General features: G+C 35.9%; 1 protein-coding gene across 3 annotated transcripts; it reads left to right on the top strand.

The window, feature by feature from the left end:
* The first annotated feature begins 33,812 nt into the window (after positions 1–33,812).
* MON2 (MON2 homolog, regulator of endosome-to-Golgi trafficking) lies at positions 33,813–139,368 on the top strand. Of its 3 annotated transcripts, XM_044915377.1 has the most exons (35): positions 33,972–34,152; positions 48,999–49,062; positions 57,873–58,000; positions 58,962–59,093; positions 61,035–61,164; positions 63,708–63,805; positions 64,512–64,637; positions 65,682–65,876; positions 77,137–77,261; positions 77,626–77,762; positions 78,868–79,021; positions 84,144–84,376; positions 86,146–86,227; positions 86,976–87,160; positions 88,329–88,441; positions 89,526–89,630; positions 89,979–90,059; positions 90,137–90,210; positions 90,296–90,386; positions 94,287–94,388; positions 95,720–95,830; positions 97,424–97,599; positions 100,267–100,429; positions 101,866–102,159; positions 104,557–104,755; positions 107,589–108,217; positions 113,666–113,809; positions 114,384–114,401; positions 114,691–114,819; positions 118,362–118,552; positions 125,105–125,165; positions 126,359–126,482; positions 129,418–129,625; positions 132,309–132,391; positions 138,056–139,368. In XM_044915377.1, the coding sequence occupies exons 1-35, from the start codon at positions 34,042–34,044 to the stop codon at positions 138,217–138,219; spliced, it is 5,160 nt and encodes a 1,719-aa protein (XP_044771312.1). In that variant the 5' UTR covers positions 33,972–34,041; the 3' UTR covers positions 138,220–139,368. The 3 variants fall into 3 exon arrangements, with proteins under 3 accessions (XP_021534365.1, XP_044771312.1, XP_044771313.1); XM_021678690.2 differs by lacking the exon at positions 114,384–114,401 and having other exon boundaries at positions 33,813–34,152; XM_044915378.1 differs by lacking the exon at positions 114,384–114,401 and having other exon boundaries at positions 86,976–87,091.
* Positions 139,369–144,179: the final 4,811 nt, after the last annotated feature.

The following is a 144,179-nucleotide window of genomic DNA, read 5'->3' as shown; positions in this document are numbered from 1 at the left end:
AAAAAAAATGGGGAAATACTCCAAGGATATACATGAAAATGTTCATTTCACTTGCTTTGATGAGGCATTGACATTACTACATTGCCTCCATATGTTGTTAAATAGAAAATAACCTATCATTCACAGTAACTAGAAATATAAACAGGTAAACATAACCCATGGTCAATGGAATCAGATTCAAAAACCCACGTGTTAGAAGTGGCAAACAAGGACTTTATAATAAATAAATAAAAGAATCTATAGGAAAAGTTTAGAATAAATAAGAAATAGGGAATTTCAGGAACTATATGAAAATTATAAAAAATAACCAAATAGAAATATTAAAACTAAAGAATATAATAACTGAAGTCAAAAATATTGGATGGGATTGATGTAAAACAGAAGAATTAAAAATAAGTCAAAAATCTATCCAAAATAAAAGGTTTTTTTTCGGAGCTCCTAGGTGGCTCAGTCGGTTAAGCATCTGCCTTCAGCTCAGGGCATGATCCCAGGATCCTGGAATCAGCCCGCACAGGCTCCCTACTCAGCAGGGAGCCTGCTTCTCCTCTCTCTGCCATTACCCCACTTGTGCTCTCTGACTCACTCTCTCTGTCAAATAAATAAAACCTTTAAAAAAAAAAAATTTTTTTTTTCTTAACAGAGTCTGAAAAATCTGAGACAGAACCAAACAGAAGAGAGAGAAAATGGAGCAGAAAAATGTAATTAAAGAAAGATGGCTGAAGTTTTTCCAAATTTGATTAAAAAAAGAAAAAATCCATCCAGAAATCAAGCATACCCCAAGCAGGATAAATGAAAAGAAAACCACATGCATACCCTTAATAGTCAAACTGATAAAATTCCAAGATAAAAATAAATTCTTAAAAGCAAACATAGGGGAAAGTCACATTATTAGGAAATGATGTGACAGCTAACCATTTCATTAGAAACAACGAATGCCGGGCGCCTGGGTGGCTCAGTTGGTTAAGCGACTGCCTTCGGCTCAGGTCATGATCCTGGAGTCCCGGGATCGAGTCCCGCATCGGGCTCCCTGCTCGGCAGGGAGTCTGCTTCTCCCTCTGACCCTCCTCCCTCTCATGCTGTCTCTCATTCTCTCTGTCTCAAATAAATAAATAAAATCTTCAGGGGAAAAAAAAAAAAAAAGAAACAACGAATGCCAGGAATAAATGGGATAACATCTTTAAGATGCTAATAGGTGTGGCAGGTGGGGGGACTGTCAAATTTAGGATTGATACACAGGAAAATATCTTTCAAAATTGAAAGCAAATTAAACATTTTCAGATAAAACAATGTGTCCACTTACTGCACACTAAAGGAAATGCTGGAGGAATTTCCAGATGGAAATTCAGATCTACATATAGGAAGGAATGAGAGCTCTGAAAATGGTGAGTAGAGTATGTGGATAAATATAGAATAATTTTATTCTTTAGAAAAACTGAATAGTTGTTCAAAGCAAAACGAATGATAATGTACTGTGAGATTTGTAATGGGAGAATAAAATAGGTAACAATAGACAAAGGATGAGAGTGTATGTGAAATTATACTGTTACAAATTTCTTACATTATATGAGAATTATATTAATGCAAAAAGATCATGATATATTAATAATGTATATTACAAATCCTAGAGTCACACATACGCAAAGAACAAAAGAGGCATAACTAAAAGCCAACATAAGAGATAAAATGGGAAAAGTAATACTGTTGTCACCCCTCCATGCCCAGAAAAAGAAAGGAACAAAGAACAGAAAGAACAAATAGAAAACAAAGGAAGATGGTAGATTTCAACCCAACCACATCTATAAAAAACATAATGGACTAAACTCTCTAAGGCAGAGATTGTAAGATAGGGCAAAAAAAGAAGAATCCAAGTATATGCTTTTCCCTTTAAACATAAAGACAAATTTTAAGTAAAACAATGGAAAATGATGCACCAAAATAAGAAATTTAGTGTGGCTATATTAATATAAGATGAATGATACTTTGAGAACACTCCATATAAAAAATGCATGGGGAATAGTCTCTACATAGACCAAATGCTGGCCCATAATTAAGTCAGTAAATTGCAAAGGATGGAAGTCATACAAAACATGCTGTTCCTGGGGCACCTGTGTGGCTCAGTCAATTAAGCATCTGCCTTCAGTTCAGGTCATGATCCCAGCGTCCTGGGATCAAGCCCCACGTCGGGCTCCCTGCTCAGCAGAGAGCCTGCTTCTCCCTCTCCCTCTGCCTGCCACTGTGCTTACTTGTGCTCTCTCTCTCTCTGTCAAATAAAATCTTAAAATATATATATGTATGTATATATACTGTCTCACCACCAGATGATTATGTTAGAAATAAATAAGATATCTAGAAAATTAACATGGGTCAAAGATGAAAACTACATGAAAATTTGTGGGGTGAAGCTAAAACATCTTCAAAGGAGATTTATGACTAAAGATACTTATTTTAGGAAAGAAGGAGTCTTAAAATAAATTGTTTAAGCATTCTCCTTGAGCTCATAAAAGAAGAGCAAATTTAATGCAAAGGAAATAAGGAATAAGTGAAATAGGAAATGGAGAAAATCAAAACAAAAGCTGGTTTTTGAAAAGTCTAATAAAAGTAGTAAATTAGCAAGACTGTATTAGTTTGCTGGTATTCCATAACAAAATACCAACAAATACCAAACAACAGAAAATCATTTTCTCACAGTTCTGGAGACTAAAAGTACAAAGTCAACATGCTGGCAGGGATGGTTTCCTCTGAGGTCCTCTCTCATTGGTTTGCAGATGGCCACCATCTGGCTGCTTCTCATTGCCACTCTGTGTACCTCTGATGTCTTTCTGTGTGTTCTAATGTCCTAATAAGGACACCAGTCATATTAGATTAAGGCCCACCCTGATGGCCTCATTTTAACTTAATCACCTCTTCAAAATTCCTTACTCCAAGTAGAGTCAATTTTGAGGTACTGGGAGTTAGGGCTTCGTTATATGAATTTTGAGGGAACACAGTTCAGCCTATAACATTGATAGAATAAATTATCATTATCAGGGATGAAAGCAAGGATATCACTGTAGATATTATGTAGATTAAAGGGATAATATTTTGAACAACTTTGACAATAAAGTCAATAACTTAGATGAAATGGACAATTTCCTTAAAGAGTACAACCTAACAAAAATAGAATATATCACAATTGACACAGAAGAAATAGAATTCTGAAAAGCTCTATATCTTAAATAAAGTGTATTTGTAACTAAAAGGAAGGTAAAAGGAAGGTTTTGTTCCATCGAGACACTAAAGCCCACTACAACTTCTCTGTTTTGTGAACTACAACTAAAATCTTGAGAATATTAATAAAGCAACTATCTGAAGGTTCTGAAAAGTACATAAAAACAAGTGGATTGTGGAAGGAAGTCAGAAGTTGGAAAAGCAATCCATAAAGGGGTGAGTTTCCTGAGTTTCTTTTGTTTCATGGCTATTCTTCTACGGGCAGGCCCAGTTGTAGAAATATAAATTATGTAGATGGCTAACCTCAAATAGAACCTTGTTTTCCTGTCTAAAGGAACCATGAAAGGGGAAACTTGCAGGCTGGAAAATGTAACTGGAATTCTGGAAAGGAGGGATTTATGGAAGGTGATTGTTTAACTCAGCATGACACTTAACACTCACCTCTGATTTGTTCATGGACAGGATGAATCTAAAACATAACCTTTAATATTTAGACCATTGCTCAAGTTTCATACTAACCCCTGAGAAACACATGTGCAGGATAGACCCAAAACAACATAGCAGAACCTCTGTGGCTTGAACTAAGATTTAAACCATGGCCCAAATCTCAGACTAAACCTGAGTGTTGGAGGTGTGGGAAAGTCTGAAAGGAAAATAGAAAAGACTTTGAAAACAGAACTGAGTTTGGAAGCACTGCCTATTAAGAAAGCAAGACAGAACTTTTGGTCTGAGCTTAAACTAGGTTGATTGGTTAAGAAGAAGGAAAAAATTGGGGCGCCTGGATGGCTCAGTCCGTTAAGTGTCTGCCTTCAGCTCGGGTCATTTTCTCAGGGTCCTGGGATTGAGCCCCATATCAGGCTCCCTGCTCTATGGGGAGCCTGCTTCTCCCTCTCCCTCTGCCTGCTTCTCCCTCTGTGCTCGCTCTCTCTCTGTCAAATAAATAAAATCCTTAAAAAAAAATTAACATCCTCCATAGGTTTATAAGAAAACCCACAGTCTGCATAGCATCACAGTCACAATTTCCAGGGTAGAATCCAAAATTACTTGGCATACAAAGAATGAGGGAAATGTGACCAATTCACACAGGGAAAGACAACTAACGGATTTCAAGACATATAACTATAGTAGTAAGACTGTAGTATCGGCAGAGAGATAAACTCAGAGATCAATGTAACAGAAGAGAGAGCCCCAAAATAACGTCACTCAATTACAGCCAATCAATCTTTGACAAGTTGCAAAAGCAATTCAATGGAGAGAGGATAGTCTTTTCAACAATGACACTGGAGCAATTGGATATCCGTAAGCCAAAGAATAAGCCTAAAACTCACACCTCATGCAAAAATCACAGACCTGTACTTCTGAAACAAATAATACATTGTATGTTAAAAAAAAAAAAAAAAAAAAAAGGAAGGGAAGAAATGAAGAGGGGGAAACTGGAGGGGGAGACAAACCATGAGAGACTATGGACTCTGAGAAACAAACTGAGGGTTCTAGAGGGGAGGGGGGTGGGGGGATGGGTTAGCCTGGTGATGGGTATTAAAGAGGGCACATACTGCATGGAGCACTGGGTGTTATAGGCAAACATCGAATCATGGAACACTACATCAAGAACTAATGATGTACAGTGATTAACATAACATAATAAAAAAAACAACTCAAAGTGAATCTTAGATTTAAATGCAAAACATAAAGCTATAAAACTAAAAGAAGAATCAACATAGTGACAATTCCAAATGCTGGTAAGAAGAATACAGAAAAACTGGATCTCATTCATTGCTGATGGAAATATAGACTAGTACAGCCATTCTGGCAAGTAATTTGACATTTTCTTTAAAAACTAAACCTACAATCATCATACAATCCAGAATCACTCTTGACATTTATTCTAGAGAAATGAAAAAAACATAGGTCTTCGTAAAAACCTGAACATGATTGTTCATAGCTTTATTTGTAATAACCCAAAACTGGAAACAACGAAAATGTCTCTCAGTAGGTAAATGGTTAAACAAACTGATATACCCATATTATGGAATTCTCATCAATAAAAGGAAAAAGCTAATATATAACAATTTCATTGGATCTCAGGGACATTATGCTGAATGAAAATCAATTTAAAAAGGTCACATACTGTATGATTCCATATATATAAAATTCTCAAAATAACAATATTGTAGAAATGGAAAGCAGATTAGTGGTTTCCAGAGGTTAGGTGGTGGAGATAAGATGTAGTATAACTATAAAAGAGCAGCACAAGAGAGGTCTTGGTGATGATGGAATAGTTTGGAGTATTTTGATTGCAGTGGTCATTACACAAATCACATATGATTAAATGACATAGAACTATATATACATATTGTACCGATGTCATTTCTTGGTTTTGATATAAGATATAACCATTGGGGTAAACAGGATGAAAGATACATTGTGCCTCTCTCTGTACTATCTTGGCAACTTTTAGTGATTCTCTATTACAAGATGCAGAGGTTTTAAAAGTTAAGTACCTAATTACTGGATGGTTTCAAATGCATAATGGTGATATAAGAGAAACGAGTCTTTGAACCTGAAGAGAGATAAACAGAAATTATACAGTCTGAAGAACATGGTCGGGGGAAGATTTTTGAAAGAAAAAGAACAGAGCATCGAGGACCTGTGGGACAATATTTTTAAAATCTAACATATTTTCCATTGAGTTCCCAAAAGGAAAGGTTAAGACTGGAGCCAGGAAAATTATTTGAAGAAATAATGCCCCCACACATCCCAAACTTAGTAAGACATAAATTTACAGATAAAAGAAGCTTGATGAAACCCAAACAAGATAAATTCAAGGAAAATACATTTAGACACATTATAATAAAACCACTGAAAACTACTTTAAAAATGGTTTTTTTAATCTTAATAGAACTAGACAAAAATGAAACATTGCATATGGAAAAACAATGATTTAAATAAGCTTGGATTTCTCATCTGAAGCCGTGAAATCCAAATGACAATGGAAGAACATCTTTAAAGTGCTAAAAGAAAAGAACTGTCAACCCAGGATTCTATGTCCAGCAAAAATAACCATCATAATAAACGTGAGATAAAGACATCACACAAGAGATTTGAGCAGGCATTTCACCAAAGAAAATGGCATATATACAAATGAAAAGATGCATATATAGATACATATATAGATGGCATATAAACAAATGAAAAGATGCTTAACATAAGCCATTATGATGATTTATGCAAATTAAAACCACAGTGTTATACCACTATTGATCTATTGGAATGGCTAAAATAAAAATTACTGACAATACCCAGTTTTAGTAAGGATGTACAGCAACTAGAACTCTCATCCATTAATAGTGGGAATGCAAAATAATATAGCCACTCTGGATAACAGTCTGGCAGTTTTTTTACAGTTAAATATACACTAACTATATAACCCAGCAATCCCACTTCTAGGTATTTACCTGGGAGAAATGAAAACTTATTTTATTCATAAATGATAGATCTCATAGTACAGTACACCAAAAAATGTTAATTTTTTCCCCTAAAAACTGTTAATTTTACTCTAAATTAAAAAAAAAAAAATCTCTGACCAAAAAAAAAAAAGCCTTGAAGTTTCACTACTGATTTCTGCCTATGTATCATACACTTAAGGAAGAAATACTACTAATCTTACACAAACTCTTCCAGAAAATAAAGAAGGGAACACTCCTCAATTCATTTCATGAGGCCAACATAAACTTGATACTAAAACCTATCAGATTCAATAAACATAGATGCAGGGGTGCCCGGGTGGCTCAGTTCAGTTAAGCATCTGCCTTCGGCTCAGGTCATGATCCCAGGGTCCTGGGATCGAACCCCACATCAGGCTCCCTGCTCCTCGGGGAACCTGCTTCTCCCTGCTTGTGCTCTCTCTCTGTCAAATAAAGAAAATCTTTTAAAAATAAAAAACATAGATGCAGAAATCCTCATAGACACATACAAAAGTTAGCGTAAGAATCCAGCAATTTATAAAAGCATAGTACATCCATGACCAAGTGGGGTTTATCCCAGAAATTCAAGGTTAGTTAAAAAATCAATGAGTCATTGCTCATTGGATATAGAGTTTCTGTTTTGCAAAATGAAAAAGTTCTAGAAATCTGTTACAGAACAATATGCTTCATATATTTTTATGGTCTGTCATTAGACATGTAAATATTAATAATCATTATATCTTCTTGCTGTATTGAACCTTTATTAATATATAATGCCCTCCTTTGTCTCTTGTAGCCTTCTTAAAAATTTAAGTCTGATAGTGTAGCCAACTCTGCTCTCTTTTGGTTACTGTTTGCATCAAATACCTTTTTCCAGTCTTTCACATTCAACCTGTTGGTGTTTTTGGATTTCCAGTGAATCTTTCTTGCAGACAGCATGTAGTTGGATCTTGTGTTTTACCCATTCTGCCAATCTCTGTTCTTTTGATTGAAGGGTTTAATCCATTTAAATGTAAAATTAGTACTGATAAGAAAGGACTTAACTTCTGTCATTCTGATATATACTAATTCGATCTACTTACTAGTAATTGATCTTTAGATTTTCTGTATCTTCATAATTTAGTCTTGGTAGGTTGTATGTGTCCAGTAATTTATTCATTTTTTTCTAATATGTTGGCATATAATTGATCATAGTAATGTCTTACGATTTTTAGTATTTCTGTGGTATTAGTTGTAATGTCTCTTCTTTCATTTCTGATATATTTTTTTTTTTTTAAAGATTTTATTTATTTATTTGAGACAGAGAGAATGAGATACAGAGAGCATGAGAGGGAGGAGGGTCAGAGGGAGAAGCAGACTCCCTGCCGAGCAGGGAGCCCGATGCGGGACTCGATCCAGGGACTCCAGGATCATGACCTGAGCCGAAGGCAGTCGCTTAACCAACTGAGCCACCCAGGCGCCCTCATTTCTGATATTTTTGAGTTCTCTTTTTTCTTGGTCAGTCTAGCTAAAGGTTTGTCAATTTTGTTTATTTTTTCAAAGAACCAGCTTTTAGTTTCATTGATCTTTTCTATTGTCATTTTAGTCCCTGTTTTATGTATTACCACTCTGTTCTTTATTTTGTTTCTTCTATTAACCTTGGGCTTAGTTCTTTTTTTTTTTTTTTTTTTTTTAGTTCTTGGAGGTGTAAAGTTAGGTTGTTTATTTGAGATCTTTCTTTTTTCATAATGAAAGTATTTATTACTATCAACTTTCCTCTTAGAACTGCTTTTGCGGGCGCCTGGGTGGCTCAGTTGGTTAAGCGACTGCCTTTGGCTCAGGTCATGATCCCGGAGTCCCGTGATAGAGTCCCGCATCGGGCTCCCTGCTTGGCAAGGAGTCTGCTTCTCCCTCTGACCCTAGCCCCTCTTGTGCTCTCTCTCTCTCAATCTCTCACAAATAAATAAATAAAATCTTAAAAAAAAAAAAAGTTTAAAAAAAACTGCTTTTGCAGCATCACATAAATTTTAATATCTCTTTTTTAAAGGTTTTTTATTTATTTATTTGATACACAGAGAACAAGAATGAGAGAGAGACAGAGAGCAAACACAAGCAGGGGGAATGGCAGGCAGGGGAGAAGAAGGCTCCCTGCTGAGCAAGGAGCTCAATGTGGGACTTGATACCAGGACCCTGGGATCATGACCTGAGCCGAAGGCAGCCACTTAACCGACTGAGCCACCCAGGTGCCCCAATATGCTGTGTTTCTTTTTTCTTTTTTTTTTTTTTAAGATTTATTTATTTATTTGAGAGAGAGAGAGAGAGAGAGTACATGAGAGGACGGAGGGTCAGAGGCAGAAGCAGGCTCCTCACTGAGCAGGGAGCCCTATGCGGGACTCGATCCCAGAACTCCGGGATCATGACCTGAGCCGAAGGCAGTCGCTTAACCAACTGAGCCACTCAGGCACCCTTGTGTTTCTATTTTCATTTGTCTCAAGATATTTTTTTATTTCCTCTTTGATGTCTTCTTTGTCCCATTGGTTGTTCAGGTGCATGTTATTTAATCTCCACATATTTGTACATTTTCCAGTTTTCCACTTACAATTAATTTTTAGTTCTATACCATCATGGTCAGAAAAGATACTTGGTAGGATTTCAGTCTTCTTAAATCTATTAAGACTCGTTTTGTGGCCTAATAGATGATATATCCTGGAAAATATTTCATGTGTGCTTGAGAAGAATGTGTATTCTGCTACTGTTGGGCAGAAAGTGCTGTAAATGTCTTTTAGGTCCGTCTGATCTAACACGTAGTTTCATTTTGTTTTTTTCTAATGTGTAGTTTTAAGTCCAATCTTTCCTTATTGATTCTCTGGCTGGATGATGTATCTACCTACTGTTGAAAGTGGAAAGATTTAATGAATTTTTAAGTTATAATGGAAAACTACTAAGAAATTTCTCCCCCGAGTCTGTCTCAGGTCCTCTAAACGACTCCATTTATAATTCGCCCACCTCTGCTATTTTCCCCCTTAAGTGACCAAGTGGAAGAAGCACTGGGCTGATGACGTTGGTTCTCTGCTAGAGTGATGTCATCTCTAATATAATTACATTCCAGCAGGCAGATGACTTACATGAAAAATTTGGTACAGTACTCCTGAAGCTACTTTTCTCGTCTGCCCCTGCTCTCCCCTCTTCACATCCTTTGGAGAGGCACCCTTCTGCTAGTTAAAAGTGTGAACCGTGGGGCCGAGCTTCCTCTATTCCCAGCCCCACCATTTAGTAACTATTTAACCTTGGGAAATTTAACTTAACCTCTTCCTGCTTGAGTCTCCTCACCTGTAAAATGGATATAATAGCATTTATTTGATAGGATTATTATAAGAAATATGTAATAATATTTGTAAGATGCTTAGGTCAATGCCTTTGTGTGCCAACTTAATTGGGTTCCTATTTCCTATGCCTGGAACATGCTAAGTGTGATATTAGTATTCCTGAAATAAATCTCTCTCAGATAGAGCTGGGAGGAGTCCTTGAAAGAATAGGTCTTGTCTCTCTACCTCTTCTCTCTCAATCCCTCTCCTATTTTCTCTTTGGCTGCCTCTCATTCACCCAACAAATATTTACCGAGTACCCTCTGTGTGCCAGGTGCTATTTAGGCCGGTGATTATAGTTTGGATTCAAAAGGCATTTTTCTTGGGGCGCCCGGGTGGCTCAGCCGTCAAGCGTCTGCCTTCGGCTCGGGTCACGATCCCGGGGTCCTGGGATCGAGCCCCGCATCGAGCCCCGCATCGGGCTCCCTGCTCGGCGGGGGGTCTGCTTCTCCCCCTCCCGCTCCCCCTGCTTGTGTTCCTGCTCTCGCTGTCTCTCTCTCCGTCAAATAAATAAATAAAAATCTTTAAAAAAAAAGGCATTTTTCCTGTCTTCGTACAATATACTGAATCACCTCAGTGCTAGAGCAGGTTATTACAATGCCATGAGGTGGAGAGAGGTGGGGGGAGACGCAGGATGCAAGTTATTCTGTGCTTATACTGTTCCTAAGTTTCTCTTTCTGCCTCCCTCTGTCTCTGCCCATCTCTTTCTCTGCGTATGTGTATTCCTCTTGAAGAAAATAAACTAAGAAATTTCCTGCTCAAAGTACAGGAAGAACTGGCTATCTTCTGCTAGAAAAGTAGACAGGTTTCGGTTATTACTGTTCTTTAAACTAAGACGGCCGGTTGTAGTCAATTCTAGCCAGCAGGGGGCAGGAGTGTTCAGCTGTATGTGTCATTGCCATTTTTCTGCTCTTTTCGAGACCTTTATTAAATAAGAAGTGCTTCTAATTTGATGTGTCAGATCTTTTCATTTTTAGGCTACACAATTGGTACATAGCAAAAATGGCTTTTGGTATTGTCATGTTAAAAGTGGTAAATTGGAAGAAGTTTCTATTGATTACGACTCTCAATTTTTGATTTCCCACAAAGATTTGTTCTCTCCTTAGACCTCCAAGGAACAAAGTCTTCTACCTTCACATTCAGCAGATAATCTCAACTGGAGACAGGAATGGAGGGAAATACATATACTCTCAAGATATCAGGCCTCACCCACTGGGCAACCTCGGGCTTATTTAACTTGTCTGCTTAAGACATTTGCAAAGGCTAGAGTGGAAGTTATCTTAGACTGACCAGACTTATGCATCACACCCTTCAGGGACTGTGGACATTAAGAGAATACATCCAGCTGACATTGAGGGGCTAAGCCAAGGATATCCCCTTTGTTCTCTGAACTCTCGGCTTTCTGCACTCACAACAGTTACAATAGAGGGCCATGCATTCCCAGAAGTCAGATCCAGCTCAACTATGTTAAAAAGTTGGGTTTCTTGTATGTTTCCAGGGACCTTACCTTTTATCCCTTTGTTTGATATTAAGATGTTTTGAGTTCCTACACAACATACAAATTATTCTCTATCACTTGTTGCAGGCTTTCTATAGGCTTCATGTGTGCTTTCTAAATATTCCTTAAAACAAACAGATCTGGTATAGAGAAGAATACCCCTCAATTTCCTTGTTTCTGTTATTTAATTTCTTCTTAATCATGAGTATTTTATTTTAAATGTTTAAAAATAATGCAAGCTGAAGGTGGCAGAACGATAACATTGAAGGATTACCTTGGAATGGCTGTCCCAGCTGAATTTTTATGTTTACATGAAGGCAAAATAAGCTTCAACCTTATTAAAGCCATTGTGTTTTGCATTTCTGTAACTCAGAGCCACACTTAATTCATACTAACAGACTAGGTGAGATCTATATCTAGTACAATTACATTCAAAAGTCCAGTGTCTTTTCCTTATGTGTATGTAATACAAAAAGTGTCAAAAACCACATAGCTTTATCACTTAGCATTGTAAGGTGAGCAGTGCCCACATAAATATCTTTGAAACTATGGTTTTTTTAACAGCCATATAATATTCTACTGTGTCTCAGTTTAACCATTTCTCTATTTTTCATGTATTACCATTCTACTGAAGAAGAATGAATCTCCTTGTATATCAATTTTTGTGCACATTGCTAATTATTTTAGGAAAAAGTCCTACATGGGATTAGCTTTTATAGTTTTACTCTCTCTACTATTGGGATTTTATTGTTCTTTTTAGAAAAAAAACGTAATGTTTTATATTTGTAGAAGAATATTTATGTAATGAATGTGTAAGTCTGAGGAAGAATAAAATAAACACCACGGCGCCCTTCATCCAATCTCAGAACTTAACTATCAATATTTGAAGCTGCCTGTGGGTTCCTCTCTAATCTCAACCCCTGCCAACCCCCAGAGAAGAATACTGTACTGAAGTTTGTGGTTTTCATCCCTCCCTTGTTGTCATTTGTCTTAGCACATATATATCTCAGTTGCTGAAGCCAAAAGTCTTGGAGTCATCTTTGATTTCTTACTATTCCCACCCCCCATATCCAGTCTGTTAACAAATCCTGTTGGCTGTGCCCTAAAAGAAATATATCCAGAATTCACCACCACAGCAACATTCTTCTCCAAGGCACCACAGCTCACCTGAAACCTCAACGTAACCTCCTAACTTGATTCTCTGTTTCGCTCCCATTTCATTACAGTGACCCCAGTAATTCTGTTTAAACCTAAGTCAGAGCATGGCAGACCTTTGCACAAAATCACCTGTCAGTGGCTCTCAGAGTAAAACCCTGCAGTATGCTAGACAGTCAGTCCCACTTTGCCTTGCTTTTCTGAGCCTGCGTCCTACTATGTTTCTCACTCTGAGTACTCCAAACGGGTACATTTGCTGTTCCTGGAACCCACCCAAACCACTCAGACCTTGGGGCTTTTGTACTCGTGGTTTCTCCTGTCTGGAATGCTCTCTCCCCAGATATCTGCATGGCTCACATCCTCCCTCCCATATCCCTTCTCAGAGAGCCTTCCCTGGTCACCCTGCTACTCTCCCTACCACTTTCTAGCCACTTCCCTTCACGTGTCTCTTTAACACTTCCCACTCACATATATTTAACTTACTTATCTTGTTTGTTGTCTGTTCCATCACCAGAAATTAAGCACAATGAGGTCAGGCATTTTTACCTTTTGTGTTTACTGCTGCCTGTATCTTTGGTGTCTAGAACATTGCCTGGCACATAGTAGGTACTCAAAAAATATTTGTTGAATTGAAATTGAATTGAGTGTATATATATGTATTTTTATATATTGCTTAGTTTTGTGGTTTTATGAAAATGATATCATCCTCTATGCATACATCTATGACTTGCTTTGTCTCCTCAACATTCTATGTCTGACTTATCCACCTTAGTCTGTATGGTTATAATTAACTCATTTTCACCAGCGTGACATTTCAGTGAGTGTCTGTATCATTTAATTAACCATTCTTCTCTTGATGGACATTTGGGTTGTTCCCTTGTTTATTTATATATAATTATGCACACATGTGTATGTAAGCATTTATATATTTATAGACATATACACATATGCTTTTGGGTTCTTAGCATGTCTGTAGGATAAAGTGCTATTAATGGAATTGTTGGAATAGAGGGTGTTCCCCTTTTTAAATTTAAAAACATATTTTTAACTGTGGTAAAAAAAAAAAACATGAGATAAAATATATCATCCTAACCATTTTTAAGTTTACATTACAGTTAACTACTTACAGTTCAGTTGTGTTAAGTATATTCACATTGTTGTGCAACAGATCTCCATAACTTTTCATCTTGCAAAACTGAAACTCCATATCAATTAAATAACGACTCTGCATTTCCCCTCCCTCTATCCGCTGGCAACCACTATTTGACCTCCTGTTTCAATAAATTTGACTACTTTAGATATGTCGTGTACGTGCAATCACACAGTATTGGTCTTTCTGTGACTGGCTTGTTTCACTTAGCATAATGTCCTCAAGTTTCATCAGTATTATAATATGTATATTTTTTGAAGTATGTTGTCTTTTTTGTTCTACTTTCTGGAAGGTTTCTCACTTTTGTCTTGTGCTTTTCTCATACATTATTTCTTACTACCCAGTTTCTTTTTAATTAATGAGGTGAGCATAAAAATCAAATAATACCATAATTTTAAAAATAATACATGTATCAGGAATTAAATGCAAACATAAAATCTTGTACTTTTTTGACCACTTTTTATTTTATATCAATTTTATTGAATTTTATTGAATTTGTATGTAAAAATTAACCAATCTTAAATGTTCATTTCAATTACTTTTGACAAATGTGTACAGTTCTCTAGCCATCACTACAATCATATAACATTTCTCCCCCAAACTACCCACATGCCCTGTTTTAGACAATCCCGTCTTCCCACCCCCTCACCCCTGGCACCACTGCATGGGAGCAGGGCGGGTATACTGAAATTCTCTGTACTATCTTTACAATTTTTCTGTAAATCTACAATTATTCCAAATAAAAAGTTTAGTTAAAAGAGAGGATGAGAGTACCTGGGTGGCTCAGTCAGTGAAGCACCCGACTCTTGATTTCGGCTGGGTCATGATATCAGGGTCGTGAGATGGAGTCCCGAGTCCAGGCTCGTGCTGGGTGAGGAGCCTGCTTAAGATACTCTCTCAATCTCCCTCTGCCCCTCTGCCCTGTCTCCAGAAAAAGAGAGACAGAGAATGAGAGACCACCAGACCGCTACTCACCTATTATTCATTCTGTTGTCCTTGGGAACTGTTGTCATTCCATCACTCATCACCTATTGCTGATGTAACACAATTACCACGAATTCAGTGACTTAAAACAAGATAAATTTATTATCTTAAAGTTCTAGAGATACAAAGTCAAAGATGGGTCTTATGAACTAAAGTCAAGGTTTTAGCAGAGCTATGTTCCTGCTGGAGGCTCTATGGAACAATCCGTTTCCTTGTCTTTTCCAGCTTCTAAAGGCCATCCACAATTCCTTGGCTCGTGGTCACTTTTTCTGTCTTTAAAGTTAGCAGGAAAACATCTTTTCATTTTCCTCTCTCCTTTTCTCTTGCATACCCATGCTTCTGTTGTGACATCTCCATTTGTGATTCTGACCCTCCTGGATCTCTCTTACAGGAACCCCTGTGATTACATTGCACCTATCTGGATAATACAGGACAATTTTTCCATCTGAAGATCCTTAATCATATGCAGAGTCCCTTTTGCTATGTAAGGTAATGTATTCACAGGTTCTAGGATTTAGGATATGGACTTTCGGGGGTCCCTTAGGGGGAGCAGTTTTTGGTCTACCACACATACCTATGAAATTCTAGGAAAGCTGGTTATGTGTGGTCATGCAGTTGGAAGGTACCAAGATACCAATATGGTCATACTTACTACGGAAGATTTGTGAGCCAAGTTTCTATCATACTTTGATTTGAGGGCGATGACCACAAGAGACAGAGTTGTAAAGTAGGGAGAGGGGCCTATTTTAATCTGATGCCTTGGCAGGGCAGGGGTTTGAATTTGTGATCTGAGCAAAGGGACTGTATTTTTTTTTAAAGATTTTATTTATTTATTTGAGAGAGAGAGAGAGCGCGAGCACAAGCAAGTGGAGGGGCAGAGGGAGAGGGAGAAGCAGGCTCTCTGCTGAGCAGGGCGCCTGACAACATGACCTGAGTCGAAGGCAGACGCTCAACCAACTGAGCCACCCGGGTGCCCCAGGACTGTATTTTAATGATCCAGGGCACAATGAGCTACTTGATGTGGATATTCCTAGTTTGTGACCATAAACCTAAACACCTAAGATGGCAAGATCACCCTAAGTAGCAGTTGGAACCATCTGAAATAATGATAACCTGCAGGAGCAGGTGGGTGAGGGAGAAACATTGATTACCTAATCTGGGGGAATACCTAATTTCTATAAAGTTCCCCAACTATACAATAGCAATCTAATTCAACATTAAAAGATGATGCTTTGACGTATTGAATGGAGCACTGGGTGTTATACGCAAACAATGAATCATGGAACACTACATCAAAAACTAATGATGTAATGTATGGTGATTAACATAACATAATAAAATAAGATAAAATAAAAAAGAAATAGAAAAGACAAATCCAAAAGACAGTAAGGAGATTAGTGGTTGTCTGGGATTGGGGATGGGAATGGGGAATGACTGCTAATGGGTTAGAGCTTCCTTTTGGGGAATATTGAAAATATTCTAAAATTAGATCATGGTGATGGTTATACAACTCTAAGGTTAGCAAAAATAAATTGTATACTGAAAAAAAAAAAAAGATGATGCTTTGGTTCCATTAGAAAAAGATATTAGAGAGCTTCACCAAGCTAAGAAAAGAATAAAGAATATTATTAACTCTGCAATTGGCCATCAGTATCTGCTGATGTAGGAGTGAAGGGAAAAAGTACATTAGGTACCCATGTACTCAGTGAATGGATGGACTGTGGTTAAAATATGTTCTTAATCAAAAGGGCATGTTACCTGCAGTTACTGCTGAGAACAGGTGGATCCCATAGATTGTAGATGGAGGTACTGAATGTGCTGAAGTGTAGGAGATCCAGATAGACATGCTGATGGGTGGCAGATACACCAATGAAAATGATCAGGGTCACACACCGTTGGCCCCCTGGAATCTATTTGGGGCTTGAGCGATGGCAGGAAAGAGTTTTATAGAAAGAAAAGCTACTGACTGCGTAATTGACTGGTGTATCATTACCACTTGTGTTAAATCCTCTCTCCACTGCTTTCCTCCCTTCTCTCTACTCTAGGATATTAAAATTGACCATCAATAAGTTTCCATATCCCTGAGGTTCCTGTTGGGCTTGGCCAATGGGAGGCACTAGCAGGAGGGCATAAGGAAGGAAGAGAGTGAGGGCAAGGCGTGAATCTTCGAGCTCCCTTCCTGCAGGCGCACTGTGGGACATCTGCTACAATTACAACTACTGTCCCTAGGTGCCAGTAACTGCCTTCTCCTTGTCTCTTCAGGGCAGGGAGGAATAATAGCTCCTCACAGTTTGTAGCCCAGGGTGGGTATTTCCCCTTCCCTCAAGGATTCTTTTCAACCTGTCCATACTTTTGTAAATAGCCTCTTTATGAAGCAATCCTCAAATACCCCTTCTAGGAGTGCCTTCCATTTCTTGCTTGTCTCCTGATTGATACGTCACTCAAACTAAGGAATGGATCCACCACCAAGGGAATTCCTTATGAGCCTGAGGAGCTCAGGGGCGGCTTAGGGCATTGGGAGGTGCTTCTGAATAATATAATTTAATTTTTGATTTAAAGGAATGCAGCAACCCTTATAACACCTTGGAATTCATAAATTATTATAAATTATCATAAATTCAATAAATTATTATTGAGCATATGCTATGTGCCAGGTACTGGAAATACAGCAGTGAAGAAAACAGACAAGCACCCCCATGCCAGTGGACTTTTATGCAGGTGGAGGAGACAGATGATGAACAGAGTAAATAAAATATATACTGTACGATAAATGTTATGAAGGAAGAATAAAGCAGGGAAGAGAGATGGGGGAGATGGAAAGTGTGAAGTTTTATTTTATTTATCTTTTTAAGATTTTATTTATTTATTAGAGGGAGAGGGAGAAGCAGGCTCAGCAGGGAGCCCGATGCAGGACTCAATCCCAGGACCGTGAGATCATGACCTGAGCCAAAGGCAGATGCTTAACTGAGCCACCCAGGCGCCCCAGAAAATTGTGTGGTTTTAAATTGGATACTCAGGGAAAGTTCCAGTGAGAAAGTAACATTTGAGTAATGACCTCAAAGAGAGTTGGCAAAATAGTTGACAGGATATAAAAATAGGAAATAGAATATGAAGCGGGTGCCTGAAACTACCTACCAGATATCTGCAAGCTGAGAGATTTTGCTGTCTCTGTGACATTACATGAAACAAGCTATTTTCCAAGGATGTTCCAGCCAAATTTTCAATATGGCCACTGCCAGCAATAGTGCTGATGGTGCTGAGAATGAGCTAAGGGAATGTGGCCATGCCTGGCATCTTTTACAACATTAGGCTGCAAGCTCATCCTCTCCCTTTCTAATCCTCAGAACTAGGGTTTTACAGTGTAAGGAAGTCATCTTCTTCCTGTGCTGTTGCTTTTAAAGATGGAGAAGAGTCTCTGAAGAGTTGTGTGAAGAACTGGCAGAAAAAGGGAGTGGTCAACAGCCAGGGACCTTCTGCCCTGGGGTTTTATCCCCATTTCCTCCCTTCCCTACAGCTCAGCTTAAACTCACTAGGAAGAATACAAACTAGGGCAGGGCTTTGGCCTCTCCTTCAATATATAAGGTCAGACCAGTTAACTGATACCTCAGGGGAATATGAGCTCATAGGCCTGAATAACAAGATACCTGGGTCAGGTAAGTAGTTGCTGCTAGTAACAGAAACACATCTCTAGTGATACATAAGGGCAAATTTTCCCACATAATGGAAGTCCAGGGAAATAGGCAAAAAGGGCTAATAAACCAGCTGCACGAAGCTATGAAGAAGGCAGGCTTTCTTCTCCACCATTCTTAGCATGAAGTTTCCACCATCAACATCACAAAGTGGCTGCATGAAAGCTCAGCCATCATACCTGCTTTCCAGGTTAGAAACACAAGGAAAGACAGAGGGCCAAGACTGAACCTCAGCTGAGTTTTTCAAAGTCCTACCTATCAACCTCCATTTAACTTAAGGTTATCAGGAAGTGATGTTTGAAGCATTTTATATTTTTACAGTACTGTTTGCTACTTATAGGCTTTTTAATGAGTTGTCCTATGTTTTGGGAAATGTATTTGGAGTTTTGGATTGATCTGAAAAACATTATAATTTTTAATTTAATGACTTACAACATCTCATTTTCAAAAAGTGGTAATGACATTAGGCAGGAAGCACCTATATTAGGGAACTGAGTCCAATAGTGTAGTAAAAAAAGTTCATTATAATCAAGTTTATCCCAAGAAGTGAGCATAATCCATATCAGAGAAGTCTAGCAATAGAATTCCTTCCTAACATTCTAGAGAACATCATATGATAAACTCATAAGACTTTTATAATGATTACCATTTATGCAAAGATTTTTAATTTTTAATTTTATTTATTTATTTTTATTTTTTTAAGATTTTATTTATTTATTTATTTATTTGAGACAGAGAGAGAGAAGCACAAGTGGGTGGGGGAGGGGTAGAGGGAGAGGGAGAAGCAGAATCTCCACTGAGCAGGGAGCCAGACTTGGGGCTCAATGTGGGGCTCGATCCCAGGACCTTAGGATCATGACCTGAGCCAAATGTAGATACCCAGGTGCCCCTATTTAATTACTTTAAAAGTAGGCTCCACAGCCAGCGTGGAGCCCAACATGGGGGCTTGAACTCACAACCCTGAGATCAAGACCTGAGCCAAGACCAAGAGTCAGAGGCCCAACTGACTAAGCCACCCAGGCGCCCCTATGCAAAGATTTTTTAAAAACCTTTAACAAACAAAAAATAAAAGGAAACTCCCTTATCTTGACAAAGGTTTAATGCCTAAAACTTAGAGCAAACTTTTTAATCAATGGAAAAAAGAATTAGATGTATTCACTTTAAGATCAAGAAAACACAAGGTTGTTCACATTCATTGGTAGTATTTTACATGGTTCTGCAGGACCATATAAGCTGTAGAAGAAAAGAAAAAGAAATAAGAGATGTTAGAATTGGAGGAAAAAAGATAAAGCTGTCACTATTTCCAGACGATATGATCATCTATATAGAAAACTTGGAATCAACAACCCAACTATCAGCATGAATGAGAGTATTCACAAAGAGCACCAGATATAAGATGAGTTGATACAAATCAATAACATTTCTTTTATGAGTAACAATCAACCAGAAAATATAATTTAAACAACAAATATAAGTATCTAAGAATTTAACTTACCAAATAATAGAGAAATTTTCTATGAAATATATTTTTAAACTCTATTAAAAGACATAGGGAAATATTTTAATAAATGGAAAGACATTTTGTTATGTTGAATGAGAGAACATTACTATAAAGACATCTATTCTCCCCAAATTAATCCATAAATTCCATGCAATCTCAACCCAAATTGCAGCTGTGTTTTTTTGTTCTGTTCGGTTTCCTTTGGTTTGGAAACTCAACAGTCAAAAGTTATCTGAAAGAACAAAAGTCCGTGGTTATCTAACTTTTTCAGTTGTAAAGGAAGAGCCAAATGGGGAGGAAGAGGCATTAAGACACACTACAAAGCCATGGAAATAAGGAAGAGTAGAGTACAAGAACAGAGATAAGTAGACACAGGGACGGAGTATAGAGTTCAGAGATAGACCCATATATATTTGAGACCTATTAACTCCTGGAAACAGGGAAAAGACAAACTTTTTCATGGACAGTTTTGGGAAAACTGGATCACCAAATGGGGAAAAGTAAAACTGCATTCCTTCCTAACATGATAGTTGAAGGTGGACCACAAATATATTAAAGACTAAATGTGAAAAGTAAATTCCTAAAGATAATAGAAATTGATGTAGGAGAATATCTTTGTGACCCAAGGCCTCAGGGACATCCTTGACCATCTTTAATAATCATGGCTGCAGGTATTGCAAAGAAAAGGGACGCTAGATTAAAATTAGCCCCAATTTAAAGACAAACAATAAACTACAATTACAGTAGTTTCAATAAATACTCTCTCCCTGGAAACTGCTCCTAGTTATGCCCAAATACCCTTGAATATGCTCAGTGAAAAAATAATCCCAGCCAGTTGGTACCCCATTACCTTTTCAGTAGACACCAGAGTTATCTATTCTACCCCCAACACCTCACAATTCCCCATCAGAATCCCTCGAGTAGGGCGCCTGGGTGGCTCAGTTGGTTAAGCGACTGCCTTTGGCTCAGGTCATGATCCTGGAGTCCCAGGATCGAGTCCCGCATCGGGCTCCCTGCTCAGCAGGGAGTCTGCTTCTCCCTCTGACCCTCCCCCCTCTCATGTGCTCTCTCTCTCTCATTCTCTCACTCAAATAAATAAATTAAAAAAAAAAGGGGGGGGGGTGCCTGGGTGGCTCAGTCGTTAAGCGTCTGCCTTCGGCTCAGGTCATGATCTCAGGGTCCTGGGATCAAGCCCTGCATCGGGCTCCCTGCTCAGTGGGAAGCCTGCTTCTCCCTCTCCCACTCCCCCTGCTTGTGTTCCCTCTCTCGCTGTGCCTCTCTCTGTCAAATAAATAAATAAAATCTTTAAAAAAAAAAAAAAAGAATCCCTCGAGTACACAAGTCGTCTCTGTGTAGGGTTAGATAATATATCACTTTTTGTTAAACTGCACAATAATCCATCAGGCAAGATTTACTTTCTACTTGGAATATTAACATTTCATGTTGGCCTGAAGGACTGACCCTTGAAGTCCTAGGCTCCTCCCCCAATCATCTTTGCCCTTTGACAGTTCTGATCACCCCAATTTTATTGTTTTTCCACTATTAAAAGCTCCTGAATGTTTTATTGATATTTTTTCATATTTTTTTCTTAAAATAAATGTATTATGAAAACAAGAAGAGAAATACTTGAGTAATGGGACCTTTGAGTAGGTGTAATTAAGAAACTTAGAGGCGCCTGGGTGGCTCAGTTGGTTAAGTATCTGCCTTTGGCTCAGGTCATGATCTCAGAGTCCTGGGATAGAGTCCCACATTGGGCTCCCTGCTCAGTGGGGAGCCTGCTTCTCACTCTCCCTCTGCAGCCCCCCTCCCCACCCCGCTTGTGAGCTCTCTCTCTCTCTCTCAAATAAATAAATAAATAAAATATTTTTAAAAAGAAACTTAGAATGGGGTGGGTGTGGAATGCTACTATCAGCCTCCTTCTCTGCCCCTGGTCACCTCTGAGAATCCAAAGCAGGCCTCTAGTAAGAATTCAAGTTGACCCCTTCCATTTCCTAAGCCCAAAGTCCTGGGATACCCTGACATATACCCCCACAGAGCATTGACAACAAAATATTGTTATTAAGAAGAAACAATTAGGGAAGAGTAAAAATCCTTGCTCATGATAAACAGAGACCACCCTCTTCAGAGGGCTGCTAGCATCAGGGCTATTAGATCTTTGTCTCAGTATGTATACAAACATTGCTTCCAGAGACTTTCCTCCTCAGAAAGAACAGAGGATTAATTTCTGACTTGCTTGATGAAAAACGTCCCCCCGAATAAAGCCTGTCTTAGTTGGGAAAGTGACCTTGGTCCATGCTTGAGTATCCCAGTTTGAGGTGGAGTCTCCCTGCGGTGAGGACGGAGACTGGGGTGGGTGTGGAAGGGGGATTAACCACATAAAATGCCTGATGGTTGGAATCTGACAGTTCTGTAAGGATGACTCTGAGGGTTTTCATCATCCTGTCCCTGCTAGGACTACTCTCATCCTTACAGCCTGCTTGATGGTAGTATCATATGGCATTTGTCCCTTTCCTTTGATCTGGGCAGGAGGGGGCCTTGTAGACACAGTATTTCTCATCTAAAAACTGTGCCTGGAACTGGAGTTCCTCCTTGTTCAGACTTCCCTCGAATACTGGAAATTTCTGCCTAAGAAGACCCTGTTTCTTTCCAAGGATCAGCCTTAGGACTTGCATGTGCTCCTAGAACTTGAGGATCCTGAAAACCCATAACATCAGCTCTAGTTTCCATCTGAACTTGGGCTTCACGCAGAATCTGGTACTGATTTGGGTTTTTGCCGTCTTCTTTCCTACCCCTTGGCTTTTTTTCTAGAGCTGAAAATAGCTCATTATGTTTTATTTCCCCATTTTCATTTTGGAAGAACCTTCTCTGTTTTGTGGCAGGACCGGTAGAATCTTGCTCATAAAGATCTCAGGGAATTCACTGGCTTGAGCAGGTGGGCTCTTTCCTCTGACTTGGAGATCCTCCAATCCTTTCTGTACCCTCAACATTCTCTCCTGCTTTGGGGCACCTAGCGTTCTCTCAGTCATAGCAATTGCATTCTTTTTCTAGTTCTTTCTTGGAGCCTGAAGTTTCACATGCTCCTTTTGGCACAGGCCACTCTCTCTGGCCTCCCTATTAAAGATAAAGCCTCCCTTATTAAAGGAAGCTCTTGGGTCTCCACTGGCCCCACTCTGGCATAATACTCAAGAGACCCAGAAGTCAAGCTGCCTGAGGCTAGGCACAATGCAATCAAACAGGATTGGGCTGGTTCACGGGTTCTGCGTCCAATGTAACCAGGAAGCTGCTCTTTAAAGTATAGCTATCCTGTGTCTGGATCTTGTGCAATCAACATGCTCAGTGATGTGGGGCATTCCTTGCTTACTGAAGCCCCTAGACGGCAGAGATGCCCATTACCGTATCATAATTTTCCAGATCACTAGTTCTTACAAAGTCTCCTGACAGTTGTTGAAAAGCAAGGGGCTATTTGGACTTGACTATTTCCCTGGTATCTTTGTCCCCTGACACTAATTTTAAAAATGTAAAGTCACTAATCTTGCAATGCAAGAAAGGTTTATCAAATGTCAGGCATATCACCACCATAGTTGTGAGAGTCATCTATTACTGCATGCAAATTAACCAAGTCTTGGTCAAGAATCTACACTGTTTTCATTGATCTGAATAATTCTTGGTTGTTACTCAAGTTTTATTTCAAAACTTTGAGAGATTGACTTCTGGCACATACCATGGTGTGCTACATACAGTTGCCTTCCCAGTGGCCAGGTACAGTTAGAGTGGAGGTCTTAAAATAGGGAGGAAGACATCTCATTCCACTGGCAGCATTCATTTACTCACTCAATCACTTATTCACTAACTCAATAAACATTTATTGAGGGAAGGAAGCAGCTATTCAGAAAAAGATATATGGGAAAAGATGCATGGCAGCTCTTACTTCCACAGGATTTATCCCACTCCTCTCTGTGAGAGCTGGTTGACCAGTGTATATACCTTAGTACCTTATTTTGTTTTCCTTTGCTTGAATTCTTGTTTTTCAGTACCTTTGTTCCTCTATGATTGAGGACAGGAATCCATAGAACTAAAACAAATGTTTATTGAAGCCCAGTATATATATGCCTGTTGTCAGGAATATGGCTATGAATAACACAAAGGCCTTTCCACTGAAGAATCTGTAGTACAGTGAGGAGACAGAAAGATAACCCTACAATTACATGGGATATATGTTATTCCCCACAGGGAAATGTATTGAGTGTTAAGACAAACCTAAAGTTCTTTTTTTCTAAGCAAATAACCAATCTGAAAGAAAGGTTCCAATCAATAACATGTTTAGGAAACAGATTAAGGGAGGACACAGGCCTCAAGTTTTAACAGATCTTTCAAGGGACAACATATCACTTCTGAAATACAGATGAAGTAGGACCACACGTTTTACAGTCAAAAAACCTGGTTTGGAATCCTGACTCACTACTTACTAGCTAGAGGAACTTTAGTAAGTGAATTAATCTCTTTGAGTCTGAATTCCTCATCCAAGAAATAGAAACAGTAATTCTTAATTCACAGGATTTTTTGCAAAGGTTAAATTAAATGAGATAGTAAATGCATTTTGTAGAGAGCTTCCCACACAGTTGCTCCATAAATGATAACTATTATCTCTCTTCAGACTTAGAAGAAGTCTTATAAGTCTTATAAGAGAAACCTAGTCTGGATGCTGCTCTGCGTGGACCTTCTCTCTCTTGACTTTTCCAGTTAGGAAATATTGAACTAATCCAACATGATTTCCTACCTCTATAATTGGCTTTATGAGACATATTTAAACTCTAAAGCACATTTTGAGCTATCTAGTCAAGCAGCTGGATGTAGATGTGTTAACTGCAATGAGGTAGGGTTATTTAGAAAGAATAGGACTATGAAACTATGCGTGCCCATTTGATGAAAGGGCAGTAGGTTGGGAAGTGGGAAGAACCAGCCAGAGAATGGACTAAACTGAGTCCATGGGAAGAAGTCTAGACAAGAAGGTGGCATTTGAAATCCAAAAACAGATTAACAAGTAACCCATGACATTAATATTCAGGGTGGATAATTGACTTCAGGAAGATGCAGCCAGAGGAACTGAATGTTCAGCCATGTGTGCAGACATAGCTCTTGAATACAGACACCTAAGGGCAGGCAATATTCTGAGATCCAGGCAGGTGGGGATGACATGCAGCTGGAGCTCAGGAGCTAAGTCTCAGTTTGAGGAGGGATCTGGGGATTTATAAAAAAAAAAATTCTTAGAGAATTGGGATACCAGATAGCTTACAAGCCAGGGTTTCAAACATAGGAGAACAAAGCATTGATCTAACTACTGGAACTGATTCTAGCAACCTTGGCACTACTGACATTTTGGATAATTCTTTGCTGGCGTTGGGGGTGGTGGCCGCATGCATTGTAAAACGTCTATCATTGACCCTGACTTCTACCTACCAGTTGCCATTAGGATCCCTTCTCCAAGTTGTGACAATCTAAAATGTCTCCAGTCATTGCCAGGCGTCCCGGTGCAGAGACGGTGAGAAGATAGGAGGGGAAATATTGTCCTCAATTGGGAACCACTGGGGTAGATCACGCCTGCTGAGAGAGCACTGCTCCAACTGCTACAGTCTGGGGTGAGAGGGACTCAGGGATAAGTTGATCCAGAAGAAGTAACGACTGACAGTGGCCCACTAAGGCAGTGTAGTGAGCAGTCTGCCCAGATCCCTGTCCCTTCTATCATTTCTGTGAAGGCTGTCCAGCCTTCTCCGTTCCTTTTCTTTTGTCAGAGTAGGCAGTTAGTTGGGTTCTAACAGGATGCCTGGAGGCCAGCAACAAGGAAGTCATGGCCAGCTATCAGGAAAGTCAGACACCTGTCTAGGAAGCACTCCACAAGAAGCTGGATCAAACCGGACAGGCCCAAGATGGCGCATGCCATGACAGGGAACCCCTGACCAAATTAGGGAGAAAAAACACAAAATCCTGCTTCCAAGAAATCTTCATCCCAGGTAAAGAATATTCCATCCCCTAGTTAAGAACTGTCAATAAAAGATAGAAACCCAAATCCCAGGGTATGCGACACCTTTGGGGATGGGCTGGGCCAAGGGCCCAGGGTCTCCAAGGTTCACTCAGCAACACTTGCAGCATGATTTTGCCTCCAAAGTATTGCCCATGGGCTTCTGGAGTTTCTTTGCTCCACATACTTGGAAAGCCAAAGTATCTGAGATAGCCCACTCCCTGCCCTCAGTGTGGTTTCCAGTGCGAGACCCAGCAGGGAGAGAGGTGATTTAAGGAGCCAGAGACAACTACACTGTGTGGTCTTGGTCTCAGGAACGAAGTTGAAAGCAACAATAGAGCACAAGGCCTCGAGGCAATATAAAAATAACGGGAACTATTAGAGGAAATATCTCTAAAATGATTTGTTGTTAATATTAAATATCTCTAGAGCATCTTCACCACAGAATGAAGGAGTCTGTAATCCTCCGGCTTCTGAAATGTTGAAAGGGAGTATTTCAATCTCTACTTCTGTAACATAGAAAGAACCTGACAAATCCGTACATGACCCCCTGCTCCCTTTGCTGCTTAAAACATTCTGTGAGCTACTAGGAGTGGAGGACATCTTTCAGGTCTGACTGTTCCTTCTGCTTTTTCATAGCAAAACTTTGTGCTCTATGTGCTCCGATAGGTGACTGATACAATGACTTAGGGAAGGTCTAGCTGAGAAGGTTCCTAGTAAAGAAGGCTGTTCCTTCACTGGTATTACATTGTTGCCGCCCTTCCACACAACAAGGAACAAACTGATGTACCAAGTATAAAATATGTTCTTAAAGCAGTTACAACAAAGACAAGAAAGAAAGTGTTTAAAAAATTATTTTTCAGGGGCACCTGGCTGGCTCAGTTGGTAGGGCATGTGACTCTTAATCTCCGGGTTAGTTGTTGTTGTTGTTTTTAAAAGATTTTATTTATTTATTTGACAGAGAGAGAAAGAGAGAGCACAAGCAGGGGGAGTGGCAGGCAGAGGGAGAAGAAGAAGCAGGCTCCCCCCCGTGGAGTGGGGAGCCCAACGTGGGCCTTGATTCCAGGACCCTGGGGTTGTGATCTGAGCTGAAGGCAGATGCTTAACTGACTGAGCCACCCAGGGGCCCTGATCTCAGGGTTGTTAAGTTTGCATCCCACACCTGATGTAGAGATTACTTAAAAATAAAAATAAATTAAAAAATAAAAGTAAAAAAACTCATCTTTTAAAAAATTTGGAGAGTAACCATAAGAAGCACAATAACAACTTATTCTTACATCTAGGAGGAACACAGTGTTTAAAATGGTAAATTATAGGTTCTCCACTCATAATTTGTCTTTTGTAATCATTTCTTTATTCTGTAAAGGAAGCGTGTGTTCTTTAGTCAGTATTTAATTTAGACCAGCTAGCAAGTTATACTTTTTAATTTTGAAAATTAAAGTTTAAGGGATTCTTTGAGAATACGTTTTAAGAAATACAAAGAGTATATACCAAGAGGCATTAAAGACAAATCATTTCTGGACTTAGTAAAATTCTTAGAAAAAGAAGATTGGGGCGCCTGGGTGGCTCAGTTGGTTAAGCGACTGCCTTCGGCTCAGGTCATGATCCTGGAGTCCCAGGATCGAGTCCCGCATCAGGCTCCCTGCTCGGCAGGGAGCCTGCTTCTCCCTCTGACCCTCCCCCCTCTCATGTGCTCTCTCTCTCTCATTCTCTCTGTCTCAAATAAATAAATAAAATCTTTAAAAAAAATGAAAGAAAAAGAAGATTGTAACACTGAATTCATTTCAGGAAAAGTAATTCAGAGATAGAGAATTAATGATGACAAGGGAAAAGACAATAGAGTGAGACTAACTAAGATAAAGCTAAAATTTAATTCATAATCACTATTAAGAGTTTAACACAGTTTTAATCTCTAAACGTCAAGTTTAAATTATAAATAATTCTTAGAATATAAGTACTGATAAAAAGTAGGTAAGAAAGCACTTATAAACGCATTTGCAATAAAATTTCATATTAACAAATCTCTGATATAATTTCTTCAACATATTTGCCCGTGTTCTGCACCATGTGAACCCCTTACCCTGACCACATAAACCAATCACCTTGGACCATAGCTGTTGGAATCAGGGGTGTCTCTTGCTCCAAGGGCAGTCGATCTGTATTCTTTTCAGTCACCTAGGAGGTGGTCTGGCAAAAAGCATGGCAAAATTGGAATTCAACATTTATACTCGATTTACCAAACTACTTAGATTCTTTCTCTTTAGAAATTTGAATGTAACACATAAAAAGAAAGTATGTAGTTGGTAGGGTAGAGAAACAGATGTTAAATAGACACAGAGAAAGAAGAAAAGCAGTGGATGCCATGAGGAAGCTGAAGCTATGAGAGAGCAGGATGCTGGTGATGCATGGAATCCGCAACTGGGACACCTGGGTGGTTCAGTCCATTAGGCGTCTGCCTTCTTCCGCTCAGGTTCTGATCCCAGGGTCCTAAGATTGAGCCCCGAGTTGGACTCCTTGCTCCATGGGGAGCCTGCTTCTCCTTCTTCCCCTGCTGCTCCCCCTGCTTGTACTTTCTCTCGCTCTGTCAAATAAATAAATAAAATCTTAAAAAAAAAAAAAAAAAAAAGGAGTGAGGCGACCGGTTGGCAAAAGCAGAAGAAATCTTAGCAGAGACATGGAGTAGATGTGTCTCAGTAGTACTTCAGCATCAGATGAGGGCGAAGGAAGCAACACACATCTGCTGCTGAGATTAATCAAGCAGTTCTGGATGCCAAAGGGCTTTCTAGTTTCCAAACTGCATTCTAGGCTCTGTGAAGCGAAGCTTTTCCTGTATTCCCACAGCGCTCGGCCTTCTGGCTGAAATTCCTTCCTCTCTTATTTTCACAAAGCCCTACTGCTTGAGGTAGCTACAAGAATCTAACTAGCACACCATGTAAAGGAGTTTGGAATTTAATCTGGAAACATTAGAAAATCATAAAAGGGCTTCATATTTCCATTTTAGAAAGAGGACTCTGGGACTAGAGTGGAAATAAATTAAAAATGGACTAGAGGTAGGGATTGTACATTGGAAACCAGTGAGGGGCGCCCGTGTGGCTCAGTCGGTTAAGCGTCCCACTCTTGGTTTTGACTCAGGTTATGATCTTAGGGTTGTGAGACTGAGCCCTGAGTTGGGCTCTGCACCCAGGTGAGATTCTGCTTGAGATTCTTTCCCCCTTCCTCTCCTTCCCCACTCCGCCCCTCCCCCCACTCGCACGCACGCGTGCTCTCTTTCCCTCTCTAAAAAAATAAATAAATAAAATACTTAAACCGGTGAGAGATGATGATTGCCTGAGAATGGAGAAAATGGATGAATTGAAAGTTACAAAGGGGGATGAACAAACAGAATTTGATTCAGCTTAGATGCAGTAGATGAGGGAGCGGAAAGAGTCAAGTTTGATTCTTAGTTTCCTGATCTGGGAAACCAGATGGGAACTAGATGGATAGTGGCAACCAATTTCTTTCACTGAGAAAGATAATGTATGAAAAGGACCAACTCCTTTTTGGGGAGGAATGTAGGAATGTAGCATTTTCAGAATGCTAACTCCTGTGTTTAGCAGTGGGATATTCATGTCTGGATCTCACACTCTGGAGTTACAGGTTTGTGTATAAGGGCTTGATATCATGATTTTCAGAGATATTCCAGTAACTTTCTTGTTTTATTCCCATAGCACTAAATTCAGGAATGTATTTGGGCATTAGACTAGAGAAGCTAAGAATAAAGGGTTTTTTCATGTCTGAATATTCTCTGTAGTGCACCTTAGCTATGATGTTGTATATTACATAACTCTTGAGGTTGATGAGCTACCTTGAGATTGATGAGCTACCTTGCCCAAGTGAGATGGTCTCTAGAGAACACTGTGTATAGGACCAGTCTAGCTTTACATTTATAAGGGTAGGACCAGAAGGGGAAGTGAAGTTTCTAGAAGGTCTGATGTTATGTATTCCAGAAAGTCTGAATATTCAGAAGGTTTAGAAGCTTGCATTTTAATCTTAGCTGATATTGCAACCACATTCCTGTTGTAGTATTCCTGTTAATCTGGACATTCTATTGCTATTTGTCAATATGGAGATTATACAGGGTATTACCAATAGGTTGGTAGTAATTGACACCAACAGTGTGCATACTCAGATCACTCCATGAGAATAAATTAAAAAGAAAAGAGAGCAAAAAATACAATTGGGGGAAATACTAATCTCTAAGGAGTAGGTAGAAGAGAGAAAAGTCTGAGAGGAGAGTAAGTGACTGATGGTGAAATCTGAGGGATTGAACAATAGAAAGATAAATTGAGTAATATTTGGATTTCACCATTAACTGAGACAGATATTTCAGAATGACATTAGACAAGTTTTCTTGTTACACGTGAATACACGCTTCTTATTTATTTAAAATACATTTTCTAAAAGATTTACAACAAAGGCTCAGAAAAAGACCTGGGTTTCCTAGTTTTCACTAGAATGCTAAAACTTGTTGATAATTAAGTCTATTTAGAATTTAATAAAAGATAGTGTGAGTAATGATCACTGAAGAGCTACCTATTTTATATATATATGAAGATATATATATAAATATAAAAGATTATCTATCTATATATAAAAGATTGACTTACTAGGTGGCTCCATGGCTCAATGGATAGATCATTGGACTTAGAAAACATTGGCTTTGTACTTAACGTGTGCTAAGCATTGTGCACTACCTGCAACATCTCATTTATACATTTATACATTAGAAATATAGCGTGAGGAAGGCACTTGGATTTCCTTCTTTTAAAAATGTGGAAACTGGGGCACCTGGGTGGCTCAGTCAGTCAAGTGTTGGACTCTTGATTTCAGCTCAGGTCATGATCTCAGGGTTGTGAGATCGAGAGCCACGTCGTCAGGCTGAGCAGGCAGTCTGCTTGAGATTCTCTCTCTCCCTTTTCCTCTGCTCCTCCCCTCTACTTTCTCTCTCTCTCTTTCTTTTTCTCTCTCAAACAAATAAATCTTTAAAAAAAATAAAGATGGGAGGGGCGCCTGGGTGGTTCAGTCGTTAAGCGGCTGCCTTCGGCTCAGGTCATGATCCCAGGGTCCTGGAATCGAGCCCCGCATCAGGCTCCCTGCTCAGCGGGAAGCCTGTTTCTCCCTCTCCCACTCCCCGTGCTTGTGTTCCCTCTCTCGCTGTCTCTCTCTGTCTTATTAAATAAATAAATAACATCTTAAAAAAAATAAATATGTGGAAATTGAAGATTAAAGAAATTAATTTTCTAGAGTCACCCAAGTAGTAACTAACAGGGCTGACATTCAACTTTAAAGGTTTTGACTTCAGAGCCTGAAGTCTAACTACTACCTGATAAGACTATGAAAGCATTACTCAAGGTAATAAAAGGTTAAATTTAGCAGGCATTTATTAATGTAATATTCAATGAAGACAGATTATGTAGCTACAGAAGACCATTTCACACTTATACCAACATTTCTAGGTATACCACAAAATTTTGAAAGTACTTCCTGAGAGACTTGGGTACATTAATATGTATTTGAATAATTTGTTTTTGCTACTAAAAGAGAAATGATTCTGTTTTTCAGAATGCTAACTCCTGTGTTTAGCTGATTTCTTAACTTGTAGAATCAAAAATAATTTTTACCCCTGCTAACTTTAGTTTTGTCATAAAGCCATGCACTGTTTCTGTGGCAGTACAATTTCCCTGGGCATATGTATATAGAAAACTGTTTTTGTTTTTTAAAAAGAAATTTACAGAATACTGGTTATAGATAATTGCTACACCTTAAGAAAATTTTGGCTTTTCAAATCACTATCAGTATTACTTTTAATTAATGAATTCCAATTGCATTCTCTCAACTATATATAACAGAGATATAAGGGACTCTAAGAATGATGATTTTGAATCAATCATGCCAAAATTACTACTAATAAAAAAATTAAATTTCAAAAGAAAAATTGGTCACATAGGGAAAGGCACTGGGTGGAAGCTTGATGGTATATTATGAGTCAATTATTAGAGGATCATTTTTTTTTTTTTTGAGGTGGGTGGGGGGAAGGGATAATTGGCTGACAGACATTAAGGAGGGCACTTGACATAATGAGCACTGGGTGTTATATGCAAATGATGAATCACTAAATTCTACCCCTGAAACTAATAATACAGTATATGTTAACTAAATTGAATTTAAATAATTGAAAAAAGAGCATCATTTTTAAAAGCTCCCTACGACTTCAAGACTAATATCTGCCACATATTCTACCTAAGCTTTTTTTTCCCCCCTCTAAATTCACAGCTCTTAATACATAAAGCTTATACTATAGGAGTGGTCAAACTTCCCAAAGATGTCACAAATGATCCAAACTACTGTTTGGCACAAATGATCCAAACTACTGTTCTGAGAGCTCATTAACATCACCTGCTACCTTCATCCATCTTTGCTTTACTTCTTGTCAGATGGAAAAAAAATTTAGTTTACAAAGTACTTGTTGTGCAAGGTCTTATTTCACAGCCAAAACTTGTTGCCCACTGACAATCTCACAGTCCACTGTCCTCCATCCTGCAAAGATGTCATCAGCTCAGTTGTCTGGAGGTGTTCATTTCTTCATCTCCTACCTCTACGGTGGTTTAGGCTTTCCCTCTACCTTTCTCTGCTTCCTACTCAGTAGCTGCAAGATGTCTTGGGCAAAAGCATACTGACCTGGATCTTCGAGAACCACAGATGATTTTTCTGTTTACTTTTGCTTCATATATAATTGCCTCCTAATGAAGGCTTTTATAGCGGTTTCTTATTTGAGCACCAAAACTGTTTTTATTAGGGTATTCATTCATTCATTCATTCAAATATTTACTGATCATCTGCAATGTGCCAAACACTGTTCTAAGTGCTGGAGATACATGAGGGAACAAAACAGAGCTTAAAAAAAAAAAAAAAAAATCCCAATGCTTCTGAAACTCATTTTAGCTGGGAGACTTGCGGTAAAAGGGGCGGGGCAGATCGCGCAGCGCCTGGCAGGTAAAAGGAGGAATTCTGACTTTTACTTTGGGCGAAATGGAAAGACAGTGGAGGGTTTGGAACAAAGGAGGGTTTGGAACAAACAAAATTTTACAGATCAGGGAAATAAATGACTACACTGCAGTAAACACCCGTATACTTCGTACAACTCTGTGGAGGAACTGCAATTTAGGTACTTAGGAGGGAAAAAATTAACAGGAGGTAGGCATTGACTTGGGGCTATTAGCCCAGGGATTCGAGGGGGCAGAAATGAAGAGGGACAAGACAGATGAAGATTAAGCCAAAAGGAAGCAAATTGTTTACACCGAAATACAATTTATTTCAGACATACGGCAAGAGATAGGCCAGGAGATACGTGGCTCCGTTCAGACAGCAGTCACCCTAAAAGAAAAGCAAATTTAGGTTAGGCAAACAGTGGCCCAAGTAGAGCTGGGGACAGCGGCTCGTCCCGGAACCGGGCATGCCCCGAAGGTGGTCACGCCCCCGGCCCCGCCCCGCCTGCGGCTCACCGCCCCCGTTGGCCACGGCGGGGGCGGGGGCGGTGGCCGCGGTGCCCGGAAGTGCGGCTGACGTGTCCCGGCCGCGCTCGGAATTGTGGGCGACTCGGCTAATGGCGTCGGCGAGTCTGGAGGGCTTGGGGAGCCAGCGCTGAAGCTTTTTGCCAGGTTGGCTGGTGACGAACTGTGTGGTCGGATCCCGCGGCAGCGGGACGGACCTGCCCACCTTGTGGGCTCCTCGGCCGGAGCCGGCGGAGCCTAGCAGGGCGGGGCGACTGCGGGGGGCGCCTCGGATAGGAGACGCGAGAGTTGCGAGAAGGCTGCGGGGGGCGCTCGGGTACGCTCCGGGTTCGCAGCCCAGGCCGGGCCGAGCCCCGCGGAGCCCAGGCGGCGGGCTGCGGAAGGGCCAGAGACGCCAGGAGGGAACTGCCTGTCGCCCCAAGGAGCTGACAGTGCTGGAGTTCGTTTGCGCCGCTCAGATACTGAATTGTAGTTTGGTGGATCATGTCCGGCACCAACAGCCCCGAGGCGGTGAAAAAGCTGCTGGAGAATATGCAGAGCGATTTACGGGCCCTGTCCCTGGAATGCAAAAAGAAATTCCCACCTGTCAAAGAGGTAAGCTTTGGGCAACGTCGGGAGAAGGTACGGTGAGCATGTCTGGTCCTATTAGACCCAGTCCTTCACTTCCAAACTCCTGTCCTATCTAATTTTCATTTGGCCCTCACCTTTCCAGATTTACGAGTCGGTGGGTTGTACCATAAGCGCGTTTTATAGTTTCCTTTGAAGACGACTGGGGCGCTTTGATTTTGTCTACTCCTGGTCCTCAGCATTTAGGAATGAACTTCGCGGAATGAGCCGATTCAGCTAATTCAGCTGGATGTATCTTATCCTCGCCTTTTCTGGCCTTTTTCAAACTTGGAACTAGCCAAGCCAGAATTGAAAAACTTACGTTTGTTGCTTTTTAAAAAACGATTATCCATCGTTGTGGTAAAATCTCTGCTCCTTACGTTTGTAGTATGTATCACTCAGTGGCAAGTAGTTTTCCTTCTTGTGTCATGCAGCTTAACTCTATGTCAATACTATGAAGTATTAGTAAATTATGCAGTCACCTAACTTACGACAGATATTGAGGACCCACAGTAATCATGTTAAGCCTTGTTATCAGCAATAATGTAATGGGACGTTTGAGTTTAGAATTAAATTCAATACACCTTGGAATACATCAATACATATTAACCTCTTCAAGCTTCAGCTTTCTTTCATATGTAAATAGGGCTAAAGGGTGGATTTATTAGATTATGACGGGAAATTGTCAGAGCAAAAAGGGTATTAAAGAGGCTTCAATTAATAATATATGTAAATTCTCCAAATATTTCCTAAGTTGAAATTTTTAATTTAGTCACTATTGACCTTTTCTCTTAAGATGTCATTTTATTTTTCTTAAGCTTTTAAAGATCGCATCTCATTTTCCTTTCTCATACCTGAAATAAGACATTTCAGTGATATTTTTGTAAAAGCAATTATTTTTATTCCTATTTAATGTAGTTTGGTGTACCAGCAATTTCATTTACTATTTAGGTTTCACCAAAAGTTCACTAAGGAATTTTGGAATGTTTTCATGTTAATTTAAATGTTTTGCCTTTATTATTATAGAGATCTTACAATTAAAACTTATCCAATAAAGTTTGGATTTTAGGCTTCCAAGGAACTTTAACTTTTCTGTAAGGGCTTTTGGTCTCATCAGTCTTCAACAAACTCCATCTAGTGTTTCTTTAATAAAGTAAGCAAATATTACCCAATAGTAGAAACCTGATGTGCCACCCTTGGAAAGAGGACTATCATAATATGTTTTATTTCAAATACTCAATAGCTTGTGATACAGATTTTCATTATTTTCTCTATATCCTGTTGGAAGTTTTAATAAGTAATTCTAAAGAATTAAGCATTTTTAAAGAATTTTAAAGAAGCAGGCTGTTCCAATTTTAAGAGAAATGCTCGTTTATAAAATGTCAAGTCCATTTTTTAATTTTAACAATAATTTATAGAACTGACTGTTCCCAGCTCTTATAATTTATATAGAGACTGGGATTTCTCGATATTACACATAAAGGCCTTTGTGGACTTGCTTGAGAATTTAATTGCCATTTATTACTTTTTTTTCTTTTGGAAAATGCATTCAGAATTCCAAACAGGTAACTTAAAAGTTTTTTTCTTTTTTTTTTTTAAGGTTTTATTTATTTATTTGACAGAGAGAGGGAGAGAGATTGAGAGCACAAGCAGAGGGAGCCGCAGGCAGAGCAGGCAGAGGGAGAAGCAGGCTTCCCGTTGAGCAGGGAGCCCGATGCGGGACTCGATCCCAGGACCCTGAGATCATGACCTGAGCCGAAGGCAGACGCTTATCCGACTGAGCCTCCCAGGCGTCCCATAATTTACAAAGTTCTAGAACTCAATCCATCTTATCTAGGAACGTTCAATAAACCTCATTAGCTTTTTTACTTGAACATAGGCCAAAGAGATACTTAGTGATTGCACCTACTCTCTGAGGTAATGACAAAAATAATTCTTGGCGTGATAATCTTTGATACATAATTTCCTACATAATACCTACTCCACAAGAATTTGTTGAATGTAAGAACTTTGAATCCTTAACCAGTGGCACTTCTAATATACTTACGGGCCCCCTTAGGAATTGGAAAATGACCATTACTGTGTCACAAGTTTAAAACAAGAATGAATAATTAGTCTAAGAATGGTGATTCTTTAGGAGGACCCTTGATTTTCAAGAAACATTTTGGTTGAATTAAATTTTTCCTGGTAAATTAATAGCAGTGCCAAATTTTGGCTTTTGTTCTCTAAGGAACTGGTATGTTTTTGTTTTATTTATTTTGGGGATGGGGAGAGGATGGTTCTTGGTATACCTTAAGGCAGAGCCTTTCTCAGTGTAAGAACCTTTTCCATCTGTGTACTGGTTTGCTAGTTAACACTCTCCCAGGATCTTCACAGTTATTACTTGAAAAATACTTATTCTGAATTACTTACAAAGGTACTCAAGAACTCAAAGCAGTACAGTGCTTTGGAAGGGATGTCTCCCTCCCCAGTACCTTTTAAACAAGGTAGAATGAAGTGATACCTTTTTTTTTTTTTTAAATCTTTTGAATTTTGAATTATTTTTATTTATTTATTTATTTTTAAAGATTTTATTTATTTGAGAGAGAGAATGAGAGAGAGACAGCATGAGAGGGAGGAGGGTCAGAGGGAGAAGCAGACTCCCTGCTGAGCAGGGAGCCCGATGCGGGACTCGATCCTGGGACTCCAGGATCATGACCTGAGCCGAAGGCAGTCGCTTAACCAACTGAGCCACCCAGGCGCCCCGAAGTGATACCTTTTATATTTAGTCTTTACTTTAAGTTTCTAGTAATTTCTACTTTTTTGATCATGGTGCTTACAGAAGAAAAGAGTATTGGTAAAGGATAGTGCCTTATTTATTGCTGTTTACTTCTTATCTTTGGATTTTCTACATGGCTTTCTCCATCTTAATTGTTTCCATTTATAAATCTTCCTTTGCATATTAAATTTTTTTTTTATTTTTTTTTAAAGCAGTTGAGATTTTTTTTTTTTTTTAAGATTTTATTAATTTATTTGACAGAGAGAGACACAGCGAGAGAAGGAACACAAGCAGGGGAAGTGGGAGAGGGAGAAGCAGGCTTCCCGTGGAGCAGGGAGCCCAATGCAGGACTCCATCCCAGGACCCTGGGATCATGACCTGAGCCGAAGGCAGACGCTTAACGACTGAGCCACCCAGGCACCCCTTAAATTGTTTTAATAGTGGCTATAATTTCATTGTCATTTTATAATAAAAGTAGTAATTCAATAATAACAGCAATACATTCCTTCTCCTTGTATTACTGCTTATTTTTACAGCAGTGTAACTTTTTAGCACAAGTGTGCTAGCTAATTTGTTCTGGAATATTTGTATGAAAAATGTTTTCTTTGCTTTAAAAATTACTTTAAAGCTTTGCAAAATCATTTCTGTATAATTGAAATTCAGTGCCTTCAGAGGCAGTAATCTCTGAAGCTTTATGTTTATGTATTTAATGAATAAAACATTTTGGTCATTTTCTGTTTGCAGGCATTACTCTGGAAACAAATGAGGGGGATCTAACTGAGATTGGAAGTAAGCTCAGAAAGAATTTGTAATTCTTGAATTGAGCCTTAATAGGATGAGTAGAAGCTAGCCAATAGAAGAAGGGAGGGGGTCATACCAGGCAGAGGAAATAGCATATGTTTATATTCCATGTCAAATAAATTTCATGCTGGTGGTTATTGGGAGCCATTAAAGTTTTTTAAGAGAGGGAATAATATTAATTCATATTTTGTAACATTTTTCTTTCTTTTTTTTATTTATTTGAGAGAGAGAGGGAGAGAGAGAGCACAAGCAGGTGGAGTGGGAGAAGCAGGCTCCCTGCTGAGCAGGGAGCCTGACAGTGGGGCTTGATCCCAGGACCCCGGGACCATGACTTGACTGAGCCACCCAGGCGCCCTTTATTAACATTTTCATAATAGTATTGGTGGGAAGAATTAGAGGGGACTGAGATTGAGGCAAAGAGAGCAAATTTAAAAAATGAGGATTGCCTGCATGAAGGTAGCAGTAGAGGAAGACAGGAGGTTGCTTGCATTATGGTGGGCATGTGTGAAAGAGAGAGCATGGATTAAAAAGAGATTTAACAGGTAAAATTACCAGGGCATGGTGACCTTCTATATAACGTAGAGAGAGAAATCTATGATGCCTTCCAGGTTCTGGCTTGGGAAACTGGATAGATCACTAAGAGAAGGAATATAAGAGGAGGCGATGTTTTTGGGTAAAGTGAATAGTCCTGAATATAATCAGTTTAAGATTTATGTGTGGAACTGACCAGTAGGAGTTTGAAAATGATGTTCTTAAGGGGGAGGTCTAGAATTTCAGATTTAGAAGTGTCAGTTTATACATGATAGTAGAAACCATAGGAGTAGATAAAATGAGTCTGAAAGAGTGTATAGAATGAGAATATCAGGACCAAAGAAGGAACTTTGGGAAACAACAGCAATAAAGGGAAAGAGGTAGCTGGCCAACTAAGGTTAAGGATATGGGAGAGAAAGGGAATACTTGTAGAGCAAGGTCCCTGAGAAAGCTGGAGTTTCAAGGGCATAAGTGAATGAACTCATTTTAAACCTGAGAAGGAACATATTTTCCTCTGACAGAGGAAGGGAAAAAGAAAAAATGAATTTGGGGGCGCCTGGGTGGCTCAGTCATTAAGCGTCTGCCTTCGGCTCAGGTCATGATCCCAGAGTCCTGGGATCGAGCCCCGCATCTGGCTCTCCCTGCTCGGCGGGAAGCCTGCTTCTCCCTCTCCCACTCCCCCTGCTTGTGTTCCCTCTCTCTCGCTATGTCTCTCTCTGACAAATAAATAAAATCTTTAAAAAAAAAAAAGAAAAAGAAAAAATGAATTTGAATGTGATAAATTTGAATGAGGGATATTGTGGAGAGATAGGAAGTTGTGGACAGTTTGGCCTGTGACCTCTATTCCTGGTAAGGTAGGAAACAAGCTTATTGCTAGGAGTAATTAGTGATGAAAGGAGTGATGGGTAGAAAGTTTGAGGGGAGCAGTGGATCACTTTGGAGAAGTGTAGGAGAAATTGACTTGGGACACTTAAGAGTCTTGGCAGGAAAAATGGTTAAAATGATGATAGATGGTGAGATCTATGTTGTATTCCTAAAGAAGGAAATCCAACAAAACTTTGGAAGAAGATGGAAGGGTTAAGGTACTAGCAGCACCAATTTAATCAAAGAGCAGTAGAGTTGAGGAGTGGGAGAGCTAGAAGGATAGGGATTGAGACAGTAAGGGGATATTGGATTTAAGATTGCCAAGTTAGGCTGCCCGAGAGGATGATGAAGTCCAGGGAATGGGTGGTAGAAGAGGAAGGGAATGAAGATCATTTGAGTTGAGGTGGTCAGAATTAGGGTTTTGAATGGATTTTTTTCTCTCCTTTTTAATGAAGTGGAATCAGTAAGGGTGTAAATAATAAAAAAGTGCAAATAGTCTTCCCATGCCATGTCCTTTGTTTCCTCTTGTGTATTTGGGTTTGATAAGAGTTAGTTGACAGGGATTTTTGCCTTAAAAAGCAAAAGTTCTTATAATAGAGTTCCTCAGTGTCCAGTGTTTTTATGTGTTAGCTTGGTGAGAGAGATGCCTTTTACGTATCATGACAGGATTCTTCCTTTGGGGACCGAGGACCAAGTCAGTTGGCTCTTCTGGTAGGGAGAAGATCTCATTTTCAGGACCTTTTGACAGTGAAGAATGAGGGCTGGATAATGTTTGCATGCTTAATCGGGAGCTGTTTGGTGTAGTATTTTATGATGTACTGTAGTTTTTTTTTCTGTTGATGTTGGACAGATTGACTCATGACATAACCAATTGTGTTCTTTCTCTCATAAGCATAATAGAATAAGTTGATGTTTTATATACTGAAATAAATTTTCATAATTTATTCAACAAAACTTGCCAACCCCAGTCACATAAATGTGACAAGTATGGTAAGGAGTTAGAAATCATTTTGGTCAAGACTTACTTTCCTATATAATGCAGTTTTAGATAATTGTGTTAGGTGAGTGGCCTTTGGCCTTTGTTTCTTTTCTTTTTCTCTTTTCTCCTTTGACTCTGCTCTTTCTGTGACTTTATTCCAGAAAAGTTACATTAGATTCCTAAGGTCTCATTAAATTCATTTTCTTCTGATGAATGGTTTAGATGTTAACTTCAAGAATAATAGAAGCAGGGGTGCCGGGGTGGCTCAGTCGTTAAGCGTCTGCCTTCGGCTCAGGTCATGATCCCAGGGTCCTGGGATCGAGCCCTGCATCGGGCTCCCTGCTTGGCAGGAAGTCTGCTTCTCCCCCTCCCACTCCCCCTGTTTGTGTTCCCTCTCTTGCTGTGTCTCTCTCTGTCAAATAAATAAATAAAATCTTAAAAAAAAAGTAATATAAGCAGAAACGTTTTCACTAGGACTTCTAGGAAAATTTTCTAGATTATTGCAGTATTCTAAGAGCATTTTACAGTGAGAGTTCTTTAAAAAGCTTTTGATTAGTCTATAACATGTTTTATACATTTATGAAAGTACCATAACCAATGAAATTTATTGTTAAAGTATAAAACATTATTTTTGACTATGTTTTTGATCATTGAATTTTTACTTTTCTGAAGAAAATGAGAGCAAAGGTCAGTGAAAATATTTTAGTCAAATGTATTGATTATCTTATCACTGTGCTTTGGTGAGACAGAAGAAACAAAAGACATTGTTCTGACATATACACCAAAAAGGAAGACATACTTCAAAAATGGAATTATTTTCCTTTTTTCTTTTATATAAGTAAAGCTTATTTTCAGTCATATACAAAACATTGGGTTTTGCTATCACTGCTATAATTTAATAGGAATTTATTACTGTCTTAAGTGTAAAGCATGGTGGGAAATATAAAAATGAATGAGAGACTGCCTTTATCTTTATGAAGTTAACTCAGTGTTGAGTAAAATATTGTCTTTTCATTAGGCTAGGGACTTTGCATCCATTGATTCTATTAGAAGATGCTATTTTAATTTTACAGATGAGGAAATTAAGTTTTTTTTTCTTGGTTCAGTAACTTGCATAAGTTAGTAAAGCTAGGAAGTAGAAGAACTGGGATGTGAATCCCTGTGCATCCATCTGCAACTTCTCCGCATAATATCAAAAGGCAAAATGCCTTTTAAACATACTTAACTTGTTCTTATCATTGTTCCCATTCCTCTGCCTTGCTTCATTATTTGTTACTATTTATCATTCTTTCCATGTTGCAGTTCTCTCATTTTGAAGTTTGTAGCACTCTACTTTCCGTTTTCTCCTGGCTCTTTCAGTATTCCTTCTCCTTTTATTTATTTATAAGTGTATCCTAAGTTCTGTTTTCAGGCCTCTTCTCCGTGCTCCTCCCTTAGCGCTGGCATCTACTTACTCCCCCTGCTCCCCCTGCTGCTGGCCTTACCCAAATACTGATGACTCCGAAATCTACTGCGCAGACTCTGCTCTCTTTACTGAGCATAGACCTGTGTTTCCAGCTGTCTGTCGAACACATCTACCAGAATATCTTTACCACACTTGAAATAGGACTTCTTGTAATTGAACTTATTTATCTCAAAACTTGTCCTTTCCCCTCATTTCATTTGTTCTGTTGATGGCATTTATCATTGTTGCTTACCTTAGTCACGTTTGGCTATGTTCTCCCCCTCTGTTCTCTTTATTCATTGTCAGCTGTTCCTTCCCGCTCTGTAATTTCCAACATACCTCTTCTTTTTTCTCTTTTCTCAGCTTATTATTTTAGTTCTAGGTTTCAAATGCCTGGCCTTTAATATACATTAATGGCAGAAAAGAGAAACCATTCTACATGTAACCACTAGCTTAATATATTTAAGCAGCTCAGAAACCCTCAGTGGCTACTCTGTACTTAAAGGACCCCTTAGCATAGCATTTAAGACCTTCCTTGATTGTCCTAACCTTCCTTTCTAGCGTCATCACTTTCAACTTTTCTTCGTATGCCTTTATACTTCAGCCGAGGTGTATTGCCTGCTATTTATTATCCAAATATATGCTACTGCCTCCCTCTTCCATGTTTCTGAGGTTCCTTTTGCTGGCCCAGAATCACCTTCTCCTATCTTTTTAAATTAAGATCCTACCTTCATTTAATCCCACTTTAAATGTTGCTCATCCATTTGTTGCATGAATGGATCAACTTTACAGATAATTTTCTTTTTTCTTTTAAAGATTTATTTGAGAGAGAGAGAGTGTGCGCATGAAGGGGGGAAGGGCAGAGGGGGAGAGAGAGAGAGAGAGAGAGAGAGAGAGAGAAAGAATCTCCAGCAGACTTTGCACTGAGTATGGAGCCTGATGGAGATCTTGATCCCACGACCCTGACACACAACTCTGAGATCATGACCTGAGCTGAAAGCAAGAGTTGGATGTCCAACCGACTGTGCCACCCAGGTGCCCCCAGATAATTTTCTAATTTCTTTTATCATTCCCTTCATTCATTTGTTCATGAAATAGTTTTTGAGTACATGCTGTGTGCCATGTACTAATAGTTGCTAGAGCAAAAACTGTTAAAACTCCTGCCCAGGATTTCAAGCTAATATGTTTTCCTAACTTTCATTTCAACTTATTTTATAAGTTATTTCCTTGTAACTCTTAGATTTTACCTTCTGTTATAGTTATTTTAGGTTTTATTTTTTGGTCTAAATAGCACCTTAAGGGTAAGTTTTACATCTTGTTTATCTTTCTGTCACCATAATGCAAAGCATTTGTGTATCTAGGAGGTATTAATTAGTTACTTGTTGGGAGATTAAATTTTTTTTAAAAGGAAAGAAAAGGGATACCATATATATAGGCATACCACATATATATTTTAGCTATCCACATGTAATTTGCATTTCAGTCTTTCTTTTGATGTGTTAAAGTTTTTTTCTTTCCTAGAAGCCAGAGGTTTTTTTGTTTTTGTTTTTGGTCAGAGGTTTTGGATAAGATGCCATGTAGGTATATATCTTTCAAAGTTTGGGATTGTACACTAATTGAATGTTACAAAAGAAAATCATATTGGTTTCCGTGTATTCATTGTTTTATGAGCATATTGTCCTCTAGGGAGTGTTCTAGATCTCCCTTTTCCCAAGTGTGGACTTGACTTTAGGTCTTTTGATTTTACCTGACATCTAAAATCGTAAGTCTTTAGGCAGCTTTATATCTCCCTGATGTCTTATGAGTACATTTTTTAATCCAAGTTGCTCTTAACATGAATTTCACATTACTTCATTAGCTCTTGTTTTATGCTTGTGAATAATTAATTTGGACCTTTGGTAAATTTGTTCTAATTTTGAGGTCTACTTTCATAGAGGTGAAAAACATGTTTTTTTGAAAAACAGAACATAGAAAAAAAGCATAACATAGGAGCTTTGATGAAGGGAAACAGCATTCATTTTTTTTTAATTTGTCCCTAGTTCAAGTAGTGGACATTTAATTCCCTTTCTATCATCCATTTCCTCTTGCTTCCTTCAGTAGTAGGCTGCACTCTTCCTTCATTTCTAAACCTTTGGATTGAGGTGAATTAATCTATTCCTTCCTTCAGGGTACCATACCTTGATTAGTTTAATTTAGTTTAAACCCTTGCCACCCCCCACCATCCTCACCTTCATTTCGTCCCAAGTTACATAATGCCAATGAGTGCTCCTGGGCAAGGACTTTCCTCTTTCTTTCTTTCTTTTTTTTTTTTTTTTTAAAGATTTTATTTATTTATTTGACAGAGAAAGAGAGAGAGAGTTCACAAGCAGGGGGAGAGGCAGAGGAAGAGGGAGAAGCAGGCTCCCGGCTGAGCAGGGAGCCCGATGCGGGCCTCCATCCCAGGACCCTGGGATCATGACCTGAGCCGAAGGCAGCCGCTTAACCGACTGAGCCACCCAGGCGCCCCTCCTCTTTCTTTCTTAAAAGCTACTGAAAGAGACCTTTCTCTGATAGATGGTGTCATATAAAATTGTGAGGTGTAGAATGGCTGCAACTATTTTTATTGCCAAGATTGGAAGCGGCCCAAGGATGTACCTACCATGGAATGGGACAGATCCAACAGAATGGCAGAGAAGTGGAACTGTAGCCCTGATGGCCTTGTGAATCTCTGCATCAGATTTCCTCTGGGTCAGATTTCCTCTGGGTCAGATTTCCTCTGGATTTTTCAATTAGTGGGCAATGAAGTCTCCTCCTCTACTTAGAACTTTTTATGTTTTTGTTTAGAAACATTTATTATGTATCTCCTGTATGCCAGGCACTGTGTTAGGCATTAGTAATATGGAGGGATGAATGGAATATATTTCTTGTCCTTATGGGGCTTATACTAGAATGGAGGAACAGACATGTAATGAGATGATTGGGATAAAGTGTTACAGGTACAAATCATAGATAACCCACAAAGATGGAAAAGCTTTTTGATAGTTGCCACAGAAAAAAGTTGATGGAAGAAATTATTTCTGTCTTTGCTTATGGCACTATAAGAGTGCCAAAATCAGGAGAGCCCACTCCATAAGTCTACAATTATCTTCATGTTGTCAGCAGTGGTTTAATTTCAGCAGAGCATTATTTGTCACATTAAATTAGTGTTAATTTGGGTTTGTATATAACTTGTGAATTTATTGGGTTTACAATTTAAGAGCTGTAAAAATAAGGAGTTTATTCCTAATTTGATTTATACATGCTTGGATTTGTCAGTAACTGGGTAGGTCTATGAGGTGATTTTTTTTTTTTCTTTTAAAGGATGTCCTTACACTACTCAGTTTTGAGAAACACTAGTAGGGATGGGTGCTGGGGAACCATGGAAAATTTGAATCAGTGGAGGAATGGAGGGCAAGATTATAGGCAGAGAAATCTCATAGTTTAGGTTGATAATGAGAAGTTTGAGTTAAGGTGCAGAAGTGGGGTTTGAGAAGGAAGTATAAGATATGCTTACTACATAGCCTTTGTGGTTGATGTGATTTGTGGGATGAGGGAGAAACTACAGATGTCTCGTCAGTGACTGGATGGATGCTGCTGCTGTTCAGAAAAAGAGATTAATTATAGGGAGGAGAAACAAGTTTTTCTGGGGTTGAAGTGGAAGTGTGTGGAGGGAGGGACAAGATGACACCTATTTTGAATATCTTGAATTTAAGGTGCCTCTTAAACATTAGGTTAATAAGTCCTATAGTTTAGGAGACAGGCAAGGACAGGAATATAGTTTAGGAGTCTTCAGCATTGCTGAAACCATGGAATTATGAGATTGCCCAGGAAGGGTTTATTGAAAGAGAAGTGAGGCCAAGGATATTCTAGATGGTCTTGGGAGAGGAGTCCACATTCTCTTTGTCTCTGTTTTTCTGTGCCAAAGTCCCTGGTGAGTATGTCTATTTGGGTAAGCAAAGAATATTGAAAAAAAGAAAAAATATTACTTGAGAGAGATTAATTTTAAGAGTAAAAAGTATTAAATACTACAGTGTATTTAATTTTGGTGTTTTTTTCCTAATTCAGGTTACCCCCAGGAATAGAGATATTAGACTACCCACCTTAACCTATGCGATCTCTATCCAAGTCCACAGAAATGGCAACTTTTTTTTTTTTTAATTGGCACGAGGGCCAATTCAGGAAAAAAACCCCCTGTGTTTATAGTTGAGTAGTTCCCTTATGGATATACAAGATGATCAGAGTAGAGGATACTTTTAAAGCAAGAACTTAAAGACTCTTCTTCACATAGACTATCCTTGATAAGCAGAAGGCAATCTGAGTCTGAATACCTCCATTTATAAAAGACACTCTTGAAGATGTAGCTAGGCCTGTGTATGAAGTAAGACTGCAGTGGTTAGGGGGCCCCTGGTATACAAATGTTGTCAGTAAACACTGATAGACTTTCCAGCCACACAGGGTGCCTAGGGAATAAGCTGTTACATTTTCAAAGTTTGAGAGTAGAAACCTGTGTGTAAAAAATGGGGAACTCTTGAGATAGGTCTAATTATCTCTAAGGCAACAAATAGTCCTTGTGGTGATTTTTTATGTTTAGGAATGAAAATACTGGTTATGTATCTCTTTTTTTTTTTTTTAAGATTTTATTTATTTATTTGAGAGAGAGAATGAGAGAGAGAGAGAGAGAGAGAGAGCACATGAGAGGGGGGAGGGTTAGAGGGAGAAGCAGACTCCCTGCTGAGCAGGGAGCCCGATGTGGGACTCGATCCCGGGACTCCAGGATCATGACCTGAGCTGAAGGCAGTCGCTCAACCAACTGAGCCACCCAGGCGCCCTGGTTATGTATCTCTTAAAACACTACTTTGGAACTATTGTACTAAAAAAAAACCACTTCTTATTCCTTTTCCTTATTGTGTATGTGTAAAAATAATTGTTAAGCATTTTATACGCTTTACAGCTTATGTATTTATACTTCTTTATACTTCTCTATGACACAGACATGGATAGACTATTAATTTATCTCAGGGAATCAAAATAGTGTCTGGCAAATTTGAAATCTTTTACTGACATCTGGTATCTGGCATGCTGTAGGACTGATTTTGGAAACTGTTAAGGTCAGACTAGCTAGAATTCAGAGTCAGGACAAATGACATTGGTATTTATGATGGTTCAGTTAGACCAATTTTTGTTGATGCTGAAGGAGAAAGATATGTTGAATTTGAACATATAAGGGGTTCAAATGGTCAGTAGTGAAGAGGGGAAGAGCTTGAAAATGATGACTCACCTGAAGATATGAAAAAATACTGATGTCTAGCTTCCATTGGCATTCCTTGGAATGTGTTGCAATCTGGGCATCAGGATTTTTTTTAAGCCTTTGGTGTTTCTAACACACACTGCCCCAAATAATTAGAAAATCAGTCATCTTTCCCTGAAGAATTTTATTTTGCCTATATTTCTGCTTCTAGTCATGTTCATTTAATTTGGGACATTTCCATTTCTTAAAGTTGTAGAAGTAACTCCTAATGTATCAGCCTTCTTAATTTTGAGCAATGAAAGCTGACTCTGGCTGATTTTTTTTTTTTAAGATTTTATTTATTTATTTGACAGAGAGAGACATAGCGAGAGAGGGAACACAAGCAGGGGGAGTGGGAGAGGGAGAAGCAGGCTTCCTGCTGAGCAGGGAGCCCGATGCGGGGCTCGATCCCAGGACCCTGGGACCATGACCTGAGCGGAAGGCAGACGCTTAACGACTGAGCCACCCAGGCGCCCCTGACTCTGGCTGATTTAGCAGAAATGAAGTTTACTGATATATATTGAGTGGCTCACATAATTGGTAGAAGGCTGGATGGAGCCAGCTTTAGAAAAAGTGCAGAAACAAAGGGAAGCTAAACAGCTACAACCTGCTGTTCTCTGCCGAACAAGTGACTGGATACCTGAGATGGCACTGGCCGCTCTGTGCTGCCACTGGTTCTGCTCTTACTGCCCTGGGAAGTAGCTGTCACCTCCACTATTGCTGTCATCAGAAAGAATTTTCTCTTGTCTCTGCTTTTCTTTGTCATTAGCCTCCATATTCACAATCTCTGCTAGGTGTGTCTGTTTGGATTAGAATAGGCTCCCAGGGCATGTGGGAAAGCAAGTATCTGGCATTTTCCATTTTTAAGAGGAAGATAAGCTCTATATTGCATCAAAACTCATGAAGTTGGGAAATCTCCAGACACAGGCAAGGTCTTCACATGCTTGGAAACCAACAAAATGACAAAGATCATATACTATACATAGTGTAGCCTACAATATGGTATTTATTTTATGCATTTATCTGCTGCTCCTCACACTAAGAACCCACAGGACACGGGTGTTTTTCCATAATGATTTTTAAACCTTTAGAACCTGCTATCACTTGTCCCTTAGCAAGCAGTAAGAGATAACAAAATAAGAGAGCAAGTAGCAAGCAAATTAATAGGAAAACTTAGACATATAACATGAATATTTATATATTATTTTTGAAAGTGTGGAGACCAGTATAAGTATAAAATAGGCATGTTTCTTGATAGTAAAAATGTTCTTAGTTTCATGGTGGAAGTTATATATCAGTGTTATATGTCAACACTGTCCAATAGAAATATAATGTGGACCACAAATGCAATCAATCCATATGTGTAATTTTAAATTGCATTAAAAATATAAAGAAATAGGCATTTAATTTTATTAGTATATAATTTAACCTAATATATTCAAAATATTGTTTCAACATTTAATCAGTGTAAATATTTAAGGGATAGCCTACATTTACTTTTCATACTAAGTCTTCAAAATCTAGTGTGTATTTTATACTTAGAGTACAGCTCCATTCAGATTAACCTCATATAGTGGCATGTAGCCAATGGCTACTGTATTGGACAGCACAGTTCTGTAGCACTGTGTAAAATGCTGTATAACTTCCAAATGCTGCCAGCTAACTGTACCTATGATGCAGTGTTTTAGGTGCCTTATGAAAATCTAATGGGTGTTTAAAAAAATGGAAACAAAGTAATGACAAAATTCTTGATTATTCATTTTCTTTGAATCCAAAACAGTTTTACTTGATTTTGCAGTGTTTTGCAATTTTTTTAATGGTGGGGTTGGAGGTATGAAATGGGGAAGAGAAACCTAGTTTTTTTCATTAGGCTTTGTTTTTGTTTATTATTTTTATATTTTATGAACATTTTAATTCATGAGGGGTTAGATGTGCCTTAGGCAGAGAAAGGCAACATACTCTAGTGCCGAGTTTGCATGTGAATAATCAAATGAATCATATTTTACTACATTTAATGTTTATGGCACTACTAGGCTTAGTTTCTGAAGTTTTTGAAAATAAAAAAAGACAATAGTGATCATATATGATTTCTTTCCCTAGATAATTCATGTTGATAGTAAGTTTTATGTTCTAATTATTTTTATTCTTGCAGGCTGCTGAATCAGGAATAATAAAAGTTAAAACAATAGCTGCACGAAACACCGAAATTTTGGCAGGTAATTTTTTGCTTAAAAATTCAACAATTAATGAAAATTTCACTAATAATAAAAGTAGAATCTTAAAAAAAAAAACAACCCAGAAAACAGCCATCAGTTTTCTGTAGCCTCTCCTTTATGCCCTAGCATGCTGTTTATAGTGATAAAGAACATTTAAAGGTCCCTAACTTATGAACTGATTGGGTTTCCCAAGGATGAATGTTATGAAATTCTCTGAAATCAGAAAGGTTAAAACTACTAACTCCTTACAGGCAAGGATTTGCATTCTCCTCCACATCTTGTTGATCACCTAAGACATACCTTACCCATAAAAGGCATTCAGTTAATATTTGTTGAGCTGAATGGAATGAAAGATTGGTTCTCAGTCCACCTTCCAAGATCTATTTTATCTTTATATAATATAAACAGGTGATAGTGTATTATTACAAATTTAGTAGTACTATATGAGTTTTGAATCCTAGGACTAAGACAGTATGGTCATGAAGAAAGAATGGGAGTAGGGTGGAGAAAAGAAAAAAATGTTTTCTTACATTCTCTTGATTGAACCTGGTTTTCAAAGAGGAATTTCAGGAGTTCCTCTTTGGCACTCTTTTTTGATACTCAGTTTACTTCTTTCTTTTCTTTGGTGCCTTTTTGTTCTTGCCTCTGTAATGAACATGGAAAAGGAAACTAGCATTTTCTGAGAATCTGTTATATGTGAGACATTTGTGCCACTCTAATAAAAGACAGCCTTGTGGGGAAGTATTTTTATTTTATAGTAGAGCACGTTGAGATGCAAAGAGATTAAGTTACTTGACTAAGGTCACATGATAAGTGGTGGAACTAGATTTAAGTCCAGGGCTGTTCAGAGTCCATGTTCTTCCCGCTACAGTATGCTGCCATAGTATTGTGAGGTTTCCACACTAGCTACTCCCTCCCAAGGGTTTATACTTAATCATTGGCTTACTTCACTGATCCTTCAGTCTGCATTTCCAGTTCCAGTGGTGCTATTGCTCTCAGCTGGTTATAGGAGAAAAGCAGTCCTATTAAGTTAATTGAAACAAAATCCAAATAGTGCAGAATCTCTCTAACTCTGATGAATCTCTTCACATTTTTAAAAGTGATACCAAAAAATCCCTAATTGGTGAAATCTCAGAGAGTATTACAAAATGAAATGAGGACTTTTGGGGGCAGTTTTAAGGGTGGAAGGTGGATTTCACTTGGGCTTCCCGGGCTTTGCTGGACATTTGCCCTTAGGGTGAGCTCTCCTGTGTTGCATCTGTTTCTCACAGCTTCTTCTCTGATTTTGAACAATCTGTCGAAACACCAAATAGTTTTATAACAATTATTCACAGCACTGAATAATGCTCTGTGTGCATTTTGAGAAGGGGTATAGTGAAAATGGTGGGTAAAGGCAAAGGTAGGTATGGTTGGATTGGGAGGGTGGGCTAGTGGGTTTTGGGAGATGCATGTTGGGTGGATTAGCTCCTGTGAGGAAACTAATGTTTCAAGATAAATTATGATCTGGATATTTTTAAATTAGCTAATCATATTAGAATATCATTACAAATATTAACTTTCGCTACTATAATTGCTGATATGGTAAGTCCTTAGTTGTTCACCAACAGAAGTTTTCGTTGGGTCTATAGCTGATGGAAGATTTTTTGAATAGACTGATTTCTTCAGAGGATCACTCTCTGGTGCTGAGTTCTATACCAAAGTAAAATGTTTAATTGGTTAATCTTAAGAACAAGTAAGAAAAATTTTGTCTCTGTCAGTATGAGTTTAATGTATAGGTGGGCTGTTCATTTTAATTCAGTTAGCTCTATTCAGATCATGCTAGTACAAATCTTTATGCACATACAATTGATAGTTCATGCTTTAAGATCCATGGTGTCCAGAGCCATGTACTTGAGGAGCTATATTAGCACTTAAACTGTTTCCTAGCATTTTTTTACCAAGTATCTATAGCAATTGATACTTTAAAATTTATAGCTTTTTAAACCACTATCATCTTGAAAATCAAAGGCTCTTGAACAAGGAAGAGTTTAGTCAATATATAGTTTCTAAATTACTTAATTAGAGTACAGTTAATACTAAGAAAAATTTGTAGTTAATTTTTAAAAAATTTTAATTTCTGGAGAAGTGTTTACTACTCTATAGCTATATTCTAGAGACTGTAGGTTACTACTTTTGTGCTATAATGGATGTTAAAGATACCAAACAATGGAGGAGTTGCATATGAAATGGGATATTGAATTCTCAGCTATCTCTACATATTCAGAAGATATAAAGGGTTGCTATAAAAATTAGAACCCTTAATTAGGATTAACTAGTCTGACCAGTGATATTCAGCGTAGATTTCTAGCCAACTTTAGTTTTCTTAGATTTATTTTTCAAGGGAAGGTTATTTACATTGCAGAATAAATCTTTGCTTTACATCTCCCCTTCTTTTAAGCATCCTCCTTTAATGTTTATTTTTCTTTGTTTTCACTGCTGTCATGAATGCTGACATAAGTGGGAATGCTATGCCAGGTAATGTCAGCATTGATTCAGATATACAGATCATTATCTCAAAATTTCCTTTTTCTTTAAAGATAAAGCTCTGCAAATGAGACATAGCAACATCAGGTTTTTCATTTACAAGGCCAAATGCCTTAATCTTACACTTGACTACCATATATTACAAAATGTTTTTATTAAGCCAGCTTATAGTATACTTGAGGTTGACTGAGAAGACTTGTGTTATACAAAAATTACATAAACAGAGAATCTGCTTTTTGAATATTTGAAACAAGGAAACCAGTGAAGTTGTGATATCTTAAAATTGTGTGTTTAACCCATACTCAAAACCGTAATGGTTACATCTACCTTTGGCTGCTTTCAGCTATTGTCAGTATACATATAGAATTTTCACATAGATGATCATTATGTATGATCTTTTCTCACAGTTTCCCTCACCTTTTTCATATCTACACGGTCTTATTACTAAAAAGTCTTTAAGTAGCAGTGAGTAATTATACTTCAGAATTATTTTCTGATGTTAAAGATAATTTATCTGCTGATTTTATTTAGTATTTTCTATCTTATCAATACACATGCTTGTGATATCTTACAAACATCTATAGAATATATCATAAATACATTCTTCACTTGATCTTAGCCAAAAGGCCGAGAAACGATAAATACATTCTTAATAAGGGAATAATTATGTAAGAATCACTAGGAGAGATGCAGAGATGAGTATAACTCACCTATAATCTAGATGGAAATATAAGAAGTATACTTGAAAATGCATATGTGCCTGCTGTTCATTCTGTTTAGCTTACCTGCTCTTCCATTTGCCTTTTGAAGTGCTTTGCCAGAAATTTTCTCTTCTAGAGGACATACTTACCCGAGGTCAGGATCAATATCTTACTCTTCCTTATATTACTAATAGTTAACACATTACATAGGAAATAGTAAGCCCTCATTCAATGTGAGTCACTCCAAAATGCAAGTAAGTCTCTTAGTGCTGCCTCTACTGTGTTTTTCTACTTCCCAGTCTTTACTGTAATTTTACATGTTATATGATTCAGGTAGATGAATTTTGTCATACTTAGTTCATATCAGCCAGATAACAGAGTAATGAAGGAGACAGACCCTAAATGAGAATTTTAATACTGTGGTAAATGCCAAGATGGAAATATAGACAAGGCTTATTTTATTATAGGAACAGAGAGAAGGCACCCAACCCAGCCTGGGAATCTGAAGCTGAGTCTCAAAGCTTGAAAAGGAGTTAGCCAGGCAAATAGGGTGTAGAAGTGGAAAGTAAAGCAGATTACTTGCATATAAGAGGTATAAAACAGTTTGGTCTATTTGGATACACTATTCAAGTATTGCCTTTCTGTGACTTCCTGAGCTGCTTGTTGGAAGAGTTTGAATCAGAGCAGTGGCACATTCATTTTAATGTTTTTATGTAAACGATTCTCAAGGCAGTGGGAAGGTTTATTTCAGTATACCATCAGTAAGGTAGAGGTCTGTTGGTAGGCTAGTTCTGTAATCAGGCTAAATGACCTAGGGGGCAATTAATTCCATGCTTACAAGTTAACCTAGTGGGCCAGAGATTGCATAGTTTCTCTACAACATAATGTGTTCTTATTTATTCTTTTTTTCCTTGGATTTTTAAAAACTTTTTAACCTTTTAATTTGTATTCTTTATATCGTTAAGTACTTTCCTTTGATGCTGTCTTTTCTAACTTTTAAAAATTGCTTCATAATATTATAGCAGGTGATTGTAGCTTATTTAACCATTCTTTTATGTTAGACATGTTTCAGTATTTGGAGACAGTGCTTTCTGAAAAGATAAAAGTCTATGCCTTTACCAGCAATATGTGAATGTATTTTTATAACATCCTTACCTGATTATTATCTTAAAAAATCTTTTTGGGAATTGAACAGGCAAATGACTTCTTATTTTAATTGACATTTGTCTTTAGTGTTGAACATTTTCCTCCGAATATATTATTTCCTTTTTTCACTTTACATTTATTTCTTTGAGTTTTTGTGTTTTCTTATCAAATTATTTGAGCTGCTTATATAGCAAAAGTATTGACTTCCCATCATTTTTATATTTTCTACAAGTCATTTACCTTTTAAATTTTTATCTAGATGTTTTTCATTTTTACATAATCTGACTTTTCTCATTTGTTGTTTTGCACTTAGGAAGCCCTTCTCTTTCCACGTAGTAGTCATTTTTATTTTCTTTTAGTTCTTTTTTTTGTTTAATTTTTTTCTTAATTAATAATATGTGAGTGATGTGAGGACCTAGATTTTTTTTTCTTTTGCAAAATTACTAACCAATTGTACTAGTATCATTTGTTGAATAATCCTTCCTTTTCATATAATGTACTTTTAATATGAAACTGCCCATATTTTATTTGTCCTCCTATTCTTGAGTCACTTGAAGTATTTTTAGATCTTTTGAACCATTAAAATATTTTCTTAATGTTGTTAGAAATATCAGTCTTTTCCATAATTAAATTTTAAGGGGTTTTGAGGATAGCAGTCATGTCTATATCACATTTTATTTCTTTCACAAGAATTACAATTTGTTATTTAATGACCATTAAAATTTATCATCATGAAACTTTTATTAACCCCCATTAATGTGATTCATAGTGGGGTATCCTAGTTTAATTCTTTCTTTCCAGGATAAAAACTACAATTATGCAGTGAAACTGCTCAGAGCAAGGAAACCCCTAGGATATGGGGACCTGCTGGACCTCTTCCAGGTGTGTGAAAGTGTATCATTTGCTCTCACAGTTATAAAATTTGGAAATATATTTATCAACCCAGTGTTATTCTATTAAAGGAGTTATGTTTATTAAAGAACTTAGGTAAAAAATAAACTTTATTTTCCTGACCCCTGAAAAGCCTCTTTATATTTTAAAGGAAATTGAAATAGAGAGTTTTGATTAAAAAGAGTTGACCTTTTTCTCTTTCTTTCCTGGAATGAGTTTTAAAAATGGTTAGAGCAAGATATCTCTATTGTTCTACAGCTTTTTCCTCAGTGTGATTTCTAAAGTCTAAGCCCATAGGAAGGTTTTTATATAAAGCTCCATTTAAATAGCATGTCATTAAAATTATTGTATATAAAGAGAGAGCACCTGTCTCTCAGAAGAGCAAGATTAATTTCTGTTTAAGACTACTATCACTTTTAAAAGAAAAAAAAAAACTTTTTTTTTTGGTTATAATCTATCTTACTGCATTGTGATCTGGATATGGTAGATGTTTTCATTTTCACACTATGCTTCAAAAGACAGATCAATAGGTTGTATCTTTTTTGTTATTGATGATTTATTCTGGATAACATAGAAACTTCCTTTTTGATATTTTATTCTTATATAAACTGGGAGAAAAAAAATGGGAAGGAGGCAAGAGATAGATATTTGATTCCTTTGAGTTACATTAAAATAAAATTTATAAAAATTATTTATTAATTTTTTTATTAAGTAGGCTCCACCCTGGGTGTGGAGCCCAATTCAGACTTGAACTCACTCCCCTAAGATCAAGAGTTGGACACTTAACCAACTGAGCCATCTAGATGCCCCTAAAAATTATTTTTAATACTATTTTAATTTATCCTAACTTGAGACACCTGGGTAACTGTGACTGACCTGTATACAACATTTCACTGAAATTCACCTTATTTTATTCATTCTAAGCTGCACAGATTTTTCACATTTTAGTATTCCCCAAATTGATATGCATCTTAAAATTGATGGCAGCTTAGAATCATTGTGGGCCAGGTAGTATGGAGGTTTCTTTTTCAGTGCCTATGTGAACTTGTTTATAGGTATTCATATTATTATTACATCATTTGAATTATGTGCATTGTCGATATCCCATAAGTTTGACTCCTATTTAAAATGTCACCCTAGTTGTTGTACAGAAACTTTCTGTTGACATCTTATGGTAAGGTCAAAAAAGCACCAGCATCAATATGTGGGGAACGGGTGACATTGGCTTAGAAGATGACCTCAGAGACAATAATGAAGTATTCTTTCAATAAATGAGGCATCCCAAACAATCTGATTATAAAATGGGCAGAAAATCTATATAGACATTTTTTCAAAGGAGACATACAGATGGCCAATAAGTATATGAAGAGATGCTCAACATCATTAATCATCAGGAAAATGCACATCAAAACGACAATGAGATATCACCTTACACCTGTCAGAATGGCTATTATCAAAGAGATAACAATGGCCTTGATGGATGAAACTGTGAGGTACAATTCTTTTTTTTTTTTTTTTAAGATTTTATTTATTTATTTGACACAGAGAGAGACAGCGAGAGAGGGAACACAAGTAGGGGGAGTGGGAGAGGGAGAAGCACGCTTCCCGCTGAGCAGGGAGCCCGATGCGGGGCTCGATCCCAGGACCCTGGGATCATGACCTGAGCTGAACGCAGACGCTTAATGACTGAGCCACCCAGGTGCCCCGAGGAACAATTCTAAGTGATTAGAAAGCATTGTATCATGGTTTAATTGACAGAGTTAATTGGCACTGATTTTTCTTTATGATACTCAAGTGTGTCTTGAAGTCATTGTCATCAGAGACTCAAGAAAGTTGTTTTTTTCCTTCTATGAAGACAGTTTCTTTCCTTCATTTATCTGAAGACTTCAGGCAGTGCCGATCAGTGGTTCCTCTTGGATACTTTCAAAGGTTTTAACTTCGATTTGCATTAAGTGCTGTTTACCTTAAAGAGTGGCAGCATAATGTTGTGGGAAGAATAGCAAACCAGGAATTAGAAGACCTATTTTAAAAATCTGGCTTTACCACTTACTGTGCACTTGAGCCAAATCATGCTCTATAAACTCTCTATGATTACTGTGATACTCAAATGAGAAACATGTTAACATCATAAAAATGATAAATACAACTTGTTACTATTGGAAATTTTTGTTTACCTAAACAACATTTAATGACTAGGCATGTTCAGCAGAATTGGGAATAGCCTCATACTTCAGAGATTCTGGCAGGTTTGAATATGGTAGCATATTTACTGCCTCAGAATAGTATTTTTTTTTTTTTTTAGCTTTACTGTCCTTTGTTAACCATTCATATAAATGTTTCGAGACGTTGTTATGGAAAATTTGTGACTCTGGGTTTGAATCAAAACTTTTATGCTTAAAGCAAGGAAATAAGGCAAGGATTGGAAACACTGTTCTTTGCCAATCATATTTGCCATCTCTTAGCTGTGTTAAATCAGTAATTTATGCTGGCATACTGAGGGACTTTGCAGAGAATGCTGTAGGAGATTGTGGACTTTATTTAGTATACTGTAAAGGGAGCTTTGGGAGAAGAAAGGTGGGGATTTAAATGATGAAATTAATGTTAACACTGGTTTTTTATTTTTAATGGTGACTGTGGATGACTAACGATTTCTTTTGAAAAAACATGTTAAAACTCAGATTTGTATGTCTTAGTTACAAGTCTTAACCTCAAAAAATAATTGATGGATGTAGTACCTTTGAAAACCATATACCAAACACATAAGTTTAATGTTCTCTTTCCTTGGAATTCCATTTTATCTATTTAAATTCTCTGAGGATTACAGACCTGTCTTATTCATCTTTGTATAGCCATTAAGTAAGTGTATACTGGTTTAATTTCATTTTGTAAATTTAAGAAAGTATTCTTCAGTTTGTGCATTTTCTACCTTTTTACATTTTTGTTGCTACTTTAAAACTTCTGAAAGAATTGGCTTGATGGAAGGAGTTAAATTAAGATTTGGAATTACAGCATGTGCATCCAATTAACTTAAAGTAATGCTTTAGTAATAAGAGGAGTAATGTTACTGTTTTTAATGAGTTTATTTCTTGACGAAATTAGGGCTGTGTAAATTCAAGGCATGTAATGAAATTCTAGAGAGCCTCTGAAGGGTGATGGGGATGATGTATATACTATTTCTAATTACTTTTTCTTCTCTAGAATATTAATTCTTTTTCATATTTCCCCTTCTGCACTGTTGAAGAAATAGAGTGCTTCTCCGAGGCAGGATAGAACTTCTGAGAAGTCCTTAAAGAGTTTATAGCAGGAGTTGGAGAAAAACCAAAAGATAGTGCTAGGAGAAAAGCATGGGAAAGCTGTAGCTAAGGAGGGTAGTTTAGATACAGAGTCTGTAGTATCCATCCAAAGTATTTTAACTCTTACTGCTTGGTTTCTATTTTAGTATTTACATAAAGTGGTTTTTATTAAGATTGTTAATACTAGAAAATATATAAATGTATTCCTACTTGTGAATTTGATTTAATATTTATTTTATATGTGTTCTAAATAAAGCCTTGAAAGAAAACAGCTCAGAGGTTGTTCAGCCGTTTCTAATGGGTTGTGGAACCAAGGAGCCAAAGATTACTCAGCTGTGTTTGGCCGCTATTCAGAGACTCATGTCACATGAAGTCGTGTCTGAGGTAATGTGAAGATTTTATCTCAATTGTGCACCGAAGAATCAAATCAGGAGTTTTTATTAGGGGAGAATGAAGCAAACCTGATAATTTAATGTAAAACAGTTTATGTGCTATAAGGACATGGCTTAATTTTAAAAGATCACCAGATTTTCTCACTATTAAACACTCATGAATAATGAATAAAGATGAAGTACATTTTGTCATGTCATGATTAGGAAATCACCATTCAGTGATACAGATCAGTGTCATTGAAGAGAATAAAATTTATAATTTTTTTAAAAAGGAGGAAAAATGATTTTCCTAGATTATCTGAAGTGATAATTTGTTGTTCATTAATTTGAGTGAATTGTTTGTATCTAACCTTATTATGTTAAAACAAGGAAAAAACATTTCATCACTACAAATCTGCATCCTGCTTTCAAATGTAATGGTGTTACCTTAACTTTATACTCCATAAGTTACTTTAATAGAAGTATGTATTCTTTTTCCTTTAATGTAACATTCTAAACAATGTCAGATTTAATTGACTTTATAAATATGTTGTTAATTTGAGTTGCATTTTGTTTTTTGTATACATATTGTAAGTGGAATAATACATGAAATAGTAGCAGTCTCAGTTAATTTGCATATGTCTGTATTTATAAATGTCCAAATGAAATATACCCATATTGTAGAAATGAGCTTTGATTTTTGACTAGGTATCTCAGAACTGTATGCAGCTATTTGCATATATTCAAATGGTATATTTTAAAGAAATTTATTTTTTTGAGAAGAAAATTACTTAGCTGTGAATCTCAAATTAGTTGAGAGATGTGTTTTGATCTATAGATCTAGAAACATGGGTTTTGTTATTATGATCAAGAAATTCTCTCCAGGTGAGGTAATATTTGTACATCTTTTTATTTAGGGACCTGAACACCTTATATTTTATTTGCTGACAATAATTCAACTAATTATTTTACAGACTGCAGCTGGAAATATAATTAATATGCTTTGGCAGCTAATGGAAAACAGTCTTGAAGAACTTAAGCTACTTCAAACAGTTCTTGTTCTTTTAACAACCAATACAGTAGTTCATGATGAATCACTCTCTAAGGTAGGAAACCTGTTGTCAAAGTTCATAAGTGCTTTGAGACAGTATTTGAATAAGCTCGCTGAAAGAGGAAAGCCTGGTACTGTTTGTACCAAAAGCAACTTCTCTGTCCATATAATGGACATTGCACATTAAAAACCACTGGTGCCTTATTTTCCCCAGATTAGAGTTGAAATCAGGGTAAGGTAATTGGCATTTATACTAGATAAGGCTGCATGTATGGTAGGGGTTTCTCATTTCTTTCCCATTCCTACCCTCTTTGGAACATGTTAACAGCTGTTCTATTATTTATTTCACTCTTTAAAAAGTTTTTTTTAAACTATGAAGTATTTTTAAAGAACAGAAAGTACAGAGAATAATATAATAAAGAACAATCTTTAGTTAATGGTTTATTTATTAAGGAATTTGTTGGACTTTCAATAATAGTTATAATTTGCATACCTTTAATGATGGATGCCTAATAAAGTAGACTGCGACCCTGCACAAATTTTTTAATAGACCCTTCACAAAATAAGATGGCTATTGAATACATGGAAAGTGGCTCAGCATCATTAGTTATCAGGGAACAGCAAATTAAAACCACAAAGAGGTATCATTACACATCCATTAGAGTAGCTAAAATTGAAAAAGACCAACCATATCAGGTGTTGTTGATGATGTGGGAAAGTGCTGAATTCACACATACTGCTGATGGGAGTGTGAAATTATAAAATCACTTTGGAGAACTAGCATTTTCTTTAAAAGTTTAACCTGTACTTGCTATATGATCCAGCCTTTTCACTTCTAGTTATTTATCCAAGGTAAATGAAAACATCTGTCATTACAAAGATTTGTATATGATGTTCACAGCAGCTTTATTCACAGTGGCTAAAAACTGGAAGCAGCTCAAATATCCATCAGCAGATGAATGGATAAGCAAAATATTTGGTATACCTATACTGTGAAATACTATTCAGGAATCAAAAAGTACAAATTACTGATTCAAAGAACAACATAGATGAATTTTACAAATAGTACAAGTAAAAGAAACCAGATACAAAAACAGTGCATACTGAATGATGAAACGCTGTTTGTGGAAAATGCCAGCTTATCTGTAGTGAAAAAGGCAAGATGGTGGTTGCCTGGACCCAAAGGTGGAGGAAAAAATGGAGGGCAAAAGAGCACAAGGAGACTTTTAGGGTGATGAAACTGTCTTGTATCTCGATTGTGGCAGTAGTTTTATGGGTGAATATAACTATGAGAACTCATCAAATTAAATACCTTAAAGAGATACAGTTTATTTTATAAAACTATACCTTAATCAAGCTGAAGTTGATTTTTAAAAAGAAAAAATGACTTTAAAAATTATAATTTTATTCATTTATATGCTTAGCATATTTATATAATACTACTCCAGATGATTTAGTGATATAACAAACTTTGAGTACTTGTTATTTGCAAAACAAGTCATTCTGGGGAAATAAAGCACAACACTTTTTTTTTTTTTTTAAGATTTTATTTATTTATTTGAGAGAGAGACAGAGACAGTAAGAGAGAGTAGGAGCAGGGAGAAGAGGGAGGAGCAGGCTCTCCTCTGAGCAGGGAGCCTGATGTGGGGCTCGATCCCAGGACCCCGGGATCGTGACCTGAGCCGAAGGCAGACGCTTAACGACTGAGCCACCTAGGCGCCCCATCACAACACATTTTTATATACATGTTAAAAGAACCAAGTTGTGAAAGGCATATTTCACATTGTCTTACCTAAACTTATGTGGCTATATATTTACAGAGTTTGAATTATTTCAAAATCCAAGGATGTTAGTGATTTTATTGTATAAGAGAGTGGGACTTTTAGTATCTGTGATTGGAATAGCCAAACGTACATTACTTAGTTTTGGGTTACATCAAATAAATAGTTATTCTGTTCTTCAGTCCTATTTCACTAAATGAAAATTGTTCTTTTAGGCAATTGTTCTTTGTTTTCGACTACACTTCACAAAAGATAATATTACAAATAATACAGCTGCTGCTACAGTGCGACAAGTTGTTACTGTTGTTTTTGAGAGGATGGTTGCTGAAGATGAACGACACAGAGGTAGAGTGATAAAAGTGGTTTCCTTTTCACAGTGTGTGGTTATTCTATCCACGATTTCTCTTGATTTTCAGTCTTTGCCCTGTGAACTTAGGCTGCCTAAAAACTAGAATACTTTAAAAAATATATTTACTTTACTAATATTATTATATTGACAGTGGCAGTTCAAAAAACTAAATCCGCAGCAGTGTTATCACCCCAAGAATAAACTCTATTTTCCATGTTTATTTCTAATTATGCATAATTTCACATTTTATATCAAATATTGCATTATATGTATTTTTAGCCAAATATGACATTATATGAATTTTTCATGTTATTCTTTTATTTTTGTAATTTAGATTTTACTTTGTTTATTTTTTTATATTTTATTTATTTATTTGAGAGAGAGAGAGGGAGCGAGAGAGAGCAAGCGAGCACCAGTGGGGGAAGGGAGAGGGAGAAGCAGACTTCTGCTGAGCAGGGAACCCGATGCCAGACTCGATCACAGGACCCTGGGATTGTAACCTGAGCCGAAGGCAGATGCTTAACTGACTGAGCCAACCAGGCGCCCTGTAATTTAAATTTTAATGGATGGACTGTTTTGTGGCTATTCTACAGTTTAATGAACTAGTTTTCTATTGGACACTTACATTGTGTTTCGTATTTTAGTACTCTTTTGAGTGTCCTCCTACATATTTTTTTCCATCTGAATTACTTCTTTAAGGTAACTTTCCAAGAGTGGGTTTCCCTCACGTGAATTTTTGTCTGTACTTATTAGCATGTGTTAATGAAGGATATTTATGTAATGTAAAGATTAATCTTTTCATATTTTCATCAAATACCTTTATTGTAATTTTAAACATCTTTTTCTTTGTGATTTTAAAAAATTTCCTAAAAACTTAGAAACATGTCAGAGAACTGAAGATACTGTTTCTGTAGTAGTTTTTATAGTTTGATAACTTTTAACTATAGAAATTACGTTTTATTCATTTGTTATTGGATGAAAGGTAAATTATTCCCCATGATTAGTTGAAAAGATCCTAAGGTGGTACCATCATGAGCAACCTATCTACTTTATGTACTCAAGAAACAAAAGATTAAACTATCTTTCCCTTTTACATAGGGGAGAATCCCTATGTAATCCCCCTACCCCCAACTCTTAATGTTATGCTATCTGTCATTTCATTTGAGGTTCTTTTGGTATTACTGATAAAAAATGGCAATACTATTAAGTAATGGTAATGCTGCCTATTCTAATAATTTCTTTACTTTTCCTGAAGTTAACCTTTGGTCAGATTTTTCACATTCAGTTTCAGGCTTTTTTTTTTTTTTTTTTAAGATTTTATTTATTTATTTGACAGAGAGACACAGCAAAAGAAGGAACACAAGCAGGGGGAGTGGGAGAGGGAGAAGCAGGCTTCCTGCTGAGCAGGGAGCCCGATGTGGGGCCTGATCCCAGGATCCTGGGATCATGACCTGAGCCGAAGGCAGACGCTTAACGACTGAGCCACCTAGGCGCCCCAGTTTCAGGCATTCTTGTTGGTTTATTAGAATATTTCCACTTACTTTGGTATATTGGTTTTTCTGCTTTTTTCCCAGGGTAAATACAGGTTGAGTTCTAGAGTTTGAAATATGAAGGAATTAAAGTTACAGGATAAAACAGGGCAGTTCTCCAGTTTGGATGTGTTATATATTCATAACTGCAGTGTGATTCCTGGATTGGTAGTTTTAGCTGTGTCTCTAAAGACCAGTATCTCATTTAATACTTTCTAATAAGGTGGAAATACTTAGAACCTCGTTTTTTTTTTCAAGTAGTCATCAAGTCAACATTTATCTAAAACAGGCTGTCATAATTTACAGAAAATGATATCTTATTAGTATTCAAAGAAATGCTGAGTTGGGAAGCAACTTTCTAGCTGACGCTTAGCTAGTCAGTATCTATAACTGACATAGTAATTGTGGCAGATCAAACAGTTAATTCTTTTGTTTATGCTGAGATGATATAGGAATTAACCATGTGGTAAACTTTTATGTATTTGATGTTTAAAGGCACATTCAAAGATCATGTGAATTTCAAATCCATAAAATAAAGGGATTGGGGAATGGGAGACTGGGAAAATCAAATGTATGGATAAAGATGCTAAGCTTATTAAAGTGACATAAGATGGTGAAGAGTAGTTTTTATGGCATTTTGTATAAAAATAAATTCCTAATGTTTTTTCCCCATTTTGGAGGCATAGTTCTGAGCCTACATTTAAAGTTTATAATTTCATGGGGCGCCTAGGTGGCTCAGTCGTTAAGCGTCTGCCTTCTGCTTGGGTCATGATCCCAGGGTCTTGGGATCGAGCCCCGCATTGGGCTCCCTGCTCAGCAGGAAGCCTGCTTCTCCCTCTCCCACACCCCCTGCTTGTGTTCCCTCTCTCGCTGTCTCTCTCTCTGTCAAATAAATAAAATCTTTTTTTTTTAAATTTATAATTTCATAAACATATATTTATTTTAAATAGTATATGTGATTTATTAAAGGTCATTATACACCCCTAAAACCCATCTTATTTTGATTGCAGATATTATAGAACAGCCAGTACTGGTCCAAGGAAATAGTAACAGAAGATCTGTCAGCACCCTCAAACCTTGTGCTAAAGATGCATATATGCTTTTCCAGGTATTTCAGTTGATAAAAATAATTTTATTACAGAATATAGTTTTGTGTGACTTTTTGATTTTGGAATTTTATGTCTGATTTAATTTCTCAAGTGTCAGTTTTTTAAATTGTCAAATTTTAAAGGGTCGAAAGTAGTATTTCAAAAATGTTCTAGAACATTAAAGAGCATCTATAGCTAAGGAACATGATAAAATGTTACATTTCATTTTAAGGAAATAAAATGAATTAAGCCCAGAACTAGGAAAAGAGGCATATTAGGGATGACTGGTAATATAAAATAATTTCTATGACATAAATATTTAACTAATAAGCCTTGGTCTACTTAATACAATTTGATATACAAATACCTGATTTTTATGTTACTTGTCATGAATATGTCTTTTAAGTAAAATAAGATTTATCTGCACTGAAAATTTTACTGTTTTTTTAATTAAAGGGTTCTTTTAAGTGGTTTTTCATTAAAAGACTATTAACCATTTATCTGTGCACCTAATGTATTGTCAATAGTTATATGATTCTTTAAAAGTTTACTTATATAATCAAAATAGTTTGTCAGAATTGAATTACCAGTGCTTAGTTTCTAAGGAGTAAAAACAACTATATAAGGAGAGATAACTTTTAAAAATTTTATGAATTTTGAAAAGCACATTTCATTCCAGCATGTGAATGTTTTATTTTTTATTTATTTTTTGACTTATTTTCCCAGGACCTTTGTCAGTTGGTTAATGCTGATGCCCCTTACTGGCTAGTAGGCATGACAGAAATGACTCGAACATTTGGCCTTGAATTACTTGAGTCAGTCCTGAATGATTTTCCACAGGTCTTTTTACAAGTAAGCCATTTGTAGTATCTTGCAACAAAATTAATCAAAATTTTTTCACAGATATTTTTCAAGAAAGTAACATGTATTCTCATGTTAGAGGATTGAAAGAATTACAGCTTTAGACTTTAGATATGTGATAATTTAGTGTTATCTTACATTATTATAGTGCCCTAGCACTTTGAAATTTTAACATTAGAAGGAATCCCTAGAGACCATCTAGTGAGGCGTTTCCCAACCTGTGGGTGTATGAGGGAATTTGGTATGTGAGCTGTTTTTTATAATATTTAAAAACTGAAAAATTGTTACTAATTTTTACTTGCTTATATGTAGCTATGTGCTTTTGGATAATTCTAAAATACATAATTACTCTGGGTGCCTGGCTGGCTTAGTAGAGGAGCATGCGACTCTTGATCTTGGGGCCATGAGTTTGAGCCCCATGGTAGGTGTAGAGATTGAAGAGATAAAAACTTTAAAAAAATAAAATAATTATGCTTGTTTGTCATTGAGTTCTTTTTTAAAATCAGCTTATTGTGTTCTGTTCAAGCAATCTAAGTAGAACAAAATATTAAGTTAATTATTAAATCTTCCATGCGTGAATGGAATTGTTATCTTGGCAAAGTAAAGTTAATGGATTATATAACATATTTTATTTATCTGGTGTTCTTTCAGCTGCCCATTTTAAATGCTTTAGCTTTGTGTTTGAACTTGTATAATCTGTCTTCTTTCTTCTGTTCTTTGTTTTGAATTGCTAGTGTCCTACCAAAATCACAATTCCTAATAATAAACCACTTAATTCCAAATCATTAAATGTTCCTTTTTAAATTAGATTCTTTTTAAAACTTCTTGAAATATTGATGATCATTTTGATCTTACACTCTCAAAGAGCAACACTAATTTCATAATTGTTGTAAACTATAGAATAATAAGCTAAACATATAATAAAGCTAAATTATTCATACTGATTATTAATTTTATTTGCTAGTAAGACTGTGTTTTAAAAGTATTAAGTACAAACTAAGTTAATTCTTCTTTTTTTTTTATCTTTGCAAATAGCACCAAGAGTTTAGTTTCCTTCTCAAAGAAAGGGTATGTCCTCTTGTGATAAAACTCTTTTCTCCAAATATAAAGTTCAGACAAGGTTCCGGCTCTTCATCTTCTCCGGCACCAGTTGAAAAACCGTATTTTCCTATCTGCATGCGTTTGCTGAGAGTAGTATCTGTTCTAATTAAGCAATTTTACAGCCTTTTGGTAAGTGCTAATTTTCATGTGTGTTTGTATGTGTAATTTGCATGTAGTGTTCTTTTTAAATGATGATTTATTATAATGCATTCAGCTTTTTCACTTCAGCACAATTTCTTTTAAAGTATTTATAGGTATTTTCCTAGTAACTCTATGGGTTTATTCTATCCTTTCTTAGATTTTCTTATGTTTTATATAGTATTTTTAATGTATGTCAGGGAGAGTCATGGCCTGTTATCTGAGGGCAGCATAGAATTTGTGGCTTGGGAATTGAGCCTATTAGCAAATTATCTATATCTCATTTGAAGGATCATTAAAATTATAGTATCTTCAATTTATGCTGCTTTCATTTGTACTATTTAATGTATCTTAACAGATTAAAGCAAAGAAGTTAAAAATTTGGTGAACTCTAGGATTAGAAATCAACTATTTTGACTTCTAGTCCAGTATTGTATTTATTTTGCATAAATTTATGAATGCAGAATATGTTGTGATATTCCTGATCATAGTATATCAATCTGATGTTTTTCAGAGAAAATGATATATTTCTTTTTATGTTATGTGAAATTCATCCTTGTACAATTTTTTAGCTTCTATCCTAATTTTAATTAACAGGAATAATTGGCTATTGATAATTATGGAATAGTAAACTATATAAACTTATAATACTGTGAGCAGTCGATGTACTAAATATTAGAGGTAACCAACAACTTTACAAACTAATAGATAGTACTTTATTTTTTTTATTTTTTATTTATTTATTTTTTTTTTAAAGATTTTATTTATTTATTTGAGAGAGAGAGAATGAGAGACAGAGAGCACGAGAGGGAAGAGGGCAGAGGGAGAAGCAGACTCCCTGCTGAGCAGGGAGCCCGATGCGGGGCTCGATCCCGGGACTCCAGGATCACGACCTGAGCCGAAGGCAGTTGCTTAACCAGCTGAGCCACCCAGGCGCCCTATTTTTTATTTTTTTAAAGATTTTATTTATTTGACAGAGCGAGAGAACACAAGTAGGCAGAGAGGCAGGCAGAGAGGGAGAAGCAGGCTCCCCGCTGAGCAGGGAGCCCGATGTGGGGCTTGATCCCAGGACCCTGGGATCATGACCTGAGCCACCCAGGTGCCCCATAGATAGTACTTTATACTAAATTCTGTGGAGAGCTTTTTAAAATAAAGGGCTTTTTTTTTTATATTTATGATAAACATGTCATAGATTTTCTTTTCATATTCCAAATCCATTTATGAACAGTATATTCAGAAATCTTTATAAGCACTGTAGTTATAATTATTTCTGGCCACAGGTTTATTTAATGTAGAAATACTTATAGGAAATCAGATCACTTCAAACGAATTGCTATTTATTAGGGACACTGTTAAGTTATCAGAGTTGGGTGCCAAAGGTTTAAGAGTCTTTTGGTACACTCATAATTGGCTTGGACTTTTTTTGTTCCACTAAAATTAATAACATATAATTGAACATTTAGGTACATAGTTTGTGAATTTACTTTAGTTCACAGCTCCATCTTTCTCTGTAAGGATTAACTTTTAAAAATTATAGTGTTACTCCCAACATGTATGATATTTGATGTAATTTCCAATAATTATTATTAATTGAAAAAAAACAATACTTTTTTGTCTAATTATATACAATTGAGATGGAGGGAAATTCTGTGAGTCTTTACATTGATTAACTTTTGAAAGTTTTGAAAGGTCTCCTGGCACTTGATGAAAATAAATGAAAAGTAGCTTAATTTCTCCAAAGATGGAGAACTTTTACCTGTCACCTGTTACATTTTCTGAATTATATTTATTTATAGTCTGTTTCAATCCACAAAGAAACTTTTTAAGAATGTAAACCAAAGTGACATCAGCAAAATGTTGGAATATGAAGCTGAGCCTCTCTGTCTCCTACGGAGACACCAAGTTAACCGTACATAGATTACCTCTGTGAGAACTTATCAGTTGAGAGGTTATAGCACTCCAGGCACGTGTAAGGTGAAGCAGAGAGGTTCATTAGAGTAGGTAGGAAATCTCAGTGCACTTAGCTGCATACCTTCTCCCACTCCTTACACAGCACAGCATGGTGTGATCAGGAGCAAACTCCCAACCTACCGTTTCTCCTTCACATGGCAGAAAGGTGAAATGTGCATCCACCATTCTGACTTTTTGGGGGTATGCCCAACTGGTTTCTGTCTCCCTTGATTCTTGGAGCACTGACAGGAAAGGCAGCAGCACACTTGGGCCTGCTCAGAACAAAGGCAAGCCCTGCTGCTTGCTGCTGCCCAGAGAGGGTAGTATTGCTGACATACACCAGGGGGGAGCTCCTGAAAAGAAACAAGTAAATGTCTTCAGCTGGGAAGTTACACACACAAGCCCAGAGGAAACAAACACATTGACAGAAGAGGTTTGAGAGGATCCCAGGCTGATTGGTGAAGATCTTTCCCTGTACAAAGCCAGTCCATAAAGACTAAGAGTTGGCTTTTTTCAAATGCCCAAATTTCAACAACGACAAAAATAACAAGGCATACAAAGAAACAGGGAAACATGGCCCAATTCAAGGAACAAAATTAATCTCCAGAAACTAACCATAAAGAAATGGAGGTCAGTGAGTTACCTGACAAAAATTCAGAATAATCATAAAGGCGCTGAGTGAACTAAAAGAGAATACAGAAAACTAAATGAAATAAAGAAAGTGGTGTATGAACAAAATGAGAATATCAATAAAGAGGTAGAAACTATAAAGGATAAAACAAAAATCTAAAGCAGAAGAATACTGAATTGAAAAATGCAGTAGCAGGGGTCAGCAGTAGACTAGATCAGTAGACTAGAAGAAAGAATCAGCAAACTTGAAGACAAGTCATTTGCAATTACCAGATCAGGGGAGCAAAAAAAAAAGAAAAGAAAAAGAATGAAGAGCCTGTAAGGACTTACGGCATACCATCCAGCAGACCAAGATACACATGTCTAGTAAAAACGCACTGGGTTACATTCTCACACTCGTAACACCTCACACATCAGATGTATGGACTTTTTCCCACATCAATCAGTACTCTGACAGCCAGATATTCTACATTTCAGTTCAATTCTGACATTAACGAGAGTTAGCACAGACTCAGTCCCACAAGATTCCCCCCCTATTGCAGATGCCAATCGCAAGTAGTAGGTTGCCCACTTACCCACAAATTCTAACTTGGCTATATATGGGAAGTTCCCACAACTACCTCTTTGGGTTTGATAATTTACTAGAGAACCTAGGAAAACAGTTTGCTTACTATTGCCTATTTATTATAAAAGATATTTTATTTATTTATTTTTTTAAAGATTTTATTTATTTATTTGAGACAGAGAGAATGAGGGAGGAGGGTCAGAGGGAGAAGCAGACTCCCTGCTGAGCAGGGAGCCCGATGCGGGACTCGATCCCGGGACTCCAGGATCATGACCTGAGCCGAAGGCAGTCGCTTAACCAACTGAGCCACCCAGGCGCCCCTATAAAAGATATTTTAAAGAATACTGTTGAATAGGCCGATGAAGAGATTCATAGAGCAAGGTGTAGAAAAGTCCCAAGAGCAGGAGCTTCTGTCCCCATGAAGTTGGGGTGTGCAACTCTCTTGGCATGTATATGTGTTCACCAACCTGGAAGCCCCCTAAACTCTACTTTCAGGATTTTTATGGTGTTTTCATCATGTAGGCATAATTGATTATTAACTCAGTTTCCACCATTTTCCCTTCTCCAGAGAATATGAGGAGTGGGGCCGAAAGTCTCAAGCTTCTAATTATGATTGTTTTTTCTGGTATCCAGCCCCTGTCCTGCAATCCATCAAGAGTTGCCTCATTAGAATGGAAGATGCTATTCACATAGGAAATTCCAAGAGACTTAGGAGCTGTGTGTCAGATGCTCCTATCACTCAGGAAATTATGAGGATTTTAGGAGCTCTGTGTCAGAAACCAGGAGCAGAGACCAATATATATATTTCTTATTACTTCACTATACATTATGGGAGTCTCAAGTGAGGAAAGAAAGGGGCAGAGAGCCTGTTTGAAGTAATGGCCAAAAACTTCCCAACTTTGAAGAAGGAAAGGGACATAAAAATTCATGAAGCTCAGAGAATTATAACTAGGATTAATCCGAAGGGACCTATACCAAGACACATTATAATTAAGCTGTTAATACTTACAGAGAATCTTAAAGTAGCAAAAGAAAGGCACCTTGTCATGTGTAAGGGAGCACTCATAAGACTGTCAGTAGATAGCTCAGGAGAAACCTTGCAGGCCAGAAAGAAAATGGGTTGCTATATTCAAAGTACTGAAAGAAAAAAACCTGCCAATGAAGGAGAAATTAAGACTTTCTCAGATAAATTAACTACATTAAATTAAGATAAACAAACGTATAGGAAGAAAAGACATTCCTCCTCTTCCTTTCCATATCCACTAGTCAGTCATAGAGCACCAAGTCTTGTGTTCTCACAGTAATGCAGCATGCTTACACCTTCTTCATAACAAATACAGAGTTTACATTTTCTGTTTCCAAACCAAGAATTACCAACTTCTTTTTCATTTTTATAAAACTTGGTGCTGAGGTGTGCCCCTCAAAATTAACATTTTGAAGCCCTAACCCCTAACATGATAGTATTTGGAGATGGACTCTTTGGGAGATAATGCAGGTGAGGGCCATCATGATGGGCTTAGTGACCTTATAAGAAGAGACACTAGAGAGCTTGCTTGCTCTCTCTTTCTGCCATGTGAGAACACGGTGATAAGGCAGCTGCCTGCAAGCTAGGAGGAGAGCTCTCATGCAACCCCAATGATGCTGGTACCCTGATCTCAGACTTCTAGCCTCCAGAACTGTGCCAAACTATTTAAGCCACCCAGTCAGTGGTCTTTTGTTATGGTATCCCAACAGACTAAGAACTTGGTTTCTGTCCACCAGTTCTCTTATGTAGCAGTTCATCGGGTGACTTTTTCAGAGATACAGATACCTTACTCTTCAGTAATTTCAGTTTTGGATGAAATTGCTGTTTTTGAGTGCATATATTTTGGACACTGTACAAAGTGCTTTACATATATTAATTCATTTAGACTTTACCACAGCTGAAAAAATGAGACTCAGGATATTTATGTAATTTGCCTGAGATTATACTTTCTAAGCCACAGAGCTGGGATATTAATGAATTCTTTTAGACCTCAAAACCCTCGCTCTTAATTCCAGTGCATTTTTACTACTACTCTGTTTTCTTAGTTCTCATTTCTTTTCTCTCCAAGGCTGCTAGTGCTAAATTTTCAGTACTGTTCCTATACCATTCTCCATATTTAGACCTTAATCTCCTTGACTTGGGGGGATAAAAGAGGGAGATAAATAACAGTATAGCCAGCTATAGGAAAGATTGAATGTTACTACCTAAAGGTAGAAAAATGCCTACTTCTGTGTACTTCACTCATAGCGGTGATGACCAACTGGTAAAATTTCTCTTCCTAATAAGGCAGCTCTAGGACCGTGTTTATAAAGATGAATTCTTCAGATCTATATAAGATACTAGTTTCTCAGGGGCACCTGGGTGGCTCAGTCAGTTAAGTGTCTGCCTTCGGCTCAGGTCATGATCCCAGGGTCCTGGGATCGAGCCCCACATCGGGCTCCCTGCTCGCCGGGGAGCCTGCTTCTCCCTTTCCCTCTGCTCATGCTTGTGTTCTCTTTCTTGCTCACTGTCTCTCTCAAATAAATAAATAAAATCTTTAAAAAAGAAAAAAGATATTAGTTCCTCATTGTTATACTTTGTGACATTGGAACTTAGCAGTATGGGAAAGTGCAGACATTCTGCAGTTTCTCCAAAGGCAGAAACTAAAGGTATGGTACTTGTGGGGTAAGATATGTAATTATGGAATGCTTCTCTCTCATTTCTTTGTGTTTTCTTTATTTAAACATAGCTAATGATACATCTCCTAGGAGACATACTGGAGTAATAATTCTTTTTTTTTTTTTTTTAAAGATTTATTTATTTATTTGAGAGCGAGAATGAGAGGGAGAGAGTACATGAGAGGGGGGAGGGTTAGAGGGAGAAGCAGGCTCCCTGCTGAGCAGGGAGCCCGATGCGGGACTCGATCCAGGGACTCCAGGATCATGACCTGAGCCGAAGGCAGTCGCTTAACCAACTGAGCCACCCAGGCGCCCCCTGGAGTAATAATTCTTATACTTTGTAGTCTTTGGATCCTTTTATGCTTGTAATGAAATATTGAGCTTTTGTCTATGTGGATTATTTCTATCATTTATTATATTAAAGATTAAGTCTGAGATCATATTAAACCCATTCATGTTAACATAAAAACTTAGTATTTTTCCAGTGGGAAAACAAAGATTTTATATATATATACACATATGTATATATATATATATTTTTTAATGATTTCCTCATCTTTTTATTTAGTTTTTTTTTTTTAAAGATTTTATTTATTTATTTGAGAGCGAGAATGAGCTAGAGAGAGAGAGCATGAGACAGGGGAGGGTCAGAGGGAGAAGCAGACTCCCTGCCGAGCAGGGAGCCCGATGCGGGACTCGATCCCGGGACTCCAGGATCATGACCTGAGCTAAAGGCAGTCGCTTAACCAACTGAGCCACCCAGGCGCCCCTTTTTATTTAGTTTTTAAGGAAGATTTATCTACTTATTAGAGCGAGAGCATGCAAGCTGGAGGAGGGGCAGAGGGAGAAATAGAATCTCAAGTAGACTCCATACTGAGCATGGATGTGGAGCTTGACACGGGGCTCGGTCTCATAACCCAGAAATTATGATCTGAGCCAAAACCAAGAGTTGGATGCTTAACTGCCTGAGGCACCCAGGCACCCCAGAGATTTCATGTTTTTTGCTTTAATGTCTGGCTTAGTAGAAGATTAGCTGGATTTTCATATCTTCTGTTTTCATTTTGTTGTGATAGGTTGTTTTGGTTGAAACATACGAAGAAAATCTGGCTTCTCAAAGTTACGTAGTTGAAAAAGGCAGAATTATCTTCATGGATATTAATATTATCTTAATAGTGGATATTCTTCTTTGATACTGCACCAAACTGGACTAGTGACAGTTTAATGGTGTAGGATCTGAAACCTTAGTAATGACGTTTTCATACTCTGTTACATTAAAATTCGTTGATTCATCTTGTGCTCTGATTGTATCTTTTATCCATACATGGTTTTATAATATCATGTATTTTAGTTGTGCAGATATTCCAAATGTTAACACTTTATACAATACTAAAAATGATGTGTTAATCACTAACTATGTATCAGATAAATCTCCTGTTATTAAGAAATTGTCAAGGTCACAGTGGTAGATACAATAATACTGATTTTTGTTTGAAAGCTTGAATCTAATCTTTGGCAACAAAAACTGTCATTTGTTTCCCTTAAAGAATGACAAGCTTACTTTGTTCATTTTTGACAAAGTGTCTGCAATATACACAAATCTAAATAGTTGTAGTTTACCATTTGCTCTTTTAGTTAAAATGGTGTCCGATAGGGGATAGAAGTGACTAGATCAATTCCGAACTGTGCTTTTCCTCCAGACAACCATTGTACTTTGATACATAGCAAAAGTGCTTCATATGTATTCTCATTTTGTCACACAGAAAATTAAAAAGACATGCACTTATAGGTCAGACTTAAGAAAATCAGTAATTTAATTATATTTTTTATTTATGCTATTTTTTTTCATTATGGTTCTTTAGTGAAATAGACCTTTTTAAAAAAAAATGTGTGTGGTAGTGAAGAATGCAATGACAGTAGTGCAGTCTGGTGTTAGTGCCTTGATTCTTGATAAAGCTGTTTTACTCACCATGCTTTTGTACCTTCAGTACAAATGTCAATGCACTGAAAATGGCAAGTAATATATTACTATAAAAATAATTGTGACCTCACTTTGACCCCACTTTCGGGAATCATTGAACTAGAGAATCTGTTCTCCCCCAGTATTCACCATTCTCATTCTATCAGGTAGCTCAGGGGTGTAGATAGCTAATATTCAAAGGTTAGTTCTGTTAATATATCTAGAATGACTAGAGGAAACTGGAATGCCCCAGTCATTCAGAAAGAGTTATAATATAGTTAGTATACTATATTCTTTCTCTTTTCTATCATCTGAGCTAGGTGCTTCTCTGTCCTCTGAATCATTAGGCTTTGTTCCCAGATATCTTTTTTTTTTTTTTTAAGATTTTTTATTTATTAATTTGGCAGGGGGAGTGGGAGAGGGAGAAGCAGGCTTCCTGCCGAGCAGGGAGCCCGATGCGAGGCTCGATCCCAGGACCCTGGGATCATGACCTGAGCCGAAGGCAGACGCTTAACGACTGAGCCACCCAGGTGCCCCCCCCAGATATCTTTTTAAGGAAGATATGTTTAAGGAATTTATGAAGCTTAATTATAAGTGGCCAGTGTATCTCTCTTCTGCCTTTGACTAGCTGCTTTTAAAAAGGAATGAATGGGGCTAAATTGACTTATCCAACCTAATGTTCTACTTCTTCACATACATGTCTTAGGACATACAAAGGATCTTAGTGCTAACAAATCCATTAACTATAAGGTTGTTACCTCTTACCAGGCCTTGAGAAATAGACTCCTGCATTTAAATATTCTATCAGGCTTTCTTGTGTCCTAAGCCAACAGTTATCTTATGTACATAATCTATCAGAAATCCATGTGATACTGTGATTAGAATTTCTACCAGGATGACTTTGATTAATCTTAAGCATCAGTTGTCTCTTGACTACTATGCATTACCAAAAGACTATGAATTCAGAGACATTCATCACTTTTCATGCTTACAGTGGAGTTCATGAAGTATCTTCATGCCACAAGGAATTGGACTTAGGCCATAGATACCAATCTTAATACCTGTTTCCCTATGAGTTCAACTTCTTGGGGAAAAGGCTTAACAGATTCACAGCAGGCGCCCTCCATTGATGCCTTTGAGAACAATGCAGTGACCTCAACACGAGTTCTGTGATCAGACTTTCACACTTGGCAAGGAGGGAGAAAGGGAGAACAGAGTTCCAGACCTCAGGAGAGAGGCTCTCCTTTACCCAAATCGCGAGGTTTTAGTGGCTACAGTATAAATTTATTGTTTAATATGTGCTGTAGTCTGCCTCCCACAAGAGAGAAAATGATATACTCTTCAAGGCAAGTTTTATAACAGTGTTTCCTTTGGCTGTGATATAATGATGTTTCTGAGAGCCTTTGTTTTCTGGCCTCAAAACCTAGCTGATAAGCCTTCAGTTCTACCACATTTATATTTCACTTTCACTCTAAAGTAGGTAGTGTACATTTGGAGGACCCACTAATGTTAAAACTCTGTAGTAGATACAATTTGCATAGTGAGTCACCAGCATGATTCTTTTTCAGTACGTTACTAAAAGGATCATTTGTGGGGTGCCTGGGTGGCTCAGTTGGTTAAGCGACTGCCTTCGGCTCAGGTCATGATCTTGTAGTCCTGGGATCGAGTCCCACATCGGGCTCCCTGCTCAGCGGGGGGTCTGCTTCTCCCTCTGACCCTCTTCCCTCTCGTGCTCTCTGTCTCTCAATCTCTCTCTCTCTCTCAAAAAAAAAAAAATCTTTAAAAAAAAAAAATAAAAGGATCATTTGTTTAGAAAAAATGTGCTCTGCATTTGCATGGCATTTTATCATGTTTAGGGGATGTTTTTAAAGACTTTTTTTTTTTTTATTAGAGAGAGAGCGAACAGGGGGAGCAGGAGAAGGAGAAGCAGGCTCCCCACTGAGCAGGGAGCCCGATGCAGGCTCTATGCGGGGCTTGATCGCAGGGCCCTGGGATCATGACCTGAGCCGAAGGCAGCCGTTTAACCAACTGAGCCACCCAGGCGCCCCTAGGGGATGTTTTTATTCTTACAGTTTTCTCATTTGATTTCTCAAAAAGATGTAGATATTTTTATCCTTTATTTATAAGAAGGTTATGTAGCTTGTCATCCACTCATTTGGTGGATAAAGAAGCTGAGCCTATCTGATTTCTGATCTAGTGCTTTTCAACTGTCTCATGATTAGGACAGTGCTAAACCTCTGTTTTATGACTTCCCCAATCATAGCAGTCCACGGATAAAGTTTTCAATTATCCTGCCTGCTTTATCCTCATGATTATGTCCTAATTTTAAGCATTCAGTTAACAGTACTGAAAGGCATTAGAGAATACCAGCTGCTAAGGCTTTGGGTGAACATCCTGAGGGCCACTATTCCTGAAATTTCTTGCCCGAAGTGATGCCCGCTCATTTCAGGGTACCCCCAGCTAAAAGGAGGGTTCAGTTTGGCTTAGTGATCACAGTGTCAGGTTCTTAGCTCCCAGAGCTCCTGCTCTGTCCTAAGTTAGTGTACAACAGACGTAATCCATTAACCTTTGAAAAACTTAATTTTTTTTGGTCGTTTATTCATTTATTAGACATTTATTTTTTTTATTTTCATTTTTTTAAGATTTTATTTATTTGACAGAGACAGAGAGACAGAGAGACAGAGAGGGAACACAAGCAGAAGGAGTGGGAGAGGGGAAGCAGGCTTCCCGCTGAGCAGGGAGCCCGATATGGGGCTCGATCCTGGGATCATGACCAGAGCCAAAGGCAGATGCTTAACAACTGAGCCACCCAGGCGCCCCTCATTTATTAGACATTTAATACATAATGTTGAGAATGTGCTTCAAACATTTTTATTTACAAAGAGCGTGCAGAGAAGATGGTACCATTTATAATGGTAATGATAGCTAATACTTAATAAAGCAAAACTATGTACCAGGCCTTATTCTAAGTACTTTATGTATTTATACCTGTCAAGTGCTACAGATTCCTTTTTGTTTTCCTACTAGAAAATATATATTAAACGTGCTTAGGCTTATTGCCTCTTTGTTTAAGCAGCAAAAGAACATATGGAAAAACTTGTGGTATTATTGAAGAGAAGAACATACATCCTATCAGCTGTTTACATGATACATGCTACCCGCCAGGAATGAAGATGGTGTGATGGTGCATAGTGCTTTCTAAAGAATAAGGGTAATAGATTAACCATGTTAGCAGATCTCTAGTGTGTGTTTGCAGGGACGTAGAGAGAGACTGATTATTTTTACTGTTAGCTTTCCCCATATAACTGCTTTTCCCTTTTTTTTCTCTACTCCCCATTAAATGAATTTTAATTGATTTAAAATTGGAAGATTTTATTGGTTTGTCCATAACACTAAGAACAAAGAATGTAATTTATAAATTCTGATCTTAGATTTAAAGAAATACTATTAAAAAATTTTTTTTTTAGGTAACTGAATGTGAGATATTTCTGTCACTTCTGGTGAAATTTCTGGATGCAGATAAACCACAATGGTTACGAGCTGTTGCAGTAGAATCAATACACAGACTCTGTGTGCAGCCTCAGCTCTTAAGGTAAAACCACAGTAATATTTTGTTAAATAGATAGGTTAATGTTTGCTAGTAGGAAGAGTTTAAATATTTATTCCCAAGTATTAGTGATTTCTAAACAAAATTGTATATATTATGTATATGGAGCAGTAGTGGTGTGAGCGTGGTAAGCAACTGAGAGGTGGGCAAAAAATATGGGTAGTAATTGCCATCAATCCAAATTTATTGGTTAATATAGCCAAGATGATTTTTTTTATAACATTGACCTCAGTCTGAACCTTTGTACTAACTTAGTAAAATCACTCAGGTGTGATGAAGTTTTAAGTATAGACTGATATATCAGTATTAATTGCTGTTTTTCTCAGAAACATTTAAAATTATTTTACAGGTCATTTTGTCAGTCCTATGATATGAAACAGCATTCTACCAAGGTTTTTCGTGACATTGTGAATGCCCTGGGATCTTTTATACAGTCGTTGTTTCTTGTCCCTCCTACCGGAAATCCTGCTACAACAAACCAAGCTGGTAAAGGCTAATTCATATTTTGTTTTTTAATATTCTGCCATGATTTACTGTATTCACTATTCTGAGAGGATATTTTATAGAAATTTTGTGACTGGAGAAATTTGGATTACCTAAATGTATTGGTAGTAAAGACTTACACTTAAAGAATATTCAGTCTCATTGAGGCAGCTATGTTTAGTTCTTTCCAGAATATATTTCCTTCTCTGGTATACTTTCAGCTTCTCTAATCACATAAGAATAAGAGTTTAGATGCTTATATTCATTTTAGAAGGATCTTCATTTGGGGGCACCTGGGTGGCTCAGTCAGTTAAGTGTCTGCCTTTGGCTCAGGTCATGATCCCAGAGAGCCTGCTTCTCCCTCTCCCTTTGCCCCTCCCCTTGCTTGTGCTCTCTCTGTCTTTCTCTCAAATAAATAAATAAAATCTTAAAAAAAAAAAAAAAGGATCTTTGTTTTGTGCCTCTCAAAAGAATCTGGTTCACCACCTTAGGAGGTCTATTAGTCTCTCTTTTAACAAAATAGGTAAACTTGATTTAAGCTTGTTTGGAAATCAACATATGGCTTCTTGTTTCTCTTTGCCTTTTTTATATTTATCTTCTACTTTTTACTGTCTGATTAATGATTTCTTAATTCTTAATTTTCACTTCTGATAAAAAATGGTCTAACAAAAGGTGTATTATAAAGTTTTTGTCAGTAGTTTTACTTATTAGTACCTTTTTTATAAAAAAGGAAGTGGTGTTCTGGGGAAATAGAGTCTCTAATAGCCAAAACAGGATTGATAAACTTCGTTTATTTGTGCAGTATCCATTCTTATAGAACAAATTTTTTTTTAAATATTTTATTTATTTATTTGACAGAGACACAGTGAGAGAGGGAACACAAGCAGGGAGAGAGGGAGAAGCAGGCTCCCTGCCGAGCAGGGAGCCGATGCGGGACTCGATCCCAGGACCCCGGGATCATGACCTGAGCCGAAGGCAGACGCTTAACGACTGAGCCACCCAGGCGCCCCTAGAACAAATTTTTTTAATTTGAACAGATGTTTGTGTATTATGGATTTGTAATTAACTAGTAAATTGGTATCTTTGCTTTCTTCCCCTTATCTAATAGGAAACAATAACTCAGGTGGCCCTGTCTCAGCACCAGCTAACTCAGGAATGTTGGGGATTGGTGGAGGTGTTACCTTGCTACCAGCATTTGAATATAGAGGAACTTGGATACCTATTCTAACTATAACAGTACAAGGCAGTGCAAAAGCCACCTAGTAAGTAGTAGTAGCTTTATTTTGTAATGAATGATGCCATTGGGATTATTTTATCCTAAAATGTTTCTGCATTATATTTTGAATTTTAAACCTAGTAATTCTAATGCAGTTTAGAACTAATTTTCTCTTGTCACGTGTTGAGAATTTTACGTAGGATTGGATTTTGTTGTTTTCTTTTGTACTATTTACTGATGTGTTAGTGTTAACAGTAGTGAAACAAAATGTGATTTCTTTACCTGAGGACCTATTTAGCTGTTTTATATGGCTTTTCGATTTAAGTATATGACTTTGGACTTAGGTCTTCTAATACTAACTGAGTCACCAGCAGCAAATTAGTTAACTTTTTTTAAAATCTCAGTTTCTTTACCTATAAAATGAGAGTAGTGATATATCTACCTTTCAGGATTCTATAGGTGAAAAAAGTTATTTTAACTGTATAGCTAATTACGTTTTTAGAGTTTAACACACAGTACTTTTAGTTTAATTAACTTAAAGTGTTTAATGGATTCCATATGTGTTATTTTTATTGTCATTAGTCATTTCAGTTTAACAAATACATATTTGGCAGTGTATTGTTGATTTTTCTTAAGTCGGAGTGAACTACAGTGCTATAGAGATAAAGCAATCAATCCTACAGAGATTTAACACTACTGTAGTTACTGTTAAGCAGTCAACTAATACATTTTGAATGCTTGGCATGTATAATTGAAACAGTATTCCAATGACAAGTAATCAGAACTCAAAGTGTGAAGCAGCGTGTCTGACTAGTTGTTTGTTTGTTTAAATTTGGATATAGTTGACACACATTTATAAGTATACATATCGTATACTTATGTATACAATAGTATACAATAATGATTTGACAAGTTTATACATTATGTTGTGTTCACCACAAGTATAGCTGCCATCTGTCCTCTTACATTACTGTTACAATACCATTGACTATATTCCTTATGCTGTGCCCTTTATTCCCATCACCTACTCATTCCATAACTGGAGGCCTATGTCTCCCACTCCCCTGCACCCATGTGCCCAGCCCCCACTCTGACTAGTTTAAATGATAAATTTATATGGTATGTCAGTCTGCATAGTATAATCATAGTATTTTGCTGTTCAGCTTTATTTTGCCTATAATTATGAAAGTATAGAATCATAGAGGACTGAAATATTTAACTAAAATTCGTTGTTATTCTTAGTCATTTAAAAGATATTGAAGTTACATAGTTTCATATAAGCTTTTGTTTGCTACAAAGGCTAGTGCTCTAGTACATTAGACTATCAAATTTAAAAGAAATCAGATTTCTAGCACTGAAGGAGACAATAATCTCATGCATTTCCCCACCTCATTTTATAAATTGAAAAATCCCCAACATGAAACTAGTTGCCCTCATTTAGCTTACATTTTAGTGAGTGAGATAGTAAAGGTTCAAATAAACATATAATATCACCTTGGGTAGTGGTTAATTCTTTGAAGAAAAAACAAATTAAGGGGATAGAGAGTGACAGAAATGATCTCTGAGGAAACAAGTTTGAGCAAAATAACATAATTAAAGTGAGAGAGTGAAGATGTGTGCTTGAAGAAGAAAAATTAAAACGAATGACAAGAGAGTAAATACTTGGCAAAGTTATATGAATTACTTTTTTATTAATGGAAGTCTGAAACCAATTGTTTATTGATAGTTTAGTCCTTACAAATTAAGCGAGTTGGATTTTAACTAGTTCTGCTACTAAATACTGTGATTTTGAGTACAGCACATTATTTCACTTGAAGGCAAACTTAGGACTAAATCTCTAAAGGAACATATAAATAGTGGGGTTTTTTTAGTGCTATAAACGCTGAGATTACTCACCTCTGAAATCAAAAATAGCCAGAAAATATTGGGTTTTCTTTTGCACATGGATTAGTAGGTTTCCATTGAAGCCTCCCTGTTGAATTGGCATCTTTTATTCATTCATTTGCTGTGAGATTCAGTATAAAGTTATTTTCAGTGTTTTCTTTGAAGGCATACATGTAAATCTTGATTGTGTATTCTGTTCTTTTATTGACTTTTTAAGTATATAATCATTTGAAAACTTAAGTAATGTAAGACAGAAGTAGTTTTGACCTAAGTATTGTTGACATATTCTTTCTGATTGATTACACTATGGCTCCTTTCAAAGTTGGGCTTGCGACAGTTTTGCAACTTTACCTTAAATTTAAAAATACTTAAATAAATGGGTTACGTTTATCTAAAACTGGTATTTATGTACTAGTTCTAATAAAATACCACTGAGATATTGAGGGAAGAAAGTGTGGGCTTTGTTTTAGGTTGTGGTATAAATAAAAATAAGCATAAATCACCTTTTTCTCTTACCTATTCTAGCACTTAAGGTCTTTACCATAGAATTTGGGGATTAGAGTTTGGAATATTTAGGATTACTTTCTTTGTTTTATTTTTTTATTTTATTTTATTTTTAAAGATTTTATTTATTTATTTGACAGAGAAAGACACAGCGAGAGAGGGAACACAAACGGGGAGTGGGAGAGGGAGAAGCAGACTCCCTGCCGAGCAGGGAGCCCGATGCGGGACTCGATTCCGGGACTCCAGGATCATGACCTGAGCCGAAGGCAGTCGCTTAACCAACTGAGCCACCCAGGCGCCCTGCTTTCTTTGTTTTAGATGCATTTGCTCAGTAGATCATTTGTTCTTTGAGAATAGAGATTTGCCTGAAAAAATGCTTAGCACTCATAGACTTAATGTGTGGCTCTGAAAGGCTCACTGGCTTGGCAACGATTAAACCCATAAACTTTACCTCCTTGTTTGAGCTTAGATCTCTTTTGATCAGTAATATAACTATATCTTTATTGATTACCTAAATTTTAAAATCCTCGGAGCTGGCACATACTAGGGGTTAAATTTATAGGCTTTAGAGTCAGACTTGGGTTAAGAACTGTTGCTGGATAACTGTGTCACCTTAGTCCTTAGTTTCATCATCTGTATCTTTTAGGGGTTTGTGAGGAGTTAAACAAGATAATATACATCAAAAAATCCCTAGAGTCCCAGGCCAAGAGTTATTACACAACAAATGGTAGCTATTTATAGGTGTTGTTATTGTTTATTCTGAGTTTTGCATTTCTTTACAAATTACCTACCTCCAGTCTTGATTATGATTCAGCAACTTTTAGAATTTGAGGTTGGAAATCTCTTTTATTAACTTACTGTAATCTTTAGTGATTTCAATTTTGTTTTTGAGATGTAATCCACATACCATAAAATTCAGTCTTTCACAGTATACATTTTATGGTTTTACTGTATTCAAAAGCTGTCTAACAATAATCACCTTTAATTCCAGGACTTTTTCATCATCCCAGAAAAAAACCCATACTCATTATCAGTCATTCCCCAGTCTCCCTTTCCCATTCCCCTAGCAATCACTAACCTATTTTGCATTTCTACTAATTTGCTTATTATGGATATTTCATATAAATGTAATCATACAATAAATACTCTTTTTCAGGCTTCTTTCAGCATGTTTTGAAGGTTCATCTGTGTTGTAGGATGTATCAGTACTTCATTTCTTTTTATGGCTGAATAATACTCTAATTTATGGATGTACTGTATTTTGTTTCTCCATCAGTTGATGGGTATTTGGATTGCTTCCACTTTTTGGCTTTTAGAGATAATGCTGCTATGAGCATTTGTGTACAACTTTTTGCTTAGACATATGTTTTCATTTCTCATGGGTATATACCTAGGAGTAGAATTGCTGAGTCATGTATTATTCTATGTTTAACTTTTTGAAGAACTGCCAAACTATTTTCCCAACTGACTGTACCATTTTATATTCCTACCAACAGTGTTTGGGGGTTCAAATTTCTCCACATCCTCAACAGTACTTTTACTGTCTTTTGATTATTGTTATAGTCTTTTGATTATAGCCATCCTAGTGGACATTAAATGTTATCTTACCGTATTTCAGTTTGCATTTCTGTAAATACTGATGGCATTGAGTATCTCATTCATGTGCTTATTGGCCATTTATATATCATCTCGGGAGAAATGTCTTTTCAGATCCTTTGCTCCTTTTTAATTGGGTTGTCTTTTTATTATTTAGTTGTAAGTGTTCTTATATATTCTGGATCTTTAGTCCCTTATCAGATACATGATTTGCAAAAGTTTTCTATTCTGTGGGTTGTCTTTTATTTTCTTAATAGTGGCCTTTGAAGCACAGTAGTTTTTAATATTGACTAATTCAGTTTTATCTATTTTTTCCTTTGTTGCTTGTGCTTTTGGTATCCTAACAAATCATTACCTAATGTGAGTTCATGAAGATTTTTGCCTGTGTGTTCTTCTAAGAGTTTTTAGTTTTAGCTCTTATATTTAGGTCATTGGTTAATTTTGAATTAATTTTTGTATATGGTACAAGGTAAAGATCCACCATCATTCATTTATATGTGAATATGCAGTTTTTCCAGTACCACCAGTTTTTTTTTTTTCCATTGAATTATCTTGATGGATTTCAGTTTTAAGGAATTTCAAAACATAATTCCTTATTTGCCATGATTTAAGACAAAAGATTTGTTATCTTTCTTTTTGAAAGCTTTGTTCTAACTATGGGGTAGAAACTGCTCTAAAATTGAACTTTGACATATTAATGCTCTGAGTATTATTCTTACCCTGTTGGCAGGTTGTGTCTGAGGTGATAGCTAAGCTAGATATCTCACAGTAATACTTTCTCAGTGTGAAAATATCTTCTTGTTTATAGGATTGATTTGATTTTATAGTACCTTATTTTGAAAGCACCCAAGTCAGAGTTTGAGAAGTTTTATAATCTATTTAGTCTTACTCTATTTTATATGTAGTCTTTATTTCTCTAATACCAACAATTAAAATACTGGCACATTTAGGGGGAGAGGCAAAAAGTAAATTGTTAAAATAATTAGTTATGGCAGTGGTCAGGCCTTAATTTTTCTAATCAGTTTCTTAGAATACTGAGAAAGGATCCCTTCTCCAAATGAAACAAACTCAGTAATGTCCATTGACTTTTCCTATTCTGTTGCTCTTCATTTCTCTGAACTACAAATACTTTTATATATTTTCATTATCGTGGCTTTTAATTAGTGTTTTTTTCTTAATTTCAGCCTAGAGATGTTGGACAAAGTTGAGCCCCCAACTATACCAGAAGGTTATGCTATGTCTGTGGCATTCCATTGTTTGCTTGACCTAGTACGTGGAATCACTAGTATGATTGAAGGAGAGTTAGGAGAGGTTGAAACAGAATGTCAGACTACCACTGAAGCAGCTTCTTCACCAACACAGTCATCAGAACAGCAAGAATTACAGTCAACATCAGACCAAATGGATAAGGAAATAGGTATATTGATGTCTGTATTTTTAATTTTTATTTTGAAATAATTTGAAATTTACAGAAAATTTGCAGAAATACTCAAGTTCCCATATATCCTTCACCCTGACTTCCCAGTTGGTAACACTATCCTATTTGTGTTATCATTCTATTTATATATGTCACTATACTTTTCTCCTGAACTATTTGAGAATAAGTTGCAAACATAATGCTCCACTACCCCTTAATACTTTAGTGTTTTCTGAAAAATACGGACAGTTTCCTAACATAACTACAGTACAATCCCATCATAAATTTAGCATCAACCCAGTATTATCTTATCCCAGACCTCATTCAAATTTTGCCAGTTGACCCAATAATGTCTTTTATGTTGGATCACATGTTGAATTTAGTTCCATGTTGCTATACTATCCTTTAATCTAGAACACTTCCTTAGTTTTTTCTTGTCTTATATGACCTTGACATTTTTGAAGAGTATAGGCTAGTCAGTTTAGGTTTGTCTTTTGTTTCCTTATAATTAGATTCAATTTACTCATTTTTGCTAGGGCTACCATAAAAATATTGCTGTGTTAAACATAGTCTATCAACATAGGAGCATACAATTATCAGTATGTCTCATTATTGGTAATGTTAACTTTTGTCATTTGGTTGATACAGTGTCTGGCTGGTTTCTTCAGTGTAAGATTAATTATGAACCTTTTTGTGGAGAAATACTTTGAGATCCCTTCTATAAAAGAGAGCTTTCCCTTCTCTCCCATTTATTTTTTTTAATTTCTCAATTTATATTAGTATGGATTCTTGGATTTCTATTTTATTTGAAAGGTTACAATATGATTATCGTTATTTGGTTTAACTCTCAGATTGTTCCTGATATGGCCAGTGGGACCCCTTTCAAACTGGCCACTGTGTCCTTTTATCATTTTCTGAGCACTATCTCACTATCTGACGCAACACAATGTTCCAAGCTCTTCTTGGATCTTTCTTGCCAAGCCCAGGAATCAGTTATTTTTCTAAGGAGCCCTCACTCCTTTTAGTTTAGTATTTAGAAACTAACACATGGGCACTTGTGTGCTTCTTACTATTTGAAAAGGAAATACACACACACACACACTCACACACACACCTCTTTACATTTTAAAAATGTTTGTCTAAAAATGTCTAAATGAGATTTCTCCAGTTCTGGTTTAATACCACAAGGCTTATTTTTAACTTTGCATGTTTTCAACTACCTTCTCCGAAAGTGAGAAACTTGGTCCCAGTTTATTCAGTGGATTTACTCATTTGCTCAATTCCCAGTGTATAGAAATCAATCTCCTGGCTGAACAACTTGTTACACTGCCAAGTTTGGCTCAATGAAGGGGAAGGGAATAGGAACTGGTATTACACACACACACACACACACACACACACACATACACGAAGGGGAAGGGAATAGGAACCGGTATTACACACACACACACACACACACACACCTGAACGATCCTACCATTGATATTTTAAAACAACTTAGTTTAAAGACGTACCTGAATTCTGAAACTGGTGTGGTTTTTAAGTTTTCATTTTTTCAAATGTATTTTAACTATTAGAGCTTTAGTATTTAATAATTGAGTTGATAGAATATGTAATGTATTATCAAATGACTAGGGAGGTTTTAGAAGGCGAAAGATTTATGCGATCTGAAGAGAAACCAGAGTTTAGGGAGGTTTTAGAATGATGTGTTGTCAAATACTATGCTATCTATAATGATCATGAAGTATTGTATGTTTTTGTCCTTTAAGTTAGTAGAGCTGTTTGGGAAGAAATGGTGAATGCCTGCTGGTGTGGTTTACTTGCTGCTCTCTCACTCCTCCTTGATGCCAGGTATTAAGTCTTTATAATTTTTTTATTGCATGTGGCAGTTAATAAGAAACAAACATTAAAGTAGTTACTTAAATTGGTCCTAAAATTATTTCTTAATATGTGTTGAACATTATTCTTTTTTTTGCCACCTCCCTCTCCTTCATCCTATTCTTGCCCTGCTCCCTACCAGAATAGTTGTCATGATGTTTTAATGGAAAATATAATCCTAAAATTACAGAATACCTTTTTCACTTCAAGCCTTTCTACTACTTTTACAGTGATGATAATTATCAATTCCTTTGATTTATTTTCCATAATGACAGGATTTACTGATTTTAAAATGCTTGATATTTTGGGGCACCTGGGTGGCTCAGGTCATGATCTCTAGGTCCTGGGATCAAGCTCCGCATTGGGCTTCCTGCTCAGCAGGGAGTCTGCTTCTCTATCTCTCAAATAAATAAATTCTCTCTCTCTCTCTCTCTCAAATAAATAAATAAAAATCTTTAAAAAAATGCTTGATATTTTAGGTTCTTTTGAGTGTGTGACCATTTTCTTCAATAATGAATATATGTATTATATATTGCTTTTACCCAGTTCAGATTTTCAGGTATTATGTTGATTAGTTAAAATTCCTTCTAAGTATACTGATTTTGATAATATTTTTGTATAGATTTTCTTACAACTTCACTGAATACCTAATTCCATGTCATGTTTGCAGTATAATTAAACATAAATTGATCATGTTAAATAAAATACTTTCTCTTTTCAGCACAGATGAAGCTGCCACTGAGAATATTTTAAAAGCTGAATTGACTATGGCTGCTCTTTGTGGAAGACTGGGCCTTGTAACTTCAAGAGATGCCTTTATAACTGCAATATGCAAAGGTTCCCTGCCTCCCCATTATGCTCTTACTGTACTGAATACCACCACTGCAGCCACACTTTCCAACAAATGTAAGACTTTAGTTTATTCACAGTTTTTTTCATCTAGTGGAATGACATGGTGTAGAGAAAAGATTATAGAAATTCTGAGTTCAAGCCTCTGCTGTTTTCACTCACTGACTGTGACCTCATTGAGAAGTTAATGACCTGGAGCTTCAATTATTTCTCTCTTTTTAAAACAATGGGGGTGCGGGGAAAATAATACCAATTTTAAACAATAATTGTGAAGATAGAAGAAAATCTGGAAGTTTTTTGTAAACTATCATACTGTTGAAATGGTCGTTTTTATTTATTTTTTAACAGAACTAGTAGAACAATAATGCTTGCAACCACTTAGATTAACATTTCAATTTTTTTTCTCGTTGAATACTTTGAAAACACTCGTTTGTTACATGTAATATAAATTTGTTTCAATATGATACTTAGTTTTCAAACTGAGAACGTGAAAATTGGCCTCTAACTTTAACTAGAAAAGTTTATTGAGAATGAATGTTAAAATACTTAATGTGTCCTAATTCTGTTTTGCTTGTGAAGAAGTCTGCCAAAGTTTTATAATTTTTAAAAAGTTATATAGAAAATTACTTAAAATTTATTTAACTTATCTTGGTTTTTATACCTCCTGAGTTTTAAAAATGTTTGCATATAGATAATAGGTAACTACATAAGTATCATAGTTGAACTTAGTTTAATCAAATTAATGTTTTAAAATACAACATTACTGGGGCGCCTGGGTGGCTCAGACGGTTAACGCCTGCCTTCAGCTCAGGTCCTGGGATCGAGCCCTGCATTGGGCTCCCTGCTCAGTGGGGAGTCTGCTTCTCCCTCCCCCTCTCCCTGTTTCCCCCCACCCCCGCTTGTGTGCACTCTCTCTCTCAAATGAATTAAAAAAATAAAATAAAATAAAATATAACATTACTGGGGCCCCTGGGTGGCTCAGTTGTTAAGCATCTGCCTTCGGTTCAGGTCATGATCCCAGGGTTCTGGGATCGGGCCCCGCATTGGGCTCCCTGCTCTGCGGGAAGCCTGCGTCTCCCTCTCCCACTCCCCTTGTTTGTGTTCCCTCTCTCACTGTGTCTCTCTCTGTCAAATAAATAAAATATTTTTTAAAAAGAATTAACATTACTTTGAATGCAGTGTGAGAAGTAAATCTTAATTATTTAAGCTTTCCTTTGTGTTCTAGCATATTCCATTCAGGGCCAAAGTGTTATGATGATAAGTCCATCAAGTGAATCTCACCAGCAAGTTGTGGCAGTGGGTCAACCTCTGGCAGTCCAGCCTCAAGGGACAGTAATGGTAAAGTACTTTTCTTATTTTTGTTACCAACTATTTAGCACACCTTTTGTACCTTTGTTTTTATGTTTGCCAAATTTTATCACTATAGTTATTTACTCTTTTTTACCTGGACGATTGGTACCTTTAGAAGACATTAGCAGTTGACATTATCATAAGCAGTTATGATAACACAACTTTTTTTTTCCCCCTGAAAATAATTTATTTCAGTCATCTTTTTAATAGTAACTATCACAGAAGATTAGCTCCAACCAGCGATCATGGCTATAATGTATATCTTACAGGTATATTCTGAAATAATGTAATTAGGATAAAAATAGTTTACATGGTTTCCTTTTAATATAGAACAACTCTGGGACATTTGATTTCTACAAAATGCTAATTCGGAGGAATCAGAAAAAAAGGAAGGTGCAAACCATGAAATGCCATTTCTTCTTATGGTATTCTTAAAACATTATTTTCCAGTGAATTATGAGTAGTAAGGACCAAATTAAAAGAAATATATTCTCCATGATGATGATAATAATGATGATGATGATGGCAGCTAAGATTTATTGAATTTTATCTTATCTGATTTAATGCCCTCAGCTGTTTACATTCTAAAGAAATGAAATGATGGGTAGAGAGGTTAATTTGACTAAGGTTATGGTAGTTCCATGACATGAATTCAGCCAGTGTGACTCCAGGTCAATGTCAAACTGTCCTTTATGCAGTTTTAATATTTGTTTACAGGTTGATTTTCAAAATCATAATGTAAACCTACTGGTATGACATGATACCGGTTTAGCTATACCTCTTTCAATGCTTTTGTTTTCAAGTAAAGTAAAATCTGTAAGCTTTTATATTATTTGTTAAAACTCTTTACTTAACCTTCCCCATCTGGAATCTCTTATGTGAGACGTTCTAATATATATATATGATAACACAACTTTTAAGCAAATTATTTTGTTGTGTACAAAACCATCCAAAACCATTTTCTTAATATTTTTGTTTTTTTATTTCAAAAAATATTTGAATATGATAATGCTGCTTTACAAGAATGTATAACAGTTCTTACAAGTATATCTTTTTAAAAATATATATATAGCTCACTTCCAAAAATATCCAGTGTATGAGGACTTTACTTAACTTGGCACACTGCCATGGAGCTGTGCTTGGAACATCATGGCAACTTGTCTTGGCAACTCTACAGGTATGTTGTAGGCTCTGGGTCAGAGGTCAGTGTTGTTTTTATAGCTAAGTGCTAGCAATTAAATGAAGCAATGCCTGTTGGTTCTTTGGGCAGTCCTAAAGAATAGGCAGTAAGTTGGAAGAAGGAAAAGTTAGAAAGGAAGAAAGAGGTGGCTTGTATTGTACAAAGTGATGGAACGCTTCTCTTAATGGCTTAAGTTCTACCTCCTATGCTTGGTATAAGAAGCATTGTATATGAATAGTAATTACTAACTTAAATTTAGTTATTGGAAACCTATTTCTGATTTTAATTTTAGTTATTAGAATTTTTATAATTTTATAAATTTATTTTTTTCCTTTAATTTTACAGCATCTTGTATGGATTCTGGGATTGAAGCCTAGTAGTGGTGGTGCCTTGAAACCTGGGAGAGCTGTAGAAGGACCCAGTACAGTAAGCTCTAGTTAGTTTACTCAATTTGTGCCTCCTGAAATGTTCTTATGTTACATTTAATTGTATTCTTCTCTTAGGTTCTGACAACAGCAGTGATGACAGATTTACCAGTGATATCCAATATACTTTCAAGATTGTTTGAAAGCTCACAGTAAGAATCAGTTTTTAAAATTGATAGAAATATTATTAGTGTATATTTTAGATCAGAATGTTTTATTTCTTCATTTTCATTATAGGTATCTTGATGACGTATCATTGCACCATTTAATAAATGCACTTTGCTCCTTATCCCTAGAAGCAATGGATATGGCCTATGGAAATAATAAGGTGTGATATTCTTTCTGTTTTAAATATGGTACATTATTGAGTTAAATAAGATGTACACTCATTATGATCTTAGTATTTTAGTAGTGAGACTAATGCTTACCTTGCAGGCTCTCTCAATTCTGTTGAGTAGGGTTGTTATTTGTTGAAGGGGGGAGTGAAGAGGACATGATGTAGTTTGTGATATGTCTAATATGTATTATAATTTTAAACTGTGTCTATTTCTCTTGGGTACTGAGTATTTTAAGAAACATTTTGATAAAGAATAAAGGCAATACCACATTTATAAATAAGTTCCATAAAATGTCACAATAATATTTGTAATATGATTGGGGCAATATAAGATTTAAATCAAGCAATATATATATGTCTCAGTTTCTCTTGCCTTCGTTGGGATGGAAAATAAGGAGCTAATCATTTCTTTCTAAAGGTAATGATTCTCCCTACCTTGAAAATTAAATTTTTGCTTTGCTCATTGACTAAATGAATAGAACAGTACTTTTGAATATTGACATTCAAGAACATTTCTTTCTGTGCTCAAAATATCATTTCTATTATATTGGGAAGCATAGGAATCTATGGATTTATTTATATTTTAGAAATTATTTAAAATACAGTGTTTTAAAATAAATATAAAGTCACCATTTACAAATAAGTGAAGATACCCAGAACATGATTAAAAAGCAGAGAATGCAGCTTTATAACTTATTTAACATATACCTGTAAGAATCCAAAATTATGTTGTTTCTGCCTAGACCTAAATTATATTTCTTTATACTGTGGCTTGTCATATGTAACACTGATTTAACGATTAACCAATAGGGTTTTATTAAGGAGAAGTTTTGTATATTATAGTACATAGCTAGAGAATTACATAAACAAGCAAGTGTTTGAAAATATGTATTATAGTTTACTCCAAATTAAGGCAAGAGTAATACAAAATATAGTGAAGTAATCAATTTCTTGATATCTTTAGTAGTCCTACATCTTTAAGATTAACTCTTAACACACAAATATATTTTTAATAGAGTATCTTAATTAAATCTGAGCAAGTTTCTATGGTAGTATCTTGAGAATTTATATATTCACTCAGTAACCACAGTATATTTACTATGTACTGATACTCTGCTAGGAAATACAAAGGAAATATAAGATTTTTACTTTCAAATAGCTCATGGTTCAGTGGTAGTTAAAGTGGTCTAAGAGTTTAAATAAAGTTATAGATATTAAGTGATGTGAGACTTACTTTCTGCATCCTTAGTGTCTTGTTATGGAAGATGTTTTTAGTGCATGTTTCTCGTAAAGGAATTAAGATTAATCAAGATGAATTCATTTGTGATTGGAGTTGGATATTGAAGGAATGGTATAATTTAGATAGAAAAGGGCAGTTTTGTGAAAATTAAAGGAGAAAAATGTTATAAGAAGTCAAGAAGAATGAGAATTGAGAAGAAATGGGAAATTTGATTATTATTAGTTTATTGTTAACCTGGAAGAATACAATTTCAAGAGAGTGGTAGGAGCAGATGTGATATTTCACGGAGGCTTTAGAGGGAACAGTTGTTGAGAACATGGATGCATTGGAATGGAGATTATATTCCTGAGAATGGGTTCTCATTTTTCTATTACAGAATTCAATTTTGTAAAGTGAAGTGTAAATGAGAAACAGAAATAAAAGTTTATAAGTATTCAAGTATAAAAAATTTTTAAATGGAGGCATAAAACAGTTTATTTTTTAGTTGTGCTTTCTATAAAAAATATAAAATATGCAGATGTTGAAATAAGTAGAAACTTGTATAACATTTTCTTCATTGCTTAAAAATACTTTATCACTGTGATATATATATATCCTTAGAATAGGGATTAAAGGTGTATATATCAATGTCCTTTATTGTAGCTTCAAAGTGACCAGTTACCTCATTTTTGGTCCTCATTTCAGGAATTTGTGCTAATGTGTTGAGGAAGTAGCTTATGGTAAAGTTTGCAAATTCTTCCCTACAAGAAGGTGGGGTTGATGATATTTGTATATACCAAGCTCAGTATAACAGTGACAAAAATAAAAAAAAAACAACTGTTCATAGTTTACTGTATGTCAGGCACTTACATTATTTTATTTAATCATGTGAAACAAATCAGTGAGGTTTGGTGGTAGTATCCTCTTTTTTACAGATAAAATATGAAAACAGAGAACTTAACTAATCTCCCTGGGATCACCTATTTGGTAAATGTTAGAGCTTGTATTTGAACCCACATATGTATCATTCTAGAGCTTTATTCTTAACCACGTCACTGGTGGCTCTAACTTTTGTGTGCATCAAAGTCTGCTGTAGAGTTTTTTCTATTACGCATCTGCCTTTGGCTCAGATCATGATCCTGGGATCCTTGGATTGAGTCCCACATCTGGCTCTCTGCTCAGCAGGGGAGTCTGCTTCTCCCTCTCCCTCTGCCCCTGCTTGTGTGCTCTCTGTCTTGCTTGCTCACTCGTTCAGATAAATAAATAAAATTTTAAAAAAAAGCCTGCTGTTGAGTTTTTAAAAAATACAAATGCTAGGACCACATTCTAGGCTTCCTGAATAAGAATCTTTGGTTATGAGACATGGACATCTGTACGTTCTTTTAAATGCCACATGATTCCTGCATTTTGGTTACAATAAGCAGAAGGAGGAGGAGGAAGTAATACTAGGCAACATTTATGAGGACTTACTATGTGCCAGATACTTTCTAACATGTGATTGTTTCTGTATATTATTATCTCCATTTCATAGGTTAAAAAAATTTAGTGGAAGTAGTAACTTACTCAGTATTACATAGCTATTAAGTGGTAGAGTTGAAATGAAATCCTAAGCAGTTACAGGCAGTTCACAGGTATCATGCTGTTTCTACAATGATACAGTTTTCTACCACAGAAATTTTTAAGGTACCCACAACATTAGCACACGCAGAAAGGATCAGTCTGACCGTATTTGTCTCAAAACAATACTAGTTCCCTTTCTGATTGGTGAAATGCCAGCAACTGAGGAGAGGGGTTTGTCTTCTATTTCTGCTACTTTTTTGTTAGTGTCTAAACTGACAGCTCTGATATCTGCCATATTTCTGACTTCATACTTCTTTGCCCTGCTCTCTGTTGTCTTCTTTCTGCTGTATTCATACTTCCTGACATTCACACATAAAACCTGAACATTTGAAGATTATGCTCATAAGAATATATATTAGTCATTCTGGGCTGCCATAATAAATTATCACAGACTGGGTGGCTTAAACTACAGAAATGTATTTTCTCATAATTCTGGAGGCTGCAAGTCTGAGATCTAGATGCCAGCATGGTGGTTCTAGTGAGGGCTCTCTTCCTGGCTTGAAAGATAGCTGCCTTCTCACTGTGTCCTCATGTGGTGCGGGAGGAGTGCTCAAGAGTGCACTAGCAAGTTCTCTGGTGTCTCTTTTTTTAAGGCGTTAATACTATCTTACCAGAGTTTTACCCTTAAGACCTCATTTAACTTTAATTACCCTCTATAGGCCTTATCTCCAGATATCATCAATTTGGGGGTTAGGGCTTCAACATAGGAATTTTAGGGGGACACAGTTTAAGTCTATGGCAGAATGCACCTTTCCTTCTGGTCAGAAGACTAGCCATTCTATGTGTTTGAAATAACTTTTGAAGTTTTTACTTTTTCCTCATGAAGGTGTTCTCTTCCTAACCAAATTTTCCAATTAGAAGCTATTCTGGATACTTGGGGGTGGGCGGGAAGGCTCATCTCATGATAACTGAAGTTCTGTTATAATTATTGCAAACTTTATGCTAGTTAGATATTAATTATAGTCATGCTTTTCAGAGTATTGTCAGTTTTATTTACATTTGAGGTACTAAAAATTCTTATAATAGCAAAATGCAATGTATTTTCTCTTTAGGAACCATCTCTTTTTGCTGTTGCCAAATTGTTAGAAACAGGTCTAGTTAACATGCACCGAATAGAAATTCTTTGGAGACCTCTAACTGGCCATCTACTTGAGGTAACTTTTTTTCTTAAATACTGTGTTTACTTTTTGTTAAGAATGAAGACATAAACATTGAACTAATGATTCTGGATAACCATATGAAAAACCAGCATTACCATTTTTTTCCTAGTACTTATATCTGTATAATTTACCAAAGACTAAAGTTTTATAATAATTGCTTTGGTGAACGAATAGGTGGTTTTTTTTTTTTTTTTGGCTGAAAATGGGTGATACATCAATGCAATCTCTGAAGGCTCCTTTAACTGTTAGCCTGGGACCTCTTTCTTTTGTTAATACAGTCTCTTGATCCACCTCAGTTTCAGCTAGTTCTGAAACTTCAAGGGCTGAGAGTTAGTAGTAAACACTGTGTCTTTACAGCCTTTCCTGTGATGAGATAGCTCTTCTGCAAACGGAAAAGCTTGTTTGGTATCACTAATTATAGGTAGTACACAGGGAATTTCATCTGAATTTGTATACTCTTGTGTCCAAGTTGAAATGTTTGTTAATAATTAGCTACTTCTCAGTAACAGCTGCTTCTGTCAGACACACATGTCTTCATGTGTGCTTTAGGTTTAGGTTGCCAAGATCATTTTGTATTAGTTGAGTAAGCTAGGAAAGGTATTATTCTTAATAAGAAAAACAAATGTGCTTGACCTTTTCTTTATTTTTTTTCTATTTTATTGGGATTACTTTTATGAATTATTAAAGAATAGATTTCTTTATCATGGACCTTCTCACCAAATGGCACAAAAATAAGTTTTTAAGATTTTAGCATAGTATTTGATTATGAGGATAGGCCTAATTAGGAACCTTAGTGTCAGCTTGCTTCTTTTGTTTACTCTGATGACACAATTTACTTTTATGACATCCTTTTTTTTCTGTGACTTGTTTAGTTTCATCTTTTATCTTCTGTCTCTCTATTGCTTCCCTTGCCCCTTAAACAGAAGGTAAGCTAACTTATATTTTAGATATATAATTTTTCATTCAGTCCTTATTGATGAACATTTGGTATAATTTTTAAAATGTGAAAGAACAGGGGTGCCTGGGTGGCTCAGTTGGTTAAATGTCTGCCTTTGACTCAGGTCATGATCCCAGAGTCCTGGGATCGAGCCCCCGCATTGGGCTCCCTGCTCAGCGGGGAGCCTGCTTCTCCCTCTCCCTCTGCCCCTCCCGCTGCTTGGGCTCTCTCTTTCTCTCTCTCTCAAATAAATAAATAAATAAAACCTTGAAGTGTGAAAGAACAGAAAATGTAATGTTTTAATTTTTCTTTTCTCAAATTGATGTGTGATACATAGTTCAAGTGTACAAGTTAAATATTTAATTTTTGTTCAATGTTTTGTCTTCAGGTCTGCCAGCATCCAAACTCTCGAATGAGAGAATGGGGAGCAGAAGCTTTAACTTCACTTATTAAAGCAGGATTAACATTTAACCATGATCCTCCACTTTCACAAAACCAGGTTAAAAAAATTTCTTGTTTTTTAAAAATAATTCTTAATATAAAATCATCATCTCCCATATGTAATTTTTTCTTAATTTATCAACTGGATGACATTCCAAGAATGGGTTTTGTTGCTTAATATTCTATTTTATATATAGACCATGGATATCTTACAGAAGGTTGATATGTCTGGATTTTTAGGATTATCTTTATTAAAAATTATAGCAACTTTCTTGTGAATGACATGGAATTAAAGCTACTAAATTACCTAGAACTGGTCTCCCAGTGTGGAAGTTTCCTTGTTCATGCATTGCTGAAGCTTTATTTTGACACCCTACTTTATTAGCCTCCTTGCTTTGGTCCTTAACTGTCTCTGATTTTTTCTCTAATCATCCTTACATGGGGAGAAAACAAGTACTCGAAGAGACAAGTACAATAAAATAGATTTTTATTTTTAAATACTTCTAAAAGTTATTTTATTCTTCCAGAGTTTTTCAGCCCTTTGTCCTGACTTCTGTAATCATTCACCTGTATCTTATACAGTTTTTTTAACCAACTGAGCCACCCAGGCGCCCCATCTTATACAGTTTTTTTAAAATCCACCAAAGTTCTATTGTTTGAAGATTGAGTAGGAATGAGGTTTTTAATAGGAATTTCCTTGACTTCATTATCTTACTGTATTGTAATTATATTACTTATTGAGTACGTATGACGTGCCACTAGTGTATTAGCTCTTGGCATAGAATGGTAAACGAAACAAAAGATGTATGTTCTTATAGAGCTTACATTTTAGTGATTTCATACCTTTTCCTATTATAGTTTAAGTTTTTTGAAAAGAAAACCCTGATCCATATCCTTAACATTCAGCTTAATACCTGGCACATAGTGAGAGCTTAAATGTTTTTTTCAGTCAGCGAACCAAATAAGTGAGTCCTTGAAGAGAAAAAAGTTAAAAATGAAGCAAGTGCTTTCAGGTACTGAAAGGACCAGAACAGAGTACTTTTTTTTTTTTTTTTTTTTACTCTAATGGATTCCAGTAGTTTTATGCCATCTTTGTTAATGTCTACCATACTTAATTTTTAGTAGTATTAAGAATTTTAAATTTAAATCCATGTGATATACATTAACAGAGTAAATGAAAGGTGATTTTAGAAATTGGAGATTATTTTCCTCTCTCCAAATATAGCTAGGTATAAATAGATATATTTCCTTTAGTGAGATTCATTTCATATGGGTCTTTAATTAGTGTCTTTTTTTAAAAAAAGTTTTTAATTATTTTTTGTTTGGGGTCTTTAATTAGTGTCTTTTAATACAGGATCACTCTCCATTTAATCCAAAATCTAACATGTTGAGGATTGGTTTTTATTTTCTTTTATTTTAATAAAAGAGGACAAAATAAACCTCTGGTGATAACAGAGAATCATATTCAGTGTTTGTTTTAGTAGAAAAGTTTCTAGTTACTATTATGGTCTGAATGGAGGTGAATGTAAATTTAAAAAGCAGCTGTACATAACATAATAAAATAAAATTAAATTAAAAAAAAAAAACAGCTCTAAATCCTTCCTGTCTTTTTGAGCCTCTCTTCCTAATTAGTTTCCTGCCCTCTTTTCAGAGGCTGCAGTTGCTTTTATTGAACCCATTAAAGGAGATGTCCAGTATTAACCATCCAGATATCCGACTCAAGCAATTAGAATGTGTGCTGCAGATTCTTCAGAGTCAGGGAGACAGTCTTGGACCTGGATGGCCATTAGTGCTTGGAGTCATGGGAGCAATCAGAAATGATCAAGGGTAAGTGTTTAAAATTAACATCCAAAAAGTAATGAAGAGGTTGGTCCTAAAATCTTGCAGAAGTGGTAATTTTTTATGTATGCCCTTCCTGGCTCAGATCTAGAATTGTTTTTCTTAATCCTACCCCCAGTGACTATAGTGAATTATCAGGGCTCACCTTTGTTTTGGAAGGATAGAAAAATTGCTGTTTACTTGACATTTGACATTTTTACAAGAATATAAGGTTTATAGGGTAAATGCGGCAAGCTAACAAATTTTGTAACACATCCAAAGATTGGGTTTTGTATTATAAAATTAGCATTGGTAAGATGTGAATTAACACTTAGGACTTAACTTCTCTGCATATATTGGGAAATCTAAGAAATTGCTTTTAAGGGACTTTTAAAAAAAAATTTTATTTTATTACGTTATGTTAATCACCACATATTACATCATTAGTTTTTGATGTAGTGTTCCATGATTCATTGTTTGCATATAACACCCAGTGCTCCATTCAATACGTGCCCTCTTTAATACCCATCACTAGGCCAGCCCATCCCCCCGCCCCCCTCCCCTCTAGAACTCTCAGTTTGTTTCTTAGAGTCCATAGTCTCTCGTGGTTCATTCGTCTCCCCCTCTGATTTCCTCCCCTTCATTTTTCCCTTCCTACTATCTTCTTCTTCTTCTTTTTTTAACATATAGTGAATTATTTGTTTCAGGGGTACAGGTCTGTGATTCATCAGTCTTACACAATTCATAGCGCTCACCATAGCACATACCCTCCCCAATGTCTATCACCCAGCCACCCCATCCCTCCCACCCCCCACCACTCCAGCAACATATTGTTCATTTATTTTGTGCCAGTATATTCTAAGTACTATGCTTGCTAGTTACTCTGATTACACAGATAAATAGCTCTTGCTCTAAAAGTAGAATCTTAGGGAAAAAGAACAAGCTCTGTAAGTAGAATCCTAATGAGAATAGTCTGTTAGGCCGCAGAAGGATAGGATTCCAGTGGTAGGGGCCTGTGTCCCTGGAGGAGGGCAGAGTCAAAATTATGAAGGACCTTATAAACTATTTGGATTTGTCTTCAATACATTTGAGAGGCATTTTAGGAGTTTTAAGCAGAGGAACAGTGTGATCTGATGTGCATTTGAAATCTATCACTGTGACAGCACCGTGTAGGGGTGGATGGGAAATGAGAGAACCTGCAGTGTTCTCTAGAAATACAGAGGAAGAGTGATGGATTTGAGCTACTTAGCAGATTGATTATGGGAGTGAAGGGTGATAAAGGAAATAGAATAAGGAATGACTTCCAGATTTCTAACTTAGGCAGCTTTAATGAATGGTGGTATTATTAACTAAGTAAATACTGAAGGAAGAGCAAAATAGACTTATTTAACTTAAGGTAGAACATTGCAGTGGAGAGGTCTATCAAATGTTTGCATCTATTTGTCTCATTCTGCAGCAGAACTCATACTATCTGGTATGATGACTAGTTGAGGAATTTTATATGATTGAGATGCTTGGGACTATTATGGAAAATTATTTTTTCTTATTTGTGGTAATAAATTTTCTTAAATACTACAAAGTACTGAGATGATTAAAGTGGAAAGAGACCAGCCATAGCTTAAATCAAGCTTAAGTTTCTTATCCCAGTCTACAATGCAGTTATAAAATAGGGCATCGTTGTAGGATGAAATTAGTTAGTACATGTAAAACACTTAGGAAGTGCATTACATAGCAAACATTCAATAAGTTTTAGCAGTTGGGGCGCCTGGGTGGCTTGGTCAGTTGGGCATCTGACTCTTGATTTCTGCTTTGGTTTTGGTTGTGGTCTTGGGGCTGTGAGATCAAGCCCTGCATCAGCATGGAATCTGCTTGTCCTCCCTCCCCTTGCTTGTGTGCTCTCTCTCTCTTTTTCTCTCTCTCTAAAATAAAATCTTTAAGAAAAAATAAGCGTTAGCTATTATAATTTGCTTTCATCATTGTTTCACCACTGGAATTTCTCTCTAAAATCAGTTACTTCTTATTCTCTTCATTTGAAATTCAAAATGTACTCTTTTCTTTTACAGACTAGATGTAGAATTTTAAATAAGATATAGATATAAAAGAATGAGGAACTAATTTTCATTCAGTGAGTAAATTGTGTGTATTTGCATGTGCTAGGCACCATGCTAGATATTGGGGATATGGTGGTGAGAAAGTAGCTGTAGCCAATTTCCTTTTCTCATTAATGTCTGTTTTGTTTGACTAGTTGATACAAAATTCTTTCTTTATTTTTATTTATTGATTTGTTCGAGTATGTCTTTATCTTTTACATTTATGTAAATATTGAAATACTGTATGACCTGTATTAGGGAAGATTTTCTTGTTCAATTTTTTTTTTTTTTTTTAAAGATTTTATTTATTTATTTGACAGAGAGAGACACAGCGAGAGAGGGAACACAAGCAGGGGGAGTGGGGGAGGGAGAAGCGGGCTCCCCGCAGAGCAGGGAGCCCGATGTGGGACTCGATCCCAGGACCCTGGGATCATGACCTGAGCTGAAGGCAGTCGCTTAACCAGCTGAGCCACCCAGGCGCCCTCTTGTTCAATTTTTAAAATAGAATTTAACTTGGTTAAAATTATTGTAAGGTGTGTCTTTTTACTTACATTTCTTTTAAGTGCATGAGTATAATTTTTTTCAGAGAATCCTTGATACGAACTGCATTCCAGTGTCTTCAGTTGGTCGTGACAGATTTTCTACCAACAATGCCTTGTACGTGCCTGCAGATTGTTGTAGATGTTGCAGGTAGCTTTGGACTTCATAACCAAGAACTTAATATTAGTTTGACTTCAATAGGTTTATTGGTAAGTATTATTGTCTTTCTTGTGATCATATGATTTAGAAATCACTGTTATGCTGCTGAGAGTGAATGCTAGGAGAATAGGCTTTTGGCTTTAGAGGGGTTGTTTAAATGACTTTTAAGTACTAAACTTCTATTTTGCATGAAGGGTTAAATGACATACTTTAAGAATTACTTCATTAATAGCAGAATATTTGGAATAATTTTGATATATTGAGCTGAAATTTAGCTTTTAAAGGTTTGTCATGAGAGGATTTAGTAAACAAGTAGTAGTACATACAAGGGAAGTATTCAGTTGACGCTAGTGTAAAGATTAACGGATTTTTAACATTGTTTCAGTAGCAACATTTCCATATATTACTTATTTAGTAAATAAAGCTCCAGTAAAAGGCTTTACTGTATACACAGGGCTTTGCTCTATACGCAGTCCTGTAGTTTGTCAGCACTGCTTTATTAGCTATTAGAAGGCATATGTTAATGGAAGAGCTTTTACTATGGAAACAGATATACTTGCATTTTAATTCTGTGTGCCTCTTGTTAATTGTTTAATTATTGACATCTTGATCCTCATTTTACTCATTTTGAATGTAGAAAGAAGTAAAATCTAAGTTAGGATATTATTAATATTACATAAGTAAACAAATAGAAAGCTGTTCCCAATATGAATGTATTTAAAGGCAATTATTTAGACTCTTAAATGTTTATTATAAGCCAGAAGTTTTTGAAGTCAAACGTAAATATCCCTTACAAGCTGGATAACTATTAAAAATGTAATTATAGGAAAGAAAATAAGCACGTGTATAGAATTGTTCCCAAAGAGTAGTTAATTCAGTGTTGATTAAATTACTGCTAGGTGTCACCTCCTTTATATTTATGTTCATAGGATTCTCTACATTTTTATAATTGGCATAATTCTCATTAATTCATACACCACATACTGTGGTTGAGAAGAGGGTCATAAGATATATTTGGATATAGTAATTATTCTTATGAAATTATAAAATATCATTAAATGATATTAAGGAATCGTTAATAATTTTTGTGGTGTCATAATGGTATCATGGTTATTTTTTTAAAGCCTTTATCTAGGGGAATTATAAAATTTAGGCACGAAGTAAATACCACAGAATGTTAACAATTGGCTTTCTGTGTATCAATATATTGATACCATTTTCCCTGTTTTTCTGTATGTTCTTGAAATGTTTCATAATAAAAATGTTTGAAAATATTCATGTTAGCACATGATTGTTTCCCCAAATTCTCCTGAAATCAGATGGAGACATGTGACAGAGATGTTTTCAAATCTGTTCTACTAGAAAAGAAATTACTGAAGTGGCTATTAAAAGTTTTATTCTGAAAGGTAAAGCAACCATGTGTTGCGTATTTATGTGTTTGAAATAAAATCTGAGTGAAATGGCATTTTTCTACTTTGCTTTTTAGTGGAATATTTCAGATTATTTTTTCCAAAGAGGAGAAACTATTGAAAAAGAATTAAATAAAGAAGAGGCAGCACAGCAAAAGCAGGCAGAAGAGAAAGGAGTTGTTTTAAATCGGCCTTTCCATCCTGCACCACCTTTTGATTGCTTGTGGTTGTGTCTTTATGCAAAATTGGGTGAACTCTGTGTGGACCCCCGTCCTGCTGTGAGGAAGAGTGCAGGACAAACTCTGTTTTCAACAATTGGTGCACATGGAACTTTATTACAGCACTCAACGTGGCACACTGTTATTTGGAAGGTATTGTAGATTAGATTGAGTTACTAGCTTTTGAGACAAATTTCTAAATTTTTCAAATTATCTAGTTCCTATTAATTTTTGAACAAGAATTTCCATGCATTTGTGCTTTTGACAAAACGTAATGTTAGTTTTGTCATACTTTAAGTTGTACCTCACAGAATAAATTACATATTGAAAGCCTATTCTCTCTTTTTCTGTCTTCATCTCTTATTATCTCTGTCTCTGATTTCTGCCTTTGCCTTTCCCTTTTTTCTTCCTGTTTCCCCAAAACCACGTAATTCAAATGTAACCAACTGAGAATTTTATAAATAAAAGAATATCAACAATAGTGAAATATACTTGCAGGATCGCCAAATAGAAGTAACCTCTAATTGGTAAATTCTATATATTTGTTCATTAAATATACAGTTTCATTTTTTTCTTTTTTTTCTTTGTTTTTTAATATTTTATTTTTAAGTAATCTCTACACCCAACGTGGGGCTCAAACTCAAAATCCAGAGACCAAAAGTCACTTGCTGTACTGACTGAGCTAGCCAGGTACCCCTTTATTTTTCTTTTTCATCCCGTTTTTAAAAACTTTCTACGGGGTACCTGGGTGGCTCCGTTGGGCATCCAGATCTTGATTTTGGCTCAGGTCATGATCTCATGGTTGTGAGATCGGGCCCTGCATCGGGGACTCTGTACTCAGCATAGAGTTTGCTTGGGATTCTCTCCCTCCCTCTCCTTCTGCCCCTCCCCCCGCTTATGTGCAGGTGCACTCTCTCTCTCTCAAAACAAATAAATATTTTTAAAAACTTTCTACAAAGCCAACAGTTTATTAGTGAGCATCCCCTCTTTGCTGAAAGCTCTCCTTTTTTGTTCCATCTATTCTATTTTAATAAAAATCTATTTATCATTTCACCACTTTTGTGAATTTCCGACATCAGTAAGTTTGACAATAGGCCGCATAATAGATCTTAATTGTATTTAACAATTTGTCTTCAATTTAATAAAAATATTCCAAAATGTCTTCTTAAAAATTAATAATGCATATCCACTAATAAAAATAATTAAAATTCCTTCTCCGTCCTGTGTGTTCTGTTTCAACTCCATCCACTGGCTCCTCCTCTTCAGATCACAAACATGCTTAAGCCTCCCTTACTATTTTAAAAAACAAACTGATATTTTCTCTGATTCCTATTTTCCTTTTAAACAGCTTGTTAATCTTGCTGCCTAATTGTCAGTGATTTTTTTTCTTTCCTCTCCTCCCCTGCATTCTCCTGACCCTTTAATATGATTTCCAGATTATTCTACTTGACAGTTTCTTAAACCTTAAGGTAACAGAATCACCTAGAGGACTTAGCCACCAGCCCTTGCCTCCCAGAATTTCTGATTTTTCTGGCTTGGGGCTTGAGAATTTGCATGTCTATGAATTTCCTGCGTGATGCTAATGCTGTTGGTTCTGAGACCATATTTTGAGAACCACAGAAATTGTTCATAGGCTACAGGTGGTCTTCTGATTGCCAAGATTTGCACCCTAAATTCAGTTCTTATCTTACTCATTTTTATTTTTTTGTAGCATTTAATGCTGTTGATTATTTTCTCCTTGAAATTTCTCCTCCCTTGGATTCTGTTTCACAGAATGCTTCTGCTTGTCTTTCCAATTTTTAAAAAATTTTTTTCTTCAATTCCCTCCCCTGAATCTACTCTTCAAATGTAAACATTCTTCAAGTCCCAAACACTTGCTGCTTGATTTTTTCTTCCTTCTTCTTTTTAATGTAGTCTCCATGCCCAATGTGGGGCTTGAACTCATGATCCTGAGTTCAAGAGTCATGTGCTCTAGCGACTGAACCAGCCAGGCGTCCCATTGCTTGATTTTTCTCAAGCACCTTCATCTAGTCCTGAGCTTTCAGTTATAACCTCTCCACAGATGTCTTCCATAATTACATTTTTTGCCTGGACTTCTTAGCTTCATTCCCTTCTTGTATATTACCCCATAGATGCTCTATTGATACCCCAACTCAACAAGTCCTAGAAATATTCTATACAATTTAAAAGTTTTTCATATTCCGGAACGCCTTGGTGGCTCAGTGGGTTAAGCATCTACCTTCGGCTCAGGTCACGATCCCAGAGTCCTGGGATCAAGTCCTGCATTGGGCTCCTGGCTTGGCGGGGAGCCTGCTTCTCCCTCTGCCTGCCGCTCCCCCTGCTTCTGTGCTCGCTCGCTCTCTGCCAAATAAATAAAATCTTAAAAATTTTTTTTTCATATTCTATGACTTTAAGGATAATCTCTCTACTGTTAAATTTTTTCTGATATACGGGATTGATCTGTCAGGTATAATTTCTTGTGACAGTTTCTAACTGCTGTGCTGTTACTTAAGCTATGTTATTTTTATGTGCGTTTTTATAAATATTCAGGTTCTCTTTCATCTACTGGACCGAGTTCGGGAGTCTTCTACCACTGCAGACAAAGAAAAGATTGAGTCTGGAGGTGGCAATATTCTCATTCATCATTCAAGGGACACAGCAGAGAAGCAGTGGGCAGAGACCTGGGTTTTAACATTGGCCGGAGTAGCAAGAATCTTTAACACTAGAAGATATTTACTGCAACCTTTAGGTATATATACATTTCCCCCCCAAGTTACATAAGTAATTCATGTTAAAGGAAATTTGGAAAATACAAAAGATCTTTAAAAACTTTATGTACAGTGCTACTTTCCAAGAATAATCAGTCTTAACTGCCAGTCTTTGTTGATGTGTGGTGTGTGCATGAGCATACACATTTTCGTTCATTTCATTGAGAAAATACGTAATGTACCGCCTATGGGCTAGCCTCTAGGGGATACAGTGGTGAGTAAAACACACAGCATCCTTGTTATCATGGGCCTGAGGGAATAACTATAATTACATAAATACAAAATTACTACAGTGATAAATGGTACAAAGGAGTGGTGCTTTGTAAGCTTATAATACGTAATTGACCCGGCCTATGAGGTCCAGGTAGGCTTCTCTAAGAAAGCAGTATTTTTGCTGAGATCTGAAGGGTGAGTAGTAGTTCGTCAGGCAACGGTAAGCAAAATGTGAGGAGGTTTACAGGCAGAAAGAAGTGTACATGTCAATAGTACTGAGATTAAGAAACCCAGTGTAGATTGTACCTTCAGTTCTGATGGTAGTGATGGTGGTGGTAGAGAAAAATGAACCGAACAGAAATACTTTTTTACATAATTATGAGAATGTCATACATATTCTTGCATTTTTACAAGTTACTATTTTACATTTGGCTTTTTTGTCCCTGTTTATGTTAAAGTGTAAGCATATTTATCCTTTCCATCAGCATTTTTGTGTAGTGTTCATGCATTTTTCCTTTTTTTCCCCAAAAATAATCTGTAGTGTCTGATCAATTTTGCACTCTTAGAGCTTAATATATGATATATATGTAAAGATCCTAGTTTTTAATTTTCACTTAAAATTTACATAAAATGAAATGTACCAGTCTTAACTGTACATTTGCTGAGTTTGACAAAATAAGCATCATTTTTAATACTTCCATGATAGTTACCTTATTTGAAAAGCTAAAACCTAATAAAGATCTAGTTTTTTAAAAATGAAGACACAAGGCGGTTTGTGTAGCTTTGATAATTTTTTTATAATTTGAAGATTAGAAAATGCTTATTATCTTAGAATAATGTTCATATTTTTAACATGACCATGTACAGTATATAATTATACCTGGTCTTTTAGAAAGAGGACTTTTTTCTAGACATAGAGTTACATTAATAGAGAAATTGCAGGGTTTTTCCTCCTATGGTATGAAATATTCTGAGATTAAGTCAGCATTCTGGTTGGTAAATGTATGTTTCATCTGACTTTTGAACTAGGATGGCAACAGACAGAAGTGTTTTGTTTAGCTGTTTTGATAGTTTTTAAATGTAATATGTCAAAACTCTTTGAACAGTTTACTAAAATAAAAAATCTGTGTTTTCAATTGTATGTAAATTATACCTCACTTTTTAATAAAAGAAAGAGTGGAGAGGAAGAGGCATGTAACTGGCCAGGTATTATTTTTTTTGTCCTATATAGGCAGAGTAGTACTTATTGTTTCATACCAGGACTACTTCCAGTTTTCCTACTAACTGAATGCTTCCTTAGGCATATGGGTTTATCTCTTTTTAAAAATTTAGTCATTTAGAGCCTTTGGGAAGTGACTTTAAACCTTATTATGTAAGTATTTTATAGCCTATGTATGTCATCCTGCTTTGGAAAATATCAATTCTTCTGATTTTGGTGTCATTTAAATGCAAGTATGTGGGGTGCCTGGGTGGCTCAGTCAGTTAAGCATCTGCCTTCAGTTCAGGTCATGATCCTGGGGTCCTGGGATTGAGCCCCTCGTTGGGCACCCTGCTCAGTGGGGAGTCTGCTTCTCCCTCTCCCTCTAACCCTCCTCCCTGCTCATGCTCTTGCTTGCTCTCCCTCTCTCTCTCTTAAATGAATAAATTAAAAAACCTTAGAAGAAAAAAGTAAGTGCAAGTATGTGGGTAATAATCCATGGCATTAAAGCCATTAGGCTAGATTGCTGGAGGAACAAGGTCATTTTAGCTGGGCTTCATAGAAACAAACTACATGTTGCTATAAAGAGCTTCAGTATAAATGTGCTTAATTGGTCATAGGAGTAGAACAAGAGATTGGATTGACCAGTGGAAACTAACAACTACCATTCAGCCCGTGCTCTGCTGATGGTGGATCAGCAGACTCAGTTTCATATGAGAGGAAGAAATTTAGACTCATTCTAAAAAGGCAGTCTGTTCTTTATGGTACGTTTTCTCCTGGTGACTCCTTGTAATTGGGAAAAAAATGTTTAAGAAAATTCTGCAACCACAACAAAAAAAATTCTGCCACTGTAAGTTATGTAAATATGAAAACCAAAGTGTAAAGTTAAGATTTTATGAGCATAGCATAGTTTACTTTAAACATTTAGACCTATAAAAAGCACGTATTATTCAGTTATAATTTGTTAACTTTTCCAATACTTTTAAGAATGAGAACATCTTATTTTTAATCATTAATAAAGATGGATGGATAGATCAAAGTTGTAAAAAGCTTTTGTTTTTACCCTCTTAAGTTTTTATTCCGTTCTCCTTAGGCAGAAATACCAGGAAATAGTGTAAACATGTGTACATACATTTATAGAGTTCTGATTTTAAGACCAAAACATTGATATATTCATTATCCTCTTCTTGGTGCCCTTTATTCCTGTATTTGAAAAAAATTTTTTACTGGAGTTTTGGGTTTCATTGATTTTAACTCACATTGTTTGTACCTTAACACCTAAGCATATTTTCCTAGTTATATAGGAATTTAAGTAGTAAAATAAAGCAAACATTCCAAAGTGTGCAGTAGTAAGAGAAATCTTGACTACTTTGATAGATTTTGTTTTTCTCTTCCTAATATAGGAGATTTTTCAAGAGCATGGGATGTTCTTCTTGACCATATACAGTCAGCAGCACTCAGCAAAAACAACGAAGTATCTCTGGCTGCACTGAAAAGCTTCCAGGAAATTTTACAGATTGTGTCCCCCATCAGAGACTCAGATAAGCCCGAGACACCACCTGTAGTTAATGTACCTGTGCCTGTCCTTATAGGGTCCATATCAGGCCCTGGCCTGAGCAGGCCATTTGTAAGAACAGATTCCGTTGGAGAGAGACTTGGAAGATATAGTAGCTCTGAGCCACCCACAGTTACCGATGAACTTGAAGATTTGAATCTCTGGTGGGCTGCATGGAATACCTGGTATAGAATCGGATCGGAAAGCACTAAGCCTCCTGTTACTTTTGACAAACTGACTTTCATTCCCAGCCAGCCTTTCCTTACAGCTTTAATTCAGATATTTCCAGCTCTCTACCAACACATAAAAACTGGTTTCAACATGGATGACTTGCAAAAGCTGGGAGTCATATTGCATAGTGCTGTGTCAGTCCCAATAAGTTCAGATGCATCCCCTTTCATTCTTCCATCTTATACTGAAGCAGTTTTGACAAGTTTACAGGAAGCTGTGCTTACAGCTTTAGACGTTCTCCAAAAGGTAATAGAATTTTAGTGGCTCTCTAAGCAATAATGCACGTGGTTCGCTGGAAGTTTTTTAGTTTGCTGTGTATTTTTTGAGATAAATTCGGGATCATCAGGATTGTTGAATATGTATACTTTGTGTAAACTCAGTATTGTAAACATTTATTTAAAAAACATACAGTTTTCTGATGTATTTGAAAAGGTGATTCAGGTTTGTTTTGAGAGTCTTTCAGAAACTGTCTGTATCCTCTTGTTTCCTTTCACCAGCATTTTTGGTTTGCTCATGCAGCTCTTTACAAGAGATATACTTTTCTGAATGACAACTTTAGTAAAGTACTTTTATAATTAGAAAATTAATAAGCTATGGGATCATATATATACATATATATTCATTGTACTTAAATTTAGCTCTGGAATTGTTAGAAGCCTAAATTTTAAAAAAAGAAGTAAGAATAAATTTATAAAGTATTTTCCTCACAGAAATTTTAAAAAGAGATATATCTTTTTTTAAATTTTATTTTATTACGTTATGTTAATCACCATACATTACATCATTAGTTTTTGATGTAGTGTTCCATGATTCACTGTTTGCATATAACACCCAGTGCTCCATTCAATACGTGCCCTCTTTAATACCCATCACCAGGCTAACCCATCCCCCCACCCCCCTCCCCTCTAGAACCCTCAGTTTGTTTCTCAGAGTCCTTAGTCTCTCATGGTTCGTCTCCCCCTCCCGATTCCCCCCCCCGCTTCGTTTTTCCCTTCCTACTATCTTCTTTTTTTTTTTAACATATAATGTATTATTTGTTTCAGGGGTACAGGTCTGTGATTCATCAGTCTTACACAATTCACAGCGCTCACCATAGCACATACCCTCCCCAGTGTCTATCACCCAGCCACCCCATCCCTCCCACCCCCCACCACTCCAGCAACCCTGTTTGTTTCCTGAGATTAAGAATTCCTCATATCAGTGAGGTCATATGATACATGTCTTTCTCTGATTGACTTATTTCACTTAGCATAATACCCTCTAGTTCCATCCACGTGGTGGCAAATGGCAGGATTTCATATTTTTTGATGGTTGCGTAATATTCCATTGTGTGTGTGTGTGTGTGTGTACACACACACACACATCTTTATCCATTCATCTGTTGATGGACATCTTGGCTCTTTCCATAGTTTGGCTATTGTGGACATTGCTGCTATAAACATCGGGGTGCACGTACCCCTTAGGAGCACTACATTTGTATTTTTGGGGTAAATACCCAGTAGTGCAGTTGCTGGGTCGTAGGGTAGCTCTATTTTCAACTTTTTAAGGAACCTCCATACTGTTTTCCAGAGTGCCTGCACCAGCTTGCATTCCCACCAACAGTGTAGGAGGGTTCCCCTTTCTCTGAATCCTCACCAACATCTGTCGTTTCCTGACTTGTTAATTTTAGCCATTCTGACTGGTGTGAGGTGGTATCTCATTGAGGTTTTGATTTGGATTTCCCTGATGCCAAGCGATGTTGAGCACTTTTTCATGTGTCTGTTGGCCATTTGGATGTCTTCTTTGGAAAAATGTCTGTCCATGTCTTCTGCCCATTTCTTGATTGGATTATTTGTTCTTTGGGTGTTGAGTTTGATAAGTAAAAAGAGATATATCTTACCTAGTGTGTTTTGTTACTGTGAAAAAGTTATTAAGGAGGGCATGCGATGTAATGAGCACTGGTTATTATATAAGATTGATAAATCACTGACCTCTACCTCTGAAACCAATAATACATTATATGTTAATTAATTGAATTTAAATAAAAAATTAAAAACCAAACAGCAAAAATAATAAATTAAAAAAATTAAAAATAAACAGACCTAAAAATCATTGAGTAAATCCCAGTTAGCAGGCAAGACCAAATCAAAATCAAAGAATTCTTTAAACTATCGAGATAATTGTTAGCACAGTTCACAACAACCATAATGCTAAGCAGAAAAATGCCAACCGAGGAGCCAGCAATTACAACAAAGTTTCTATGACATTCTAACAAAATTAGAATGGAACTAGATTCTGATTACACATGTGTTAATCACATTTGTGTACTGCAAATCATGTTTTCTAATTAACTGATTGCATTATATCCAGCTGGAGTGATGAAAACTTTCACAGTAAAAGTAGTGGTTTCTGTTACGCCATAATAACTCTTCATTGGAAGTCCAGCTGAGTAGTAATTCCTTGATCTCTTTAACCCTAGATACATTGTGTAGAGAAACAAATTGTGTAGAAACTTAAAATTTAAGAGAATCTGACATTTAAGAAACTTTATTGTAGGGATATCAGCTTTCAACAATTGAAATCAAAATAGCTATTTTTATTTTCAGTGGAGAAAAGAAGTAGCCTGTCACTACCTATTTTTTACCCCTTGATTGACCATGCACATAGGTTGCTTATGGAGTGGCCTGGAGGAAATTGAAAAGTTATTCTGTCAGAAAAGCAAAGCAAAGCACAGGCCTTATGGGATGTCCATAATCTAGAACTCTCATTCAGATGTTCGATTCATGTTTTTATAAACCCAAACCTCCAAAATTTTTTTCAAGAAAAAAAAACACATAATGTTATTTTTAAAAACTCTGCTTTAACAATGACAGACAAACAGAATCATTTATTCCAACTACTAGGAATTTGTTCTGAGCTTTTACTGGCTTTGAAAACAATATATACATACCTTCAATCTGAAACCTAGGAAGCTTTATTGCTGTTCATTTATATCAGTTGGTATCATTTTGCGTTACTAATTTTCACTCTAGCTGTTCTTTATTACTTATGTGATTATCTAAATGATATTTCATAGTACTTAAGTATGAGTCAAGCATATGGTGTCTTTAATATTTCCTAATAGAAAAAATTAAACACAGTAAAAGTGTGTATTTTCTCCCACAGGTGTCAGAAAAGTTTTTTACAGCACAATTTACTTACTTTGGGACTTTATCCTTAAATTAATAAGCTATCCAATGAAACATTTTATTGATTAAAGATCATTTCCTACATAAAACCTCATTTTTTATTTCATGTTTACAATTATATAGGTTAGGGCTTCAGGGTCACAGTCTTCTCTTGGTTCTTAAATCACTCATTCCCACCAAATTGACCTAGTTATATATGCTAATTGATTTTTTTTGGCCAAGATATTTTGGCATGTGTTGGACCTGAGAATTTGATTATCTGTTTTCCCTAAGTTCTGAGATCAGGAGACTGCATCTGTCTTATTTATTACTAAACTTCCTAAAGTCAGATGGCTGGATATTGTATCTGCCTCCATCATCAAGGCGGCTAGAGTAGTACTCCAGGAAACATCATCACATTGTGTGTGGATGGTGCCCTTGGAGTTGTACAATGACTGCTAGTCAATGGGGCAAGTTTTGGAATCTCTTTATATATCAGCTTCTTAATCTATTAATCTATAAAATAAAAATAATAGATCTTCACCTATTTTCTTATTAAATGGGGTTTGTAAGGCATTTACTGCCTGGCACAGTTAAAGTAAATGTTAGCTGTTACTGTCTTCATCATCAAGTTCCCTGTCAAACGTCTTAGTATATGAGGGGAGAGGGCAAAAAAAGTCTTAGTAGATATAGGTACTGAAGGAATTATTGTTGAAGGACTTAAGAGAAACCTTGAACCATGTCAGAGGTTGGATGTCCATTTTCTGTTCTTGTTTTCACATGTAGTTTTCAAACTGGAATAATAGGAAATGTCTAGATAGCTGACTGATTCTTAACTTTTGGAGTAAAATCTGTTATCAGGTTCATACTATAGTTTTTTTCTGATACACAAACTTAAGAATATTGAAGAAAAACCAATAATAACTTTTTCTTAGATGGAGTTTGTTTAAAAAAAATGTCAGTTCCACATTATGCATTTTAAGATCTCAGAATTACTTATTAAGTCAACTATAATGCTACAGTATATTTTCTTTTTATAAAGGACCACTGAAAATCAAAGTGTGTAGTCACAGTCATTATTTGGTGCTAAGATATTTCCAGAGAAATGGTAATACTTAGTTTTCTAAGGTAACCACACAGGCTTTTTCTCTTTTTTAGTCATTGAAAAATTAAGAATCCACTTGGTATAATTATTTCTTTTCCACAGTAATTACTGCTTGTTTACTTCTAAGAGTTACGACTCAGCAAGAGATTAGTAAAGAAGAAAGTGAAATTTACAGAATCAGTCAGTAGAGTGAATTTTTTTAGGCATTCAAGTTCTCCATTTACTGTTACTGAGAAAAATAACCAAATATTGAGAGACAGTATTAGATATTTTATTCTACTTTTTTACATTGTAATTATAAGATGATCTAACTTAGAAATGGCAGCACTTTGCTTATCTATATTTCAAGACTTTTATTTAAAACTTAAGTCATAACCATAAATGGTTACATCTTCCTTCAGGGAAAATAAAATTAATATATTATCTGACAGGTTTAAAAAGCCATGGATTGCAGAAAACATAAATGTGTGCATCTTTTTAAAGAATATTCCTTAAAATTTTGAAATGCTTTGAATTTTGATTTAGTACTTTGAGGGTACCTCAAGCGCAGAATGACCATGCTTTTTGTTTTGTAAAGCACAAATTTATTTTATACATTATGTAAATAATATCATTAAATATTTTTCCCACAGAGAAAAAGAAACACTAAAATATGTGAAAGGACAAGAGGAGAAAACACATTTGTGGCTAGAAAAAATGAAAATATAAGATTTATTTTAAGTACTTTCAACATACCTGAAGGAATTAAAATCTGCAGTGTCAGGATATGCACTTTACTCTTTATCAAATTGTTTATAGCAATAGGTTTAGTTTCTATTAATTTTTTAAAATTTTCTTGTTTTAAATCAAGTCTATATATTCAGATACATTAGACATTAAATATACACTGCCCTGTCAAAAAATTAACATATACATTTCTTTTAGAAACAGATTTTCATCCATGGCTTATTTTCCCCAACTATAATACACATGATTATTTGTGAAAGTCAGAAGACTAAGCATAGTGCAGAAATCAGCTGTCATTTCAATGAACTGATACTATCATTTAAATAGAAGTCACTATCAGTCAATATAATCTTGGTCAGTGAAGCGTTCTTGATGGTCTAATGGCTGTAATCCTGAACCAATGATCCAATCATGGAACCTCAGGACTGCCTGGGGCTCCACTCCAAGTGCTTGCCCTTTTTCCAGTCTGTTAAGTCATAAATCACACTTTCTATTAAAAAACATTTTGTAGCTCATTAACACATTTGGCTTATACTTTATTCAATAATAGTTTAAAATAGCTTGTAATAGCTATGTCCTTCAGGACTTATAAAAGATTGTATAATACTTACATAAAATAGGACAGTTTTTAAGATTCTTTGGTTAAATGCATATACAGTGAAGAACTTAACTGGAATTCAGGTTATGCATTCTGCTGTTCATATTTTGCTTTTATAGGCCATCTGCGTGGGGCCAGAAAACATGCAGATAATGTATCCAGCTATATTTGACCAGTTACTGGCATTTGTGGAATTTTCCTGTAAACCTCCACAGTATGGACAGCTAGAAACCAAGCACATTGCAAATGCAAAATATAATCAGGTAATTTCATTTAAATTGTATTTTCCCTGGAAGATTTCATGGCTTATAAACAGTTCCACATAAGATGGAAATTTTTCATTCACAAATAAACTTTCATATGTCTGTTAACAGTTTAAACTCAAAACACTATTTGGAAAATCTTTTCTGTATTCCTTTTTTTCTTGTTTATGACTTTCCTTTCCCAAGTAGTTCTCCAGAAAGTTTGGCCTTTCATGTTACGTTTTTCTTCAAAGTTCCTTTCTTCACTGCCCCATCCCATTACAAGATGGCTTCTAAATCCCTAAGCCTAATCTTGTCTAAAATAAATGCCTGCCATGCAAAATGAAGACACCTGTGTGTACTAAATAAGTTGTCTATTGCTGGTGTGAAATTTAGTTGGATTTTACCTAAAAGATTTTTATAGCCATCATTGGCAAATTTTGGCTTAGGGGAAAAGTAAATTTCTGAATGCATGCACAGGCTGATTTTGTTCACTCAACATTAAAATAAAATTTTACATGGTCCGAAAAGTAGTTTTAATGTGTATTAACTTTTCTCATTCTATTTGTCTTGCAACACAATGGAATCACAATAGATCCAACTATTTGCACCGGTGAGTTAAATTTCCTAAAATTGTCCTAACCTGTTGGCAACAAGTAAAGTACATCTTTCCCATTTCTTGGTAGAATGCTCTCTGTGCTTTTTCTGATAGTTTTAATTTTTGCCTGGCTGAAAATTGTTCTTTCATGAAGTACGTATCTGTTTGAAAACTTTGCATGTAATATAATCTGACCTAAAACCAAGGACTGAACTTTAAGACAAAGAAGGTTTCCCTTTGAAAACAATATAATTTAATTTAATCTCATGTATTTTTAACTCCATGTGAAAATATTACTTTTTAGGCGGAATGGGTAGCCTTGAATTATGTACCGTTTGCTGAAAGGTCTTTAGAAGTAGTTGTGGATTTATACCAAAAAACAGCCTGTCACAAAGCAGTCGTGAATGAGAAGGTACTCCAGAATATTATTAAGGTATCTTTTTCTTTTTAATTTCTATTCTTTGATGATGACACTATTACTGAAATTACTTTTTAGGTAATAATATATTATCATATATTGAGATAAATGGAAAATATTTATATTATTATTTATAGGGACTTTTCTCCAACATTCATGGATAGTATTTAGGAAGCCAGTCCCAGTATGAAAAGTTTTTTTTTTTTTTTTAACGAAAAATATTTTAAAGTAAGTATGCAGTAGGTTTTTTACAATTCTTAAGTTATGCCACAAATCAATGAAGGATCCTGTTTCTTAGGACAGTAACTTCTCATACTTCAAGGTTGATGAGCATTCAGGGAGAAATGCACAGCACATCAGTTTAACTGATATGTATTTTTTTTTTTAAGTCAGTTCCTTAGTGTATGGACAACCATTTTTAAAACTCATCTCTTGTTGATTCTGTCTGATTCCTCCGAAGTGTATTTCTTGTTTTTTCCTGTGTTTTGAAGGGCAAACCTGAACCTTGCCTTCTATTTACTGAACAAATATAGGCCAATATGAACCATCTTTCCTCAAGGAAGATGGCCATTCTCGTTCCAAAGCTCATCCTGCTCTTTTGTTTCCCTCCTTTTCTCTTTCCCTCTTTCTTTGTTGGTGATTCTTTCATTTTCCTTTTAGCCTTGTAAACAGTATCTTGGAAAGATGATAAGGCCCTTTATTTAAGAACTTTCTCTCACTTTGCTTCCTACTCAAATGGCCATCCTCTTTCAGCTTTCCTTTTTTTCCAAATTCCTTTACTTTAAACAGCTTGTATCCTTCACATAGCTGCAGCTCACTCTCAACCCACTGCATGCTGGCTTACTTTCATATTGTGCTTCAGAAATGACTTAAAGTTTAGAAGATCAAATCTTTAAATCCTGTGTCCTTTTCTAATTATCTTCCTATTATATGATATTGCCCTTGCCTTCTTTAAACTCTTTCTTCCCTTGACTTTTGTACTCTTTCTACCCCTCCCATGCACCCCATCACAACTATTCTCTCTCTCATTTATTGAGAATAGTTTTTAAGCACCTCTGTTGCCATGTACTAATTAAATAGTAGGGATTAAAAATGAATAAAATAATTCTTACATTTAATAATTCAATAAAAGGAATATAGAAAGGCAAACAAATAATAATATAGTATGTTAAGTCCTAGGTGAAGACCACAGAGTGGATTCAGATAAACCTGCCTTAGAATAGTGCATTGCTCTTTACTTGCTGCTGTATGATTTTTGGGTAAATGAACCTGTCAGAGTATTTCTCATCTGTAAAAGAAGGTTAATACCAATACCACTTATATGTCTGAACTATTAAGAGACTCATTTGAGATACAGCATTTAATGATACTTGCCACATGTCAGTGCTGAATAAAAAGTTAGTACCTCCTCCCATCCCCCATAGACAGGAAGTAACCAACCTGCCTAGAGGATTTTGGCAAGGGTTAATAGAAGTGACACTTGAAGGAGTAATAGGTTTGCTAGGTAGAAAGGGAGAGGCATTAAGCAATGTAAAAGATGTGGTATTTTTTCAAGAAATATTGAGAAATTCCATTTAGGGAGGTGTCAGGGCTAGGAATAAGTCTGAAAAAGTAGCTAGGGTTCTTATGAAACCATCATAAGGAATCAGACTTCATTGAGGTTGAACACTAAGGAGTGACATGAATCAGTTTGTCTTTTTAAAAGAATTAAACAATCTCTTTTCTATATCCCCCCTTTCTTGATGCTGCTTACCATATTGTATTGTGGTTTAGTGGACAAGGCTCTTTTTTCTCAAAAATTGTGAGCTTTGTAGCAGCAAGAACAGAATTTCCCAGTTCCCACATACATTTACTCAGCATATACTATACGCTAGTCTCTGTATTAGTTGCTGAAATATTTTTAAACAAAAAATGTATAAATCACATAGATCTATTGTGCTTAGCATTCCCTTGATTTCAGTAAAATATTAATTGTAGTGGTAAACTATGTTTTTTGGTTATCTAACCTTGAGTTATAAAATGTTAATTTAGACTTGCCCTTGTATAATTTAGTATTATTTTCTTTGCAAATGACATACATTCAGGCTCTGACTAGCTTTAATAATGAAGAAGACTTATTGCCGTGCTTAGTTTGAAAATTCAGAGATAGAGGGAGGGTTTTAGGTTTGGTTTATTCAGTGGTTCAGCAGTATCAACAAAAATAAAATTTTTTCTCTCTCTCTTCTGCTTTCCAAGGATTGACTGCATCCCAACTATGTTTCTCCTCATAGTTATAGACTAATAAAGGGCTTGATGTCCATAGGAGGTGTGTGTATGTGCATGTACTTCTTATCACACTATTCTTCTTGGTTCCTAAAATTAACCTTAAGTGGACCAGCTTTAATCCTATGGCCAGTCTTGAACCAGTAATTATGGCCAGAAAAATGGAGTGTATTAATTGACTTAATAAGCTAATCATCTCCTTACCCTAATTCCCAACTGAAAGTGGAGTCAGTTTCCCCCAAAGCACATGGGGAGAGGAAAAGGATAGATTTGGCTAGGCTGATTATCTCTTAGTGGAGGCTCAGTTCATGCTAACATGTAATGGTTCACTATGTGAGTAGTCAGTAATAATTGTGTGGAGGATGATGAAATTAAGTTTTATATTCCCTCCGTAACCTTGAAATATGAAAATGTATCTCTTCTACCCTTTATCTTTTTCTAACTGGAATTTTTATATAAAAGCAGGATTTTCACTGTCATGCAAACAATCTATTGATAGTGCTCTGAGACAACTCACTGTGGTAGTTTGGTCAGTCTGGTCTTCTAGTTGCTGGATAGAAGTGTGACTGTAGGAGTTTATTCTGAATCACGAAATTAGTTCTTTAATGGTTTATAGCAACCTACCGCAAAAGTTGACCAGTTAAAAATAAGTCTCAACATCGTAGTCACTATACATAGCTCAGATGCTTTACTCCTGTATCCACAAGGGTTAAAGAATAAGCTATCTTTTTTATCATCAGTTTTACTGAAATAACTTGGAAATGGAAAAAAAATACATTAAAATGTTGGAGTAGAATATAAAATTCAAAGAATTTTAGAGATAAAATATAAGACTTCAAAGTATTGATTCTTTAGGTTATGTTTACCTAACCAATCATGAAAACAAGGTATTGATCTCTGTTAGAAGGGAGAACCCCAAATTATTTTCTGCTAGGAAAACTATGGCAAAATGTTCTAATTCCATAACAGCAATTTGAGAGAAGCTGCAAAATTGTAAGTTTACTACTCCTATCTTAAGTTTTCAGGTAACATCCCTATGTTTTATGATGAGAAACTGAAGTTCAGAAAGTTGTTACTTGTTCAAGGTCATTGTTTGTAAAATGGAGACAGAGTATCTTTCTAGGCAGTAGATTTGAGGACTGTGTCTGAAAATTGATCTTTCTAGAAAATAACATCCTTTTTAAAGTGAAAATACCTATGCTATTATTTTTTTCTGCTTTAGTTTTTTTAAGTAATTAAAGTTGTATGTATATATTTTAATTAATACATATCTTAAACTGTCTTTATTTTCACAGACACTTAGGGTTCCTCTCAGTTTGAAATATTCCTGCCCTTCTGAAAGCACATGGAAATTAGCAGTATCTTCTCTCCTCAAAGTTCTTTCTATTGGGCTACCTGTTGCCCGGCAGCATGCTTCTTCTGGAAAATTTGACAGTATGTGGCCAGAACTAGCCAACACTTTTGAAGACTTTCTCTTTACTAAAAGGTCAGCTCATTCAATTTTACAGTTGTAAGATAATCTCTCAAAAATATATAATGCCGGGGAGGGTATGTGCTCTGGTAAGCGCTGTGAATTGTGCAAGACTGTTGAATCTCAGATCTATACCTCTGAAACAAATAATGCAATATATGTTAAGAAAAAAAAAAAAAAGAAGAAGAAGGTAGCGGGAGAGGAAGAATGAAGTGGGGGAAATCGGAGGGGTAGACGAACCATGAGAGACGATGGACTCTGAAAAACAAACTGAGGGTTCTAGATGGGAGGGGGCGTGGGAGGATGGGTTAGCCTGGTGGTGGGTATTGAGGAGGGCACATTCTGCATGGAGCACTGGGTGTTATGCACAAACAATGAATCATGGAACACTTCATCTAAAACTAATGATGTAATGTATGGGGATTAACATAATAAAAAAATATATATATAATGCCTGCCATTGATCTAAAAACAGTATTTCTCATTATTCATTAACAAAGTAATTATTAAGATTGCTCCATCGTATACAAAGCACAACTGATTGATTAAACATTTATCCACTAGTTACATTACCTGTGAGCAAATGGAGATTTTTGCTTTTCACAGTGTTTTTGGTTTTAAGACTGTATGGATGTATCTGTAAGACTATATGGATGCATCATAATTAAGGTTGTTGTTTTTTTTTAAGATTTTATTTATTTATTTGAGAGAGAGATTGAGATAGAGAGAGAGAGAGCACATGAGAGAGGGGAGGGTCAGAGGGAGAAGCAGACTCCCCGCTGAGCAGGGAGCCCGATGCGGGACTCGATCCTGGGGCTCCAGGATCATGACCTGAGCCGAAGGCAGTCGCTTAACAAACTGAGCCACCCAGGCGCCTCATAATTAAGGTTTTAACTCAATGAAGCTAAGAAGATCTGTTTTTTAAATCTGCTGCCCATTTGACATTGCAAGAAGAAAATAATTTCTGAAAATCAGTATTTTACTGGAATAAATAAGATTAGTGGTGATAATGATTAGCTCTTTAAGATGTTAGGTTTGGCAAAGAAGAGTGGAATTTTCACTATGTGATATCCACCTGAGGGCTTATGTTTATGGATCTTCTTTTGACCCCTCACTGAGTGAGAGTAGGATAATTGGAACACACACTACATTTTTTGAAGGAGGAATCTTCTGTGGGTTAACTTAAATTTTGCTGGTGAAAGCATATCTGGTATTTCAAAATTGAAAGTAATGACATCCTAATTTCTGTTTCCACAAATGGTCAGATTTTGTTTTAGTTCCTTTTGTATTTCTCATCTCTAGAAATCTTACAGATACCAATGCAAGTGTACTCTTTGTATTTGCAGAAAAATTATAGGGACTCACAGAGCATATTCAAACAAATTATGTTTTTATATTTAACCCTGAAAATATGAGTTCCTCTGTGGACTCCGTTGCCTGAAATCACTATGATAATTTGTATGAATCAAATAGGTTTAGAAATTTACACTTTTCTCTTTCTTTCCCAGTTATCTGTATATGCATGTTGCTTTATTAATACAAGCTTTTAGATTAGGTTTTTTGCCAATGAGTAAAACTTCTTTAAGAATTTCTTTTCCTGGGGCACCTGGGTGGCTCAGTCAGTTAAAGCGTCTGCTTTTGGCTTAGGTCATGATCCTGGAGTCCCAGTATCGAGCCCCTCATCGGGCTCCCTGCTCAGCGGGGAGTCTCCTTCTCCCTCTGCCCTTTACCTGCTTGTGTGCTCTGTCTCTCTCTCGCTCTCAAATAAATAAATAAAATCTTAAAAAAAAAGAATTTCTTTTACTGTGGCTGAGTCTTTCCACCATCTTACTTATTCTCAAGTTTCTTGTTGAATATTCTTATTTTATTAAATTCAGTTTAATGAAATAATTTTTCTGTGTTTGCAGGAGGTAGAAAATGAAATCAAAGTCTTAATAATAGATACTGTACATCTTATGTCATTTTGTATTAATGCAGCTGTACTATAATCTCATTGCAGTCTTTTGGCCGACTATGGCCCCATTTACATTAAAGGTTTGAGTGTATTTGGTATGTTGAAAAATCATATTGCTTAAGAAGCAGCTATTATAGTGCACTGACTCAGGAGCTGGGCCACCTGGATTCAAATCCCAACAGTTACTTTGTAACTGAGGTATTTTCATCTGTTAAGTAGGAATGATAATGCTACCTAACTCATAGGGTTATTATGAGGATTAAGTCACTTAAAGTAAGTGACTGTTGGAGTATTATGTCACTTATTTTTATTTTTTGAGAGAGAGTAGGTTTGGAAGGGCAGAGGGAGAGAGAGAGAATCTTAAGCAGGCTCCACGCCCAGTGTGAAGCCCAACGAGGGGCTCTATCTCACAACCCTGAGATCATGACCTGAGCCGAAATCAAGAATTGGACGCTTAACTGACTTGGCTACCCAGGCACCCAAGGATTAAGTCACTTAAAATAAGTGACTGCTTAGAGTAGTACTTGGCACATGAGTGCTTTTAAAATGCTTGCTACTTGGGCGCCTGGGTGGCTCAGTTGCTGGGGCGACTGCCTTCGGCTCAGGTCATGATCCTGGAGTCCCTGGATCGAGTCCCGCATCGGGCTCCCTGCTCGGCAGGGAGTCTGCTTCTCCCTCTGACCCTCCCCGCTCTCATGTGCTCTCTCTCTCTCGTTCTCTCTGTCTCAAATAAATTAAAAAAAAAAAAATGCTTGCTACCACTTTTATTATCCTCATTATTGTTACTTCTTTTCCTTAAGAGAAAGTGATATTGTCCATATCCTTTCCCATGAAACAGCCATATTTTAAACCAGAATTTTAAAGACCCAACCTCTAAATAACTGGGAGTAGAAATTTACTTCTAAATTTGGGATTGCTTATAATGGGTAGAAAATAATAAAGGTACTAAATTCTGCTGTCAGTAACACAGAATTAGCATTCTAAGTTGTGATTATTCTAGTTACAGATTTAAGCCTTCTGCTATCCTATATTGAGGGTCAGGAGACCCATGACCTACTTTGGACTCTGCCACCTCCTTTCTGTTGACCTTGAACTGGTTGTTTCCCTTCAGTAGGCATCGTTTTCTCTTAATTATAAGATGAAATGAATTGATTAGTTGTGAAGGTCTACTAGTTTATACATCTTGACTTAAATTTTTCATCAATGTGAAAACAGCTAAGATGGATAAAGCCAGTCCAAAAATATTTTAAGCCTCAAATTGAAAGCTTTCGTTAGTTAGTTGAAGTTAAAAATGCAGTGCTCATGAAGAGAACTTAAAAACGATGCATATTTTTAGTTTCATGAGAAGGCTTTGTTTTTTGTTTTCCAAATACTTGATTATTTTGGAAATCACAAATTTTTATTTTATGTCACATATATACTTGTTCTATAACTGAAGTCCATCACTAGTATTTGAACAGTAAGGTGGTGTTTCAGAATGTCGCTTGGAGTAACAAGACTTAGGTTTTTAAATATTTGGGTATATTTTATGTTGGAACATTTATAAATCCTTTAACTTAATATATACTCTAAGACTTTGTGAATAACCATGACTTTCTCTGATATTTCTTAGCTTTTTTTTTGGTCTGTAAGCTGTTTTGGCAAGGCAGTATAATAACAAAGTAATACAAATAAAACCAAAATTAGCTAGAAGAAAACAAAGGCTTTGGACATTATTGAGGACTATGATAAGTAAATACTTTAAATGAGAAAAAGAAAAAACATGATTAAAGATGAAAAACATAAGCACTGTGATCTGGTAGACACTTGAGGTTTATTAGGAATTCATTCAATCATCCTTAGAGTATTGAAACATGGTTTTTATCCTGTAGAATACACTTGGGCTAGTGTGAGAATTCATACAGTTAATGGTCAGTGGACTTTAAGTTTAAAATCACTAAGTAGTACCTAAAAGAAATCAGGTGAAACATATTCACACAAAAACTTATTCAGTAATGTTCATAGCAGTATTTTTCATAATAGCTAAAAATGAAAACAAGCCAAATGTTTATCAGCTGTTGAGTGGATAAATTAAATGTGGTATATCCATAGAATGGAATATTCAGCCATAAAAAGGGATAAAATACTGATGCATGCATGCAACAATATAGATGAATCTTGAAGATGTTATGCTAAGTGAAAGAAACCAGACACGAAAGGCCATATATCGTATGATCTCATTTATATAGTATATCCAGAATAGGCAAATGCATAGAGACAGAAAGTAGATTAATGGCCACAGGTGGGAGGAGGAGACAATGAGGAGTGACTGCAAAAAGTACAGAATGTCATTCAGGAGTGATGAAAATATTCTAGAATTAGAAGTGGCACAACTTTGTGAATATACTAAAAAGCACTGAATTATACACTTTAAAAAGGTGAATTTTATGGTATATGAAATTGTATCTCAGTACATTTTTTTAATGTACCATGCAGAGAGAACTGACAAAAAATACAAATAACACTTTATCAGTTTGAAGGCTCTTTTATTTCAAATAAAGATTCGTAAAAATAATTTTAAAAAAAATCACTAACTGGGGCGCCTGGGTGGCTCAGTTGGTTAAGTGACTGCCTTCGGCTCAGGTCATGATCCTGGAGTCCCGGGATCGAGTCCCGTATCGGGCTCCCTGCTCAGCGGGGAGTCTGCTTCTCCCTCTGACCCTCCCCCCTCTCATGCTCTCTCTATCTCAATCTCTCTCTCAAATAAATAAATAAAATCTTTAAAAAAAAATCACTAACTTACAAACCTCAATCTTAGAGAATTTAAGGATCTTATATGGCCCATTTCTACCTGCAATATTGACAGTCTCTACTTATAATTTATAGGTAATCTGTGTTAATCATCAGTGTTTTTTGATATGCTCGAAGTGTTTAGTAAGGATACTAACTCTAAGTTAAATAACAATTAGTTTGGGTTTTGAGATCAGAATACTTAACCTATGCATGATCGAATAATTTCCCAATTTTATTGATCACTGGGATTAGGAGTAATGAACTTTTCAGTTTCTCACTTTGTGTGCTACCTTCTTTCCTCATTATAAAATATTTTAAAAATCCATTTAAGTGTTTCTGATATATGATTCCATTAACATTAATATTATTAGTGTCTGTTCCTAATAATGCTTTTTTTAAATTGGTAGTCAGCCCATCCTTAGTTACGTCCACCATCATAATTTTTTTGTATCAATGAACACTTACATTACTTGATTATAAATTAGAATTAAACATACAGATACAGATAGGATTTGTGAAGCTACTTTCGTAGTAGTGGTTATGAAATTCTCACCATTGGTGCAAATTTGGGTACGTCTTTAAATTTTTTTCCTGTAGTTTACTACTACCAGATTATAGAGTTAGTCTAGGACTTGCACACCAGAATGCAAGTTTCATGCGACAGGGACTGGGTCCATCTTATTCACAGCTGGATCTTGTATAGTGCCTGATACAGAGTATTTGGTACTCAATAAATATTTGTTCGATGGAAATATCTAAGTCAAACAAAAAAGATCTGGTACCCATACTGGAGTGCGCGCGCGCGCGTATGTGTGTGTGTGTGTGTGTATTTGACCAAATAATACCAAATAAAGCAAAAATAGCCTTAGATATAAAAGTGTACACTATAACTCTAATCCTAAATATGATAACACTATTTTTACATTTACAACATGAAAGAGAAGGATTTAAGCTCAAATATCGGAGAAGTTTAGGATCAAATTCTGACCTTGCCATTTGCTTACAGTACATTCTTGGTCATATTACTAGCATTTGAAGTCTCAGTTTCCTCTTCTGTCAATTACATGAGGAAAAATACTACATGTGGTTACTGTGCAATCATAGGAGGTAATACAAATAAAGCTTAGTACATTGGCTGGCTCTGTAATTTTAGCTGTTATTATTATTGTAATAATCATTAACATCTGATTGTCAGCTGTTTATAAGTAGTTAATATTTCACTGTTTCATAAATTTAATACCATTTTACTGTTCATTCTTATTAAGAGTCACATGGTTTAGAATTCACCTTGGTTCTCAGAATGTTGATTTCCACTGATCTTGCTGGAACAATTTTCTGCTTTTTTTTTTTTAGATGTTCTCTTTTTTATTGTAAAGATCTTTAATATATTGTGTTTATTATAAATTATTATAGTAATTGATTATTATGGTCAGTGATTAATGGGCAATCTCTGAATGAATAGTTCAGCAGATGACCAAGACACTCTTAAGTCACTGGCAATATAAGTGAATTCAGGTATCATCACAATGGTAATTTTTGTTGTTACTGCAGATGATAGTAATATCCTCACTTTTTATTGTTTTTTCATTCATTAGTACTGAAAGGAGTTTAGTTTCACAGATTTTATTTCGTTCAGGATTGGACCAAGCATTTTTGTAGCTAGAAGTTCATGTTTGTAATTAGTTTAGTCACACTGATAACTTTAATTAAAAATAACTGTCCTTTTAAATTAATGGTAATGTTTAACCTGGTTGAGAAAATACTTTTTGTCATTTGAATACTGTTTATTTTCAGGGAACATTTTACCTTTTAAAAATCAAGTGTTTTGTTTATTTTTTTAGCATACCTCCAGATAATCTCTCTATTCAAGAATTTCAAAGAAATGAAAGTATTGATGTTGAGGTGAGGAAGCTATTTAAAACATTTTCCCATAACCATTTGTGCAAACCAAATAGTAGAAATGTTGAAACTATAAAATTGCTAAGAGAAGAAGTAAAGTGATAGGTTTAAGATTGAACCTAAAAGCAGTAAAACCCTCACAAAGATTAAAGGTTAGTTTTGAAAGCACTGACATGATTTCCTTATTTTGTTAGCTTTTAGTCTAAATACTCAGTTGTGTCCATTTAATAATTTAAGAAAGCAGTTGATTCAGTAAAATCTATTGGTTATTGAGCATGTATTTGAGAGTTTGCTCTATAGTTTGGCAAACCAGGTGTTGTGGTTCAAAATTATAAGTTGTTTAGAATTTTTTTTAAGTAGGCTCTGTGCCCAACATGGGGCTTGAACTCATGACCCTGAGATCAAGTGTCACACAGTCTTCCGACTGAGCCAGCCAGGCACCCCTAGATTTCCGTTTTTAACCAGAAGTAGATAGAGCCTCCAGAACTCTGGAGGCACATAATGAGTGTTTTTTAAAGAATATATTTTTTTTATTGTAAATGGAGTTTAAAGAAGTCGTTTTTTGGTTATGGGTTTTTTGTTGGGGAAGGTGTTTTGATGATTTTCCTTTAAGTGGGATAAAAGATCTTTTAAGTAAATAAGTAAACTACTTTGAAGTGTACATGAAAAGTATATGCATCATGTACATATAAAATATTGCCTTTTGTCCATTAGTGTTTTTCTTCTTTTTCTTCAAAGGGCAAAATAACACATTATATGTTAGAAATGAGCTATTTAGCAAAAATGAATATAACTTTACTTTCTCTTTTGGCTTGTTTATAGTTCTAAAAAGGTGATTTAACTTTTATTCTTAATTCTGTTTCGGATATTTTATTCTAACATGGATACATTTCATGTGAGATCAACATATATTAAAATGGCTGCATAGTAAACAGTTTATAGGATTGACTGTTTTGTAATTGACTATAAAAAAATAAAATAAATTTATTGTTATTATTACTAAGACAGATGAAGGAAGTAGGCTACTCACCCACTCATCCTGTATGTTAACATTAAAATATTTATGTACTTAATTAAGGAAGATTCTTTAATCAATTTTCTTTTAAAATAAAATTTAGATTTTACTGTAGAAATTGTCATTTGATTGGTCTTCTTCAAGAAAAAAAATGCATTTGAGTTTGCCTCTTTTGTTTTAGGTAGTTCAGCTTATCAGCACTGAGATACTACCTTATGCCAATTTTATTCCTAAGGAATTTGTCGGTCAGATAATGACTATGCTTAATAAGGGCTCAATACATTCTCAGTCATCTTCATTTACAGGTATGTTATTTTAATGATTTATTAAAAATGTTAGTAAGTATTGAAGTACTTTGGAAGAAGCTGATTGTAGAAATGTTTAGTCCTGTGATTGTGGTAAAATGTAAACTGGAGAATAGTAGGGTAAATTTTAAGAATGTAATAGAACATTAAGTTTTATGAGGGGAAAATGTGAATATTCTGTGAATTATGTGTTATGAATTAAATTGCAGAGCACTTAGGAAATCTGCCTAAGTCACTGTTGGCTGACACAACTTAACAGTTTTGTGAAGTCATGGATTATTGGGAAGTAATGAGTGTATATTCTGCCACCTAGCAGTTGGCTAACTTCTTTGAGTCTCCGTTTTATCATCTGTGAAATGAAGATATTAGTATCAGTCACTCAGAATTATAAATTACAGTTAGTCAGTTAAAACAAATAGATGCCTTAACATTTGTTAATGGAACTAAATTTAGTAAATTCTTAACCATGTGCAAGGTATTCTGTTAGAATGTTACCTCTTTCCTCACAGTATTTCTATGAGGATAGTTTCCACCATATTGCAGAGGGGAAATGGGTTGAGAAAGGTTGGAAAAATTATCCATAATCTAAACGCTGGAAGCCAAATTCATCCTTAAAAAGAACTCCATGCTCCTTTTCATTTTATCATGCTACTTTATTGGGAGATAGTACTTAAATTGCTTTGCTGTTATTTCTCTTTTTCTAAACCTGTGCTCAATTGTTAAATATAATTGTGGTATCATAACATGATTTTTCTCTGAGATGATTAAAAAAGTATAAATTTGTGCCATGCATATCCTTAATCCCCAGAATTTACCAGAGCCATGACTAACTTCTGTGGAACTGTGCTAAACACTTTAAAAAGCATTTAAATGTGTACAGTTTGGCCACTAGATGTCTCTCATATTGCTTACTTCACAAACTGCAGTAGTTCTTTTCTCAGCCCAGTGATAAAGTGATAAAAGTGATCTGATAAAGTGCAGATATAACGAAATAAAAATCTCAGAAAAAAAAATTAAAAGCTACTTATGTTAATACAGTCAACTTTTTATTATTAAGAGTATATAAAAATTTCTGGATACATTTTTATGAAAAGGAATTTATGAACAATATTTATAATCAGATGTAAATATTTTAAGCTAAATAAGAACTACTGAATTGCCATGTATACTTTTTCAAGCAGTTTCTGATGATACCTTTTGCCATTTATAGTACTAAATATACCAAGATAAGGAAGGTACATGGACCTCCTTTGCTATAGGACACAAACTTCTCAGTTTGAACTTGGAGGGCTTTTTTAAACGTATATATAGAGTTGGTCCGTGCTAAACTGGACCAACCTATAAAGACTTAGGTTCCAGTCATCATTTTTGGTCCACCACTCTTAAGTATGACCTGATAGCCAAAGCTTTCAGAGAAAATCTTCCAACACAAAAGAGAAAAACCAAAACAAATGAAGAGGGAGTAAAAGAAACTCAGAGGAAAGGTAAATTCAGGGCCACAGAAACATTCTGTCCCCAAAAGCACAATTATAATTAGGATCTTCAAAGAGTTAAAAGATTTTACATCCATGAAACAGAAAATGCTATTAAGGAGCAATCATTACAAGAAAGAGTTCATAGAAACTAAAAATGTGATCACTGAAATAACAAGTCCAGTGAAGGGTTGCAAGAAAATATAAGGAAATAACCCAAAAGCAGAGAAAGACAAAAAAGTGAGCACTATGACAAGAAAGTAAGAAAATGAATCGAAGAGGTCTAACATCTGACAATGGGTCTTCCAGAAAGAGAAAATATAGGGCAAAGCTAAAAGGAAATTATCAAAGACATAAACCAAAGAAATCAGTCTCCAGATTAAAAATGGTCACTCAGTAACCGGAAGAGTGAAGAAAAAAGATCCACAAGAAGATCCACAGATTTCATGTTGTCATGAAATTTCAGAGTACTTGGGCTAAAGAGAAGATTTTACAAGATTTCAGAAAGAAGAGAAAAAAGGCCAACACAAAAGAATTTTGTCAAGATGATACTGGACTTCTCAGTAGCAGCATTGGATCAGACATTGATGCAGTGGTTTCAGAGTTATAATTGGAAAGGGTTTTTAACATGGAGTTTCATACGTAGGCCCATCGTTGTCAGAGTATAAGCATAGATGGTAATTCTCAAGTGTCAGCATGCATTATAATCAGCTGCAAGGCCAAGCTATTGCTGGGCTGTATTCTCTGAGCTTCTGATTCAATAGGTCCGGGGTGGGATATGAGAATTTGCATTTCTAACGAGTTCTCTGGTGATGCTGATGCTGCTAGGTACTACTCTTTGAGTACCACAGAAAAGTAATGACATTTTCGGAAGTGCAAGTTCTGAAAAATTTTACTTCCTAGTCAGTCTTTCTCAGGTACTTCAGAATGTGCTCCATGAAAACAAAGGAGTAAACCAAAGAAACAGAAGGCATGGATCTAGGAAGTGGGGTAGAAAACAAGAGAGAATAAAAACAATTCTGAGGGTGTGGCAAAGACTAGTTCGAGGATATAGCTGGACAGCAGGTCTGGAGAGCAGCTAGTCCACACTAGAGCAGAGATCTGGCTCTGGGAAAGATGTTGCCAAGAAGAAGGAAGAAAGGGAGGGAGGAAGAAGGAAGAAAGAGTATCGCCAAGTATGACCTTGTGGAAAACTATTGAGAAGTATTTTATAGTGCTGTCAAAGGGTATAAAAAGACAAAGATAAGAGAAATATTATGTAGAAGTGATGACAGTGGACAGTCTTGCCTTGTTTTTGATCTTGCAAGGGGGAAAATTGCTATATATATGCTGTTAGCTGTAAGTTTTTCATAGATGCCTTTCATCAGTTGAATTTCCTTCCATTTCTAGTTGGCTAAGAGTCGTTATCATTAAGGTTATTAATTTAACCTTTTGTTAACCATTAAAAATTTTTAATTTTACAGAAGCAGAGATTGATATTCGTTTGAGAGAGGAATTTTCTAAAATGTGTTTTGAAACATTGCTCCAGTTTTCCTTCAGTAACAAAGTCACAACACCTCAAGAAGGCTACATCTCACGAATGGCACTCTCAGTGCTTTTAAAGAGATCTCAAGATGTGCTTCATCGTTATATAGAGGATGAAAGATTAAGTGGTAAATGCCCTCTTCCAAGGTATAAATTTTATTTTATAGATAAAGGAAATATGTTATCATAGTTACTAATAATAAAAAAGCTCTAAGCATCAAGTTGTTTTTATAAGTGATTTGAACGTAACCTGAAGCTGTTTATAATTTTATTCATTTTATACAGTGTAAATATTCATAAGTTTTGCTGCAGATATATTAGTGTATTTTATTATGGGGTGCTCTTTCAGACTCCTTATGGAGGGTAAGTAATATATATGTACCAAATTTCCTTTTTGGATTTAAAAGAAAATTTTGAATTCTAAAAGATATCGTCTTAAGGATTTCTGGATAAGGACTTGTGGATCCGTATGAGCACATGAGTATGAATCTCTCTAGAGAGACAATAGTAGATGAATCATACTCTAGGAACTTCCTAGGTTGTTTTACAGTTATTTTTAGATTTCTCTATAAGTCAGCTAGCCATGTCTTAGATCTTCTTTTCATCTGATTTGCTTAATGAAGCCCTTGTTCCTGAACTAATTTGTTTACCATTTAGTCAAGCTGTGTCGTAGAATGGACTCTAGGCCTTTCTGCTAAGCTAAGACTAATCAAAGTTGGGGTAGAAATCAGAATTCATCAAAAAATGCAATCATAAATTAGGGTTATGTCACCAATCTATTTTTTAATGTGGGAATTAGAGTTTAAGGCAAAACAAATGAAACAAAATAATGTTGGAAGACAAAGTTGTCAAAGTCAGGAAAGAGTTACGAAAATCATTATGGGTTCCATCTCATATAAGGTAGTATTGGAGAGGTAAATCACCAGCCCTAAATCTTTGTGTACATTCTTATTTACATAATAAAATTTTGGAGTGAGAATTGACTTGTCAGAATATAAAGACATTTTAAAAGCTTTTGATATGTATTACAAATTCCCTACCAGAGATTTCTACCAATTTGCATTATGATTTATTTTATCTTTTAAAATTTGATGAATGAAAAATAGTTACATAGTAGTTTGCTGTTGTTATTTTTTTTAATTATCAATGCTTATTAGTCATTTATATTTCTACTTTTGGGGTCCGACTGTATTTTGAATTTCTAAAACATAAATTATACCTCCTCCTATTCAGATTTATATGCGAAAGTTGCAAAGACAGGTGTTGGTAATTTGGTTATGGGCATAATTGAAAATTGATTTATCAAAATTATCTCTGAAGTATACTCGGAAAAGCAGTAATAAAGTTGTTTTGCTTTGAATATTTTTATTTATTAGATTATAACATTATTTGATTTCAGAAAGCAGTTTTTCCTTGTTTATGTTTTTAGTGTTTATTGCTTTTAAATTGAGTCTTATTTATAGTTGTCCTATAAAGTGTTATATATTGTATCATCCTGTGTTTGACTCAGTATCATTACATTATTTTCTAAACTACATCGCAACACAATAACATTCTTCTATGCTTAAAAAGGGAGACTTGAAATATACTCTGTCATAATATTAGAAAAATCTTTTTTGGGGGCCCCTGGGTGGCTCAGTTGGTTAAGCGGCTGCCTTCGGCTCAGGTCATGATCCCAGGGTCCTGGGACCAAGCTCCGCATCGGGCTCCCAGCTCTGCAGGAAGCCTGCTTCTCCCTCTCCCACTCCCCCTGCTTGTGTTCCTGCTCTCGCTGTCTGTCTCTCTGTCAAATAAAGAAATAAAATCTTAAAAAAAAAGAAAAAAAAGAAAAATCTTTTTTTTGTAGAATGAAAACACAGATTCGTATCAGGACTGAGGAGACTATGTAGGGAGAAAGAACGGAATCAAGCTACTCTTGTTGATCCTTTACTCCCAAGTTCATTCTTCATTGCTAACGTCTCCAAATAGTACTGCCTTAGGATTAATTTTGAGCATGTTTCTTTTGTTGTATTAGAAAGTTAAATAAGTTCTATTGTAATTTTTTTTCCCCACCCCAGCACTATTGTAAATTTTTTTTAAAAGATTATTTATTTGAGAGAGAGAGAGTACAAGGGTGGGGGGGAGAGGGAGAGAGAGAGTCAAGCAGACTCTGCGCTGAGCTCAAAGGCCAACATGAGCTTGACCTCATGACCCTGAGATCATGACCTCATGACCCTGAAATCATAACCCTGAGATCACAGTGAGGCCAAAACCAAGTGTTGGATCATGACTTCATGACCCTGAAATCATAACCCTGAGATCACAATGAGGCCGAAACCAAGTGTTGGACGCTTAACCAACTGTGCCATCCAGGCATCCCTGTACTATTGTAACTTTAAATGTCCTTCTAACAGCATGATAAAATATATGCCAGGAGGTAGTAGTAGTCTTTATTTCCATTTAAATTTTGGTAAATCCTTTTTAGCACTAACTAGTTAAAAAGGAAAAAAAACCCCCACTTTTGTAGAGAAGCTTTAAAAGCATGTATAAAATGTCTTAAATTTAAATAGTTATGTTAAATATCTTACAAATAAATTTGGATTTGCCTGAATAGATGCCCCCTGTTTGAAATTGATAACTTATGATAAGAATAACTCTAAATCTTATTTGTACACTGAAGTACATATTAATAAAATAATTTTTCTTTTTAAGAATTTAAAACTAACATTAACTTTGCATTGTATTGTGTCCAGTATTTTTCCAAAGTACATCTACTTGGATAAACCTAGTAAAAAACACACAAGGCATATCTTAAAATCCTGTTGGAAATAATTTCCAATCTCTTTTTTAGGCAACAAGTAACAGAAATCATATTTGTTTTAAAAGCAGTCAGTACTCTCATTGATTCACTTAAGAAAACTCAGCCTGAGAATGGTAAGTGCTTAGAAACTCAGTTATTCTAAACTCATAGCATTTATGTTCTATTTCTGATGTACTTCTCTATTATTATTATTAAGTTAACTAAATTTTAGGAACATAATAGCTATTAGACTTTCTTTTTTCCAGTCCTTATGACAGCAAAGAATCAAGTCCATTAGGATGTCAATTAAGTAAAATTAATTTGTAATGTTTTAGCTTCTTTATGTTAAATAACAGTTTGGCTTTTTTTTTTTTTTTTTAAGTTGGTCTGAATTCAGGATGTTGCATGGATAATTCATAGTTCATATATTTTTAATGTAGAACATTACTGAGATTTTGGGTAGGTGTAGGCTTCCATCCTACGTGTGTACTGAATTACAGTGTAAGTATAAACTGTACAACTTTGAATCATTTTATAGCTTTACCTCATTTGTTTCCCCTTTCTGTAACTCATTCCTCTTCTGTCCATTTTTTGTTATTGCCAGAAATGATTTTTCCAAAAGTGCAGCTTTGATCATTCATTTTCCCATCTTTGTAGAACAAAAAATTTTCATTTACCATTACCTACCAAATGCAAAGAGTACTGTTGTCAGACCACATTAGATTTATGGTTTATTTCCACTAGACATCATTTTTCCTATTTTCCCACCAAACTAAAATTCTCAGTCTACCCAAGTATTCCCAACCTTTTGCTTATTTCATTCTCCTGCCTGCATCTACCTAGTTCAAATAGCACTCCACTTTTAAGCCTTTTTTTAATCCTTAATGGTGAGTGATTTCTCTTTTTATTGAACTCATAGCTGTTTTATATATACCTTTGTCTTAAAGCACTCCATATGTGTTACAGTTACACACATACATGGCTCAGTTCCTTTAACTTGTAAACTTCTTGAGAGGCTTTTGGGGCCATGTTTTGCTCTATTTTGAATCCTCGGCATTGCAATGCAAAGTGGTTTGTTCGAGGACAGGCTAAAGAGCTGGCACCAGAATATGAGTTAATTGTGTCACTGAACACAGTGGTTCAGTTGACATTTTTTATACAACAAGCCTTTGTTAAAGAAGGAGTGTGTTGATTTATATTCTGGCCCAAGCACCTTAGCCGACTGGCACTTTAAGCAGCATTACTTTTAATACCCAAGAAGGAGGTTCCTAATAAATGCCTTATAAATGAGCCCTAGGATATTTGTTCCTGGCAGTTATTATATAATAAAAGTAAATACATATTTTTCTGTTTTCAAAATTTACCTTTGGCCTAGAAAGGGTGAGTATTATACTAAACCTTAAGGAGCAATAGATTTATATTTATTCAATCCAAAGGAGGGGGTAGAATTTGTAAGAAAATTGTGGGAGCAATATTCTGACTTCACCCCATCAAGTTCAAATTTGAGTTCTCTTAAAAAATGTTCTGGTTGATTTTCAGAGAGGGAAACCATGCATTAACTTCCTAGTGACCAGTAAAATCTTTATTAGATCATAGGATAGAATTGGATTCTTAAAAATGTATTTAAGACTTAAACAGGAAGTTCTCCAATTCCCATGTTATTGCTATAGATGTATTAAATATAACCAGTGTATTTCGATGCATAGTGCTTGCATTATTTTGTAGGAGATTAAGACAGCTGTCAAGAATTTAAGCAGAATTTGTCAGTAACCTTTTTTTACCCTTTCTTTCCTTTCCTTTTCTTTTCTTTTCTTTTCTTCTTTCTTTCTTTTTTTTTTTTTTTTTACAAAGCCAGTGGGCCATGAATAGGGAAGTGCGGTAATAATAGATGATTTAACTTATTGTTAAAAATTGTCTAAGAGAGTTTGAATTCTGGCTCTGGACATATGAAGTTAAAATTTGAATTAAATGTAACCATAAATGATGATGATGATATTGTAACATATTAGAAACCTATGATAAGCTTCATTAAGAAACAGGAAAAAAAGGAGGTAACTTAGAAAAAGCCAGGCCTTTCCAGTGGAAATATGTTGGATTGCTCATAGCCAGTCCAAAATTAATTCAGGAGGATAGGTATAAGGTTTGGAACCAATGTATACCCAACATTTGTTTAGGACATTTGTCATTTGTTTTAGGGCTTTCTAGAGGGAGAGAAGACATTTGTTGGACTTATTTTTAATTTGGTGGAATTTTGTTTTTATTGTTTTATTTGATCTTTACTTCAAAATTTGATAGGTAGTAACCATATCCATGGTTCAAATATTCAAAAACATAAAAAGACATACTACAGGGGAAAAGTTTAAAGATCATCTTTACCCTATTTTAGATCTGTCTAGTTCTTAACTCACCATAGGCAACCATTTTTATTAGTTTGTAGATCGTTCCATACGTTTATTATGTAAATACAAAATATATACTCCAGTATGCCCCCAATTTTAAACATAAATGAATATACTTAATAGACCCGCATTGTATCTACTGTTCTGAATACTCTGTTTTTTTCCACTTCATATAATAGAGAGATTCTTCCATATAATTGCATACGGCTTTTTCATTCCTTTTTGATAGGTAGTCCAAGGTGCCCACCAAGATATATAGTGGGTTTTTAAAGCAATATTTTAATTTAAGAAATTTGAGTAACTTCCCCTGAGTTTAAGATGTGATCTTAAACAGTGTATTTTTGTATTTTCCTGTAATAAACCAAGAATTAATTTTGTCAGTTGACTCTCCATCTGGGGCAATCTAGGTAGGTTTCAATCTGTGCAACCCCCTTTTTTTTGATAGTAAAATACACATAAACATTTATAATCAGCCATTTTTAAGTGTGCAGTTCAGTGGTATTCAATACATTCATAATAGTGTACTGCCATCAGCACCATCCATCTCCGTAACTCTTCTCATCTTGTAACTGGAACTCTACACTTATTAAACGATAACTCCTATTCCCCACTTCTCCCAGCTCCTGGCAACCACCATTCTACTTTCTATCATTATGATTTTGACTACTCTGAGTATCTCATATAAGTTGAAGCATACAGTATTTGTCTTTTGTGCTGGCTTTTTTCACTTAGTATAATGCCATCATGGTTCATTCATATCATAGCATGTTGGAGAATTTCCTTTTTAAGACTGAGTAATATTCCTGTGTGTGTGTGTGTGTGTGTGTGTGTATCTCATGTTTTCCTTATCCATTCATCCATTGGTAGACACTTGGTTTGATTCCACATTTTAGCTATTGTGAATAATGCTGCAATGAACATGTGTGTACAGAAATCTCTTCAAGACCCTGCTTTCAATTCTTTTGAGAATATACCCAGAAGTAGAATTGCTGAATCATATGGTAATTTTATTTATTTTTTTAATTTTTAAATTAATTTTTTTTTATTTTTAAAGATTTTATTTATTCATTTGAGAGAGAGACAGAGACAGAGAGAGCAAAAACGGGGAGAGGCAGAGGGAGAGGGGGAAGCATACTGCCTGCTGAACTGGGAGCCCAACATGGGGCTCGATCCCAGGACCTGAAGATCATGACCTGAGCTGAAGGCAGGTGCTTAACGATCTGAGCCACCCAGGCGCCCCTCTATTTTTTTTATTTTTTGAGGAACCACTATATTATTTTCTACTGTGGCTGTATCATTTTACATTCCCACCATGAGTGAGTAAGATTCTAATTTCTCCACATCTTCATGAATACTTGGGGTTTTTTTGTTTTTCCTTTTTGTTTTTGTTGATAGTGGCCATTTTAATGAGTAGGAGGCGGGTCATATTGTTGTTTTGATTTGCATTTCCCTCATGATTAGCGATGTTGAGCATCTTTTCATGTGCATAATTGGCCATTTGTATATCTCCTTTGGAGAAATGTGTATTCAAACGCTTTGCAGATTTTTTAATTGAGGGATTTGTTTTTTTGTTGTTGTTGAAGCCTCTTTATCTGCACCTCTGTGATCAGAAGCATCTATCAGAGCACAGATCCCTGAAATTTGAAGGATGGGGTCCTTTTTGCCCACCATGGCCTTCTGTAAGCTGTGTGCTAGCTGCTCCAGGAACACGTGCACATCTCCCAACCACATGGCTAGGAGTGAGGGATGGGTAGCTGCTACTGTGCTAAGACCTGAAATTGACCAAAATCAATCACGATATACTGTCCAAATCTACCTCAGGAAGTTGCAGGCCTTCAGTAGACTCCAGAGTTCCAAAATAGTTGCAGATTCTGCCAATGCAATTGTTGTCTAGGTGGGTAGACAAATTCCTATTACTTCCTACTCTGCCATTTTTCTAGAATGCTCTCTGTGCAGTCTTTTGTCAAATGATTAGTGGAAAGTTTCACAGACAACTGGAGCAGACGGTTTAGAACTTCTTAGACTGGTGGTTTTTAAACTGTTTTCTGTCAAGCAGCACAGTTCTTTTTACAAATGAAATCTGATACGGATTCCTAATATATACAGATTAAAAACAGCTCTGGCCTTACATTCCCTCCCTCACCATTACCCATCAGCCCCACTCCCACTCTGAGGAAGCCCCTGTTTGGGTGAAGTAGGGATTACATGAACAGGTCAACATTTCCCAAGATTAGTACTAAGCAATGAATATTAATGATGATGAGTGATGTCAGTAGATATTGAATATAAAAAAGTTCTATAACCAAATTAATTTTGGAAGCCTTGAATTAGATAAAGTTAAACCTCTTCTTTTACTCCAGGTTTTTAATAAATTCGTGTGAATTATGACTCCCCAAAAAGGAAGATAATATATATAACATGTGCCAAATTTACTTGAATATTATTTTTTTTATAAGAAGTATCTTGAAGAACACTAGTTTGAGAAACTTATTCCTTTATTCTCCAACAGAAGTTGAGATAAAGAGAAATTGGAGTGAAAAATAGAATTAAAGTTACTTAGGTATAATACAGTATTCTTTCGTTTTTACTGTACTGCCTCCTAGATCTGAATTTTACTCCGCAAAGTGTCATATACATATACAGTCTAACAAAAATTTGTCAGCTGGTTTTATTCCATATTGTACTCTCAGCAATATGCACAGTACTTCTAGGAAAATAGAAATGTAATACGTGATCTCAGAATATAAGGAAATTATAAACTAATTGGGATATAACACTTTTGCCCATTCACCAAATAGCATTCAACTATACTAGTTGTCGGTGATAGTGGTGAGGAACACAGACATGTCACTCCCCACTGAAGTTTAAATGTAGTGATATACGTTACAAATTAGGAAGCAGTATAAGAGAAGAATGGATCTGTGTGGTCACTTGAAACTAAAATGAATATCAAGGATGTTACTGGGAAAATTATTTAAATATTTATATTTTTAGCATACAACTGCATAAGAAATTGAGTTGTTTTCTAATTGTTCTTGAAATATATACTACATTGTCTGGCACTTATACTGAAAATGACAAAAGTTTGAATTCCAGGTTACTTTGTCAGCTTCCAAGGCCTTCACAAATTTAAATTATCATTTAAAATGGACTTTATCGAATTTCTTGGTATTGATGGCTCTGCACACTGACCATATGTTTTTCCCTTATATCTTATTAAATATTGTGGGAAATCTTCCAAAGATTTAAAAAAAAAAAAAAAAGGGTACAGGCTTGTGGAATCTCCATATTTGGGGATATTTTTCTTGGCCTTGTATTTAGAGGATTGTTTATGTTAATTGCATAATCTCTGCTATTTAAACCCACACATTTTTGAGATTTTATACTTTTTAATTACAGTTGATGGAAATACCTGGGCACAAGTGATTGCTTTATACCCAACTTTAGTAGAATGCATCACCTGCTCATCTGCAGAAGTCTGCTCTGCACTTAAAGAGGCACTAGTTCCTTTTAAGGATTTCATGCAACCACCAGCATCCAAAGTTCAAAATGGAGAATCTTGACCAGCTACAATAATTTTAAAGAAGAAAGCTATCTCAAGAATGTTTGATCCTCAGTGAGTCTTCTATGAGAAGGACATTTCTTACTACAAATAATTCTTGGCAGCTGGTGTTGGCCTCCTTTAAATTATACTTACCTGAGTTCAATAATTCATTTTACAAGCTTACATGTCAACAAAGGCTCCTGAATGAGTAGCAGTGGAAGCCTTTAGTAAGTTAAGCTGATGGAGAGTTAATACTACATCATACCTGCTACTTTATCTTCAACTGGTGATTTAAAAGTGAGCTTATGTACAGTTTGTGGTGTATGTGTTAACGATGATGTACTTTTTAAAAAGAAAGAAAAGATATTTCAGTCAGATTTATTAGGCTGGTGTTTTTGCACCCTTTTTCAAGTATAAAATTGTACTAAAATTTTATGCAAGATGGTACTGTAACATTCCATATTATCTATAACCAGCCTTTGTAAACAAAGGGAACTGATAAACTTGTGTGTATAATAAATGGTACAGTTCTGTATAAAATAGTTGCATTTATTGTTTAAATTTTTAAAATATTGATAATGTTAAATGCTTGAAGCTGTATTTATTATTAATACAAAATTGTTTGCTTACATTTTTACTTATAATTTGCCTTCTTAAGCAGCAGGTATGCTCACCATATGATCATGCAGTTATCTCAGTGCTTATTTTAAATGTATTTACCAGTGACTATTAAACATCTGACCAGAAAGGTCATGTGAACACAGCAGCAAATAGTTTATGATTTGCTGATTTTGCAACTTTGAAGTATAAGTTATTAACTAAATACATTGGGATATATTGTAGCGCTCTGAATCCATCATACCTCATTTCTTTAAATATCTTTTCCAGCTTTCACATAAATCTGTCTGTTTTTATATTTGGTGTCTGGATTTTAAAGACTTTTCATATTATATTTCTACTGATTTTTTTTCCCCCCCACTGACTAAGCATTTATCACTGTCTTTGAATTATGACCCAGGCAAGATGATTCCAGATTTCCAAATTTTGCCTGTGAAGTTTTGTTCATTTTAGTGTTTCATTTTGTAATGTCTTCTCAAGAAGAAAAATAACTATGCTAACCCATAGATATAAAATGTGTGTGTATTCTAAAACAATGAGAAGTGTATTTTTGGAGATAGTGAAAAATTTAGAAGTACAGTAAACTTTCTGTCATGGAGTAAATTGCTGATTTTGTTTCACTTTCCTCTCTTAGTGAAGAAGAAAAATGCTCTTGAGTACATTAATTTGTTTCTTAAAAAACTAATTTAGCTTACTGTATTTTTTATTTAATGGATTATTATATTATCATATTTTTCTTAAATTTTCGTAAACGTGAAGATGCAAAGATGTTTAAAACAATGATTAAGAAATCATAATGGTTTCAGTATTATGTTAGTGTGCTGGAAGGCCTTTGATGTTAATAGAATTTATACATTTCAGCCACTCAAATAATTATAAAACTAGGAGAAGATATTAGAATTGAGTAATAGATGAGATACAATTTTGAGGCTATTGTAATTTTGTAAGTATTTAATTTGCACTATTATCTGTAAACATGGTAAGGTCTTTTTTGGAGGGGATATTATTTTTATTTATCTGAATTAATTTCTGTTTTATAATTTCACCTAAAATTAGGGTAAAATATGGCATTTCCTAGATTCTATCTTCAGCATTTTCCTTAAAGTTGTAAAAAAAAAAAAAATCAAGCTGTGTATTTAGTTTATTTCCTATATTTGGATATGTTAAATTGAGGATTAGAAAAATCTGAATATCACTGATAGACTAATGAAATAGAATAACAAGGGTAGTATGCCAGTTAAGTAACATGTTAAAAATATTGCCATGAATTTACATGAAGTGAAAATGTTTATTCTTGAGAAATAATAGATCAATTGCAATCATAAAAATTACTCTTCAGTGAAAGTTAAACATGAATCAAAGGTATATAGCATACATTTATATAAATTGAATAGCTTTAGCTAATATCATATTACCTTTCAATATCAGGACCATTCCCTACAGATCAAAGCATAAATGTGTTAATACCATATAATATGGTAATCAGTGCCAGTCTTAGTGACAAGCAAAGTGGGCTGCCCCCTTGGTGATATAATTTTACAGGTTTTTTCTCCCAGAATATTTCCTGCCACCCCCAGGAGTCACTACCAGCAATTCATTCCCTTGAGTCAAACATTCCTCTTAGGCTGCATTTTCTAAAATATCCTGATCCCTGGGGAGGTTAACACAAGTGCCCTTGTTTTGTTAGTATGAAGTGGGTTCTCTAGTGACTAGGAGCACTGAGCTGTGTAAGATTACTAGATGCTAAGAGATTATAGAAAAGGGAGTTCCCAAGGCTAAGATCACTTTACAGCACAACTGAGACTGTGACTAGTCCTTGAACCATTAGTAATAATGTTCTCTGGAATGCATATTATAAATACAATGAGTTTTAAGCCTCACGTGATCATTTGTTGTCATTGACAGTGCCTATCTTACATAAGATTACCAGACAACAGGTTTATTCCAATGTTGGATTATAATCCTTTCCTGACCTTTTTCCATTATAAAAGAAACAAACTAATTTTCAACTTGAATAGCTGACTTTTTATTTTCCTATAATGCTACCACTGCCAAAAAGGAAAAAAAAATAGGTGATTTTGTAGTGTCTCATTTAGTATTTCTTGTAACTAGTGTTAAAGTTTTGTTAGTTTTACTGTATACATTTGTGAGTAGCATTTATTTATTAGGAGCCTGTAGGGGCCAGAAGAAAAAGAAAATGCATAAAAATCTGGCTTAGAGAAAACCACTTTTTACTTGCTTTCATTTTTAATTTTATGATATTAACAGCTGTGTTGTTTTTTTTAAAGCGTTTTTATTTATTTTATTTATTTTCAGTTTTTTAGAGAGAGAGCATGTGAGGAGGGGTGAGAAGGGGCAGAGGGAGAGAATCTTAAGCAGGCTCTGCGCTGGGCATGCTCCTTTTCAGGACCCTGAGATCATAACCCGAGTGGAAATCAAGAGATGCTTATCAGACTGAGCTACGCAGGTGCCCCAGCTATGTTGTTTAATGCCTGTTTTCCCCCTATATAAGTATTAATTCAACTCTTGCTTTATTCCTTAAGTTATATTTAGCACCAGAAAGAAGAGATGAACAATTTACACATATATTTTATTCTGAAGAATAACACTCATTTTACATTAACTCTATAAAAAGCCAATAACAACTAGGTTGTCTTTTCTCACTGTAACCGTATTTTGCTCATTGTCACAATTTGGTACCACTAGTCCCAGGTAACCATAAAGCAAGCCAAAAGGTCAGTTAAGAAACTGAGGGTGTGGTGGGGGGTGGGCGGAGGGAGCACCTGGGTGGCTCAGTAGTTAAGCATCTGTCTTTGGCTCAAGTCATGATCCCAGGGTCCTGGGATCGAGCCCCGCATTAGGCTCCCTGCTCCGCAGGAAGCCTGCTTCTCCCTCTCCCACTCCCCCTGCTTGTATTCCCTCTCTCACTGTGTCTCTCTCTGTCAAATAAATAAAATCTTAAAAAAACAAAACAAAACTGAGGGTGTGGGCTACCTGGCTGGCTCAATCAGTAGAGCATTCGACTCTGACTCTTGGGATTGTGAGTTTGCATGTAGAGATTACTTAAAAAAAAAAAAAAAGGGTGAAACAGCATAGTGTAGAAAACCACTCAAAAGTATTAATTAGGTTGTCATTATTACACTCGTGTTACTGAAGAACAGTTTAGTTATTATATAATGATCCAATATAATATAGTCTTCCCAAATGTAGAATAATTCAGATGGGAAGCCAAATCCTCAAGAGACTACTATAGGTGGAGTCTGTGTAGTCCAGCAGAATACTTTCAGGAAACTGCCTACCTGTGATTGCTATATAATTTAATATTGGAGATTTAGAAGCCACAGAATTAATGTCCAGGCCAAGAATATTGTGAGTTAATGTTTTTTTATTTCTACAGATTAGGTTTGGCATTATGGCAGATATGCTGATCTTGTATAAATTACCACATTTTTTTGTGCTTAGTGTTGCTTGGGTGTACATTAGAGTGGATTTTGTTTTTTTGGTTGTTTTTTAAATTACTATTGATGATAACGGGCGTTCATACCACATGGGGTGTTACTGACTTTTGTATTATGGGAAACAGTTTTTAATATCTCAGTATCACTTGAATTAAATTTTTTGTATCTGGCAAGTAGAGTAGTGCTTTCAATTTGAAAAGTTTTTATAGATTGGGAAAGAAGGGTATAATGTCTTTGTATCTTGATTTGTTTAAAAACTATTTCAGAGAAGTTAGGTAAATACCAATTTCTTATAAATCTAGCACTTAATTTTGACATTAGCAGTGTTGGCTCTCTTTAAAGATTTTTATTTATCCATTTAGAGGGAGAGAGAGCATGTGTGAGCGGGGGCAGACAGAGAGGGAGAGAGAGAATCTCAAGTAGATTCCTCACTGAGCGGGGAGCCTGACATAGGGCTTGATCTCACAACCTTGAGACCACAGCCTGAGCTGAAATCAATAGTCAGCTGCCTAACCAGCTGAGCCACCCAGGTGCCCCAGTGTTGGTTCTCTTTAAAGGCGCTCACAGTGAGTCCTCTTGAGAATATAAACACTTAGGAATCTTGACTTGTTGTGAGGCAGTGAGGAGCCCAGGCTCTCCCTCTTCTTTAACCTTAGGCATGTGTAAGGGGTACCTGGCTGGCTCAGTCAGTAGAGCATGCAACTCTTGATCTTGGGGTCCTGAGTTTGAGCCCCATGTTGGGCATAGAATTTACTTAAAAATAAAAAACAATAACAACAACAACAACAAAAACCCAGTAAATCATAACTTTAGGCATGTGAACTTTTCAAAGCCTCTATTATTTAATCTCTAAAACAGAGATGATAATTAATGAATTACTAATTCTTTGGAGAAAACACATAGTTTGGATTTAGATATGATTTTCTAATGACATTGTTAGGTTAACTGTTCAAGTTTTTGATAAATTTATTACTCTATCTTAAGAACTTTGACTATATGTTTTTCTCCTTTTTTTTCCTGCATCCTTTCTTTCCTTTGCCTTCCCTCCTTTTAAAAAAATTCTGTTTGGGGCACCTGGGTGGCTCAGTCGGTTAAGCGGCTGCCTTCGGCTCAGGTCATGATCCTGGGGTCCTGGGATCGAGCCCCGCATCCGGCTCCCTGCTCAGCGGAGAGCCTGCTTCTCCCTCTCCCTCTGCCTGCCACTCTGCCTGCCACTCTGCCTACTTGTGCTCTCTATCTGTCAAATAAATAAATAAAATCTTTAAAAAAAAAAATTCTGTTTACCTTATCATCTTTTTTATACTTCCGCTAGTTTTTTCTCCTTTTCATTCCTTTTATTTTCTGCCTCTTCTGTTCCAGCTCTTCCTTTAGTTTCACCTTTACTTTGTTCAAAAGAAGCAGAGGTGTTAGTGGTAGGACCACTGCCAACTGCCTTTTTATTAAGTGAGATTCTGGAAGTACCTTCTGCTTTGGCCACTATTACTTTTTTGCCAAGGTGAAGTCCCCCTGCCATTTCAAAATAGCTGAACAAGTTCAAGTAATGACTGTAGCTTCTGCTATCTTTCTGAAACCACAGGATTCAGCAGCCAGGATGCTCACAAATGGGATGGCTATAAATACGATGAATTCAGCAGCTAAACTTGGAACAATCATGTCTTTTCTGTTATATGGATAGAGATTTATACCACTTTTCTGAGAGTCTTTAAAATCTGTTTAAATGAGGTTTTAAAAATTATTTTATCTTTTTTTTGGAGGGGGGTTTTCTTTGTTTTTAGAGGCAAATGCTTTGAATTATTAGCTTTATGTTATCTAAATATTATTTATAATACTTATACTGCCTATTTTCAGAAGGATTTGAGGCAGCATATTGCCCATATATTTCAGCTGTTTCTAATTTTCTGTT

This window comes from Neomonachus schauinslandi, chromosome 5, assembly GCF_002201575.2.
Source record: "Neomonachus schauinslandi chromosome 5, ASM220157v2, whole genome shotgun sequence".
NCBI lineage: Eukaryota > Metazoa > Chordata > Mammalia > Carnivora > Phocidae > Neomonachus > Neomonachus schauinslandi.
Note: the sequence above shows the minus strand (reverse complement) of the source record. Positions and strands in the feature narration are given on the sequence as shown.

What these genes read in the sequence shown, in the direction of transcription:
- MON2 (XM_044915377.1), top strand. Translation starts at nt 34,042, where the DNA reads ATGTCCGGCACCAACAGCCCCGAGGCGGTGAAAAAGCTGCTGGAGAAT. An exon ending in CTTTAGACGTTCTCCAAAAG is followed by an intron (nt 108,218 to 113,665) that starts GTAATAGAATTT and finishes TTGCTTTTATAG; the next exon opens with GCCATCTGCGTGGGGCCAGA. An exon ending in GGTAAATGCCCTCTTCCAAG is followed by an intron (nt 129,626 to 132,308) that starts GTATAAATTTTA and finishes TCTCTTTTTTAG; the next exon opens with GCAACAAGTAACAGAAATCA.